The sequence below is a fragment of the Hypanus sabinus genome, unplaced genomic scaffold, assembly GCF_030144855.1.
Source record: "Hypanus sabinus isolate sHypSab1 unplaced genomic scaffold, sHypSab1.hap1 scaffold_932, whole genome shotgun sequence".
In the NCBI taxonomy this organism is placed as follows: domain Eukaryota; kingdom Metazoa; phylum Chordata; class Chondrichthyes; order Myliobatiformes; family Dasyatidae; genus Hypanus; species Hypanus sabinus.
The window spans coordinates 27,142-166,249 of NW_026781786.1; the positions used below are offsets into that span (position 1 = coordinate 27,142).

The 139,108-nt window shown below is 57.7% G+C and overlaps 1 protein-coding gene across 1 annotated transcript; it reads right to left on the reverse strand.

Moving 5' to 3' along the window:
• Positions 1–32,671: 32,671 nt before the first annotated feature.
• LOC132390509 (gastrula zinc finger protein XlCGF49.1-like) lies at positions 32,672–88,971 on the reverse strand. The gene is made up of 2 exons (XM_059963119.1): positions 88,942–88,971; positions 32,672–33,354 (listed from the first exon to the last, which is right to left on the reverse strand). Exon 2 carries the CDS (start codon positions 33,346–33,348, stop codon positions 32,692–32,694), a length of 657 nt encoding a protein of 218 aa, XP_059819102.1. The 5' UTR covers positions 33,349–33,354; positions 88,942–88,971; the 3' UTR covers positions 32,672–32,691.
• Positions 88,972–139,108: the final 50,137 nt, after the last annotated feature.

A 139,108-nucleotide genomic window follows, 5' to 3' on the forward strand; every position in this document is an offset into this window, starting at 1 on the left:
CTCTCCCTGGGTATCGGGGGCTCTCGCTCTTTCTATCTCTCTTGGTATCAGGGTCTTTTCTCTCTCCCTCTGGGTGTTGGGGTCTCTCTCACTCTCTGGGTATCGGGGTCTCAATCTCTCTCTCTGGGTATCGGGGTCACTCTCTCTACGGGTATCGGTGTCTCTCTCTCTCCCTGTGTATTGGGGTCTCTCTCTCTCACTGGGTATCGGTGTCTCTCTCTCTGGGTATCGGTGTCTCTCTCTCTGGGTATCAGGGTGTCTCTCTCTCTCTCTCTGGCTTTCGGGGTCTCCCTCTCTGGGTATCGGGGTCTCTCTCTCTGTGGGCATTGGGTTCTCTCTCTCTCTGGGTATCGGGGTCTTTCTCTCTCTCTCAGGTTTTTGGTGTCTCTCTCTCTCTCTGTATCGGGGTCTCTCTCTCTCTGGGTATCGGGGTATCTCTCCCTCTCTGGGTATCAGGGTCTTTCTCTCTCTCTCTGGGTATCGGGGTCTCTCTCCCACTGGGTATCAGGGTCTTTTCTCTCTCTCTCTGGGTGTTGGGGTCTCTCTCACTCTCTGGGTATCGGGGCCTCTCTCTCTCTCTGGGTATCGGTGTCTCTCTCTCTCTCTCTGGGTATCGGGGTCTCCCTCTCTGGGTATCGGGGTCTCTCTCTCTGTGGGCATTGGGTTCTCTCTCTCTCTGGGTATCGGGGTCTTTCTCTCTCTCTCAGGTTTTTGGTGTCTCTCTCTCTCTCTGTATCGGGGTCTCTCTCTCTCTGGGTATCGGGGTCTCTCTCCCTCTGGGTATCAGGGTCTTTTCTCTCTCTCTCTGGGTGTTGGGGTCTCTCTCACTCTGGGTATCGGGGCCTCTCTCTCTCACTGGGTAACGGGGCCTCTCTCTCTCTGGGTATCGGGGTCTCTCTCCCACTGGGTATCAGAGTCTTTTCTCTCTCTCTCTGGGTGTTGGGGTCTCTCTCACTCTCTGGGTATCGGGGCCTCTCTCTCTCTCTGGGTATCGGTGTCTCTCTCTCTCTCTCTGGGTATCGGGGTCTCTCTCTCTCACTCTCCGGGTATCGGGGTCTCTCTCTCTCACTCTCCGGGTATCGGGGTCTCTCTCACTCTATGGGTATCGGGGTCACTCTGGGTATCGGGGTCTCTCTCTTTCTATCTCTCTGGGTATCGGGGTCTATCTCTCTCTGGGTATCAGGGTCTTTCTCTCTCTGGGTATCGGTGTCTCTCTCTCTGCCTGTGTATTGGGGTCTCTCTCTCTCTGGGTATCGGGGTCTCTCTCGCTCCCTCTCTGTGTATCGGGGTCTCTCTCCCTCTGGGTATCGGGGTCTCTCTCTCTCTCTGGGTATCGGGGTCTCTCTCCCTCTGGGTATCGGGGTCTCTCTCCCTCTCTGTGTATCGGGGTCTCTCTCCCACTGGGTATCGGGGTCTCTCTCTCTCTCTGGGTATCGGGGTCGGTCTGGGTATCGGGGTCTCTATCTCTCTCTGGGTATCAGGGTCTTTCTCTCTCTCCCTGGGTATCGGGGGCTCTCGCTCTTTCTATCTCTCTTGGTATCAGGGTCTTTTCTCTCTCCCTCTGGGTGTTGGGGTCTCTCTCACTCTCTGGGTATCGGGGTCTCAATCTCTCTCTCTGGGTATCGGGGTTACTCTCTCTACGGGTATCGGTGTCTCTCTCTCTCCCTGTGTATTGGGGTCTCTCTCTCTCACTGGGTATCGGTGTCTCTCTCTCTGGGTATCAGGGTGTCTCTCTCTCTCTCTCTGGCTTTCGGGGTCTCCCTCTCTGGGTATCGGGGTCTCTCTCTCTGTGGGCATTGGGTTCTCTCTCTCTCTGGGTATCGGGGTCTTTCTCTCTCTCTCAGGTTTTTGGTGTCTCTCTCTCTCTCTGTATCGGGGTCTCTCTCTCTCTGGGTATCGGGGTCTCTCTCCCTCTCTGGGTATCAGGGTCTTTCTCTCTCTCTCTGGGTATCGGGGTCTCTCTCCCACTGGGTATCAGGGTCTTTTCTCTCTCTCTCTGGGTGTTGGGGTCTCTCTCACTCTCTGGGTATCGGGGCCTCTCTCTCTCTCTGGGTATCGGTGTCTCTCTCTCTCTCTCTGGGTATCGGGGTCTCTCTCTCTCTCTCTCTGGGTATCGGGGTCTCTCTCTCTCTGGGCATTGGGTTCTCTCTCTCTCTGGGTATCGTGGTCTCTCTCTCTCAGGGTTTCGGTGTCTCTCTCTCTCTCTCTCTCTCTGTATCAGGGTCTCTCTCCCTCTGGGTATCGGGGTCTCTCTCTCTCTCTGGGTATCGGGGTCTCTCTCTCTCTCTCTCTCTCTCTGGGTATCGTGGTCTCTCTCTCACAGGGTTTCGGTGTCTCTCTCTCTCTCTGTATCGGGGTCTCTCTCCCTCTGGGTATCGGGGTCTCTCTCCCTCTCTGGGTATCGGGGTCTCTCTCCCTCTGGGTATCAGGGTCTTTCTCTCTCTCCCTGGGTATCGGGGGCTCTCGCTCTTTCTATCTCTCTTGGTATCAGGGTCTTTTCTCTCTCCCTCTGGGTGTTGGGGTCTCTCTCACTCTGGGTATCGGGGTCTCTCTCTCTCTCTCTGGGTATCGGGGTCACTCTCTCTACGGGTATCGGTGTCTCTCTCTCTCTCCCTGTGTATTGGGGTCTCTCTCTCTCACTGGGTATCGGTGTCTCTCTCTCTCTCTGGGTATCAGGGTCACTCTCCCTCTCTGGGTATCGGGGTCTCTCTCCCTCTCCGGGTATCAGAGTCTTTCTCTCTCTCTCTGGGTATCGGGGTCTCTCTCTCTCTCTGGGTATCGGGGTCTCTCTCCCTCTGGGTATCGGGGTCTCTCTCCCTCTCTGTGTATCGGGGTCTCTCTCCCACTGGGTATCGGGGTCTCTCTCTCTCTCTGGGTATCGGGGTCGGTCTGGGTATCGGGGTCTCTATCTCTCTCTGGGTATCAGGGTCTTTCTCTCTCTCCCTGGGTATCGGGGGCTCTCGCTCTTTCTATCTCTCTTGGTATCAGGGTCTTTTCTCTCTCCCTCTGGGTGTTGGGGTCTCTCTCACTCTCTGGGTATCGGGGTCTCAATCTCTCTCTCTGGGTATCGGGGTTACTCTCTCTACGGGTATCGGTGTCTCTCTCTCTCCCTGTGTATTGGGGTCTCTCTCTCTCACTGGGTATCGGTGTCTCTCTCTCTGGGTATCAGGGTGTCTCTCTCTCTCTCTCTGGCTTTCGGGGTCTCCCTCTCTGGGTATCGGGGTCTCTCTCTCTGTGGGCATTGGGTTCTCTCTCTCTCTGGGTATCGGGGTCTTTCTCTCTCTCTCAGGTTTTTGGTGTCTCTCTCTCTCTCTGTATCGGGGTCTCTCTCTCTCTGGGTATCGGGGTCTCTCTCCCTCTCTGGGTATCAGGGTCTTTCTCTCTCTCTCTGGGTATCGGGGTCTCTCTCCCACTGGGTATCAGGGTCTTTTCTCTCTCTCTCTGGGTGTTGGGGTCTCTCTCACTCTCTGGGTATCGGGGCCTCTCTCTCTCTCTGGGTATCGGTGTCTCTCTCTCTCTCTCTGGGTATCGGGGTCTCTCTCTCTCTCTCTCTGGGTATCGGGGTCTCTCTCTCTCTGGGCATTGGGTTCTCTCTCTCTCTGGGTATCGTGGTCTCTCTCTCTCAGGGTTTCGGTGTCTCTCTCTCTCTCTCTCTCTCTGTATCAGGGTCTCTCTCCCTCTGGGTATCGGGGTCTCTCTCTCTCTCTGGGTATCGGGGTCTCTCTCTCTCTCTCTCTCTCTCTGGGTATCGTGGTCTCTCTCTCACAGGGTTTCGGTGTCTCTCTCTCTCTCTGTATCGGGGTCTCTCTCCCTCTGGGTATCGGGGTCTCTCTCCCTCTCTGGGTATCGGGGTCTCTCTCCCTCTGGGTATCAGGGTCTTTCTCTCTCTCCCTGGGTATCGGGGGCTCTCGCTCTTTCTATCTCTCTTGGTATCAGGGTCTTTTCTCTCTCCCTCTGGGTGTTGGGGTCTCTCTCACTCTGGGTATCGGGGTCTCTCTCTCTCTCTCTGGGTATCGGGGTCACTCTCTCTACGGGTATCGGTGTCTCTCTCTCTCTCCCTGTGTATTGGGGTCTCTCTCTCTCACTGGGTATCGGTGTCTCTCTCTCTCTCTGGGTATCAGGGTCACTCTCCCTCTCTGGGTATCGGGGTCTCTCTCCCTCTCCGGGTATCAGAGTCTTTCTCTCTCTCTCTGGGTATCGGGGTCTCTCTCGCTCCCTCTCTGTGTATCGGGGTCTCTCTCCCACTGGGTATCAGGGTCTTTTCTCTCTCTCTCTGGGTGTTGGGGTCTCTCTCACTCTGGGTATCGGGGCCTCTCTCTCTCACTGGGTAACGGGGCCTCTCTCTCTCTGGGTATCGGGGTCTCTCTCCCACTGGGTATCAGAGTCTTTTCTCTCTCTCTCTGGGTGTTGGGGTCTCTCTCACTCTCTGGGTATCGGGGCCTCTCTCTCTCTCTGGGTATCGGTGTCTCTCTCTCTCTCTCTGGGTATCGGGGTGTCTCTCTCTCACTCTCCGGGTATCGGGGTCTCTCTCTCTCACTCTCCGGGTATCGGGGTCTCTCTCTCTCACTCTCCGGGTATCGGGGTCTCTCTCACTCTATGGGTATCGGGGTCACTCTGGGTATCGGGGTCTCTCTCTTTCTATCTCTCTGGGTATCGGGGTCTATCTCTCTCTGGGTATCAGGGTCTTTCTCTCTCTGGGTATCGGTGTCTCTCTCTCTGCCTGTGTATTGGGGTCTCTCTCTCTCTGGGTATCGGGGTCTCTCTCGCTTCCTCTCTGTGTATCGGGGTCTCTCTCCCTCTGGGTATCGGGGTCTCTCTCTCTCTCTGGGTATCGGGGTCTCTCTCCCTCTGGGTATCGGGGTCTCTCTCCCTCTCTGTGTATCGGGGTCTCTCTCCCACTGGGTATCGGGGTCTCTCTCTCTCTCTGGGTATCGGGGTCGGTCTGGGTATCGGGGTCTCTATCTCTCTCTGGGTATCAGGGTCTTTCTCTCTCTCCCTGGGTATCGGGGGCTCTCGCTCTTTCTATCTCTCTTGGTATCAGGGTCTTTTCTCTCTCCCTCTGGGTGTTGGGGTCTCTCTCACTCTCTGGGTATCGGGGTCTCAATCTCTCTCTCTGGGTATCGGGGTCACTCTCTCTACGGGTATCGGTGTCTCTCTCTCTCCCTGTGTATTGGGGTCTCTCTCTCTCACTGGGTATCGGTGTCTCTCTCTCTGGGTATCGGTGTCTCTCTCTCTGGGTATCAGGGTGTCTCTCTCTCTCTCTCTGGCTTTCGGGGTCTCCCTCTCTGGGTATCGGGGTCTCTCTCTCTGTGGGCATTGGGTTCTCTCTCTCTCTGGGTATCGGGGTCTTTCTCTCTCTCTCAGGTTTTTGGTGTCTCTCTCTCTCTCTGTATCGGGGTCTCTCTCTCTCTGGGTATCGGGGTCTCTCTCCCTCTCTGGGTATCAGGGTCTTTCTCTCTCTCTCTGGGTATCGGGGTCTCTCTCCCACTGGGTATCAGGGTCTTTTCTCTCTCTCTCTGGGTGTTGGGGTCTCTCTCACTCTCTGGGTATCGGGGCCTCTCTCTCTCTCTGGGTATCGGTGTCTCTCTCTCTCTCTCTGGGTATCGGGGTCTCCCTCTCTGGGTATCGGGGTCTCTCTCTCTGTGGGCATTGGGTTCTCTCTCTCTCTGGGTATCGGGGTCTTTCTCTCTCTCTCAGGTTTTTGGTGTCTCTCTCTCTCTCTGTATCGGGGTCTCTCTCTCTCTGGGTATCGGGGTCTCTCTCCCTCTGGGTATCAGGGTCTTTCTCTCTCTCTCACTCTCTCTGGGTATCGGGGTATCTCTCTCTCTCTGGGTATCGGGGTCTCTCTCTCTCTGGGTATCGGGGTCTCTCTCCCACTGGGTATCAGGGTCTTTTCTCTCTCTCTCTGGGTGTTGGGGTCTCTCTCACTCTCTGGGTATCGGGGCCTCTCTCTCTCTCTGGGTATCGGTGTCTCTCTCTCTCTCTCTGGGTATCGGGGTCTCTCTCTCTCTCTCTCTCTGGGTATCGGGGTCTCTCTCTCTGTGGGCATTGGGTTCTCTCTCTCTCTGGGTATCGTGGTCTCTCTCTCTCAGGGTTTCGGTGTCTCTCTCTCTCTCTCTCTCTCTCTGTATCGGGGTCTCTCTCCCTCTGGGTATCGGGGTCTCTCTCTCTCTCTGGGTATCGGGGTCTCTCTCTCTCTCTCTCTCTCTCTCTGGGTATCGTGGTCTCTCTCTCACTCAGGGTTTCGGTGTCTCTCTCTCTCTCTGTATCGGGGTCTCTCTCCCTCTGGGTATCGGGGTCTCTCTCCCTCTCTGGGTATCGGGGTCTCTCTCCCTCTGGGTATCAGGGTCTTTCTCTCTCTCCCTGGGTATCGGGGGCTCTCGCTCTTTTTATCTCTCTTGGTATCAGGGTCTTTTCTCTCTCCCTCTGGGTGTTGGGGTCTCTCTCACTCTGGGTATCGGGGTCTCTCTCTCTCTCTCTGGGTATCGGGGTCACTCTCTCTGCGGGTATCGGTCTCTCTCTCTCTCTCCCTGTGTATTGGGGTCTCTCTCTCACTGGGTATCGGGGTCTCTCTGGGTATCAAACTCACTCTCTCTGGGTATCGGGGTCTCTCTCTGGGTATCGGTGCCTCTCTCTGGGTATCGGTGCCTCTCTCTGGGTATCGGGGTATCTCTCTCTCTCTGGGTATCGGGGTCTCTCTCTCTCTCTCTCTCTCTGGGTATCGGGATCTCTCTCTCTGGGTATCGAGGTCCCTCTGGGTATCGGGGTCTCTCTGGGTATCAAAGTCTCTCTCTGGGTATCAGGGTCACTCTCTCTCTGGGTATCGGGGTCTGTCTCTCTCTCTCTCTCTCTCCCCCCATCTGGGTATCAAAGTCTCTTTCTCTCTGGGTATCAGGGTATCTCTCTCTGGGTATCGGGGTCTCTCTCTCTCTGGGTATCGGAGGCTCTCTCTCTCTCCGGGTATCGGGGTCTCTCTCACTCTATGGGTATCGGGGTCACTCTGGGTATCGGGGTCTCTCTCTTTCTATCTCTCTGGGTATCGGGGTCTATCTCTCTCTGGGTATCAGGGTCTTTCTCTCTCTGGGTATCGGTGTCTCTCTCTCTGCCTGTGTATTGGGGTCTCTCTCTCTCTGGGTATCGGGGTCTCTCTCGCTCCCTCTCTGTGTATCGGGGTCTCTCTCCCTCTGGGTATCGGGGTCTCTCTCTCTCTCTGGGTATCGGGGTCTCTCTCCCTCTGGGTATCGGGGTCTCTCTCCCTCTCTGTGTATCGGGGTCTCTCTCCCACTGGGTATCGGGGTCTCTCTCTCTCTCTGGGTATCGGGGTCGGTCTGGGTATCGGGGTCTCTATCTCTCTCTGGGTATCAGGGTCTTTCTCTCTCTCCCTGGGTATCGGGGGCTCTCGCTCTTTCTATCTCTCTTGGTATCAGGGTCTTTTCTCTCTCCCTCTGGGTGTTGGGGTCTCTCTCACTCTCTGGGTATCGGGGTCTCAATCTCTCTCTCTGGGTATCGGGGTCACTCTCTCTACGGGTATCGGTGTCTCTCTCTCTCCCTGTGTATTGGGGTCTCTCTCTCTCACTGGGTATCGGTGTCTCTCTCTCTGGGTATCGGTGTCTCTCTCTCTGGGTATCAGGGTGTCTCTCTCTCTCTCTCTGGCTTTCGGGGTCTCCCTCTCTGGGTATCGGGGTCTCTCTCTCTGTGGGCATTGGGTTCTCTCTCTCTCTGGGTATCGGGGTCTTTCTCTCTCTCTCAGGTTTTTGGTGTCTCTCTCTCTCTCTGTATCGGGGTCTCTCTCTCTCTGGGTATCGGGGTCTCTCTCCCTCTCTGGGTATCAGGGTCTTTCTCTCTCTCTCTGGGTATCGGGGTCTCTCTCCCACTGGGTATCAGGGTCTTTTCTCTCTCTCTCTGGGTGTTGGGGTCTCTCTCACTCTCTGGGTATCGGGGCCTCTCTCTCTCTCTGGGTATCGGTGTCTCTCTCTCTCTCTCTGGGTATCGGGGTCTCCCTCTCTGGGTATCGGGGTCTCTCTCTCTGTGGGCATTGGGTTCTCTCTCTCTCTGGGTATCGGGGTCTTTCTCTCTCTCTCAGGTTTTTGGTGTCTCTCTCTCTCTCTGTATCGGGGTCTCTCTCTCTCTGGGTATCGGGGTCTCTCTCCCTCTGGGTATCAGGGTCTTTCTCTCTCTCTCACTCTCTCTGGGTATCGGTTCCTCTCTCTGGGTATCGGGGTATCTCTCTCTCTCTGGGTATCGGGGTCTCTCTCTCTCTCTGGGTATCGGGGTCTCTCTCCCACTGGGTATCAGGGTCTTTTCTCTCTCTCTCTGGGTGTTGGGGTCTCTCTCACTCTCTGGGTATCGGGGCCTCTCTCTCTCTCTGGGTATCGGTGTCTCTCTCTCTCTCTCTGGGTATCGGGGTCTCTCTCTCTCTCTCTCTCTGGGTATCGGGGTCTCTCTCTCTGTGGGCATTGGGTTCTCTCTCTCTCTGGGTATCGTGGTCTCTCTCTCTCAGGGTTTCGGTGTCTCTCTCTCTCTCTCTCTCTCTGTATCGGGGTCTCTCTCCCTCTGGGTATCGGGGTCTCTCTCTCTCTCTGGGTATCGGGGTCTCTCTCTCTCTCTCTCTCTCTCTGGGTATCGTGGTCTCTCTCTCACTCAGGGTTTCGGTGTCTCTCTCTCTCTCTGTATCGGGGTCTCTCTCCCTCTGGGTATCGGGGTCTCTCTCCCTCTGGGTATCGGGGTCTCTCTCCCTCTGGGTATCAGGGTCTTTCTCTCTCTCCCTGGGTATCGGGGGCTCTCGCTCTTTCTATCTCTCTTGGTATCAGGGTCTTTTCTCTCTCCCTCTGGGTGTTGGGGTCTCTCTCACTCTGGGTATCGGGGTCTCTCTCTCTCTGGGTATCGGGGTCACTCTCTCTACGGGTATCGGTCTCTCTCTCTCTCTCCCTGTGTATTGGGGTCTCTCTCTCACTGGGTATCGGGGTCTCTCTGGGTATCAAACTCACTCTCTCTGGGTATCGGGGTCTCTCTCTGGGTATCGGTGCCTCTCTCTGGGTATCGGTGCCTCTCTCTGGGTATCGGGGTATCTCTCTCTCTCTGGGTATCGGGGTCTCTCTCTCTCTCTCTGGGTATCGGGATCTCTCTCTCTGGGTATCGAGGTCCCTCTGGGTATCGGGGTCTCTCTGGGTATCAAAGTCTCTCTCTGGGTATCAGGGTCACTCTCTCTCTGGGTATCGGGGTCTGTCTCTCTCTCTCTCTCTCTCCCCCCATCTGGGTATCAAAGTCTCTTTCTCTCTGGGTATCAGGGTATCTCTCTCTGGGTATCGGGGTCTCTCTCTCTCTGGGTATCGGAGGCTCTCTCTCTCTCTGGGTATCGGGGTATCTCTCTCTGGTTATCTGGCTCTCTCTCTCTCTGGGTATTGGAGTCTCTCTCTCTGGGTATCGTGGTCTCTCTCGCTCTGGGTATTGGTCTCTCTCTCTCTGGGTATTGGGGTCTCTCTCTCTCTGGGTATCGGGGTGTCTCTCTCTCCCTGTGTATTGGGGTCTCTCTCTCTCACTGGGTATCGGTGTCTCTCTCTCTGGGTATCAGGGTGTCTCTCTCTCTCTCTCTGGCTTTCGAGGTCTCCCTCTCTGGGTATCGGGGACTCTCTCTCTCTATCTCTGGGTATCGGGGCCCACTGTCTCTGGGTATCGGGGTTCTCTCTCTGTGGGCATTGGGTTCTCTCTCTCTCTGGGTATCGGGGTCTCTCTCTCTCTCTCTCTCTCTCTCTCTCAGGGTTTCGGTGTCTCTCTCTCTCTCTCTCTCTGGTAATCGGGGTCTCTCTCTCCCTCTGGGTATCGGGGTCTCTCTCCCTCTCTGGGTATCGGGGTCTCTCTCCCTCTCCGGGTATCAGAGTCTTTCTCTCTCTCTCTGGGTATCGGGGTCTCTCTCGCTCCCTCTCTGTGTATCGGGGTCTCTCTCCCACTGGGTATCAGGGTCTTTTCTCTCTCTCTCTGGGTGTTGGGGTCTCTCTCACTCTGGGTATCGGGGCCTCTCTCTCTCACTGGGTAACGGGGCCTCTCTCTCTCTGGGTATCGGGGTCTCTCTCCCACTGGGTATCAGGGTCTTTTCTCTCTCTCTCTGGGTGTTGGGGTCTCTCTCACTCTCTGGGTATCGGGGCCTCTCTCTCTCTCTGGGTATCGGTGTCTCTCTCTCTCTCTCTGGGTATCGGGGTCTCTCTCTCTCACTCTCCGGGTATCGGGGTCTCTCTCTCTCACTCTCCGGGTATCGGGGTCTCTCTCACTCTATGGGTATCGGGGTCTCTCTCTTTCTATCTCTCTGGGTATCGGGGTCTTTCTCTCTCTGGGTATCGGTGTCTCTCTCTCTGCCTGTGTATTGGGGTCTCTCTCTCTCTGGGTATCGGGGTCACTCTCTCTCTGGGTATCGGGGTCTCTCTCGCTCCCTCTCTGTGTATCGGGGTCTCTCTCCCTCTGGGTATCGGGGTCTCTCTCTCTCTCTGGGTATCGGGGTCTCTCTCCCTCTGGGTATCGGGGTCTCTCTCCCTCTCTGTGTATCGGGGTCTCTCTCCCACTGGGTATCGGGGTCTCTCTCTCTCTCTGGGTATCGGGGTCTATCTCTCTCTGGGTATCAGGGTCTTTCTCTCTCTGGGTATCGGTGTCTCTCTCTCTGCCTGTGTATTGGGGTCTCTCTCTCTCTGGGTATCGGGGTCTCTCTCGCTCCCTCTCTGGGTATCGGGGTCTCTCTCTCTCTCTCTCTGGGTATCAGGGTATCTCTGCCTCTGGGTATCGGGGTCACTCTCTGGGTATCGGGGTCTCTCTCTCTGGGTATCGGGGTCTCTCTCTGGGTATCGGTGCCTCTCTCTGGGTATCGGTGCCTCTCTCTGGGTATCGGTGCCTCTCTCTCTCTCTGGGTATCGGGGTCTCTCTCTCTCTCTCTGGGTATCGGGATCTCTCTCTCTGGGTATCGAGGTCCCTCTGGGTATCGGGGTCTCTCTGGGTATCAAAGTCTCTCTCTGGGTATCAGGGTCACTCTCTCTCTGGGTATCGGGGTCTCTCTCTCTCTGGGTATCGGAGGCTCTCTCTCTCTCTGGGTATCGGGGTATCTCTCTCTGGTTATCTGGCTCTCTCTCTCTCTGGGTATTGGAGTCTCTCTCTCTGGGTATCGTGGTCTCTCTCGCTCTGGGTATCGGTCTCTCTCTCTCTCTCTGGGTATTGGGGTCTCTCTCTCTCTGGGTATCGGGGTCTGTCTCTCTCTCTCTCTCCCCCCATCTGGGTATCAAAGTCTCTCTCTCTCTGGGTATCAGGGTATCTCTCTCTGGGTATCGGGGTCTCTCTCTCTCTGGGTATCGGAGTCTCTCTCTCTCTCTCTGGGTATCGCGGTATCTCTCTCTGGTTATCTGGCTCTCTCTCTCTCTGGGTATCGGGGTCTCTCTCTCTCTCTCTCTGGGTATCGGGGTCTCTCTCTCTCTCTGGGTATCGGTCTCTCTCTCTCTGGGTATCGGGGTGTCTCTCTCTCTGGGTATTGGGGTCTTTCTCTCTCTCTGGGTATCGGTGTCTCTCTCTCTCCCTGTGTATTGGGGTCTCTCTCTCACTGGGTATCGGTGTCTCTCTCTCTGGGTATCGGTGTCTCTCTCTCTCTCTCTGGGTATCGGGGCCCACTCTCTCTCTCTCTCTCTGGGTATCGGGGTCTCTCTCTCTGTGGGCATTGGGTTTTCTCTCTCTCTCTGGGTATCGTGGTCTCTCTCTCTCAGGGTTTCGGTGTCTCTCTCTCTGTATCGGGGTCTCTCTCCCTCTGGGTATCGGGGTCTCTCTCCCTCTCTGGGTATCGGGGTCTCTCTCCCTCTGGGTATCGGGGTCTCTCTCTCTGTGGGCATTGGGTTCTCTCTCTCTCTGGGTATCGGGGTCTCACTCTCTCTCTCTCTCTCTCTCTCTCTCTCTGGGTATCGGGGTCTCTCTCTCTCTCTCTGGGTATCGGGGTGTCTCTCTCTCTCTCCATCTCTGGCTTTCGGGGTCTTTCTCCCTCTCTGGGTATCGGGGTCTCTCTCTCTCTCTTTGGGTATCGGAGTCTCTGGGTATCGGGGTCTCTCTCTGGGTATCGGGGTCTCTCTCTCTCTGGGTATCGGGGTCTCTGTCTCTCTGGGTATCGAGGTCTCTCTCTCTCTGGGTATCGGGGTCTCTCTCTCTCTGGGTATCGGGGTCTCTCTCTCTCTGGGTATCGAGGTCTCTCTCTCTGGGTATCGGGGTCTCTCTCTCTGGGTATCGGGGTCTCTCTCTCTCTGGGTATCGGGGTCTCTCTCTCTCTCTCTCTCTCTCTCTCTCTCGGGTATCGGGGTGCCTCTCTCTGGGTATCGGGGTCTCTCTCTCTCTCTCTGGGTATCGGTGTCTCTCTCTGGGTATCGGGGTCTTTCTCTCTCTCTGGGTATTGGTGACTCTCTCTCTGCCTGTGTATTGTGGTCTCTTTCTCTCTCCCTCTCCGGGTATCAGAGTCTTTCACTCTCTCTCTGGGTATCGGGGTCTCTCTCTCTCTCTGGGTATCGGGGTCTCTCTCGCTCCCTCTCTGGGTATCGGGGTCACTCTCTCTCTCTCTGGGTATCGGGGTATCTCTGCCTCTGGGTATCGGGGTCTCTCTCTCTGGGTATCGGGGTCTCTCTCTCTGGGTATCGGGGTCTCTTTCTGGGTATCGGTGCCTCTCTCTGGGTATCAAAGTCTCTCTCTGGGTATCGGGGTCTCTCTGGGTATCAAAGTCTCTCTCTGGGTATCGGGGTCTCACTCTCTGGGTATCGGTGCCTCTCTCTGGGTATCGGTGCCTCTCTCTGGGTATCGGTGCCTCTCTCTGGGTATCGGTGCCTCTCTCTGGGTATCGGTGCCTCTCTCTGGGTATCGGGGTATCTCTCTCTCTCTGGGTATCGGGGTCTCTCTCTCTCTCTCTGGGTATCAAGGTCCCTCTCTCTGGGTATCGGGGTCTCTCTGGGTATCGAGGTCTTTCTCTCTCTCTGGGTATTGGTGACTCTCTCTCTGCCTGTGTATTGTGGTCTCTTTCTCTCTCCCTCTCCGGGTATCAGAGTCTTTCTCTCCCTCTCTGGGTATCGGGGTCTCTCTCTCTCTCTCTGGGTATCGGGGTATCTCTGCCTCTGGGTATCGGGGTCACTCTCTGGGTATCGGGGTCTCTCTCTCTGGGTATCGGGGTCTCTCTCTCTGTGGGCATTGGGTTCTCTCTCTCTCTGGGTATCGTGGTCTCTCTCTCTGGGTATCGGTGTCTCTCTCTCTCTCTCTGGGTATCGGGGTCTCTCTCTCTCTCTCTCTGGGTATCGGGGTCTCTCTCTCTGTGGGCATTGGGTTCTCTCTCTCTCTGGGTATCGTGGTCTCTCTCTCTCAGGGTTTCGGTGTCTCTCTCTCTCTCTCTCTCTCTCTGTATCGGGGTCTCTCTCCCTCTGGGTATCGGGGTCTCTCTCTCTCTCTGGGTATCGGGGTGTCTCTCTCTCTCTCTCTCTCTCTCTGGGTATCGTGGTCTCTCTCTCACTCAGGGTTTCGGTGTCTCTCTCTCTCTCTGTATCGGGGTCTCTCTCCCTCTGGGTATCGGGGTCTCTCTCCCTCTCTGGGTATCGGGGTCTCTCTCCCTCTGGGTATCAGGGTCTTTCTCTCTCTCCCTGGGTATCGGGGGCTCTCGCTCTTTCTATCTCTCTTGGTATCAGGGTCTTTTCTCTCTCCCTCTGGGTGTTGGGGTCTCTCTCACTCTGGGTATCGGGGTCTCTCTCTCTCTCTCTGGGTATCGGGGTCACTCTCTCTACGGGTATCGGTCTCTCTCTCTCTCTCCCTGTGTATTGGGGTCTCTCTCTCACTGGGTATCGGGGTCTCTCTGGGTATCAAACTCACTCTCTCTGGGTATCGGGGTCTCTCTCTGGGTATCGGTGCCTCTCTCTGGGTATCGGTGCCTCTCTCTGGGTATCGGGGTATCTCTCTCTCTCTGGGTATCGGGGTCTCTCTCTCTCTCTCTGGGTATCGGGATCTCTCTCTCTGGGTATCGAGGTCCCTCTGGGTATCGGGGTCTCTCTGGGTATCAAAGTCTCTCTCTGGGTATCAGGGTCACTCTCTCTCTGGGTATCGGGGTCTGTCTCTCTCTCTCTCTCTCCCCCCATCTGGGTATCAAAGTCTCTTTCTCTCTGGGTATCAGGGTATCTCTCTCTGGGTATCGGGGTCTCTCTCTCTCTGGGTATCAGGGTATCTCTCTGGGTATCGGGGTCTCTCTCACTCTATGGGTATCGGGGTCACTCTGGGTATCGGGGTCTCTCTCTTTCTATCTCTCTGGGTATCGGGGTCTATCTCTCTCTGGGTATCAGGGTCTTTCTCTCTCTGGGTATCGGTGTCTCTCTCTCTGCCTGTGTATTGGGGTCTCTCTCTCTCTGGGTATCGGGGTCTCTCTCGCTCCCTCTCTGTGTATCGGGGTCTCTCTCCCTCTGGGTATCGGGGTCTCTCTCTCTCTCTGGGTATCGGGGTCTCTCTCCCTCTGGGTATCGGGGTCTCTCTCCCTCTCTGTGTATCGGGGTCTCTCTCCCACTGGGTATCGGGGTCTCTCTCTCTCTCTGGGTATCGGGGTCGGTCTGGGTATCGGGGTCTCTATCTCTCTCTGGGTATCAGGGTCTTTCTCTCTCTCCCTGGGTATCGGGGGCTCTCGCTCTTTCTATCTCTCTTGGTATCAGGGTCTTTTCTCTCTCCCTCTGGGTGTTGGGGTCTCTCTCTCTCTCTGGGTATCGGGGTCTCTCTCCCTCTGGGTATCGGGGTCTCTCTCCCTCTCTGTGTATCGGGGTCTCTCTCCCACTGGGTATCGGGGTCTCTCTCTCTCTCTGGGTATCGGGGTCGGTCTGGGTATCGGGGTCTCTATCTCTCTCTGGGTATCAGGGTCTTTCTCTCTCTCCCTGGGTATCGGGGGCTCTCGCTCTTTCTATCTCTCTTGGTATCAGGGTCTTTTCTCTCTCCCTCTGGGTGTTGGGGTCTCTCTCACTCTCTGGGTATCGGGGTCTCAATCTCTCTCTCTGGGTATCGGGGTCACTCTCTCTACGGGTATCGGTGTCTCTCTCTCTCCCTGTGTATTGGGGTCTCTCTCTCTCACTGGGTATCGGTGTCTCTCTCTCTGGGTATCGGTGTCTCTCTCTCTGGGTATCAGGGTGTCTCTCTCTCTCTCTCTGGCTTTCGGGGTCTCCCTCTCTGGGTATCGGGGTCTCTCTCTCTGTGGGCATTGGGTTCTCTCTCTCTCTGGGTATCGGGGTCTTTCTCTCTCTCTCAGGTTTTTGGTGTCTCTCTCTCTCTCTGTATCGGGGTCTCTCTCTCTCTGGGTATCGGGGTCTCTCTCCCTCTCTGGGTATCAGGGTCTTTCTCTCTCTCTCTGGGTATCGGGGTCTCTCTCCCACTGGGTATCAGGGTCTTTTCTCTCTCTCTCTGGGTGTTGGGGTCTCTCTCACTCTCTGGGTATCGGGGCCTCTCTCTCTCTCTGGGTATCGGTGTCTCTCTCTCTCTCTCTGGGTATCGGGGTCTCCCTCTCTGGGTATCGGGGTCTCTCTCTCTGTGGGCATTGGGTTCTCTCTCTCTCTGGGTATCGGGGTCTTTCTCTCTCTCTCAGGTTTTTGGTGTCTCTCTCTCTCTCTGTATCGGGGTCTCTCTCTCTCTGGGTATCGGGGTCTCTCTCCCTCTGGGTATCAGGGTCTTTCTCTCTCTCTCACTCTCTCTGGGTATCGGTTCCTCTCTCTGGGTATCGGGGTATCTCTCTCTCTCTGGGTATCGGGGTCTCTCTCTCTCTGGGTATCGGGGTCTCTCTCCCACTGGGTATCAGGGTCTTTTCTCTCTCTCTCTGGGTGTTGGGGTCTCTCTCACTCTCTGGGTATCGGGGCCTCTCTCTCTCTCTGGGTATCGGTGTCTCTCTCTCTCTCTCTGGGTATCGGGGTCTCTCTCTCTCTCTCTCTCTGGGTATCGGGGTCTCTCTCTCTGTGGGCATTGGGTTCTCTCTCTCTCTGGGTATCGTGGTCTCTCTCTCTCAGGGTTTCGGTGTCTCTCTCTCTCTCTCTCTCTCTGTATCGGGGTCTCTCTCCCTCTGGGTATCGGGGTCTCTCTCTCTCTCTGGGTATCGGGGTCTCTCTCTCTCTCTCTCTCTCTCTGGGTATCGTGGTCTCTCTCTCACTCAGGGTTTCGGTGTCTCTCTCTCTCTCTGTATCGGGGTCTCTCTCCCTCTGGGTATCGGGGTCTCTCTCCCTCTCTGGGTATCGGGGTCTCTCTCCCTCTGGGTATCAGGGTCTTTCTCTCTCTCCCTGGGTATCAGGGGCTCTCGCTCTTTCTATCTCTCTTGGTATCAGGGTCTTTTCTCTCTCCCTCTGGGTGTTGGGGTCTCTCTCACTCTGGGTATCGGGGTCTCTCTCTCTCTCTCTGGGTATCGGGGTCACTCTCTCTACGGGTATCGGTCTCTCTCTCTCTCTCCCTGTGTATTGGGGTCTCTCTCTCACTGGGTATCGGGGTCTCTCTGGGTATCAAACTCACTCTCTCTGGGTATCGGGGTCTCTCTCTGGGTATCGGTGCCTCTCTCTGGGTATCGGTGCCTCTCTCTGGGTATCGGGGTCTCTCTCTCTCTCTCTGGGTATCGAGGTCCCTCTGGGTATCGGGGTCTCTCTGGGTATCAAAGTCTCTCTCTGGGTATCAGGGTCACTCTCTCTCTGGGTATCGGGGTCTGTCTCTCTCTCTCTCTCTCTCCCCCCATCTGGGTATCAAAGTCTCTTTCTCTCTGGGTATCAGGGTATCTCTCTCTGGGTATCGGGGTCTCTCTCTCTCTGGGTATCGGGGTCTCTCTCCCTCTCTGGGTATCAGGGTCTTTCTCTCTCTCTCTGGGTATCGGGGTCTCTCTCCCACTGGGTATCAGGGTCTTTTCTCTCTCTCTCTGGGTGTTGGGGTCTCTCTCACTCTCTGGGTATCGGGGCCTCTCTCTCTCTCTGGGTATCGGTGTCTCTCTCTCTCTCTCTGGGTATCGGGGTCTCCCTCTCTGGGTATCGGGGTCTCTCTCTCTGTGGGCATTGGGTTCTCTCTCTCTCTGGGTATCGGGGTCTTTCTCTCTCTCTCAGGTTTTTGGTGTCTCTCTCTCTCTCTGTATCGGGGTCTCTCTCTCTCTGGGTATCGGGGTCTCTCTCCCTCTGGGTATCAGGGTCTTTCTCTCTCTCTCACTCTCTCTGGGTATCGGTTCCTCTCTCTGGGTATCGGGGTATCTCTCTCTCTCTGGGTATCGGGGTCTCTCTCTCTCTGGGTATCGGGGTCTCTCTCCCACTGGGTATCAGGGTCTTTTCTCTCTCTCTCTGGGTGTTGGGGTCTCTCTCACTCTCTGGGTATCGGGGCCTCACTCTCTCTCTGGGTATCGGTGTCTCTCTCTCTCTCTCTGGGTATCGGGGTCTCTCTCTCTCTCTCTCTCTGGGTATCGGGGTCTCTCTCTCTGTGGGCATTGGGTTCTCTCTCTCTCTGGGTATCGTGGTCTCTCTCTCTCAGGGTTTCGGTGTCTCTCTCTCTCTCTCTCTCTCTGTATCGGGGTCTCTCTCCCTCTGGGTATCGGGGTCTCTCTCTCTCTCTGGGTATCGGGGTCTCTCTCTCTCTCTCTCTCTCTCTCTGGGTATCGTGGTCTCTCTCTCACTCAGGGTTTCGGTGTCTCTCTCTCTCTCTGTATCGGGGTCTCTCTCCCTCTGGGTATCGGGGTCTCTCTCCTCTCTGGGTATCGGGGTCTCTCTCCCTCTGGGTATCAGGGTCTTTCTCTCTCTCCCTGGGTATCAGGGGCTCTCGCTCTTTCTATCTCTCTTGGTATCAGGGTCTTTTCTCTCTCCCTCTGGGTGTTGGGGTCTCTCTCACTCTGGGTATCGGGGTCTCTCTCTCTCTCTCTGGGTATCGGGGTCACTCTCTCTACGGGTATCGGTCTCTCTCTCTCTCTCCCTGTGTATTGGGGTCTCTCTCTCACTGGGTATCGGGGTCTCTCTGGGTATCAAACTCACTCTCTCTGGGTATCGGGGTCTCTCTCTGGGTATCGGTGCCTCTCTCTGGGTATCGGTGCCTCTCTCTGGGTATCGGGGTATCTCTCTCTCTCTGGGTATCGGGGTCTCTCTCTCTCTCTCTGGGTATCGAGGTCCCTCTGGGTATCGGGGTCTCTCTGGGTATCAAAGTCTCTCTCTGGGTATCAGGGTCACTCTCTCTCTGGGTATCGGGGTCTGTCTCTCTCTCTCTCTCTCTCCCCCCATCTGGGTATCAAAGTCTCTTTCTCTCTGGGTATCAGGGTATCTCTCTCTGGGTATCGGGGTCTCTCTCTCTCTGGGTATCGGAGGCTCTCTCTCTCTCTGGGTATCGGGGTATCTCTCTCTGGTTATCTGGCTCTCTCTCTCTCTGGGTATTGGAGTCTCTCTCTCTGGGTATCGTGGTCTCTCTCGCTCTGGGTATTGGTCTCTCTCTCTCTGGGTATTGGGGTCTCTCTCTCTCTGGGTATCGGGGTGTCTCTCTCTCCCTGTGTATTGGGGTCTCTCTCTCTCACTGGGTATCGGTGTCTCTCTCTCTGGGTATCAGGGTGTCTCTCTCTCTCTCTCTGGCTTTCGAGGTCTCCCTCTCTGGGTATCGGGGACTCTCTCTCTCTATCTCTGGGTATCGGGGCCCACTGTCTCTGGGTATCGGGGTTCTCTCTCTGTGGGCATTGGGTTCTCTCTCTCTCTGGGTATCGGGGTCTCTCTCTCTCTCTCTCTCTCTCTCTCTCTCTCAGGGTTTCGGTGTCTCTCTCTCTCTCTCTCTCTCTGGTAATCGGGGTCTCTCTCTCCCTCTGGGTATCGGGGTCTCTCTCCCTCTCTGGGTATCGGGGTCTCTCTCCCTCTCCGGGTATCAGAGTCTTTCTCTCTCTCTCTGGGTATCGGGGTCTCTCTCGCTCCCTCTCTGTGTATCGGGGTCTCTCTCCCACTGGGTATCAGGGTCTTTTCTCTCTCTCTCTGGGTGTTGGGGTCTCTCTCACTCTGGGTATCGGGGCCTCTCTCTCTCACTGGGTAACGGGGCCTCTCTCTCTCTGGGTATCGGGGTCTCTCTCCCACTGGGTATCAGGGTCTTTTCTCTCTCTCTCTGGGTGTTGGGGTCTCTCTCACTCTCTGGGTATCGGGGCCTCTCTCTCTCTCTGGGTATCGGTGTCTCTCTCTCTCTCTCTGGGTATCGGGGTCTCTCTCTCTCACTCTCCGGGTATCGGGGTCTCTCTCTCTCACTCTCCGGGTATCGGGGTCTCTCTCACTCTATGGGTATCGGGGTCACTCTGGGTATCGGGGTCTCTCTCTTTCTATCTCTCTGGGTATCGGGGTCTTTCTCTCTCTGGGTATCGGTGTCTCTCTCTCTGCCTGTGTATTGGGGTCTCTCTCTCTCTGGGTATCGGGGTCACTCTCTCTCTGGGTATCGGGGTCTCTCTCGCTCCCTCTCTGTGTATCGGGGTCTCTCTCCCTCTGGGTATCGGGGTCTCTCTCTCTCTCTGGGTATCGGGGTCTCTCTCCCTCTGGGTATCGGGGTCTCTCTCCCTCTCTGTGTATCGGGGTCTCTCTCCCACTGGGTATCGGGGTCTCTCTCCCTCTCCGGGTATCAGAGTCTTTCTCTCTCTCTCTGGGTATCGGGGTCTCTCTCGCTCCCTCTCTGTGTATCGGGGTCTCTCTCCCACTGGGTATCAGGGTCTTTTCTCTCTCTCTCTGGGTGTTGGGGTCTCTCTCACTCTGGGTATCGGGGCCTCTCTCTCTCACTGGGTAACGGGGCCTCTCTCTCTCTGGGTATCGGGGTCTCTCTCCCACTGGGTATCAGGGTCTTTTCTCTCTCTCTCTGGGTGTTGGGGTCTCTCTCACTCTCTGGGTATCGGGGCCTCTCTCTCTCTCTGGGTATCGGTGTCTCTCTCTCTCTCTCTGGGTATCGGGGTCTCTCTCTCTCACTCTCCGGGTATCGGGGTCTCTCTCTCTCACTCTCCGGGTATCGGGGTCTCTCTCACTCTATGGGTATCGGGGTCACTCTGGGTATCGGGGTCTCTCTCTTTCTATCTCTCTGGGTATCGGGGTCTTTCTCTCTCTGGGTATCGGTGTCTCTCTCTCTGCCTGTGTATTGGGGTCTCTCTCTCTCTGGGTATCGGGGTCTCTCTCGCTCCCTCTCTGTGTATCGGGGTCTCTCTCCCTCTGGGTATCGGGGTCTCTCTCTCTCTCTGGGTATCGGGGTCTCTCTCCCTCTGGGTATCGGGGTCTCTCTCCCTCTGGGTATCGGGGTCTCTCTCCCTCTCTGTGTATCGGGGTCTCTCTCCCACTGGGTATCGGGGTCTCTCTCTCTCTCTGGGTATCGGGGTCTATCTCTCTCTGGGTATCAGGGTCTTTCTCTCTCTGGGTATCGGTGTCTCTCTCTCTGCCTGTGTATTGGGGTCTCTCTCTCTCTGGGTATCGGGGTCTCTCTCGCTCCCTCTCTGGGTATCGGGGTCTCTCTCTCTCTCTCTCTGGGTATCAGGGTATCTCTGCCTCTGGGTATCGGGGTCACTCTCTGGGTATCGGGGTCTCTCTCTCTGGGTATCGAGGTCTCTCTGGGTATCGGGGTCTCTCTGGGTATCAAACTCACTCTCTCTGGGTATCGGGGTCTCTCTCTGGGTATCGGTGCCTCTCTCTGGGTATCGGTGCCTCTCTCTGGGTATCGGGGTATCTCTCTCTCTCTGGGTATCGGGGTCTCTCTCTCTCTCTCTGGGTATCGGGATCTCTCTCTCTGGGTATCGAGGTCCCTCTGGGTATCGGGGTCTCTCTGGGTATCAAAGTCTCTCTCTGGGTATCAGGGTCACTCTCTCTCTGGGTATCGGGGTCTCTCTCTCTCTGGGTATCGGAGGCTCTCTCTCTCTCTGGGTATCGGGGTATCTCTCTCTGGTTATCTGGCTCTCTCTCTCTCTGGGTATTGGAGTCTCTCTCTCTGGGTATCGTGGTCTCTCTCGCTCTGGGTATCGGTCTCTCTCTCTCTCTCTGGGTATTGGGGTCTCTCTCTCTCTGGGTATCGGGGTCTGTCTCTCTCTCTCTCTCCCCCCATCTGGGTATCAAAGTCTCTCTCTCTCTGGGTATCAGGGTATCTCTCTCTGGGTATCGGGGTCTCTCTCTCTCTGGGTATCGGAGTCTCTCTCTCTCTCTCTGGGTATCGCGGTATCTCTCTCTGGTTATCTGGCTCTCTCTCTCTCTGGGTATCGGGGTCTCTCTCTCTCTCTCTCTGGGTATCGGGGTCTCTCTCTCTCTCTGGGTATCGGTCTCTCTCTCTCTGGGTATCGGGGTGTCTCTCTCTCTGGGTATTGGGGTCTTTCTCTCTCTCTGGGTATCGGTGTCTCTCTCTCTCCCTGTGTATTGGGGTCTCTCTCTCACTGGGTATCGGTGTCTCTATCTCTGGGTATCGGGGCCCACTCTCTCTCTCTCTCTCTGGGTATCGGGGTCTCTCTCTCTGTGGGCATTGGGTTTTCTCTCTCTCTCTGGGTATCGTGGTCTCTCTCTCTCAGGGTTTCGGTGTCTCTCTCTCTGTATCGGGGTCTCTCTCCCTCTGGGTATCGGGGTCTCTCTCCCTCTCTGGGTATCGGGGTCTCTCTCCCTCTGGGTATCGGGGTCTCTCTCTCTGTGGGCATTGGGTTCTCTCTCTCTCTGGGTATCGGGGTCTCACTCTCTCTCTCTCTCTCTCTCTCTCTGGGTATCGGGGTCTCTCTCTCTCTCTCTGGGTATCGGGGTGTCTCTCTCTCTCTCCATCTCTGGCTTTCGGGGTCTTTCTCCCTCTCTGGGTATCGGGGTCTCTCTCTCTCTCTTTGGGTATCGGAGTCTCTGGGTATCGGGGTCTCTCTCTGGGTATCGGGGTCTCTCTCTCTCTGGGTATCGGGGTCTCTGTCTCTCTGGGTATCGAGGTCTCTCTCTCTCTGGGTATCGGGGTCTCTCTCTCTCTGGGTATCGGGGTCTCTCTCTCTCTGGGTATCGAGGTCTCTCTCTCTGGGTATCGGGGTCTCTCTCTCTGGGTATCGGGGTCTCTCTCTCTCTGGGTATCGGGGTCTCTCTCTCTCTCTCTCTCTCTCTCTCTCTCTGGGTATCGGGGTGCCTCTCTCTGGGTATCGGGGTCTCTCTCTCTCTCTCTGGGTATCGGTGTCTCTCTCTGGGTATCGGGGTCTTTCTCTCTCTCTGGGTATTGGTGACTCTCTCTCTGCCTGTGTATTGTGGTCTCTTTCTCTCTCCCTCTCCGGGTATCAGAGTCTTTCACTCTCTCTCTGGGTATCGGGGTCTCTCTCTCTCTCTGGGTATCGGGGTCTCTCTCGCTCCCTCTCTGGGTATCGGGGTCACTCTCTCTCTGGGTATCGGGGTCTCTCTCTCTCTCTCTGGGTATCGGTGTATCTCTGCCTCTGGGTATCGGGGTCTCTCTCTCTGGGTATCGGGGTCTCTCTCTCTGGGTATCGGGGTCTCTTTCTGGGTATCGGTGCCTCTCTCTGGGTATCAAAGTCTCTCTCTGGGTATCGGGGTCTCTCTGGGTATCAAAGTCTCTCTCTGGGTATCGGGGTCTCACTCTCTGGGTATCAGTGCCTCTCTCTGGGTATCGGTGCCTCTCTCTGGGTATCGGTGCCTCTCTGGGTATCGAGGTCTTTCTCTCTCTCTGGGTATTGGTGACTCTCTCTCTGCCTGTGTATTGTGGTCTCTTTCTCTCTCCCTCTCCGGGTATCAGAGTCTTTCTCTCCCTCTCTGGGTATCGGGGTCTCTCTCTCTCTCTCTGGGTATCGGGGTATCTCTGCCTCTGGGTATCGGGGTCACTCTCTGGGTATCGGGGTCTCTCTCTCTGGGTATCGAGGTCTCTCTGGGTCTCGGGGTCTCTCTCTCTGGGTATCGGGGTCTCTCTGGGTATCAAACTCACTCTCTCTGGGTATCGGTTCCTCTCTCTGGGTATCGGGGTATCTCTCTCTCTGGGTATCAGGGTCTCTCTCTCTCTGGGTATCGGGGTCTCTCTCTCTCTCTCTGGGTATCGAGGTCCCTCTCTCTGGGTATCGGGGTCTCTCTGGGTATCAAACTCACTCTCTCTGGGTATCGGTTCCTCTCTCTGGGTATCGGGGTATCTCTCTCTCTCTGGGTATCGGGGTCTCTCTCTCTCTGGGTATCGGGGTCTCTCTCTCTCTCTCTGGGTATCGAGGTCCCTCTCTCTGGGTATCGGGGTCTCACTCTCTGGGTATCGGGGTCTCTCTCTCTGGGTATCGGTGCCTCTGGGTATCGGTGCCTCTCTCTGGGTATCGGGGTATCTCTCTCTCTCTGGGTATCGGGGTCTCTCTCTCTCTCTCTGGGTATCGGGGTCTCTCTCTCTCTCTCTGGGTATCGGGGTCTCTCTCTCTCTCTCTGGGTATCGGGGTCTCTCTCTCTCTCTCTGGGTATCGGGGTCTCTCTGGGTATCGGGGTCTCTCTGGGTATCGGGGTCTCTCTCTCTGGGTATCGGTGCCTCTCTCTCTGGGTATCGGTGCCTCTCTCTGGGTATCGGTGCCTCTCTCTGGGTATCGGTGCCTCTCTCTGGGTATTGGTGCCTCTCTCTGGGTATCGGGGTATCTCTCTCTCTCTGGGTATCGAGGTCCCTCTCTCTGGGTATCGGGGTCTCTCTGGGTATCGGGGTCTTTCTCTCTCTCTGGGTATTGTTGACTCTCTCTCTGCCTGTGTATTGTGGTCTCTTTCTCTCTCCCTCTCCGGGTATCAGAGTCTTTCTCTCTCTCTCTGGGTATCGGGGTCTCTCTCTCTCTGGGTATCGGGGTCTCTCTCGCTCCCTCTCTGGGTATCGGGGTCTCTCTCTCTCTCTGGGTATCGGGGTATCTCTGCCTCTGGGTATCGGGGTCACTCTCTGGGTATCGGGGTCTCTCTCTCTGGGTATCGAGGTCTCTCTGGGTCTCGGGGTCTCTCTCTCTGGGTATCGGGGTCTCTCTGGGTATCAAACTCACTCTCTCTGGGTATCGGTTCCTCTCTCTGGGTATCGGGGTATCTCTCTCTCTCTGGGTATCGGGGTCTCTCTCTCTCTGGGTATCGGGGTCTCTCTCTCTCTCTGTGGGTATCGAGGTCCCTCTCTCTGGGTATCGAGGTCCCTCTCTCTGGGTATCGAGGTCCCTCTCTCTGGGTATCGGGGTCTCCCTGGGTATCAAAGTCTCTCTCTGGGTATCGGGGTCTCACTCTCTGGGTATCGGGGTCTCTCTCTCTGGGTATCGGTGCCTCTGGGTATCGGTGCCTCTCTCTGGGTATCGGGGTATCTCTCTCTCTCTGGGTATCGGGGTCTCTCTCTCTCTCTCTGGGTATCGGGGTCTCTCTCTCTCTCTCTCTGGGTATCGGGATCTCTCTCTCTGGGTATCGAGGTCCCTCTCTCTGGGTATCGGGGTCTCTCTGGGTATCAAAGTCTCTCTCTGGGTATCGGGGTCTCTCTGGGTATCAAAGTCTCTCTCTGGGTATCGGGGTCTCACTCTCTGGGTATCAGTGCCTCTCTCTGGGTATCGGTGCCTCTCTCTGGGTATCGGTGCCTCTCTCTGGGTATCGGTGCCTCTCTGGGTATCGGGGTCTCTCTCTCTCTCTCTGGGTATCGAGGTCCCTCTCTCTGGGTATCGAGGTCTTTCTCTCTCTCTGGGTATTGGTGACTCTCTCTCTGCCTGTGTATTGTGGTCTCTTTCTCTCTCCCTCTCCGGGTATCAGAGTCTTTCTCTCTCTCTCTGGGTATCGGGGTCTCTCTCTCTCTGGGTATCGGAGTCTCTCTCTCTCTGGGTGTCGGAGTCTCTCTCTCTCTCTGGGTATCGGAGTCTCTCTCTCTCTGGGTATCGGAGTCTCTCTCTCTCTGGGTATCGGAGTCTCTCTCTCTCTCTGGGTATCGGAGTCTCTCTCTCTCTGGGTATCGGAGTCTCTCTCTCTCTGGGTGTCGGAGTCTCTCTCTCTCTGGGTATCGGAGTCTCTCTCGCTCCCTCTCTGGGTATCGGGGTCTCTCTCTCTCTCTGGGTATCGGGGTCTCTCTCTCTCTGGGTATCGGAGTCTCTCTCTCTCTCTGGGTATCGGAGTCTCTCTCTCTGGGTATCGGGGTCTCTCTGGGTATCGGGGTCTCTCTCTCTGGGTATCGGTGCCTCTCTCTGGGTATCGGGGTATCTCTCTCTCTCTGGGTATCGAGGTCCCTCTCTCTGGGTATCGGGGTCTCTCTGGGTATCGGGGTCTTTCTCTCTCTCTGGGTATTGGTGACTCTCTCTCTGCCTGTGTATTGTGGTCTCTTTCTCTCTCCCTCTCCGGGTATCAGAGTCTTTCTCTCTCTCTCTGGGTATCGGGGTCTCTCTCTCTCTGGGTATCGGGGTCTCTCTCGCTCCCTCTCTGGGTATCGGGGTATCTCTCTCTGGGTATCGAGGTCTCTCTGGGTCTCGGGGTCTCTCTCTCTGGGTATCGGGGTCTCCTGGGTATCAAACTCACTCTCTCTGGGTATCGGTGCCTCTCTCTGGGTATCGGGGTATCTCTCTCTCTCAGGGTATCGGGGTCTCTCTCTCTCTCTCTGGGTATCGAGGTCCCTCTCTCTGGGTATCGAGGTCCCTCTCTCTGGGTATCGGGGTCTCCCTGGGTATCAAAGTCTCTCTCTGGGTATCGGGGTCTCACTCTCTGGGCATCGGGGTCTCTCTCTCTGGGTATCGGTGCCTCTGGGTATCGGTGCCTCTCTCTGGGTATCGGGGTATCTCTCTCTCTCTGGGTATCGGGGTCTCTCTCTCTCTCTCTCTGGGTATCGGGGTCTCTCTCTCTCTGGGTATCAGGGTCACTCTCTCTCTGGGTATCGGGGTCTGTCTCTCTCTCTCTCTCCCCCCATCTGGGTATCAAAGTCTCTCTCTCTCTGGGTATCAGGGTATCTCTCTCTGGGTATCGGGGTCTCTCTCTCTCTGGGTATCGGAGTCTCTCTCTCTCTCTCTGGGTATCGCGGTATCTCTCTCTGGTTATCTGGCTCTCTCTCTCTCTGGGTATCGGGGTCTCTCTCTCTCTCTCTCTGGGTATCGGGGTCTCTCTCTCTCTCTGGGTATCGGTCTCTCTCTCTCTGGGTATCGGGGTGTCTCTCTCTCTGGGTATTGGGGTCTTTCTCTCTCTGGGTATCGGTGTCTCTCTCTCTCCCTGTGTATTGGGGTCTCTCTCTCACTGGGTATCGGTGTCTCTCTCTCTGGGTATCAGGGTGTCTCTCTCTCTCTCTCTCTGGCTTTCGGGGTCTCCCTCTCTGGGTATCGGGGTCTCTCTCTCTCTATCTCTGGGTATCGGGGCCCACTCTCTCTCTCTCTCTGGGTATCGGGGTCTCTCTCTCTGTGGGCATTGGGTTCTCTCTCTCTCTGGGTATCGTGGTCTCTCTCTCTCTCAGGGTTTCGGTGTCTCTCTCTCTGTATCGGGGTCTCTCTCCCTCTGGGTATCGGGGTCTCTCTCCCTCTCTGGGTATCGGTGTCTCTCTCTCTGTGGGCATTGGGTTCTCTCTCTCTCTGGGTATCGGGGTCTCTCTCTCTCTCTCTCTCTCTCTGGGTATCGTGGTCTCTCTCTCACTCAGGGTTTCGGTGTCTCTCTCTCTCTCTCTCTGTATCGGGGTCTCTCTCCCTCTCTGGGTATCGGGGTCTCTCTCCCTCTCTGGGTATCGGGGTCTCTCACCCTCTGGGTATCAGGGTCTTTCTCTCTCTCTCTGCCTGTGTATTGGGGTCTTCGCTCTCTCTGGGTATCGAGGTCTCTCTCTTTGGGTATTGGTGTCTCTCTCTCTGGGTATCGGGGTTTCTCTCTCTCTGGGTATCGGGGTGTCTCTCTCTCTCTCCATCTCTGGCTTTCGGGGTCTTTCTCCCTCTCTGGGTATCGGGGTCTCTCTCTCTCTCTCTCTCTCTCTCACTCTCTCTCTGGGTTTCGGGGTCTCTCTCTCTCTCTTTGGGTATCGGAGTCTCTGGGTATCGGGGTCTCTCTCTCTGGGTATCGGGGTCTCTCTCTCTCTGGGTATCGGGGTCTCTCTCTCTCTCTCTCTCTCTCTCTGGGTATCGGGGTGTCTCTCTCTGGGTATCGGGGTCTTTCTCTCTCTCTCTGGGTATTGGTGACTCTCTCTCTGCCTGTGTATTGTGGTCTCTTTCTCTCTCCCTCTCCGGGTATCAGAGTCTTTCACTCTCTCTCTGGGTATCGGGGTCTCTCTCTCTCTCTGGGTATCGGGGTCTCTCTCGCTCCCTCTCTGGGTATCGGGGTCACTCTCTCTCTCTCTGGGTATCGGGGTCTCTCTCTCTCTCTCTGGGTATCGGTTTATCTCTCTCTGGGTATCGAGGTCTCTCTCTCTGGGTATCGGGGTCTCTCTCTCTGGGTATCGGGGTCTCTCTCTCTGGGTATCGGGGTCTCTCTCTCTGGGTATCGGGGTCTCTCTCTCTGGGTATCGGGGTCTCTCTCTCTGGGTATCGGGGTCTCTTTCTGGGTATCGGTGCCTCTCTGGGTATCGGTGCCTCTCTCTGGGTATCGGGGTATCTCTCTCTCTCTGGGTATCGAGGTCCCTCTCTCTGGGTATCGGGGTCTCTCTGGGTATCAAAGTCTCTCTCTGGGTATCGGGGTCTCTCTGGGTATCAAAGTCTCTCTCTGGGTATCGGGGTCTCACTCTCTGGGTATCAGTGCCTCTCTCTGGGTATCGGTGCCTCTCTCTGGGTATCGGGGTATCTCTCTCTCTCTGGGTATCGGGGTCTCTCTCTCTCTCTGGGTATCGAGGTCCCTCTCTCTGGGTATCAGGGTCTCTCTGGGTATCGAGGTCTTTCTCTCTCTCTGGGTATTGGTGACTCTCTCTCTGCCTGTGTATTGTGGTCTCTTTCTCTCTCCCTCTCCGGGTATCAGAGTCTTTCTCTCTCTCTCTGGGTATCGGGGTCTCTCTCTCTCTGGGTATCGGAGTCTCTCTCTCTCTCTGGGTATCGGAGTCTCTCTCTCTCTCTGGGTATCGGAGTCTCTCTCTCTCTCTGGGTATCGGGGTCTCTCTGGGTATCAAAGTCTCTCTCTGGGTATCTGGGTCTCACTCTCTGGGTATCGGGGTCTCTCTGGGTATCGGGGTCTCTCTCTCTGGGTATCGGTGCCTCTCTCTGGGTATCGGTGCCTCTCTCTGGGTATCGGGGTATCTCTCTCTCTCTGGGTATCGAGGTCTCTCTCTCTCAGGGTTTCGGTGTCTCTCTCTCTGTATCGGGGTCTCTCTCCCTCTCTGGGTATCGGGGTCTCTCTCTCTGTGGGCATTGGGTTCTCTCTCTCTCTGGGTATCGGGGTCTCTCTCTCTGGGTATCGGGGTCTCTCTCTCTGTGGGCATTGGGTTCTCTCTCTCTCTGGGTATCGGGGTCTCTCTCTCTCTCTCTCTCTCTCCCTCTGGGTATCGTGGTCTCTCTCTCTCAGGGTTTCGGTGTCTCTCTCTCTGTATCGGGGTCTCTCTCCCTCTCTGGGTATCGGGGTCTCTCTCTCTGTGGGCATTGGGTTCTCTCTCTCTCTGGGTATCGGGGTCTCTCTCTCTGGGTATCGGGGTCTCTCTCTCTGTGGGCATTGGGTTCTCTCTCTCTCTCTGGGTATCGGGGTCTCTCTCTCTGGGTATCGAGGTCTCTCTGGGTCTCGGGGTCTCTCTCTCTGGGTATCGGGGTCTCTCTGGGTATCAAACTCACTCTCTCTGGGTATCGGGGTCTCTCTCTGGGTATCGGTGCCTCTCTCTGGGTATCGGGGTATCTCTCTCTCTCTCTGGGTATCGGGGTATCTCTCTCTCTCTCTGGGTATCGGGGTCTCTCTCTCTCTCTCTGGGTATCGAGGTCCCTCTCTCTGGGTATCGAGGTCCCTCTCTCTGGGTATCGAGGTCCCTCTCTCTGGGTATCGGGGTCTCCCTGGGTATCAAAGTCTCTCTCTGCGTATCGGGGTCTCACTCTCTGGGTATCGGGGTCTCTCTCTCTGGGTATCGGTGCCTTTGGGTATCGGTGCCTCTCTCTGGGTATCGGGGTATCTCTCTCTCTCTGGGTATCGGGGTCTCTCTCTCTCTCTCTGGGTATCGGGGTCTCTCTCTCTCTGGGTATCGGGGTCTGTCTCTCTCTCTCCCCCCATCTGGGTATCAAAGTCTCTCTCTCTGGGTATCAGGGTATCTCTCTCTGGGTATCGGAGTCTCTCTCTCTCTGGGTATCGGAGTCTCTCTCTCTCTCTCTGGGTATCGCGGTATCTCTCTCTGGTTATCTGGCTCTCTCTCTCTCTGGGTATCGGGGTCTCTCTCTCTCTCTCTCTGGGTATCGCGGTATCTCTCTCTGGTTATCTGGCTCTCTCTCTCTCTGGGTATCGGGGTCTCTCTCTCTCTCTCTCTGGGTATCGGGGTCTCTCTCTCTCTCTGGGTATCGGTCTCTCTCTCTCTGGGTATCGGTCTCTCTCTCTGGGTATCGGGGTGTCTCTCTCTCTGGGTATTGGGGTCTTTCTCTCTCTCTGGGTATCGGTGTCTCTCTCTCTCCCTGTGTATTGGGGTCTCTCTCTCACTGGGTATCGGTGTCTCTCTCTCTGGGTATCAGGGTGTCTCTCTCTCTCTCTCTCTGGCTTTCGGGGTCTCCCTCTCTGGGTATCGGGGTCTCTCTCTCTCTATCTCTGGGTATCGGGGCCCACTCTCTCTGGGTATCGGGGTTCTCTCTCTCTGTGGGCATTGGGTTCTCTCTCTCTCAGGGTTTCGGTGTCTCTCTCTCTCTCTGTATCGGGGTCTCTCTCCCTCTCTGGGTATCGGGGTCTCTCTCCCTCTCTGGGTATCGGGGTCTCTCTCCCTCTGGGTATCAGGGTCTTTTCTCTCTCTCTCTGGGTGTTGGGGTCTCTCTCACTCTGGGTATCGGGGCCTCTCTCTCTCTGGGTATCGGGGTCTCTCTCTCTCACTCTCCGGGTATCGGGGTCTCTCTCACTCTATGGGTATCGGGGTCGCGCTGGGTATCGGGGTCTCTCTCTTTCTATCTCTCTGGGTATCGGGGTCTATCTCTCTCTGGGTATCGGTGTCTCTCTCTCTGCCTGTGTATTGGGGTCCTCGCTCTCTCTCTCTCTCTGGGTATCGAGGTCTCTCTCTTTGGGTATCGGTGTCTCTCTCTGGGTATCGGGGTCTCTCTCTCCCTCTGGGTATCGGGGTCTCTCTCGCTCTCTGGGTATCGTAGTCTCTCTGGGTATCGAGGTCTCTCTGGGTATCGGGGTCTCTCTCTGGGTATCGGGGTCTCTCTCTGGGTATCGGGGTCTCTCTGGGTATCAAACTCACTCTCTCTGGGTATCGGGGTCTCTCTCTGGGTATCGGTGCCTCTCTCTGGGTATCGGGGTATCTCTTTCTCTCTGGGTATCGGGGTCTCTCTCTCTCTCTCTCTGGGTATCGGGATCTCTCTCTCTGGGTATCGAGGTCCCTCTCTCTGGGTATCAAAGTCTCTCTCTGGGTATCGGGGTTTCACTCTCTGGGTATCGGGGTCTTTCTCTCTCTATGGGTATTGGAGACTCTCTCTCTGCCTGTGTATTGGGGTCCCTCTCTGGGTATCGGGGTCTCTCTCTTTGGGTATCGGTGTCTCTCTCTCTGGGTATCGGGGTGTCTCTCTCTGGGTATCGGGGTCTTTCTCTCTCTCTGGGTATTGGTGACTCTCTCTCTGCCTGTGTATTGGGGTCTCTTTCTCTCTCCCTCTCCGGGTATCAGAGTCTTTCACTCTCTCTCTGGGTATCGGGGTCTCTCTCGCTCCCTCTCTAGGTATCGGGGTTTCTCTCTCTCTGGGTATCAGGGTCACTCTCTCTCTGGGTATCGGGGTCTGTCTCTCTCTCTCTCTCTCCCCCCATCTGGGTATCAAAGTCTCTCTCTCTCTGGGTATCAGGGTATCTCTCTCTGGGTATCGGGGTCTCTCTCTCTCTGGGTATCGGAGTCTCTCTCTCTCTCTGGGTATCGGGGTATCTCTCTCTCTCTCTGGGTATCGGGGTCTCTCTCTCTCTCTCTGGGTATCGGGGTCTCTCTCTCTCTCTGGGTATCGGGGTCTCTCTCCCTCTGGGCATCGGGGTCTCTCTCCCTCTCTGTGTATCGGGGTCTCTCTCTCTCTGGGTATCGGGGTCACTCTCTCTCCCTCTCTGTGTATCGGGGTCTCTCTCCCTCTGGGTATCGGGGTCTCTCTCCCTCTCTGTGTATCGGGGTCTCTCTCCCTCTGGGTATCGGGGTCTCTCTCCCTCTCTGTGTATCGGGGTCTCTCTCCCTCCGGGTATCGGGGTCTCTCTCACTCTATGGGTATCGGGGTCTCTCTCTTTCTATCTCTCTGGGTATCGGGGTCTATCTCTCTCTGGGTATCAGGGTCTTTCTCTCTCTCTCTGGGTATCGGTCTCTCTCTCTCTGCCTGTGTATTGGGGTCTTCGCTCTCTCTGGGTATCGAGGTCTCTCTCTTTGGGTATCGGTGCCTCTCTCTGGGTATCGGGGTATCTCTCTCTCTGGGTATCAGGGTCTTTCTCTCTCTCTCTGCCTGTGTATTGGGGTCTTCGCTCTCTCTGGGTATCGAGGTCTCTCTCTTTGGGTATTGGTGTCTCTCTCTCTGGGTATCGGGGTTTCTCTCTCTCTGGGTATCGGGGTGTCTCTCTCTCTCTCCATCTCTGGCTTTCGGGGTATTTCTCCCTCTCTGGGTATCGGGGTCTCTCTCTCTCTCTCTCTCTCTCTCTCTCACTCTCTCTCTGGGTTTCGGGGTCTCTCTCTCTCTCTTTGGGTATCGGAGTCTCTCTGGGTATCGGGGTCTCTCTCTCTGGGTATCGGGGTCTCTCTCTCTCTGGGTATCGGGGTCTCTCTCTCTCTCTCTCTCTGGGTATCGGGGTCTCTCTCTCTGGGTATCGGGATCTCTCTCTCTGGGTATCGAGGTCCCTCTGGGTATCGGGGTCTCTCTGGGTATCAAAGTCTCTCTCTGGGTATCAGGGTCACTCTCTCTCTGGGTATCGGGGTCTGTCTCTCTCTCTCTCTCTCCCCCCATCTGGGTATCAAAGTCTCTCTCTCTGGGTATCGGGGTCTCTCTCTCTGGGTATCGGAGTTTCTCTCTCTCTCTCTGGGTATCGGGGTATCTCTCTCTGGTTATCTGGCTCTCTCTCTCTCTGGGTATCGGGGTCTCTCTCTCTGGGTATCGGTGTCTCTCTCTCTCCCTGTGTATTGGGGTCTCTCTCTCACTGGGTATCGGTGTCTCTCTCTCTGGGTATCAGGGTGTCTCTCTCTCTCTCTCTCTGGCTTTCGGGGTCTCCCTCTCTGGGTATCGGGGTCTCTCTCTCTGTGGGCATTGGGTTCTCTCTCTCTCTGGGTATCGTGGTCTCTCTCTCTCAGGGTTTCGGTGTCTCTCTCTCTGTATCGGGGTCTCTCTCCCTCTGGGTATCGGTCTCTCTCTCTCTCTGGGTATTGGGGTCTCTCTCTCTCTGGGTATCGGGGTGTCTCTGTCTCCCTGTGTATTGGGGTCTCTCTCTCTCACTGGGTATCGTGGTCTCTCTCTCGCTCTGGGTATCGGTCTCTCTCTCTCTCTGGGTATCGGTGTCTCTCTCTCTCTGGGTATCGGGGTCTCTCTCTCCCTCTCTGGGTATCGGGCTCTCTCTCTCTCTGGGTATTGGAGATTGTTTGTCTGTGTCAATCGGGGTCTGTCCCCTTAAGTGTTTCTAACTGCCTCTCTGTTACCGGGTTTGTGTTTATCTGCTCTCTCTACCTCTCCCTGTTCTAACCATGCTCTCTGCTGCATCATCAGCCCCTCTCTGCTTACCTGTCACCCTCAGACGCTCTGAGTGTTACTGCCCCGCGTCCTGCCCGGCCCCCTGCATAGAGTGGGCAGTGGAAGGGCTTGTCGCGGGTGTGGATACGCTGGTGCCGCCGCAGGATGGAGGACTGGCTGAAATCCTTGGCGCAGACAGGGCAGCGGAAGGGCCGCTCTCCAGTGTGGGTGCGCTGGTGGGTGGCCAGGTTGGACAGCCTGCTGAAGGCCCGCCCGCAGGTCTGGCAGCCGAAGGGCTTCTCTCCGGTGTGGGTCAGCTGGTGTTTGACCAGGTTGGAGGGCTGGCTGAACTCCTTGCCGCATGTCTGGCAGCGGAAGGGCCGCTCGCCGGTGTGAGTACGCTCGTGACGCACCAGGTTTGACTTGTGGTTGAAGTCTTTCTCACAGGTGGGGCACTTGAAGGGCCGCTCGCCCGTGTGCACCCGTAGGTGACGCTCAAAATGGCAGGAGTGTTCAAAGGTCTTCCCGCAGTCAGAGCAGATGAAACCACGCTGGTCGGGCCGGCAGCGTCTCCGGGGTCCACTCCGCCCCCCTCCTCCTCCCTCCTCCCCTCTTCCCGAATGGACGCCTCCCGCTCCCTTCGGCGCGGACTGACGGATCTGCGGACCGGGCTCTGGGCGCTCCTGCGCCTGCTCGCCGTCCATCGGCCTCTGCGGGGTGAGGAGGAACGGTCAGCAAGCACATCTTCTCCCTTTCAGTCTCGCTCACCCTCCTGCCCTGCTCTGCTCGTGGGCTCTGCACTCCACCTTCGATCACCTGGGCAGTAGTAATACCTGCATCTGGCCACTGCTCAGCATTCAATACAATCATATCCTCAGTTCTCAGCAACAACCTCCCAAAGCTGGGCCTCTGTACCTCCCTCTGCAGCTGCATCTCGACGTCCTCACAGTCAGTTACAGATTGGAGGGTCTGAACCTCACTGAGCAGCAACATGTGCTCCGCCCACTGCTCTACACTCACAACTGCGTGGCTGGACACAGCTCAAATGCCATCGACATCTCCGCCAATGCCACAATCTCAGATGCTGACGAGGAGGTGCACAGGCATGAGAAAGGTCAGCTGGTGCAGGGGAGGGTTCTCGCATCGACAACCTTGGTCTCAAAGTCAGTAAGACCAAGGAATCGATTGTGGATTTCAGGAAGGGAAGTCGAGGGACCACACACCAGTCCATATCAATGGAGAGGGTGATTCCTCAGTGGCAACATCTCTGAAGATCCATCCGTCTGGACCCAACACATCCATGCTGAGGAGCGGTCCCTGGCAAATTTCCGGACTGGTACCATGGAGAGCAGTCTGTCACTGACCCCTTCACTCCGGACCAGCCCTCCTCTCATCACTCTGCAGGGACAGCTCCTACCCCTTCACTCCGGACCAGCCCTCCTCTCACCACTCTGCAGCGACAGCTCCTACCCCTTCACTCCGGACCAGCCCTCCTCTCATCACTCTGCAGGGACAGCTCCTACCCCTTCACTCCGGACCAGCTCTCCTCTCATCACTCTGCAGGGACAGCTCCTACCCCTTCACTCCGGACCAGCCCTCCTCTCCCCACTCTGCAGGGACAGCTCCTACTCCTTCACTCCGGACCAGCCCTCCTCTCACCACTCTGCAGGGACAGCTCCTACCCCTTCACTCCGAACCAGCCCTCCTCCCATCACTCTGCAGGGACAGCTCCTAACCCTTCACTCCGGACCAGCCCTCCTCTCCCCACTCTGCAGGGACAGCTCCTACCCCTTCACTCCGGACCAGCCCTCCTCCCATCACTCTGCAGGGACAGCTCCTACCCCTACACTCCGGACCAGCCCTCCTCTCATCACTCTGCAGGGACAGCTCCTACCCCTTCACTCCGGACCAGCCCTCCTCTCATCACTCTGCAGGGATAGCTCCTACCCCTTCACTCCGGACCAGCCCTCCTCCCATCACTCTGCAGGGACAGCTCCTACCCCTTCACTCCGGACCAGCCCTCCTCTCACCACTCTGCAGGGACAGCTCCTACCCCTTCACTCCGGACCAGCCCTCCTCTCATCAGTCTGCAGGGACAGCTCCTACCCCTTCACTCCGGACCAGCCCTCCTCTCATCACTCTGCAGGGACAGCTCCTACCCCTTCACTCCGGACCAGCCCTCCTCTCATCACCCTGCAGGGACAGCTCCTACCCCTTCACTCCGGACCAGCCCTCCTCTCATCACTCTGCAGGGACAGCTCCTACCCCTTCACTCCGGACCAGCCCTCCTCTCATCACTCTGCAGGGACAGCTCCTACCCCTTCACTCCAGACCAGCCCTCCTCTCATCACCCTGCAGGGACAGCTCCTACCCCTTCACTCCGGACCAGCTCTCCTCTCATCACTCTGCAGGGACAGCGCCTACCCCTTCACTCCGGACCAGCCCTCCTCTCATCACTCTGCAGGGACAGCTCATACCCGTTCACTCCGGACCAGCCCTCCTCTCATCACTCTGCAGGGACAGCTCCTACCCCTTCACTCCGGACCAGCCCTCCTCTCATCACTCTGGAGGGACAGCTCCTACCCCTTCACTCCGGACCAGCCCTCCTCTCATCACTCTGCAGGGACAGCTCCTACCCCTTCACTCCGGACCAGCCCTCCTCTCATCACTCTGAAGGGACAGCTCCTAACCATTCACTCCGGACCAGCCCTCCTCTCATCACTCTGCAGGGACAGCTCCTAACCCTTCACTCCGGACCAGCCCTCCTCTCATCACTCTGCAGGGACAGCTCCTACCCCTTCACTCCGGACCAGCCCTCCTCTCACCACTCTGCAGGGACAGCTCCTACCCGTTCACTCCGGACCAGCCCTCCTCTCACCACTCTGCAGGGACAGCTCCTACCCCTTCGCTCCGGACCAGCCCTCTTCTCACCACTCTGCAGGGACAGCTCCTACCCCTTCAATCCGGACCAGCCCTCCTCTCATCACTCTGCAGGGACAGCTCCTACCCCTTCACTCCGGACCAGCCCTCATCTCATCACTCTGCAGGGACAGCTCCTACCCCTTCACTCCGGACCAGCCCTCCTCTCATCACTCTGCAGGGACAGCTCCTACACCTTCACTCCGGACCATCCCTCCTCTCACCACTCTGCAGGGACAGCTCCCACCTCTTCACTCCGGACCAGCCCTCCTCTCATCACTCTGCAGGGACAGCTCCTACCCCTTCACTCCGGACCAGCTCTCCTCCCATCACTCTGGAGGGACAGCTCCTACTCCTTCACTCCGGACCAGCCCTCCTCTCATCACTCTGCAGGGACAGCTCCTACTCCTTCACTCCGGACCAGCCCTCCTCTCATCACTCTGCAGGGACAGCTCCTACCCCTTCACTCCGGACCAGCCCTCCTCTCATCACTCTGCAGGGACAGCTCCTACCCCTTCACTCCGGACCAGCCCTCCTCTCATCACTCTGCAGGGACAGCTCCTACCCCTTCACTCCGGACCAGCCCTCCTCTCATCACTCTGCAGGGACAGCTCCTACCCCTTCACTCCGGACCAGCCCTCCTCTCATCACTCTGCAGGGACAGCTCCTACCCCTTCACTCCGGACCAGCCCTCCTCTCATCACTCTGCAGGGACAGCTCCTACCCCTTCACTCCGGACCAGCCCTCCTCTCATCAGTCTGCAGGGACAGCTCCTACCCCTTCACTCCGGACCAGCCCTCCTCTCATCACTCTGCAGGGACAGCTCCTACCCCTTCACTCCGGACCAGCCCTCCTCTCAACACTCTGCAGCGATAGCTCCTACCCCTTCACTCCGGACCAGCCCTCCTCTCATCACTCTGCAGGGACAGCTCCTACCCCTTCACTCCGGACCAGCTCTCCTCTCATCACTCTGCAGGGACAGCTCCTACCCCTTCACTCCGGACCAGCCCTCCTCTCCCCACTCTGCAGGGACAGCTCCTACTCCTTCACTCCGGACCAGCCCTCCTCTCACCACTCTGCAGGGACAGCTCCTACCCCTTCACTCCGAACCAGCCCTCCTCCCATCACTCTGCAGGGACAGCTCCTAACCCTTCACTCCGGACCAGCCCTCCTCTCCCCACTCTGCAGGGACAGCTCCTACCCCTTCACTCCGGACCAGCCCTCCTCCCATCACTCTGCAGGGACAGCTCCTACCCCTACACTCCGGACCAGCCCTCCTCTCATCACTCTGCAGGGACAGCTCATACCCGTTCACTCCGGACCAGCCCTCCTCTCATCACTCTGCAGGGACAGCTCCTACCCCTTCACTCCGGACCAGCCCTCCTCTCATCACTCTGGAGGGACAGCTCCTACCCCTTCACTCCGGACCAGCCCTCCTCTCATCACTCTGCAGGGACAGCTCCTACCCCTTCACTCCGGACCAGCCCTCCTCTCATCACTCTGAAGGGACAGCTCCTAACCATTCACTCCGGACCAGCCCTCCTCTCATCACTCTGCAGGGACAGCTCCTAACCCTTCACTCCGGACCAGCCCTCCTCTCATCACTCTGCAGGGACAGCTCCTACCCCTTCACTCCGGACCAGCCCTCCTCTCACCACTCTGCAGGGACAGCTCCTACCCCTTCACTCCGGACCAGCCCTCCTCTCACCACTCTGCAGGGACAGCTCCTACCCCTTCACTCCGGACCAGCCCTCTTCTCACCACTCTGCAGGGACAGCTCCTACCCCTTCAATCCGGACCAGCCCTCCTCTCATCACTCTGCAGGGACAGCTCCTACCCCTTCAGTCCGGACCAGCCCTCATCTCATCACTCTGCAGGGACAGCTCCTACCCCTTCACTCCGGACCAGCCCTCCTCTCATCACTCTGCAGGGACAGCTCCTACCCCTTCACTCCGGACCATCCCTCCTCTCACCACTCTGCAGGGACAGCTCCCACCCCTTCACTCCGGACCAGCCCTCCTCTCATCACTCTGGAGGGACAGCTCCTACCCCTTCACTCCGGACCAGCTCTCCTCCCATCACTCTGGAGGGACAGCTCCTACTCCTTCACTCCGGACCAGCCCTCCTCTCATCACTCTGCAGGGACAGCTCCTACCCCTTCACTCCGGACCAGCCCTCCTCTCATCACTCTGCAGGGACAGCTCCTACCCCTTCACTCCGGACCAGCCCTCCTCTCACCACTCTGCAGGGACAGCTCCTACTCCTTCACTCCGGACCAGCCCTCCTCTCATCACTCTGCAGGGACAGCTCCTACCCCTTCACTCCGGACCAGCCCTCCTCTCATCACTCTGCAGGGACAGCTCCTACCCCTTCACTCCGGACCAGCCCTCCTCTCATCACTCTGCAGGGACAGCTCCTACCCCTTCACTCCGGACCAGCCCTCCTCTCATCACTCTGCAGGGACAGCTCCTACCCCTTCACTCCGGACCAGCCCTCCTCTCATCACTCTGCAGGGACAGCTCCTACCCGTTCACTCCGGACCAGCCCTCCTCTCATCACTCTGCAGGGACAGCTCCTACCCCTTCACTCCGGACCAGCCCTCCTCTCATCACTCTGCAGGGACAGCTCCTACCCGTTCACTCCGGACCAGCCCTCCTCTCACCACTCTGCAGGGACAGCTCCTACCCCTTCACTCCGGACCAGCCCTCTTCTCACCACTCTGCAGGGACAGCTCCTACCCCTTCACTCCGGACCAGCCCTCCTCTCATCACTCTGCAGGGACAGCTCCTACCCCTTCACTCCGGACCAGCCCTCCGCTCACCAGTCTGCAGAGACAGCTCCTACCCCTTCACTACGGACCAGCCCTCCTCTCATCACTCTGCAGGGACAGCTCCTACCCCTTCACTCCGGACCAGCCCTCCTCTCATCACTCTGCAGGGACAGCTCCTACCCCTTCACTCCGGACCAGCCCTCTTCTCACCACTCTGCAGGGACAGCTCTAACCACTTCACTCCGGACCAGCCCTCCTCTCATCACTCTGCAGGGACAGCTCCTACCCCTTCACTCCGGACCAGCTCTCCTCCCATCACTCTGGAGGGACAGCTCCTACTCCTTCACTCCGGACCAGCCCTCCTCTCACCACTCTGCAGGGACAGCTCCCACCCCTTCACTCCGGACCAGCCCTCCTCTCATCACTCTGCAGGGACAGCTCCTACCCCTTCACTCCGGACCAGCTCTCCTCCCATCACTCTGGAGGGACAGCTCCTACTCCTTCACTCCGGACCAGCCCTCCTCTCATCACTCTGCAGGGACAGCTCCTACTCCTTCACTCCGGACCAGCCCTCCTCTCATCACTCTGCAGGGACAGCTCCTACCCCTTCACTCCGGACCAGCCCTCCTCTCATCACTCTGCAGGGACAGCTCCTACCCATTCACTCCGGACCAGCCCTCCTCTCATCACTCTGCAGGGACAGCTCCTACCCCTTCACTCCGGACCAGCCCTCCTCTCATCACTCTGCAGGGACAGCTCCTACCCCTTCACTCCGGACCAGCCCTCCTCTCATCACTCTGCAGGGACAGCTCCTACCCGTTCACTCCGGACCAGCCCTCCTCTCATCACTCTGCAGGGACAGCTCCTACCCCTTCACTCCGGACCAGCCCTCCTCTCATCACTCTGCAGGGACAGCTCCTACCCGTTCACTCCGGACCAGCCCTCCTCTCACCACTCTGCAGGGACAGCTCCTACCCCTTCACTCCGGACCAGCCCTCTTCTCACCACTCTGCAGGGACAGCTCCTACCCCTTCACTCCGGACCAGCCCTCCTCTCACCACTCTGCAGGGACAGCTCCTAACCCTTCACTCCGGACCAGCCCTCCTCTCATCACTCTGCAGGGACAGCTCCTACCCCTTCACTCCAGACCAGCCCTCCTCCCATCACTCTGGAGGGACAGCTCCTACCCCTTCACTCCGGACCAGCCCTCCTCTCATCACTCTGCAGGGACAGCTCCTACCCCTTCACTCCGGACCAGCCCTCCTCTCATCACTCTGCAGGGACAGCTCCTACCCCTTCACTCCGGACCAGCCCTCCTCTCATCACTCTGCAGGGACAGCTCCTACCCCTTCACTCCGGAACAGCCCTCCGCTCACCAGTCTGCAGAGACAGCTCCTACCCCTTCACTACGGACCAGCCCTCCTCTCATCACTCTGCAGGGACAGCTCCTACCCCTTCACTCCGGACCAGCCCTCCTCTCATCACTCTGCAGGGACAGCTCCTACCCCTTCACTCCGGACCAGCCCTCTTCTCACCACTCTGCAGGGACAGCTCTAACCACTTCACTCCGGACCAGCCCTCCTCTCATCACTCTGCAGGGACAGCTCCTACCCCTTCACTCCGGACCAGCTCTCCTCCCATCACTCTGGAGGGACAGCTCCTACTCCTTCACTCCGGACCAGCCCTCCTCTCATCAATCTGCAGGGACAGCTCCTACCCCTTCACTCCGGACCAGCCCTCCTCTCATCACTCTGCAGGGACAGCTCCTACCCCTTCACTCCGGACCAGCCCTCCTCTCATCACTCTGCATGGACAGCTCCTACCCGTTCACTCCGGACCAGCCCTCCTCTCACCACTCTGCAGGGACAGCTCCTACCCGTTCACTCCGGACCAGCCCTCCTCTCATCACTCTGCAGGGACAGCTCCTACTCCTTCACTCCGGACCAGCCCTCCTCTCATAACTCTGCAGGGACAGCTCCTACCCGTTCACTCCGGACCAGCCCTCCTCTCACCACTCTGCAGGGACAGCTCCTACCCCTTCACTCCGGACCAGCTCTCCTCCCATCACTCTGGAGGGACAGCTCCTACTCCTTCACTCCGGACCAGCCCTCCTCTCATCACTCTGCAGGGACAGCTCCTACTCCTTCACTCCGGACCAGCCCTCCTCTCATCACTCTGCAGGGACAGCTCCTACCCCTTCACTCCGGACCAGCCCTCCTCTCATCACTCTGCTGGGACAGCTCCTACCCCTTCACTCCGGACCAGCCCTCCTCTCATCACTCTGCAGGGACAGCTCCTACCCGTTCACTCCGGACCAGCCCTCCTCTCATCACTCTGCAGGGACAGCTCCCACCCCTTCACTCTGGACCAGCCCTCCTCTCATCACTCTGCAGGGACAGCTCCTACCCCTTCACTCCGGACCAGCCCTCCTCTCATCAGTCTGCAGGGACAGCTCCTACCCCTTCACTCCGGACCAGCCCTCCTCTCATCACTCTGCAGGGACAGCTCCCACCCCTTCACTCCGGACCAGCCCTCCTCCCATCACTCTGGAGGGACAGCTCCTACCCCTTCACTCCGGACCAGCCCTCCTCTCATCACTCTGCAGGGACAGCTCCTACCCCTTCACTCCGGACCAGCTCTCCTCTCATCACTCTGCAGGGACAGCTCCTACCCCTTCACTCCGGACCAGCCCTCCTCTCATCACTCTGCAGGAACAGCTCCTACCCCTTCACTCCGGACCAGCCCTCCTCTCATCACTCTGCAGGGACAGCTCCTACCCCTTCACTCCGGACCAGCTCTCCTCCCACCACTCTGCAGGGACAGCTCCCACCCCTTCACTCCGGACCAGTCCTCCTCTCATCACTCTGCAGGGACAGCTCCTACCCCTTCACTCCGGACCAGCCCTCCTCTCATCACTCTGCAGGGACAGCTCCTACCCCTTCACTCCGGACCAGCCCTCCTCTCATCACTCTGCAGGGACAGCTCCTACCCCTTCACTCCGGACCAGCCCTCCTCTCACCACTCTGCAGGGACAGCTCCTACCCCTTCACTCCGGACCAGCCCTCCTCTCATCACTCTGCAGGGTCAGCTCCTACCCCTTCACTCCGGACCAGCCCTCCTCTCATCACTCTGCAGGGACAGCTCCTACCCGTTCACTCCGGACCAGCCCTCCTCTCATCACTCTGCAGGGACAGCTCCTACCCCTTCACTCCGGACCAGCCCTCCTCTCACCACTCTGCAGGGACAGCTCCCACCCCTTCACTCAGGACCAGCTCTCCTCCCATCACTCTGGAGGGACAGCTCCTACTCCTTCACTCCGGACCAGCCCTCCTCTCATCACTCTGCAGGGACAGCTCCCAGCCCTTCACTCCGGACCAGCCCTCCTCTCATTACTCTGCAGGGACAGCTCCTACCCCTTCACTCCGGACCAGCTCTCCTCTCATCACTCTGCAGGGACAGCTCCTACCCCTTCACTCCGGACCAGCCCTCTTCTCACCACTCTGCAGGGACAGCTCCCACCCCTTCACTCCGGACCAGCTCTCCTCCCATCACTCTGCAGGGACAGCTCCTACCCCTTCACCCCGGACCAGCCCTCCTCTCATCACTCTGCAGGGACAGCTCCCACCCCTTCACTCCGGACCAGCCCTCCTCTCATCACTCTGCAGGGACAGCTCCTACCCCTTCACTCCGGACCAGCCCTCCTCTCATCCCTCTGGAGGGACAGCTCCTACCCCTTCACTCCGGACCAGCCCTCCTCTCATCACTCTGCAGGGACACCTCCTACCCCTTCACTCCGGACCAGCCCTCTTCTCACCACTCTGCAGGGACAGCTCCCACCCCTTCACTCCGGACCAGCCCTCCTCTCATCACTCTGCAGGGACAGCTCCTACCCCTTCACTCCGGACCAGCCCTCCTCTCATCACTCTGCAGGGACAGCTCCTACCCCATCACTCCGGACCAGCTCTCCTCCCATCACTCTGCAGGGACAGCTCCTACCCCTTCACTCCGGACCAGCCCTCCTCTCATCACTCTGCAGGGACAGCTCCCACCCCTTCACTCCGGACAAGCCGTCCTCTCCCCACTCTGCAGAGACAGCTCCTACCCCTTCACTACGGACCAGCCCTCCTCTCATCACTCTGCAGGGACAGCTCCTACCCCTTCACTCCGGACAAGCCCTCCTCTCATCACTCTGCAGGGACAGCTCATACCCCTTCACTCCGGACCAGCCCTCCTCCCATCAATCTGGAGGGACAGCTAAAACCCCTTCACTCCGGACCAGCCCTCCTCTCATCACTCTACAGGGACAGCTCCTACCCCTTCACTCCGGACCAGCCCTCCTCTCACCACTCTGCAGCGAGAGCTCCTACCCCTTCACTCCGGACCAGCCCTCCTCTCATCACTCTGCAGGGACAGCTCCTACCCGTTCACTCCGGACCAGCCCTCCTCTCATCACTCTGCAGGGACAGCTCCTACCCCTTCACTCCGGACCAGCCCTCCTCTCATCACTCTGCAGGGACAGCTCCTACCCCTTCACTCCGGACCAGCCCTCCTCTCATTACTCTGGAGGGACAGCTCCTACCCCTTCACTCCGGACCAGCCCTCTTCTCACCACTCTGCAGGGACAGCTCCCACCACTTCACTCCGGACCAGCCCTCCTCTCATCACTCTGCAGGGACAGCTCCTACCCCTTCACTCCGGACCAGCTCTCCTCCCATCACTCTGGAGGGACAGCTCCTACTCCTTCACTCCGGACCAGCCCTCCTCTCATCACTCTGCAGGGATAGCTCCTACTCCTTCACTCCGGACCAGCCCTCCTCTCCCCACTCTGCAGGGTCAGCTCCTACCCCTTCACTCCGGACCAGCCCTCCTCTCATCACTCTGCAGGGACAGCTCCTACCCCTTCACTCCGGACCAGCCCTCCTCTCATCACTCTGCAGGGACAGCTCCTACCCCTTCACTCCGGACCAGCCCTCCTCTCATCACTCTGCAGGGACAGCTCCTACCCGTTCACTCCGGACCAGCCCTCCTCTCACCACTCTGCAGGGACAGCTCCTACCCGTTCACTCCGGACCAGCCCTCCTCTCATCACTCTGCAGGGACAGCTCCTACTCCTTCACTCCGGACCAGCCCTCCTCTCACCACTCTGCAGGGACAGCTCCTACCCCTTCACTCCGGACCAGCCCTCCTCTCATAACTCTGCAGGGACAGCTCCTACCCGTTCTCTCTGGACCAGCCCTCCTCTCACCACTCTGCAGGGACAGCTCCTACCACTTCACTCCGGACCAGCCCTCCTCTCATTACTCTGCAGGGACAGCTCCTACCCCTTCACTCCGGACCAGCTCTCCTCCCATCACTCTGGAGGGACAGCTCCTACTCCTTCACTCCGGACCAGCCCTCCTCTCATCACTCTGCAGGGACAGCTCCTACTCCTTCACTCCGGACCAGCCCTCCTCTCATCACTCTGCAGGGACAGCTCCTACCCCTTCACTCCGGACCAGCCCTCCTCTCATCACTCTGCTGGGACAGCTCCTACCCCTTCACTCCGGACCAGCCCTCCTCTCATCACTCTGCAGGGACAGCTCCTACCCGTTCACTCCGGACCAGCCCTCCTCTCATCACACTGCAGGGACAGCTCCCACCCCTTCACTCCGGACCAGCCCTCCTCTCATCACTCTGCAGGGACAGCTCCTACCCCTTCACTCCGGACCAGCCCTCCTCTCATCAGTCTGCAGGGACAGCTCCTACCCCTTCACTCCGGACCAGCCCTCCTCTCATCACTCTGCAGGGACAGCTCCCACCCCTTCACTCTGGACCAGCCCTCCTCCCATCACTCTGGAGGGACAGCTCCTACCACTTCACTCCGGACCAGCCCTCCTCTCATCACTCTGCAGGGACAGCTCCTACCCCTTCACTCCGGACCAGCCCTCCTCTCATCACTCTGCAGGGACAGCTCCTACCCCTTCACTCCGGACCAGCCCTCCTCTCATCACTCTGCAGGAACAGCTCCTACCCCTTCACTCCGGACCAGCCCTCCTCTCATCACTCTGCAGGGACAGCTCCTACCCCTTCACTCCGGACCAGCCCTCCTCTCACCACTCTGCAGGGACAGCTCCTACCCCTTCACTCCGGACCAGCTCTCCTCACACCACTCTGCAGGGACAGCTCCCACCCCTTCACTCCGGACCAGCCCTCCTCTCATCACTCTGCAGGGACAGCTCCTACCCCTTCACTCCGGACCAGCCCTCCTCTCATCACTCTGCAGGGACAGCTCCTACCCCTTCACTCCGGACCAGCCCTCCTCTCACCACTCTGCAGGGACAGCTCCTACCCCTTCACTCCGGACCAGCCCTCCTCTCATCACTCTGCAGGGTCAGCTCCTACCCCTTCACTCCGGACCAGCCCTCCTCTCATCACTCTGCAGGGACAGCTCCTACCCGTTCACTCCGGACCAGCCCTCCTCTCATCACTCTGCAGGGACAGCTCCTACCCCTTCACTCCGGACCAGCCCTCCTCTCACCACTCTGCAGGGACAGCTCCCACCCCTTCACTCAGGACCAGCTCTCCTCCCATCACTCTGGAGGGACAGCTCCTACTCCTTCACTCCGGACCAGCCCTCCTCTCATCACTCTGCAGGGACAGCTCCCAGCCCTTCACTCCGGACCAGCCCTCCTCTCATTACTCTGCAGGGACAGCTCCTACCCCTTCACTCCGGACCAGCTCTCCTCTCATCACTCTGCAGGGACAGCTCCTACCCCTTCACTCCGGACCAGCCCTCTTCTCATCACTCTGCAGGGACAGCTCCCACCCCTTCACTCCGGACCAGCTCTCCTCCCATCACTCTGCAGGGACAGCTCCTACCCCTTCACTCCGGACCAGCCCTCCTCTCATCACTCTGCAGGGACAGCTCCCACCCCTTCACTCCGGACCAGCCCTCCTCTCATCACTCTGCAGGGACAGCTCCTACCCCTTCACTCCGGACCAGCCCTCCTCTCATCCCTCTGGAGGGACAGCTCCTACCCCTTCACTCCGGACCAGCCCTCCTCTCATCACTCTGCAGGGACAGCTCCTACCCCTTCACTCCGGACCAGCTCTCCTCCCATCACTCTGCAGGGACAGCTCCTACCCCTTCACTCCGGACCAGCCCTCCTCTCATCACTCTGCAGGGACAGCTCCCACCCCTTCACTCCGGACAAGCCGTCCTCTCCCCACTCTGCAGAGACAGCTCCTACCCCTTCACTACGGACCAGCCCTCCTCTCATCACTCTGCAGGGACAGCTCCTACCCCTTCACTCCGGACCAGCCCTCCTCTCATCACTCTGCAGGGACAGCTCCCACCCCTTCACTCCGGACCAGCCCTCCTCTCATCACTCTGCAGGGACAGCTCCTACCCCTTCACTCCGGACCAGCCCTCCTCTCATCCCTCTGGAGGGACAGCTCCTACCCCTTCACTCCGGACCAGCCCTCCTCTCATCACTCTGCAGGGACAGCTCCTACCCCTTCACTCCGGACCAGCCCTCCTCTCATCCCTCTGGAGGGACAGCTCCTACCCCTTCACTCCGGACCAGCCCTCCTCTCATCACTCTGCAGGGACACCTCCTACCCCTTCACTCCGGACCAGCCCTCCTCTCATCACTCTGCAGGGACAGCTCCTACCCCTTCACTCCGGACCAGCTCTCCTCCCATCACTCTGCAGGGACAGCTCCTACCCCTTCACTCCGGACCAGCCCTCCTCTCATCACTCTGCAGGGACAGCTCCCACCCCTTCACTCCGGACAAGCCGTCCTCTCCCCACTCTGCAGAGACAGCTCCTACCCCTTCACTACGGACCAGCCCTCCTCTCATCACTCTGCAGGGACAGCTCCTACCCCTTCACTCCAGACCAGCCCTCCTCTCATCACTCTGCAGGGACAGCTCATACCCCTTCACTCCGGTCCAGCCCTCCTCCCATCAATCTGGAGGGACAGCTAAAACCCCTTCACTCCGGACCAGCCCTCCTCTCATCACTCTACAGGGACAGCTCCTACCCCTTCACTCCGGACCAGCCCTCCTCTCACCACTCTGCAGCGAGAGCTCCTACCCCTTCACTCCGGACCAGCCCTCCTCTCATCCCTCTGGAGGGACAGCTCCTACCCCTTCACTCCGGACCAGCCCTCCTCTCATCACTCTGCAGGGACAGCTCCTACCCCTTCACTCCGGACCAGCCCTCCTCTCATTACTCTGGAGGGACAGCTCCTACCCCTTCACTCCGGACCAGCCCTCCTCTCATCACTCTGCAGGGACAGCTCCTACCCCTTCACTCCGGACCAGCCCTCCTCTCATCACTCTGCAGGGACAGCTCCCACCCCTTCACTCTGGACCAGCCCTCCTCCCATCACTCTGGAGGGACAGCTCCTACCACTTCACTCCGGACCAGCCCTCCTCTCATCACTCTGCAGGGACAGCTCCTACCCCTTCACTCCGGACCAGCCCTCCTCTCATCACTCTGCAGGGACAGCTCCTACCCCTTCACTCCGGACCAGCCCTCCTCTCATCACTCTGCAGGAACAGCTCCTACCCCTTCACTCCGGACCAGCCCTCCTCTCATCACTCTGCAGGGACAGCTCCTACCCCTTCACTCCGGACCAGCCCTCCTCTCACCACTCTGCAGGGACAGCTCCTACCCCTTCACTCCGGACCAGCTCTCCTCCCACCACTCTGCAGGGACAGCTCCCACCCCTTCACTCCGGACCAGCCCTCCTCTCATCACTCTGCAGGGACAGCTCCTACCCCTTCACTCCGGACCAGCCCTCCTCTCATCACTCTGCAGGGACAGCTCCTACCCCTTCACTCCGGACCAGCCCTCCTCTCACCACTCTGCAGGGACAGCTCCTACCCCTTCACTCCGGACCAGCCCTCCTCTCATCACTCTGCAGGGTCAGCTCCTACCCCTTCACTCCGGACCAGCCCTCCTCTCATCACTCTGCAGGGACAGCTCCTACCCGTTCACTCCGGACCAGCCCTCCTCTCATCACTCTGCAGGGACAGCTCCTACCCCTTCACTCCGGACCAGCCCTCCTCTCACCACTCTGCAGGGACAGCTCCCACCCCTTCACTCAGGACCAGCTCTCCTCCCATCACTCTGGAGGGACAGCTCCTACTCCTTCACTCCGGACCAGCCCTCCTCTCATCACTCTGCAGGGACAGCTCCCAGCCCTTCACTCCGGACCAGCCCTCCTCTCATTACTCTGCAGGGACAGCTCCTACCCCTTCACTCCGGACCAGCTCTCCTCTCATCACTCTGCAGGGACAGCTCCTACCCCTTCACTCCGGACCAGCCCTCTTCTCATCACTCTGCAGGGACAGCTCCCACCCCTTCACTCCGGACCAGCTCTCCTCCCATCACTCTGCAGGGACAGCTCCTACCCCTTCACTCCGGACCAGCCCTCCTCTCATCACTCTGCAGGGACAGCTCCCACCCCTTCACTCCGGACCAGCCCTCCTCTCATCACTCTGCAGGGACAGCTCCTACCCCTTCACTCCGGACCAGCCCTCCTCTCATCCCTCTGGAGGGACAGCTCCTACCCCTTCACTCCGGACCAGCCCTCCTCTCATCACTCTGCAGGGACAGCTCCTACCCCTTCACTCCGGACCAGCTCTCCTCCCATCACTCTGCAGGGACAGCTCCTACCCCTTCACTCCGGACCAGCCCTCCTCTCATCACTCTGCAGGGACAGCTCCCACCCCTTCACTCCGGACAAGCCGTCCTCTCCCCACTCTGCAGAGACAGCTCCTACCCCTTCACTACGGACCAGCCCTCCTCTCATCACTCTGCAGGGACAGCTCCTACCCCTTCACTCCGGACCAGCCCTCCTCTCATCACTCTGCAGGGACAGCTCCCACCCCTTCACTCCGGACCAGCCCTCCTCTCATCACTCTGCAGGGACAGCTCCTACCCCTTCACTCCGGACCAGCCCTCCTCTCATCCCTCTGGAGGGACAGCTCCTACCCCTTCACTCCGGACCAGCCCTCCTCTCATCACTCTGCAGGGACAGCTCCTACCCCTTCACTCCGGACCAGCCCTCCTCTCATCCCTCTGGAGGGACAGCTCCTACCCCTTCACTCCGGACCAGCCCTCCTCTCATCACTCTGCAGGGACACCTCCTACCCCTTCACTCCGGACCAGCCCTCCTCTCATCACTCTGCAGGGACAGCTCCTACCCCTTCACTCCGGACCAGCTCTCCTCCCATCACTCTGCAGGGACAGCTCCTACCCCTTCACTCCGGACCAGCCCTCCTCTCATCACTCTGCAGGGACAGCTCCCACCCCTTCACTCCGGACAAGCCGTCCTCTCCCCACTCTGCAGAGACAGCTCCTACCCCTTCACTACGGACCAGCCCTCCTCTCATCACTCTGCAGGGACAGCTCCTACCCCTTCACTCCAGACCAGCCCTCCTCTCATCACTCTGCAGGGACAGCTCATACCCCTTCACTCCGGTCCAGCCCTCCTCCCATCAATCTGGAGGGACAGCTAAAACCCCTTCACTCCGGACCAGCCCTCCTCTCATCACTCTACAGGGACAGCTCCTACCCCTTCACTCCGGACCAGCCCTCCTCTCACCACTCTGCAGCGAGAGCTCCTACCCCTTCACTCCGGACCAGCCCTCCTCTCATCCCTCTGGAGGGACAGCTCCTACCCCTTCACTCCGGACCAGCCCTCCTCTCATCACTCTGCAGGGACAGCTCCTACCCCTTCACTCCGGACCAGCCCTCCTCTCATTACTCTGGAGGGACAGCTCCTACCCGTTCACTCCGGACCAGCCCTCCTCTCATCACTCTGCAGGGACAGCTCCTACCCCTTCACTCCGGACCAGCCCTCCTCTCATTACTCTGGAGGGACAGCTCCTACCCCTTCACTCCGGACCAGCCCTCCTCTCATCACTCTGCAGGGACAGCTCCTACCCCTTCACTCCGGACCAGCCCTCCTCTCATCACTCTGCAGGGACAGCTCCTACCCCTTCACTCCGGACCAGCTCTCCTCCCATCACTCTGGAGGGACAGCTCCTACTCCTTCACTCCGGACCAGCCCTCCTCTCATCACTCTGCAGGGACAGCTCCTACTCCTTCACTCCGGACCAGCCCTCCTCTCCCCACTCTGCAGGGTCAGCTCCTACCCCTTCACTCCGGACCAGCCCTCCTCTCATCACTCTGCAGGGACAGCTCCTACCCCTTCACTCCGGACCAGCCCTCCTCTCATCACTCTGCAGGGACAGCTCCTACCCCTTCACTCCGGACCAGCCCTCCTCTCATCACTCTGCAGGGACAGCTCCTACCCGTTCACTCCGGAGCAGCCCTCCTCTCACCACTCTGCAGGGACAGCTCCTACCCATTCACTCCGGACCAGCCCTCCTCTCATCACTCTGCAGGGACAGCTCCTACTCCTTCACTCCGGACCAGCCCTCCTCTCACCACTCTGCAGGGACAGCTCCTACCCCTTCACTCCGGACCAGCCCTCCTCTCATCACTCTGCAGGGACAGCTCCTAACCATTCACTCCGGACCAGCCCTCCTCTCATCACTCTGCAGGGACAGCTCCTACCCCTTCACTCCGGACCAGCCCTCCTCTCATCACTCTGCAGGGACAGCTCCTACCCGTTCACTCCGGACCAGCCCTCCTCTCACCACTCTGCAGGGACAGCTCCTACCCCTTCACTCCGGACCAGCCCTCTTCTCACCACTCTGCAGGGACAGCTCCTACCCCTTCAATCCGGACCAGCCCTCCTCTCATCACTCTGCAGGGACAGCTCCTACCCCTTCACTCCGGACCAGCCCTCATCTCATCACTCTGCAGGGACAGCTCCTACCCCTTCACTCCGGACCAGCCCTCCTCTCATCACTCTGCAGGGACAGCTCCTACCCCTTCACTCCGGACCATCCCTCCTCTCACCACTCTGCAGGGACAGCTCCCACCCCTTCACTCCGGACCAGCCCTCCTCTCATCACTCTGCAGGGACAGCTCCTACCCCTTCACTCCGGACCAGCTCTCCTCCCATCACTCTGGAGGGACAGCTCCTACTCCTTCACTCCGGACCAGCCCTCCTCTCATCACTCTGCAGGGACAGCTCCTACTCCTTCACTCCGGACCAGCCCTCCTCTCATCACTCTGCAGGGACAGCTCCTACCCCTTCACTCCGGACCAGCCCTCCTCTCATCACTCTGCAGGGACAGCTCCTACCCCTTCACTCCGGACCAGCCCTCCTCTCATCACTCTGCAGGGACAGCTCCTACCCCTTCACTCCGGACCAGCCCTCCTCTCATCACTCTGCAGGGACAGCTCCTACCCCTTCACTCCGGACCAGCCCTCCTCTCATCACTCTGCAGGGACAGCTCCTACCCCTTCACTCCGGACCAGCCCTCCTCTCATCACTCTGCAGGGACAGCTCCTACCCCTTCACTCCGGACCAGCCCTCCTCTCATCACTCTGCAGGGACAGCTCCTACCCGTTCACTCCGGACCAGCCCTCCTCTCACCACTCTGCAGGGACAGCTCCTACCCCTTCACTCCGGACCAGCCCTCTTCTCACCACTCTGCAGGGACAGCTCCTACCCCTTCACTCCGGACCAGCCCACCTCTCACCACTCTGCAGGGACAGCTCCTACCCCTTCACTCCGGACCAGCCCTCCTCTCATCACTCTGCAGGGACAGCTCCTACCCCTTCACTCCAGACCAGCCCTCCTCCCATCACTCCAGAGGGACAGCTCCTACCCCTTCACTCCGGACCAGCCCTCCTCTCATCACTCTGGAGGGACAGCTCCTACCCCTTCACTCCGGACCAGCCCTCCTCTCATCACTCCGGAGGGACAGCTCCTACCCCTTCACTCCGGACCAGCCCTCCTCTCAACACTCTGCAGGGACAGCTCCTACCCCTTCACTCCGGACCAGCCCTCCTCTCACCAGTCTGCAGGGACAGCTCCTACCCCTTCACTCCGGACCAGCCCTCCTCTCATCACACCGCAGGGACAGCTCCTACTCCTTCACTCCGGACCAGCCCTCCTCTCATCACTGTGCAGGGACAGCTCCAACCCCTTCACTCCGGACCAGCCCTCCTCTCATCACTCTGCAGGGACAGCTCCTACCCCTTCAATCCAGACCAGCCCTCCTCTCATCACTCTGCAGGGACAGCTCCTACCCCTTCACTCCGGACCAGCCCTCCTCTCATCACTCTGCAGGGACAGCTCCTACCCCTTCACTCCGGACCAGCCCTCCGCTCATCACTCTGCAGGGACAGCTCCTACCCCTTCATTCCGGACCAGCCCTCCTCTCATCACTCTGCAGGGACAGCTCCTACCCCTTCACTCCGGACCAGCCCTCCTCTCATCACTCTGCAGGGACAGCTCCTACCCCTTCACTCCGGACCAGCCCTCCTCCCATCACTCTGCAGGGACAGCTCCTACCCCTTCACTCCGGACCAGCCCTCCTCTCACCACTCTGCAGCGAGAGCTCCTACCCCTTCACTCCGGACCAGCCCTCCTCTCATCACTCTGCAGGGACAGCTCCTACCCCTTCACTCCGGACCATCCCTCCTCTCATCACTCTGCAGGGACAGCTCCTACCCCTTCACTCCGGACCAGCCCTCCTCTCATCACTCTGCAGGGACAGCTCCTACCCCTTCACTCCGGACCAGCCCTCCTCTCACCACTCTGCAGGGACAGCTCCTACCCCTTCACTCCGGACCAGTCCTCCTCTCACCACTCTGCAGCGACAGCTCCTACCCCTTCACTCCGGACCAGCCCTCCTCTCACCACTCTGCAGGGACAGCTCCTACCCCTTCACTCCGGACCAGCCCTCCTCTCACCACTCTGCAGCGAGAGCTCCTACCCCTTCACTCCGGACCAGCCCTCCTCTCATCACTCTGCAGGGACAGCTCCTACCCCTTCACTCCGGACCATCCCTCCTCTCATCACTCTGCAGGGACAGCTCCTACCCCTTCACTCCGGACCAGCCCTCCTCTCATCACTCTGCAGGGACAGCTCCTACCCCTTCACTCCGGACCAGCCCTCCTCTCATCACCCAGCAGGGACAGCTCCTACCCCTTCACTCCGGACCAGCCCTCCTCTCACCACTCTGCAGGGACAGCTCCTGCCCCTTCACTCCGGACCAGCCCTCCTCTCATCACTCTGCAGGGACAGCTCCTACCCCTTCACTCCGGACCAGCCCTCCTCTCACACCTCTGCAGGGACAGCTCCTACCCCTTCACTCCGGACCAGCCCTCCTCTCATCAGTCTGCAGGGACAGCCCCTACCCCTTCACTCCGGACCAGCCCTCCTCTTATCACTCTGCAGGGACAGCTCCTACCCCTTCACTCCGGTCCAGCCCTCCTCTCATCACTCTGCAGGGACAGCTCCTACCCCTTCACTCCGGACCAGCCCTCCTCTCACACCTCTGCAGGGACAGCTCCTACCCCTTCACTGCGGACCAGCCCTCCTCTCATCAGTCTGCAGGGACAGCTCCTACCCCTTCACTCCGGACAAGCCCTCCTCTCATCACTCTGCAGGGACAGCTCCTACCCCTTCACTCCGGACCAGCCCTCCTCCCATCACTCTGCAGGGACAGCTCCTACCCCTTCACTCCGGACCAGCCCTCCTCTCACCACTCTGCAGCGAGAGCTCCTACCCCTTCACTCCGGACCAGCCCTCCTCTCATCACTCTGCAGGGACAGCTCCTACCCCTTCACTCCGGACCATCACTCCTCTCATCACTCTGCAGGGACAGCTCCTACCCCTTCACTCCGGACCAGCCCTCCTCTCATCACTCTGCAGGGACAGCTCCAACCCCTTCACTCCGGACCAGCCCTCCTCTCATCACTCTGCAGGGACAGCTCCTACCCCTTCACTCCGGACCAGCCCTCCTCTCACCACTCTGCAGGGACAGCTCCTGCCCCTTCACTCCGGACCAGCCCACCTCTCATCACTCTGCAGGGACAGCTCCTACCCCTTCACTCCGGACCAGCCCTCCTCCCATCAATCTGCAGCGAGAGCTCCTACCCCTTCACTCCGGACCAGCCCTCCTCTCACTGCAGGGACAGCTCCTACCCCATCACTCTGGACCAGCCCTCCTCTCATCAGTCTGCAGGGACAGCTCCTACCCCTTCACTCCGGACCAGCCCTCCTCTCATCACTCTGGAGGGACAGCTCCTACCCCTTCACTCCGGACCAGCCCTCCTCTCATCACTCTGCAGGGACAGCTCCTACCCCTTCACTCCGGACCAGCCCTCCTCTCATCACTCTGCAGGGACAGCTCCTACCCCTTCACTCCGGACCAGCCCTCCTCTCACCAGTCTGCAGGGACAGCTCCTATCCCTTCACTCCGGACCAGCCCTCCTCTCATCACTCTGCAGGGACAGCTCCTACCCCTTCACTCCGGACCAGCCCTCCTCTCATCACTCTGCAGGGACAGCTCCTACCCCTTCACTCCGGACCAGCCCTCCTGTCATCACTCTGCAGGGACAGCTCCTACCCCTTCACTCCGGACCAGCCCTCCTCTCATCACTCTGCAGGGACAGCTCCTACCCCTTCACTCCGGACCAGGCCTCCTCTCATCACTCTGCAGGGACAGCTCCTACCCCTTCACTCCGGACCAGCCCTCCTCTCACCACTCTGCAGCGAGAGCTCCTACCCCTTCACTCCGGACCAGCCCTCCTCTCATTACTCTGCAGGGACACTTCCTACCCCTTCACTCCGGACCAGCCATCCTCTCATCACTCTGCAGGGACAGCTCCTACCCCTTCACTCCGGACCAGCCCTCCTCTCACCAGTCTGCAGGGACAGCTCCTACCCCTTCACTCCGGACCAGCCCTCCTCCCATCACTCTGCAGGGACAGCTCCTACCCCTTCACTCCGGACCAGCCCTCCTCTCATCACTCTGCAGGGACAGCTCCTACCCCTTCACTCCGGACCAGCCCTCCTCTCACCACTCTGCAGGGACAGCTCCTACCCCTTCACTCCGGACCAGCCCTCCTCTCATCAGTCTGGAGGGACAGCTCCTACCCCTTCACTCCGGACCAGCCCTCCTCTCACCACTCTGCAGGGACAGCTCCTACCGCTTCACTCCGGACCAGCCCTCCGCTCATCACTCTGCAGGGACAGCTCCTACCCCTTCACTCCGGACCAGCCCTCCTCTCATCACTCTGCAGGGACAGCTCCTACCCCTTCACTCCGGACCAGCCCTCCTCTCATCACTCTGCAGGGACAGCTCCTACCCCTTCACTCCTGACCAGCCCTCCGCTCATCACTCTGCAGGGACAGCTCCTACCCCTTCACTCCGGACCAGCCCTCCTCTCACCACTCTGCAGGGACAGCTCCTACCCCTTCACTCCGGACCAGCCCTCCTCTCACCACTCTGCAGCGACAGCTCCTACCCCTTCACTCCGGACCAGCCCTCCTCCCATCAATCTGCAGCGAGAGCTCCTACCCCTTCACTCCGGACCAGCCCTCCTCTCACCACTCTGCAGGGACAGCTCCTACCCCTTCACTCCGGACCAGCCCTCCTCCCACCACTCTGCAGGGACAGCTCCTACCCCTTCACTCCGGACCAGCCCTCCTCTCATCACTCTGCAGGGACAGCTCCTACCCCTTCACTCAGGACCAGCCCTCCTCTCATCACTCTGCAGGGACAGCACCTACCCCTTCACTCCGGACCAGCCCTCCTCTCACCACTCTGCAGGGACAGCTCCTACCCCTTCACTCCTGACCAGCCCTCCGCTCATCACTCTGCAGGGACAGCTCCTACCCCTTCACTCCGGACCAGCCCTCCTCTCACCACTCTGCAGGGACAGCTCCTACCCCTTCACTCCGGACCAGTCCTCCTCTCACCACTCTGCAGCGACAGCTCCTACCCCTTCACTCCGGACCAGCCCTCCTCCCATCAATCTGCAGCGAGAGCTCCTACCCCTTCACTCCGGACCAGCCCTCCTCTCACCACTCTGCAGCGACAGCTCCTACCCCTTCACTCCGGACCAGCCCTCCTCCTCCCACTCTGCAGGGACAGCTCCTACCCCTTCACTCCGGACCAGCCCTCCTCTCATCACTCTGCAGGGACAGCTCCTACCCCTTCACTCCGGACCAGCCCTCCTCTCATCACTCTGCAGGGACAGCACCTACCCCTTCACTCCGGACCAGCCCTCCTCCCACCACTCTGGAGGGACAGCTCCTACCCCTTCACTCCGGACCAGCCCTCCTACCACCACTCTGCAGGGACAGCTCCTACCCCTTCACTCCGGACCAGCCCTCCTCTCATCACTCTGCAGGGACAGCTCCTACCCCTTCACTCCGGACCAGCCCTCCTCTCATCACTCTACAGGGACAGCTCCTACCCCTTCACTCCGGACCAGCCCTCCTCCCATCACTCTGGAGGGACAGCTCCTACCCCTTCACTCCGGACCAGCCCTCCTCTCATCACTCCGGAGGGACAGCTCCTACCCCTTCACTCCGGACCAGCCCTCCTCTCATCACTCTGCCGGGACAGCTCCTACCCCTTCACTCCGGACCAGCCCTCCTCCCATCACTCTGCAGGGACAGCTCCTACCCCTTCACTCCGGACCAGCCCTCTTCTCATCCCTCTGGAGGGACAGCTCCTACCCCTTCACTCCGGACCAGCCCTCCTCTCATCACTCTGCAGGGACAGCTCCTACCCCTTCACTCCGGACCAGCCCTCCTCTCATCACTCCGGAGGGACAGCTCCTACCCCTTCACTCCGGACCAGCCCTCCTCTCATCACTCTGGAGGGACAGCTCCTACCCCTTCACTCCGGACCAGCCCTCCTCTCATCACTCCGGAGGGACAGCTCCTACCCCTTCACTCCGGACCAGCCCTCCTCTCACCACTCTGCAGGGACAGCTCCTACCACTTCACTCCGGACCAGCCCTCCTCTCACCAGTCTGCAGGGACAGCTCCTACCCCTTCACTCCGGACCAGCCCTCCTCTCATCACACCGCAGGGACAGCTCCTACTCCTTCACTCCGGACCAGCCCTCCTCTCATCACTGTGCAGGGACAGCTCCAACCCCTTCACTCCGGACCAGCCCTCCTCTCATCACTCTGCAGGGACAGCTCCTACCCCTTCAATCCGGACCAGCCCTCCTCTCATCACTCTGCCGGGACAGCTCCTACCCCTTCACTCCGGACCAGCCATCCTCTCATCACTCTGCAGGGACAGCTCCTACCCCTTCACTCCGGACCAGCCCTCCTCTCATCACTCTGCAGGGACAGCTCCTACCCCTTCACTCCGGACCAGCCCTCCGCTCATCACTCTGCAGGGACAGCTCCTACCCCTTCACTCCGGACCAGCCCTCCTCTCATCACTCTGCAGGGACAGCTCCTACCCCTTCACTCCGGACCAGCCCTCCTCTCATCACTCTGCAGGGACAGCTCCTACCCCTTCACTCCGGACCAGCCCTCCTCCCATCACTCTGCAGGGACAGCTCCTACCCCTTCACTCCGGACCAGCCCTCCTCTCACCACTCTGCAGCGAGAGCTCCTACCCCTTCACTCCGGACCAGCCCTCCTCTCATCACTCTGCAGGGACAGCTCCTACCCCTTCACTCCGGACCATCCCTCCTCTCATCACTCTGCAGGGACAGCTCCTACCCCTTCACTCCGGACCAGCCCTCCTCTCATCACTCTGCGGGGACAGCTCCTACCCCTTCACTCCGGACCAGCCCTCCTCTCATCACTCTGCAGGGACAGCTCCTACCCCTTCACTCCGGACCAGCCCTCCTCTCACCACTCTGCAGGGACAGCTCCTGCCCCTTCACTCCGGACCAGCCCTCCTCTCATCACTCTGCAGGGACAGCTCCTACCCCTTCACTCCGGACCAGCCCTCCTCTCACACCTCTGCAGGGACAGCTCCTACCCCTTCACTCCGGACCAGCCCTCCTCTCATCAGTCTGCAGGGACAGCTCCTACCCCTTCACTCCGGACCAGCCCTCCTCTCATCACTCTGCAGGGACAGCTCCTACCCCTTCACTCCGGACCAGCCCTCCTCTCATCACTCTGCAGGGACAGCTCCTACCCCTTCACTCCGGACCAGCCCTCCTCTCACACCTCTGCAGGGACAGCTCCTACCCCTTCACTGCGGACCAGCCCTCCTCTCATCAGTCTGCAGGGACAGCTCCTACCCCTTCACTCCGGACCAGCCCTCCTCTCATCACTCTGCAGGGTCAGCTCCTACCCCTTCACTCCGGACCAGCCCTCCTCTCATCAGTCTGCAGAGACAGCTCCTACCCCTTCACTACGGACCAGCCCTCCTCTCATCACTCTGCAGGGACAGCTCCTACCCCTTCACTCCGGACCAGCCCTCCTCTCATCACTCTGCAGGGACAGCTCATACCCCTTCACTCCGGACCAGCCATCCTCCCATCAATCTGGAGGGACAGCTAAAACCCCTTCACTCCGGACCAGCCCTCCTCTCACACCTCTGCAGGGACAGCTCCTACCCCTTCACTGCGGACCAGCCCTCCTCTCATCAGTCTGCAGGGACAGCTCCTACCCCTTCACTCCGGACAAGCCCTCCTCTCCCCACTCTGCAGAGACAGCTCCTACCCCTTCACTACGGACCAGCCCTCCTCTCATCACTCTGCAGGGACAGCTCCTACCCCTTCACTCCGGACCAGCCCTCCTCTCATCACTCTGCAGGGACAGCTCATACCCCTTCACTCCGGACCAGCCCTCCTCCCATCAATCTGGAGGGACAGCTAAAACCCCTTCACTCCGGACCAGCCCTCCTCTCATCACTCTACAGGGACAGCTCCTACCCCTTCACTCCGGACCAGCCCTCCTCCCATCACTCCGGAGGGACAGCTCCTACCCCTTCACTCCGGACCAGCCCTCATCTCATCACTCTGCAGGGACAGCTCCTACCCCTTCACTCCGGACCAGCCCTCCTCTCATCACTCCGGAGGGACAACTCCTACCCCATCACTCCGGACCAGCCCTCCTCTCATCACTCTGCAGGGACAGCTCCTACCCCTTCACTCCGGACAAGCCCTCCTCTCTTCACTCTGCAGGGACAGCTCCTACCCCTTCACTCCGGACCAGCCCTCCTCTCATCAGTCTGCAGGGACAGCTCCTACCCCTTCACTCCGGACCAGCCCTCCTCTCATCACTCTGCAGGGACAGCTCCTACCCCTTCACTCCGGACCAGCCCTCCTCTCATCAATCTGCAGGGACAGCTCCTAACCATTCACTCCGGACCAGCCCTCCTCTCATCACTCTGCAGGGACAGCTCCTACCCCTTCACTCCGGACCAGCCCTCCTCTCACCACTCTGCAGGGACAGCTCCTACCCCTTCACTATGGACCAGCCCTCCTCTCACCACTCTGCAGGGACAGCTCCTACCCCTTCACTCCGGACCAGCCCTCCACTCATCACTCCGCAGGGACAGCTCCTACCCCTTCACTCCGGACCAGCCCTCCTCTCACCACTCTGCAGGGACAACTCCTACCCCTTCACTCCGGACCAGCCCTCCTCTCATCACTCTGCAGGGACAGCTCCTACCACTTCACTCCGGACCAGCCCTCCTCTCACCAGTCTGCAGGGACAGCTCCTACCCCTTCACTCCGGACCAGCCCTCCTCTCATCACTCCGCAGGGACAGCTCCTACCCCTTCACTCCGGACCAGCCCTCCTCTCACCACTATGCAGGGACAGCTCCTACCCCTTCACTCCGGACCAGCCCTCCTCTCACCACTATGCAGGGACAGCTCCTACCCCTTCACTCCGGACCAGCCCTCCTCTCATCACTCTGCAGGGACAGCTCCTACCCCTTCACTCCGGACCAGCCCTCCTCTCACCACAATGCAGGGACAGCTCCTACCCCTTTACTCCGGACCAGCCCTCCTCTCACCACTCTGCAGGGACAGCTCCTACCCCTTCACTCCGGACCAGCCCTCCTCTCACCAGTCTGCAGGGACAGCTCCTACCCCTTCACTACGGACCAGCCCTCCTCTCACCACTCTGCAGGGACAGCTCCTACCCCTTCACTCCGGACCAGCCCTCCTCCCATCACTCTGCAGGGACAGCTCCTACCCCTTCACTCCGGACCAGCCCTCCTCTCATCACTCTGCAGGGACAGCTCCCACCCCTTCACTCCGGACCAGCCCTCCTCTCATCACTCTGCAGGGACAGCACCTACCACTTCACTCCGGACCAGCCCTCCTCTCATCACTCTGCAGGGACAGCTCCTGCCCCTTCACTCCGGACCAGCCCTCCTCTCATCACTCTGCAGGGACAGCTCCTACCCCTTTGCTCCGGACCAGCCCTCCTCTCATCACTCTGCAGGGACAGCTCCTACCCCTTCACTCCGGACCAGCCCTCCTCTCACCACTCTGCAGGGACAGCTCCAACCCCTTCACTCCGGACCAGCCCTCCTCTCATCACTGCAGGGACAGCTCCTACCCCTTCACTCCGGACCAGCCCTCCTCTCATCACTCTGCAGGGACAGCTCCTACCCCTTCACTCTGGACCAGCCCTCCTCTCATCATTCTGCAGGGACAGCTCCTACCCCTTCACTCCGGACCAGCCCTCCTCTCACCACTCTGCAGGGACAGCTCCTACCCCTTCACTCCGGACCAGCCCTCCTCTCACCACTCTGCAGGGACAGCTCCTACCCCTTCACTCCGGACCAGCCCTCCTCTCACCACTCTACAGCGAGAGCTCCTACCCCTTCACTCCGGACCAGCCCTCCTCTCACCACTCTGCAGGGACAGCTCCTACCGCTTCACTCCGGACCAGCCCTCCTCTCATCACTCTGCAGGGACAGCTCCTACCCCTTCACTCCGGACCAGCCCTCCTCTCACCACTCTGCAGGGACAGCTGCTACCCCTTCACTCCGGACCAGCCCTCCTCTCATCACTGCAGGGACAGCTCCTACCCCTTCACTCCGGACCAGCCCTCCTCTCATCACTCTGCAGGGACAGCTCCTACCCCTTCACTCCGGACCAGCCCTCCTCTCACCACTCTGCAGGGACAGCTCCTACCCCTTCACTCCGGACCAGCCCTCCTCTCACCACTCTGCAGGGACAGCTCCTACCCCTTCACTCCGGACCAGCCCTCCTCTCATCACTCTGCAGGGACAGCTCCTACCCCTTCACTCCGGACCAGCCCTCCTCTCACCACTCTGCAGCGAGAGCTCCTACCCCTTCACTCCGGACCAGCCCTCCTCTCATTACTCTGCAGGGACACCTCCTACCCCTTCAATCCGGACCAGCCATCCTCTCATCACTCTGCAGGGACAGCTCCTACCCCTTCACTCCGGACCAGCCCTCCTCCCATCACTCTGGAGGGACAGCTCCTACCCCTTCACTCCGGACCAGCCCTCCTCTCATCACTCTGCAGTGACAGCTCCTACCCCTTCACTCCGGACCATCCCTCTTCAGGGACAGCTCCTACCCCTTCACTCCGGACCAGCCCTCCTCTCATCACTCTGCAGGGACTGCTCCTACCCCTTCACTCCGGACCAGCCCTCCTCTCATCACTCTGCAGGGACAGCTCCTGCCCCTTCACTCCGGACCAGCCCTCCTCTCATCACTCTGCAGGGACAGCTCCTACCCCTTCACTCCGGACCAGCCCTCCGCTCATCACTCTGCAGGGACTGCTCCTACCCCTTCACTCCGGACCAGCCCTCCTCTCATCACTCTGCAGGGACAGCTCCTACCCCATCACTCCGGACCAGCCCTCCTCTCATCACTCTGCAGGGACAGCTCCTACCCCTTCACTCCGGACCATCACTCCTCTCACCACTATGCAGGGACAGCTCCTACCCCTTCACTCCGGACCAGCCCTCCTCTCATCACTCTGCAGGGACAGCTCCTACCCCTTCACTCCGGACCAGCCCTCCTCTCATCACTCTGCAGGGACAGCTCCTACCCCTTAACTCCGGACCAGCCCTTCTCTCATCACTCTGCAGGGACAGCTCCTATCCCTTCACTCCGGACCAGCCCTCCTCTCATCACCCTGCAGGGACAGCTCCTACCCCTTCACTCCGGACCAGCCCTCCTCTCATCACTCTGCAGGGACAGCTCCCACCCCTTCACTCCGGACCGGCCCTCCTCTCATCAGTCTGCAGGGACAGCTCCTACCCCTTCACTCCGGACCAGCCCTCCTCTCATCACTCTGCAGGGACAGCTCCTACCCCTTCACTCTGGACCAGCCCACCTCTCATTACTCTGCAGGGACAGCTCCTACCCCTTCACTCCGGACCAGCCCTCCTCCCATCACTCTGCAGGGACAGCTCCTACCCCTTCACTCCGGACCATCCCTCCTCCCATCACTCTGCAGGGACAGCTCCTACCCCTTCACTATGGACCAGCCCTCCTCTCATCACTCTGCAGGGACAGCTCCTACCCCTTCACTCCGGACCAGCCCTCCTCTCATCACTCTGCAGGGACAGCTCCTACCCCTTCACTCCGGACCAGCCTTCCTCTCACCAGTCTGCAGGGACAGCTCCTACCCCTTCACTCCGGACCAGCCCTCCTCTCATCACTCTGCAGGGACAGCTCCTACCGCTTCACTCCGGACCAGCCCTCCTGTCACCACTCTGCAGGGACAGCTCCCACCCCTTCAGTCCGGACCAGCCTTCCTCTCATCACCCTGCAGGGACAGCTCCTACCCCTTCACTCCGGACCAGCCCTCCTCTCATCACTCTGCAGGGACAGCTCCTACCCCTTCACTCCGAACCAGCCCTCCTGTCACCACTCTGCAGGGACAGCTCCTACCCCTTCACTCCGGACCAGCCCTCCTCTCACCACTCTGCAGGGACAGCTCCTACCCCTTCACTCCGGACCAGCCCTCCTCTCATCACTCTGCAGGGACAGCTCCTACCCCTTCACTCCGGACCAGCCCTCCTCTCATCACTCTGCAGGGACAGCTCCTACCCCTTCACTCAGGACCAGCCCTCCTCTCACCACTCTGCAGCGAGAGCTCCTACCCCTTCACTCCGGACCAGCCCTCCTCCAACCACTCTGCAGGGACAGCTCCTACCCCTTCACTCTGGACCAGCCCTCCTCTCATCAGTCTGCAGGGACAGCTCCTACCCCTTCACTCCGGATCAGCCCTCCTCTCATCACACTGCAGGGACAGCTCCCACACCTTCACTCCGGACCAGCCCTCCTCTCATCACTCTGCAGGGACAGCTCCTACCCCTTCACTGCGGACCAGCCCTCCTCTCACCACTCTGCAGGGACAGCTCCTACCCCTTCACTCCGGACCAGCCCTCCTCTCACCACTCTGCAGGGACAGCTCCTACCCCTTCACTCCGGACCAGCCCTCCTCTCATCACTCTGCAGGGACAGCTCCTACCCCTTCACTCCGGACCAGCCCTCCTCTCACCACTCTGCAGGGACAGCTCCTACCCCTTCACTCCGGACCAGCCCTCCTCTCACCACTCTGCAGGAACAGCTCCTACCCCTTCACTCCGGACCAGCTCTCCTCTCATTACTCTGCAGGGACACCTCCTACCCCTTCACTCCGGACCAGCCATCCTCTCATCACTCTGCAGGGACAGCTCCTACCCCTTCACTCCGGACCAGCCCTCCTCTCATCACTCTGCAGGGACAGCTCCTACCCCTTCACTCCGGACCAGCCCTCCTCTCACCACCCTGCAGGGACAGCTCCTACCCCTTCACTCCGGACCAGCCCTCCTCTCATCACTCTGCAGGGACAGCTCCTGCAACTTCACTCCGGACCAGCCCTCCTCCCATCACTCTGCAGGGACAGCTCCTACCCCTTCACTCCGGACCAGCCCTCCTCTCATCACTCTGCAGGGACAGCTCCTACCCCTTCACTCCTGACCAGCCCTCCTCTCACCACTCTGCAGGGACAGCTCCTACCCCTTCACTCCGGACCATCCCTCTTCAGGGACAGCTCCTACCCCTTCACTCCGGACCAGCCCTCCTCTCATCACTCTGCAGGGACAGCTCCTACCCCTTCACTCCGGACCAGCCCTCCTCTCACCACTCTGCAGGGACAGCTCCTACCCCTTCACTCCGGACCAGCCCTCCTCTCATCACTCTGCAGGGTCAGCTCCTACCCCTTCACTCCGGACCATCCCTCTTCAGGGACAGCTCCTACCCCTTCACTCCGGACCAACCCTCCTCTCTTCACTCTGCAGGGACAGCACCTACCCCTTCACTCCGGACCAGCCCTCCTCTCATCACTCTGCAGGGACAGCTCCTACCCCTTCACTCCGGACCAGCCCTCCTCTCATCACTCTGCAGGGACAGCTCCTACCCCTTCACTCCGGACCAGCCCTCCTCTCATCACTCTGCAGGGACAGCTCCTACCCCTTCACTCCGGACCAGCCCTCCTCTCACCACTCTGCAGGGACAGCTCCTACCCCTTCACTCCGGACCAGCCCTCCTCTCACCACTATGCAGGGACAGCTCCTACCCCTTCACTCCGGACCAGCCCTCCTCTCATCACTATGCAGGGACAGCTCCTGCCCCTTCACTCCGGACCAGCCCTCCGCTCATCACTCTGCAGGGACAGCTCCTACCCCTTCACTCCGGACCAGCCCTCCTCTCATCACTCTGCAGGGACAGCTCCCACCCCTTCACTCCGGACCAGCCCTCCTCTCATCACTCTGCAGGGACAGCTCCTACCCCTTCACTCTGGACCAGCCCACCTCTCATCACTCTGCAGGGACAGCTCCTACCCCTTCACTCCGAACCAGCCCTCCTCCCATCACTCTGCAGGGACAGCTCCTACCCCTTCACTCCGGACCATCCCCCCTCCCATCACTCTGCAGGGACAGCTCCTACCCCTTCACTATGGACCAGCCCTCCTCTCATCACTCTGCAGGGACAGCTCCTACCCCTTCACTCCGGACCAGCCCTCCTCTCATCACTCTGCAGGGACAGCTCCTACCCCTTCACTCCGGACCAGCATTCCTCTCACCAGTCTGCAGGGACAGCTCCTACCCCTTCACTCCGGACCAGCCCTCCTCTCATCACTCTGCAGGGACAGCTCCTACCCCTTCACTCCGGACCAGCCCTCCTGTCACCACTCTGCAGGGACAGCTCCTACCCCTTCAGTCCGGACCAGCCTTCCTCTCATCACCCTGCAGGGACAGCTCCTACCCCTTCACTCCGGACCAGCCCTCCTCTCATCACTCTGCAGGGACAGCTCCTACCCCTTCACTCCGGACCAGCCCTCCTGTCACCACTCTGCAGGGACAGCTCCTACCCCTTCACTCCGGACCAGCCCTCCTCTCACCACTCTGCAGGGACAGCTCCTACCCCTTCACTCCGGACCAGCCCTCCTCTCATCACTCTGCAGGGACAGCTCCTACCCCTTCACCCAGGACCAGCCCTCCTCTCACCACTCTGCAGCGAGAGCTCCTACCCCTTCACTCCGGACCAGCCCTCCTCCAACCACTCTGCAGGGACAGCTCCTACCCCTTCACTCTGGACCAGCCCTCCTCTCATCAGTCTGCAGGGACAGCTCCTACCCCTTCACTCCGGATCAGCCCTCCTCTCATCACTCTGCAGGGACAGCTCCCACCCCTTCACTCCGGACCAGCCCTCCTCTCATCACTCTGCAGGGACAGCTCCTACCCCTTCACTCCGGACCAGCCCTCCTCTCACCACTCTGCAGGGACAGCTCCTACCCCTTCACTCCGGACCAGCCCTCCTCTCATCACTCTGCAGGGACAGCTCCTACCCCTTCACTCCGGACCAGCCCTCCTCTCATCACTCTGCAGGGACAGCTCCTACCCCTTCACTCCGGACCAGCCCTCCTCTCACCACTCTGCAGGGACAGCTCCTACCCCTTCACTCCGGACCAGCCCTCCTCTCACCACTCTGCAGGAACAGCTCCTACCCCTTCACTCCGGACCAGCCCTCCTCTCATTACTCTGCAGGGACACCTCCTACCCCTTCACTCCGGACCAGCCATCCTCTCATCACTCTGCAGGGACAGCTCCTACCCCTTCACTCCGGACCAGCCCTCCTCCCATCACTCTGCAGCGACAGCTCCTACACCTTCACTCCGGACCAGCCCTCCTCTCACCACCCTGCAGGGACAGCTCCTACCCCTTCACTCCGGACCAGCCCTCCTCTCATCACTCTGCAGGGACAGCTCCTGCAACTTCACTCCGGACCAGCCCTCCTCCCATCACTCTGCAGGGACAGCTCCTACCCCTTCACTCCGGACCAGCCCTCATCTCATCACTCTGCAGGGACAGCTCCTACCCCTTCACTCCTGACCAGCCCTCCTCTCACCACTCTGCAGGGACAGCTCCTACCCCTTCACTCCGGACCATCCCTCTTCAGGGACAGCTCCTACCCCTTCACTCCGGACCAGCCCTCCTCTCATCACTCTGCAGGGACAGCACCTACCCCTTTACTCCGGACCAGCCCTCCTCTCATCACTCTGCAGGGACAGCTCCTACCCCTTCACTCCGGACCAGCCCTCCTCTCATCACTCTGCAGGGACAGCTCCTACCCCATCACTCCGGACCAGACCTCCTCTCATCACTCTGCAGGGACAGCTCCTACTCCTTCACTCCGGACCAGCCCTCCTCTTACCACTATGCAGGGACAGCTCCTGCCCCTTCACTCCGGACCAGCCCTCCTCTCATCACTCTGCAGGGACAGCTCCTACCCCTTCACTCCGGACCAGCCCTCCGCTCATCACTCTGCAGGGACAGCTCCTACCCCTTCACTCCGGACCAGCCCTCCGCTCATCACTCTGCAGGGACAGCTCCTACCCCTTCACTCCGGACCAGCCCTCCTCTCATCACTCTGCAGGGACAGCTCCTACCTCTTCACTCCGGACCAGCCCTCCTCTCACCAGTCTGCAGGGACAGCTCCTACCCCTTCACTCCGGACCAGCCCTCCTCCCATCACTCTGCAGGGACAGCTCCTACCGTTTCACTCCGGACCAGCCCTCCTCCCATCACTCTGCAGGGACAGCTCCTACCACTTCACTCCGGACCAGCCCTCCTCTCACCACTCTGCAGGGACAGCTCCTACAACTTCACTCCGGACCAGCCCTCCTCCCATCACTCTGGAGGGACAGCTCCCACCCCTTCACTCCGGACCAGCCCTCCTCTCATCACTCTGCAGGGACAGCTCCTACACCTTCACTCCGGACCATCCCTCTTCAGGGACAGCTCCTACCCCTTCACTCCGGACCAGCCCTCCTCTCATCACTCTGCAGGGACAGCTCCTACCCCATCACTCCGGGCCAGCCCTCCTCTCATCACTCTGCAGGGACAGCTCCTACCCCTTCACTCCGGACCAGCCCTCCTCTTACCACTATGCAGGGACAGCTCCTGCCCCTTCACTCCGGACCAGCCCTCCTCTCATCACTCTGCAGGGACAGCTCCTACCCCTTCACTCCGGACAAGCCCTCCGCTCATCACTCTGCAGGGACAGCTCCTACCCCTTCACTCCGGACCAGCCCTCCTCTCATCACTCTGCAGGGACAGCTCCTACCCCTTCACTCCGGACCAGCCCTCCTCTCATCACTCTGCAAGGTCAGCTCCTACCCCTTCACTCCGGACCATCCCTCTTCAGGGACAGCTCCTACCCGTTCACTCCGGACCAACCCTCCTCTCTTCACTCTGCAGGGACAGCACCTACCCCTTCACTCCGGACCAGCCCTCCGCTCATCACTCTGCAGGGACAGCTCCTACCCCTTCACTCCGGACCAGCCCTCCTCTCATCACTCTGCAAGGTCAGCTCCTACCCCTTCACTCCGGACCATCCCTCTTCAGGGACAGCTCCTGCCCCTTCACTCCGGACCAGCCCTCCTCTCACCACTCTGCAGGGACAGCTCCTACCCCTTCACTCCGGACCAGCCCTCCTCTCATCACTCTGCAGGGACAGCTCCTACCCCTTCACTCCGGACCAGCCCTCCTCTCATCACTCTGCAGGAACAGCTCCTACCCCTTCACTCCGAACCAGCCCTCCTCTCACCACTCTGCAGGGACAGCTCCTACCCCTTCACTCCGGACCAGCCCTCCTCTCATCACTCTGCAGGGACAGCTCCTACCCCTTCACTCCAGACCAACCCTCCTCTCATCCCTCTTCAGGGACAGCTCCTACCCCTTCACTCCGGACCAGCCCTCCGCTCATCACTCTGCAGGGACAGCTCCTACCCCTTCACTCTGGACCAGCCCTCCTCTCATCAGTCTGCAGGGACAGCTCCTACCCCTTCACTCCGGACCAGCCCTCCTCTCACCACTCTGCAGGGACAGCTCCTACAACTTCACTCCGGACCAGCCCTCCTCTCATCAGTCTGCAGGGACAGCTCCTATCCCTTCACTCCGGACCAGCCCTCCTATCACCACTCTGCAGGGACAGCTCCCACCCCTTCACTCCGGACCAGCCCTCTTCTCATCACTCTGCAGGGACAGCTCCTACCCCTTCACTCCGGACCAGCCCTCCTCTCATCACAAGGCAGGGACAGCTCCTGCCCCTTCACTCTGGACCAGCCCTCCTCTCACCACTCTGCAGGGACAGCTCCTACCCCTTCACTCCGGACCAGCCCTCTTCCCACCACTCTGCAGGGACAGCTCCTACCCCTTCACTCCGGACCAGCCCTCCTCTCACCACTCTGCAGGGACAGCAACTACCCCTTCACTCCGGACCAGCCCTCCTCTCCCCACTCTGCAGGGACAGCTCCTACCCCTTCACTCCTGACCAGCCCACCTCTCACCACTCTGCAGGGACAGCTCCTACCCCTTCCCTCCGGACCAGCCCTCCTCTCACCACTCTGCAGGGACAGCTCCTACCCCTTCACTCCGGACCAGCCCTCCTCTCATCACTCTGCAGGGACAGCTCCTACCCCTTCACTCCGGACCAGCCCTCCTCTCCCCACTCTGCAGGGACAGCGCCTACCCCTTCACTCCGGACCAGCCCTCCTCTCATCACTCTGCAGGGACAGCTCCTACCCCTTCACTCCGGACCAGCCCTCCTCTCATCACTCCGCAGGGACAGCTCCTACCCCTTCACTCCGGACCAGCCCTCCTCTCATCACTGTGCAGGGACAGCTCCTACCCCTTCACTCCGGACCAGCCCTCCTCTCATCACTCTGCAGGGACAGCTCCTACCCCTTCACTCCGGACCAGCCCTCCTCTCATCACTCTGCAGGGACAGCTCCTGCCCCTTCACTCCGGACCAGCCCTCCTCTCATCACTCTGCAGGGACAGCTCCTACCCCTTCACTCCGGACCAGCCCTCCTCTCATCACTCTGCAGGGACAGCTCCTACCCCTTCACTCCGGACCAGCCCTCCTATCACCACTCTGCAGGGACAGCTCCTACCCCTTCACTCCGGACCAGCCCTCCTCTCATCACTCTGCAGGGACAGCTCCTACCCCTTCACTCCGGACCAGCCCTCCTCTCATCACTCTGCAGGGACAGCTCCCACCCCTTCACTCCGGACCAGCCCTCCTCTCAGCACTCTGCAGGGACAGCTCCTACCCCTTCACTCCGGACCAGCCCTCCTCTCATCAGTCTGCAGGGACAGCTCCTATCCCTTCACTCCGGACCAGCCCTCCTCTCATCACTCTGCAGGGACAGCTCCTACCCCTTCACTCCGGACCAGCCCTCCTCTCATCACTCTGCAGGGACAGCTCCTAACACTTCACTCCGGACCAGCCCTCCTCTCATCACTCTGCAGGGACAGCTCCTACCCATTCACTCCGGACCAGCCCTCCTCCCATCACTCTGCAGGGAGAGCTCCTACCACTTCACTCCGGACGAGCCCTCCTCTCATCACTCCGGAGGGACAGCTCCTACCCCTTCACTCCGGACCAGCCCTCCTCTCATCACTCCGGAGGGACAGCTCCTACCCCTTCACTCCGGACCAGCCCTCCGCTCATCACCCTGCAGGGACAGCTCCTACCCCTTCACTCCGGACCAGCCCTCCGCTCATCACTCTGCAGGGACAGCTCCTACCCCTTCACTCCGGACAAGTCCTCCTCTCATCACTCCGGAGGGACAGCTCCTACCCCTTCACTCCGGACCAGCCCTCCGCTCATCACCCTGCAGGGACAGCTCCTACCCCTTCACTCCGGACCAGCCCTCCTCTCATCACTCTGCAGGGACAGCTCCTACCCCTTCACTCCGGACCAGCCCTCCTCTCATCACTCTGCAGGGACAGCTCCCACCCCTTCACTCCGGACCAGCCCTCCTCTCATCACTCTGCAGGGACAGCTCCTACCCCTTCACTCCGGACCAGCCCTCCTCTCATCAGTCTGCAGGGACAGCTCCTATCCCTTCACTCCGGACCAGCCCTCCTCTCATCACTCTGCAGGGACAGCTCCTACCCCTTCACTCCGGACCAGCCCTCCTCTCATCACTCTGCAGGGACAGCTCCTAACACTTCACTCCGGACCAGCCCTCCTCTCATCACTCTGCAGGGACAGCTCCTACCCATTCACTCCGGACCAGCCCTCCTCCCATCACTCTGCAGGGAGAGCTCCTACCACTTCACTCCGGACGAGCCCTCCTCTCATCACTCCGGAGGGACAGCTCCTACCCCTTCACTCCGGACCAGCCCTCCTCTCATCACTCCGGAGGGACAGCTCCTACCCCTTCACTCCGGACCAGCCCTCCGCTCATCACCCTGCAGGGACAGCTCCTACCCCTTCACTCCGGACCAGCCCTCCGCTCATCACTCTGCAGGGACAGCTCCTACCCCTTCACTCCGGACAAGTCCTCCTCTCATCACTCTGCAGGGACAGCTCCTACCCCTTCACTCCGGACCAGGCCTCTGCTCATCACTCTGCAGGGACAGCTCCTACCCCTTCACTCCGGACCAGCCCTTCTCTCATCACTCTGCAGGAACAGCTCCTACCCCTTCACTCCTGACCAGCCCTCCTCTCATCACTCTGCAGGGACAGCTCCTACCCCTTCACTCTGGACCAACCCTCCTCTCAGCACTCTGCAGGGACAGCTCCTATCCCTTCACTCCGGACCAGCCCTCCTCTCATCACTGTGCAGGGACAGCTCCCACCCCTTCACTCCGGACCAGCCCTCCTCTCACCACTCTGCAGCGAGAGCTCCTACCCCTTCACTCCGGACCAGCCCTCCTCTCACCACTCTGCAGGGACAGCTCCTACCCCTTCACTCTGGACCAGCCCTCCTCTCATCAGTCTGCAGGGACAGCTCCTACCCCTTCACTCCGGACCAGCCCTCCTCTCATCCCTCTGCAGTGACAGCTCCTACCCCTTCACTCCGGACCAGTCCTCCTCTCACCACTCTGCAGGGACAGCTCCTACCCCTTCACTCCGGACCAGCTCTCCTCTCATCACTCTGCAGGGACAGCTCCTACCCCTTCTCTCCGGACCAGCCCTCCTCTCCCCACTCTGCAGGGACAGCTCCTACCCCTTCACTCCGGACCAGCTCTCCTCTCATCACTCTGCAGGGACAGCTCCTACCCCTTCACTCTGGACCAGCCCTCCTCTCCACTCTGCAGGGACAGCTCCTACCCCTTCACTCCGGACCAGCCCTCCTCTCACCACTCTGCAGGGACAGCTCCTACCCCTTCACTCCGGACCAGCCCTCCTCTCACCACTCTGCAGGGACAGCTCCTAACCCTTCACTCCGGACCAGCCCTCCTCTCATCACTCTGCAGGGACAGCTCCTGCCCCTTCACTCCGGACCAGCCCTCCTCTCACCACTCTGCAGGGACAGCTCCTACCCCTTCACTCCGCACCAGCCCTCCTCTCATCACTCTGCAGGGACAACACCTACCCCTTCACTATGGACCAGCCCTCCTCTCATCACCCTGCAGGGACAGCTCCTTCCCCTTCACTCCGGACCAGCCCTCCTCTCATCACTCTGCAGGGACAGCTCCTACCCCTTCACTCCGGACCAGCCCTCCTCTCATCACTCTGCAGGGACAGCTCCTACCCCTTCACTCCGGACCAGCCCTCCTCTCACCACTCTGCAGGGACAGCTCCTACCCCTTCACTCCGGACCAGCCCTCTTCCCATCACTCTGGAGGGACAGCTCCTACCCCTTCACTCCGGACCAGCCCTCCTCTCACCACTCTGCAGGGACAGCTCCTACCCCTTCACTCTGGACCAGCCCTCCTCTCACCACTCTGCAGCGAGAGCTCCTACCCCTTCACTCCGGACCAGCCCTCCTCTCATTACTCTGCAGGGACACCTCCTACCCCTTCACTCCGGACCAGCCATCCTCTCATCACTCTGCAGGGACAGCTCCTACCCCTTCACTCCGGACCAGCCCTCATCTCATCACTCTGCAGCGAGAGCTCCTACCCCTTCACTCCGGACCAGCCCTCCTCTCATTACTCTGCAGGGACACCTCCTACCCCTTCACTCCGGACCAGCCATCCTCTCATCACTCTGCAGGGACAGCTCCTACCCCTTCACTCCGGACCAGCCCTCCTCCCATCACTCTGCAGTGACAGCTCCTACCCCTTCACTCCAGACCAGCCCTCCTCTCCCCACTCTGCAGGGACAGCTCCTACCCCTTCACTCCGGACCAGCCCTCCTCTCATCACTCTGCAGGGACAGCTCCTACCCCTTCACTCCGGACCAGCCCTCCTCTCATCACTCTGCAGGGACAGCTCCTACCCCTTCACTCCGGACCAGCCCTCCTCTCACCACTCTGCAGGGACAGCTCCTACCCCTTCACTCCGGACCAGCCCTCCTCTCACCACTCTGCAGGGACAGCTCCTACCCCTTCACTCCGGACCAGCCCTCCTCTCACCACTCTGCAGCGAGAGCTCCTACCCCTTCACTCCGGACCAGCCCTCCTCTCATCACTCTGCAGGGACAGCTCCTACCCCTTCACTCCGGACCAGCCCTCCGCTCATCACTCTGCAGGGACAGCTCCTACCCCTTCACTCCGGACCAGCCCTCCTCTCACCACTCTGCAGGGACAGCTCCTACCCCTTCACTCCGGACCAGCCCTCCTGTCACCACTCTGCAGGGACAGCTCCTACCCCTTCACTCCGGACCAGCCCTTCTCTCATCACTCTGCAGGGAAAGCTCCTACCCCTTCACTCCGGACCAGCCCTCCTATCACCACTCTGCAGGGACAGCTCCTACCCCTTCACTCCGGACCAGCCCTCCTCTCATCACTCTGCAGGGACAGCTCCTACCCCTTCACTCCGGACCAGCCCTCCTCTCATCACTCTGCAGGGACAGCTCCCACCCCTTCACTCCGGACCAGCCCTCCTCTCATCACTCTGCAGGGACAGCTCCTACCCCTTCACTCCGGACCAGCCCTCCTCTCATCACTCTGCAGGGACAGCTCCTACCCCTTCACTCCGGACCAGCCCTCCTCTCATCACTCTGCAGGGACAGCTCCTACCCCTTCACTCCGGACCAGCCCTCCTCTCATCACTCCGGAGGGACAGCTCCTACCCCTTCACTCCGGACCAGCCCTCCTCTCATCACTCCGGAGGGACAGCTCCTACCCCTTCACTCCGGACCAGCCCTCCGCTCATCACCCTGCAGGGACAGCTCCTACCCCTTCACTCCGGACCAGGCCTCTGCTCATCACTCTGCAGGGACAGCTCCTACCCCTTCACTCCGGACCAGCCCTTCTCTCATCACTCTGCAGGAACAGCTCCTACCCCTTCACTCCTGACCAGCCCTCCTCTCATCACTGTGCAGGGACAGCTCCCACCCCTTCACTCCGGACCAGCCCTCCTCTCACCACTCTGCAGCGAGAGCTCCTACCCCTTCACTCCGGACCAGCCCTCCTCTCACCACTCTGCAGGGACAGCTCCTACCCCTTCACTCTGGACCAGCCCTCCTCTCATCAGTCTGCAGGGACAGCTCCTACCCCTTCACTCCGGACCAGCCCTCCTCTCATCCCTCTGCAGTGACAGCTCCTACCCCTTCACTCCGGACCAGTCCTCCTCTCACCACTCTGCAGGGACAGCTCCTACCCCTTCACTCCGGACCAGCTCTCCTCTCATCACTCTGCAGGGACAGCTCCGACCCCTTCTCTCCGGACCAGCCCTCCTCTCCCCACTCTGCAGGGACAGCTCCTACCCCTTCACTCCGGACCAGCTCTCCTCTCATCACTCTGCAGGGACAGCTCCTACCCCTTCACTCTGGACCAGCCCTCCTCTCCACTCTGCAGGGACAGCTCCTACCCCTTCACTCCGGACCAGCCCTCCTCTCACCACTCTGCAGGGACAGCTCCTACCCCTTCACTCCGGACCAGCCCTCCTCTCACCACTCTGCAGGGACAGCTCCTACCCCTTCACTCCGGACCAGCCCTCCTCTCATCACTCTGCAGGGACAGCTCCTACCCCTTCACTCCGGACCAGCCCTCCTCTCATCACTAGGCAGGGACAGCTCCTGCCCCTTCACTCCGGACCAGCCCTCCTCTCACCACTCTGCAGGGACAGCTCCTACCCCTTCACTCCGCACCAGCCCTCCTCTCATCACTCTGCAGGGACAACTCCTACCCCTTCACTATGGACCAGCCCTCCTCTCATCACCCTGCAGGGACAGCTCCTTCCCCTTCACTCCGGACCAGCCCTCCTCTCACCACTATGCAGGGACAGCTCCTACCCCTTCACTCCGGACCAGCCCTCCTCTCATCACTCTGCAGGGACAGCTCCTACCCCTTCACTCCGGACCAGCCCTCCTCTCACCACTCTGCAGGGACAGCTCCTACCCCTTCACTCCGGACCAGCCCTCTTCCCATCACTCTGGAGGGACAGCTCCTACCCCTTCACTCCGGACCAGCTCTCCTCTCACCACTCTACAGGGACAGCTCCTACCCCTTCACTCCGGACCAGCCCTCCTCTCACCACTCTGCAGGGACAGCTCCTACCCCTTCACTCCGGACCAGCCCTCCTCTCACCACTCTGCAGGGACAGCTCCTACCCCTTCACTCCGGACCAGGCCTCTGCTCATCACTCTGCAGGGACAGCTCCTACCCCTTCACTCCGGACCAGCCCTTCTCTCATCACTCTGCAGGAACAGCTCCTACCCCTTCACTCCTGACCAGCCCTCCTCTCATCACTCTGCAGGGACAGCTCCTACCCCTTCACTCTGGACCAACCCTCCTCTCAGCACTCTGCAGGGACAGCTCCTACCCCTTCACTCCGGACCAGCCCTCCTCTCATCACTGTGCAGGGACAGCTCCCACCCCTTCACTCCGGACCAGCCCTCCTCTCACCACTCTGCAGCGAGAGCTCCTACCCCTTCACTCCGGACCAGCCCTCCTCTCACCACTCTGCAGGGACAGCTCCTACCCCTTCACTCTGGACCAGCCCTCCTCTCATCACTCTGCAGGGACAGCTCCCACCCCTTCACTCCGGACCAGCCCTCCTCTCATCACTCTGCAGGGACAGCTCCTACCCCTTCACTCCGGACCAGCCCTCCTCTCATCCCTCTGCAGTGACAGCTCCTACCCCTTCACTCCGGACCAGTCCTCCTCTCACCACTCTGCAGGGACAGCTCCCACCCCTTCACTCCGGACCAGCCCTCCTCTCACCACTCTGCAGTGACAGCTCCTACCCCTTCACTCCGGACCAGTCCTCCTCTCACCACTCTGCAGGGACAGCTCCTACCCCTTCACTCCGGACCAGCTCTCCTCTCATCACTCTGCAGGGACAGCTCCTACCCCTTCTCTCCGGACCAGCCCTCCTCTCCCCACTCTGCAGGGACAGCTCCTACCCCTTCACTCCGGACCAGCTCTCCTCTCATCACTCTGCAGGGACAGCTCCTACCCCTTCACTCTGGACCAGCCCTCCTCTCCACTCTGCAGGGACAGCTCCTACCCCTTCACTCCGGACCAGCCCTCCTCTCACCACTCTGCAGGGACAGCTCCTACCCCTTCACTCCGGACCAGCCCTCCTCTCACCACTCTGCAGGGACAGCTCCTACCCCTTCACTCCGGACCAGCCCTCCTCTCATCACTCTGCAGGGACAGCTCCTGCCCCTTCACTCCGGACCAGCCCTCCTCTCACCACTCTGCAGGGACAGCTCCTACCCCTTCACTCCGCACCAGCCCTCCTCTCATCACTCTGCAGGGACAACACCTACCCCTTCACTATGGACCAGCCCTCCTCTCATCACCCTGCAGGGACAGCTCCTTCCCCTTCACTCCGGACCAGCCCTCCTCTCACCACTATGCAGGGACAGCTCCTACCCCTTCACTCCGGACCAGCCCTCCTCTCATCACTCTGCAGGGACAGCTCCTACCCCTTCACTCCGGACCAGCCCTCCTCTCACCACTCTGCAGGGACAGCTCCTACCCCTTCACTCCGGACCAGCCCTCTTCCCATCACTCTGGAGGGACAGCTCCTACCCCTTCACTCCGGACCAGCCCTCCTCTCACCACTCTGCAGGGACAGCTCCTACCCCTTCACTCTGGACCAGCCCTCCTCTCACCACTCTGCAGCGAGAGCTCCTACCCCTTCACTCCGGACCAGCCCTCCTCTCATTACTCTGCAGGGACACCTCCTACCCCTTCACTCCGGACCAGCCATCCTCTCATCACTCTGCAGGGACAGCTCCTACCCCTTCACTCCGGACCAGCCCTCATCTCATCACTCTGCAGCGAGAGCTCCTACCCCTTCACTCCGGACCAGCCCTCCTCTCATTACTCTGCAGGGACACCTCCTACCCCTTCACTCCGGACCAGCCATCCTCTCATCACTCTGCAGGGACAGCTCCTACCCCTTCACTCCGGACCAGCCCTCCTCCCATCACTCTGCAGTGACAGCTCCTACCCCTTCACTCCAGACCAGCCCTCCTCTCCCCACTCTGCAGGGACAGCTCCTACCCCTTCACTCCGGACCAGCCCTCCTCTCATCACTCTGCAGGGACAGCTCCTACCCCTTCACTCCGGACCAGCCCTCCTCTCACCACTCTGCAGGGACAGCTCCTACCCCTTCACTCCGGACCAGCCCTCCTCTCACCACTCTGCAGGGACAGCTCCTACCCCTTCACTCCGGACCAGCCCTCCTCTCACCACTCTGCAGCGAGAGCTCCTACCCCTTCACTCCGGACCAGCCCTCCTCTCATCACTCTGCAGGGACAGCTCCTACCCCTTCACTCCGGACCAGCCCTCCGCTCATCACTCTGCAGGGACAGCTCCTACCCCTTCACTCCGGACCAGCCCTCCTCTCACCACTCTGCAGGGACAGCTCCTACCCCTTCACTCCGGACCAGCCCTCCTGTCATAACTCTGCAGGGACAGCTCCTACCCCTTCACTCCGGACCAGCCCTTCTCTCATCACTCTGCAGGGAAAGCTCCTACCCCTTCACTCCGGACCAGCCCTCCTATCACCACTCTGCAGGGACAGCTCCTACCCCTTCACTCCGGACCAGCCCTCCTCTCATCACTCTGCAGGGACAGCTCCTACCCCTTCACTCCGGACCAGCCCTCCTCTCATCACTCTGCAGGGACAGCTCCCACCCCTTCACTCCGGACCAGCCCTCCTCTCATCACTCTGCAGGGACAGCTCCTACCCCTTCACTCCGGACCAGCCCTCCTCTCATCAGTCTGCAGGGAGAGCTACTACCCCTTCACTCCGGACCAGCCCTCCTCTCATCACTCCGGAGGGACAGCTCCTACCCCTTCACTCCGGACCAGCCCTCCTCTCATCACTCCGGAGGGACAGCTCCTACCCCTTCACTCCGGACCAGCCCTCCGCTCATCACCCTGCAGGGACAGCTCCTACCCCTTCACTCCGGACCAGGCCTCTGCTCATCACTCTGCAGGGACAGCTCCTACCCCTTCACTCCGGACCAGCCCTTCTCTCATCACTCTGCAGGAACAGCTCCTACCCCTTCACTCCTGACCAGCCCTCCTCTCATCACTGTGCAGGGACAGCTCCCACCCCTTCACTCCGGACCAGCCCTCCTCTCACCACTCTGCAGCGAGAGCTCCTACCCCTTCACTCCGGACCAGCCCTCCTCTCACCACTCTGCAGGGACAGCTCCTACCCCTTCACTCCGGACCAGCTCTCCTCTCATCACTCTGCAGGAACAGCTCCGACCCCTTCTCTCCGGACCAGCCCTCCTCTCCCCACTATGCAGGGACAGCTCCTACCCCTTCACTCCGGACCAGCTCTCCTCTCATCACTCTGCAGGGACAGCTCCTACCCCTTCACTCTGGACCAGCCCTCCTCTCCACTCTGCAGGGACAGCTCCTACCCCTTCACTCCGGACCAGCCCTCCTCTCACCACTCTGCAGGGACAGCTCCTACCCCTTCACTCCGGACCAGCCCTCCTCTCACCACTCTGCAGGGACAGCTCCTACCCCTTCACTCCGGACCAGCCCTCCTCTCATCACTCTGCAGGGACAGCTCCTACCCCTTCACTCCGGACCAGCCCTCCTCTCATCACTAGGCAGGGACAGCTCCTGCCCCTTCACTCCGGACCAGCCCTCCTCTCATCACCCTGCAGGGACAGCTCCTTCCCCTTCACTCCGGACCAGCCCTCCTCTCACCACTATGCAGGGACAGCTCCTACCCCTTCACTCCGGACCAGCCCTCCTCTCATCACTCTGCAGGGACAGCTCCTACCCCTTCACTCCGGACCAGCCCTCCTCTCACCACTCTGCAGGGACAGCTCCTACCCCTTCACTCCGGACCAGCCCTCTTCCCATCACTCTGGAGGGACAGCTCCTACCCCTTCACTCCGGACCAGCTCTCCTCTCACCACTCTACAGGGACAGCTCCTACCCCTTCACTCCGGACCAGCCCTCCTCTCACCACTCTGCAGGGACAGCTCCTACCCCTTCACTCCGGACCAGCCCTCCTCTCACCACTCTGCAGGGACAGCTCCTACCCCTTCACTCCGGACCAGCCCTCATCTCATCACTCTGCAGCGAGAGCTCCTACCCCTTCACTCCGGACCAGCCCTCCTCTCATTACTCTGCAGGGACACCTCCTACCCCTTCACTCCGGACCAGCCATCCTCTCATCACTCTGCAGGAACAGCACCTACCCCTTCACTCCGGACCAGCCCTCCTCCCATCACTCTGCAGTGACAGCTCCTACCCCTTCACTCCGGACCAGCCCTCCTCTCACCACTCTGCAGGGACAGCTCCTACCCCTTCACTCCGGACCAGCCCTCCTCTCATCACTCTGCAGGGACAGCTCCTACCCCTTCACTCCGGACCAGCCCTCCTCTCACCACTCTGCAGGGACAGCTCCTACCCCTTCACTCCGGACCAGCCCTCCTCTCACCACTCTGCAGGGACAGCTCCTACCCCTTCACTCCGGACCAGCCCTCCTCTCACCACTCTGCAGCGAGAGCTCCTACCCCTTCACTCCGGACCAGCCCTCCGCTCATCACTCTGCAGGGACAGCTCCTACCCCTTCACTCCGGACCAGCCCTCCGCTCATCACTCTGCAGGGACAGCTCCTACCCCTTCACTCCGGACCAGCCCTCCTCTCATCACTCTGCAGGGACAGCTCCTAACCATTCACTCCGGACCAGCCCTCCTCTCATCACTCTGCAGGGACAGCTCCTACCCCTTCACTCCGGACCAGCCCTCCTCTCACCACTCTGCAGGGACAGCTCCTACCCCTTCACTCCGGACCAGCCCTCCTGTCATCACTCTGCAGGGACAGCTCCTACCCCTTCACTCCGGACCAGCCCTTCTCTCATCACTCTGCAGGGACAGCTCCTACCCCTTCACTCCTGACCAGCCCTCCTCTCCCCACTCTGCAGGGACAGCTCCCACCCCTTCACTCCGGACCAGCCCTCCTGTCACCACTCTGCAGGGACAGCTCCTACCCCTTCACTCCGGACCAGCCCTCCTCTCACCACTCTGCAGGGACAGCTCCTACCCCTTCACTCCGGACCAGCCCTCCTCTCACCACTCTGCAGGGACAGCTCCTACCCCTTCAATCCGGACCAGCCCTCCTCTCATCACTCTGCAGGGACAGCTCCTACCCCTTCAGTCCGGACCAGCCCTCATCTCATCACTCTGCAGGGACAGCTCCTACCCCTTCACTCCGGACCAGCCCTCCTCTCATCACTCTGCAGGGACAGCTCCTACCCCTTCACTCCGGACCATCCCTCCTCTCACCACTCTGCAGGGACAGCTCCCACCCCTTCACTCCGGACCAGCCCTCCTCTCATCACTCTGGAGGGACAGCTCCTACCCCTTCACTCCGGACCAGCTCTCCTCCCATCACTCTGGAGGGACAGCTCCTACTCCTTCACTCCGGACCAGCCCTCCTCTCATCACTCTGCAGGGACAGCTCCTACTCCTTCACTCCGGACCAGCCCTCCTCTCATCACTCTGCAGGGACAGCTCCTACCCCTTCACTCCGGACCAGCCCTCCTCCCACCACTCTGCAGGGACAGCTCCTACTCCTTCACTCCGGACCAGCCCTCCTCTCATCACTCTGCAGGGACAGCTCCCACCCCTTCACTCCGGACCAGCCCTCCTGTCACCACTCTGCAGGGACAGCTCCCACCCCTTCACTCCGGACCAGCCCTCCTGTCACCACTCTGCAGGGACAGCTCCTACCCCTTCACTCCGGACCAGCCCTCCTCCCACCACTCTGCAGGGACAGCTCCTACTCCTTCACTCCGGACCAGCCCTCCTCTCATCACTCTGCAGGGACAGCTCCCACCCCTTCACTCCGGACCAGCCCTCCTGTCACCACTCTGCAGGGACAGCTCCTACCCCTTCACTCCGGACCAGCCCTCCTCTCACCACTCTGCAGGGACAGCTCCTACCCCTTCACTCCGGACCAGCCCTCCTCTCACCACTCTGCAGGGACAGCTCCTACCCCTTCACTCCGGACCAGCCCTCCTCTCACCACTCTGCAGGGACAGCTCCTACCCCTTCACTCCGGACCAGCCCTCCTCTCACCACTCTGCAGGGACAGCTCCTACCCCTTCACTCCGGACCAGCCCTCCTCTCATCACTCTGCAGGGACACCTCCTACCCCTTCACTTCGGACCAGCCCTCCTCTCATCACTCTGCAGGGACAGCTCCTACCCCTTCACTCCTGACCAGCCCTCCTCTCACCACTCTGCAGGGACAGCTCCTACCCCTTCACTCCGGACCAGCCCTCCTCTCATCACTCTGCAGGGACAGCTCCTACCCCTTCACTCCGGACCATCCCTCTTCAGGGACAGCTCCTACCCCTTCACTCCGGACCAACCCTCCTCTCTTCACTCTGCAGGGACAGCACCTACCCCTTCACTCCGGACCAGCCCTCCTCTCATCCCTCTGCAGTGACAGCTCCTACCCCTTCACTTCGGACCAGCCCTCCTCTCATCACTCTGCAGGGACAGCACCTACCCCTTCACTCCGGACCAGCCCTCCTCTCATCACTCTGCAGGGACAGCTCCTACCCCTTCACTCCGGACCAGCCCTCCTCTCATCACTCTGCAGGGACAGCTCCTACCCCTTCACTCCGGACCAGCCCTCCTCAGGGACAGCTCCTACCCCTTCACTCCTGACCAGCCCTCCTCTCACCACTCTGCAGGGACAGCTCCTACCCCTTCACTCCTGACCAGCCCTCCTCTCACCACTCTGCAGGGACAGCTCCTACCCCTTCACTCCGGACCAGCCCTCCTCAGGGACAGCTCCCACCCCTTCACTCCGGACCAGCCCTCCTGTCACCACTCTGCAGGGACAGCTCCTACCCCTTCACTCCGGACCAGCCCTCCTCTCATCACTCTGCAGGGACAGCACCTACCCCTTCACTCTGGACCAGCCCTCCTCTCCCCACTCTGCAGGGACAGCTCCTACCCCTTCACTCCGGACCAGCCCTCCTCCCATCACTCTGCAGGGACAGCTCCTACCCCTTCACTCCGGACCAGCCCTCCTCTCATCACTCTGCAGGGACAGCTCCTACCCCTTCACTCCGGACCAGCCCTCCTCTCATCACTCTGCAGGGACAGCTCGTACCCCTTCACTCCGGACCAGCCCTCCTCTCATCACTCTGCAGGGACAGCTCCTACCCCTTCACTCCGGACCAGCCCTCCTCTCACCACTCTGCAGGGACAGCTCCTACCCCTTCACTCCGGACCAGCCCTCCTCTCATCACTCTGCAGGGACAGCTCCTACCCCTTCACTCCGGACCAGCCCTCCTCTCACCACTCTGCAGGGACAGCTCCTACCCCTTCACTCCGGACCAGCCTTCCTCTCACCACTATGCAGGGACAGCTCCTACCCCTTCACTCCGGACCAGCCCTCCTCTCATCACTCTGCAGGGACAGCTCCTACCCCTTCACTCCGGACCAGCCCTCCTCTCACCACTCTGAAGCGAGAGCTCCTACCCCTTCACTCCGGACCAGCCCTCCTCTCATCACTCTGCAGGGACAGCTCCCACCCCTTCACTCCGGACCAGCCCTCCTCTCACCACTCTGAAGCGAGAGCTCCTACCCCTTCACTCCGGACCAGCCCTCCTCTCATCACTCTGCAGGGACAGCTCCCACGCCTTCACTCCGGACCAGCCCTCCTCTCATCACTCTGCAGCGAGAGCTCCTACCCCTTCACTCCGGACCAGCCCTCCTCTCATCACTCTGCAGGGACAGCTCCCACCCCTTCACTCCGGACCAGCCCTCCTCTCACCACTCTGCAGGGACAGCTCCTACCCCTTCACTCCGGACCAGCCCTCCTCTCACCACTCTGCAGGGACAGCTCCTACCCCTTCACTCCGGACCAGCCCTCCTCTCACCACTCTGCAGGGACAGCTCCTACCCCTTCACTCTGGACCAGCCCTCCTCTCCACTCTGCAGGGACAGCTCCTACCCCTTCACTCCGGACCAGCCCTCCTCTCACCACTCTGCAGGGACAGCTCCTACCCCTTCACTCCGGACCAGCCCTCCTCTCACCACTCTGCAGGGACAGCTCCTACCCCTTCACTCCGGACCAGCCCTTCTCTCATCACTCTGCAGGAACAGCTCCTACCCCTTCACTCCTGACCAGCCCTCCTCTCATCACTGTGCAGGGACAGCTCCCACCCCTTCACTCCGGACCAGCCCTCCTCTCACCACTCTGCAGCGAGAGCTCCTACCCCTTCACTCCGGACCAGCCCTCCTCTCACCACTCTGCAGGGACAGCTCCTACCCCTTCACTCTGGACCAGCCCTCCTCTCATCAGTCTGCAGGGACAGCTCCTACCCCTTCACTCCGGACCAGCCCTCCTCTCATCCCTCTGCAGTGACAGCTCCTACCCCTTCACTCCGGACCAGTCCTCCTCTCACCACTCTGCAGGGACAGCTCCTACCCCTTCACTCCGGACCAGCTCTCCTCTCATCACTCTGAAGGAACAGCTCCGACCCCTTCTCTCCGGACCAGCCCTCCTCTCCCCACTATGCAGGGACAGCTCCTACCCCTTCACTCCGGACCAGCTCTCCTCTCATCACTCTGCAGGGACAGCTCCTACCCCTTCACTCTGGACCAGCCCTCCTCTCCACTCTGCAGGGACAGCTCCTACCCCTTCACTCCGGACCAGCCCTCCTCTCACCACTCTGCAGGGACAGCTCCTACCCCTTCACTCCGGACCAGCCCTCCTCTCACCACTCTGCAGGGACAGCTCCTACCCCTTCACTCCGGACCAGCCCTCCTCTCATCACTCTGCAGGGACAGCTCCTACCCCTTCACTCCGGACCAGCCCTCCTCTCATCACTAGGCAGGGACAGCTCCTGCCCCTTCACTCCGGACCAGCCCTCCTCTCACCACTCTGCAGGGACAGCTCCTACCCCTTCACTCCGCACCAGCCCTCCTCTCATCACTCTGCAGGGACAACTCCTACCCCTTCACTATGGACCAGCCCTCCTCTCATCACCCTGCAGGGACAGCTCCTTCCCCTTCACTCCGGACCAGCCCTCCTCTCACCACTATGCAGGGACAGCTCCTACCCCTTCACTCCGGACCAGCCCTCCTCTCATCACTCTGCAGGGACAGCTCCTACCCCTTCACTCCGGACCAGCCCTCCTCTCACCACTCTGCAGGGACAGCTCCTACCCCTTCACTCCGGACCAGCCCTCTTCCCATCACTCTGGAGGGACAGCTCCTACCCCTTCACTCCGGACCAGCTCTCCTCTCACCACTCTACAGGGACAGCTCCTACCCCTTCACTCCGGACCAGCCCTCCTCTCACCACTCTGCAGGGACAGCTCCTACCCCTTCACTCCGGACCAGCCCTCCTCTCACCACTCTGCAGGGACAGCTCCTACCCCTTCACTCCGGACCAGCCCTCATCTCATCACTCTGCAGCGAGAGCTCCTACCCCTTCACTCCGGACCAGCCCTCCTCTCATTACTCTGCAGGGACACCTCCTACCCCTTCACTCCGGACCAGCCATCCTCTCATCACTCTGCAGGAACAGCACCTACCCCTTCACTCCGGACCAGCCCTCCTCCCATCACTCTGCAGTGACAGCTCCTACCCCTTCACTCCGGACCAGCCCTCCTCTCACCACTCTGCAGGGACAGCTCCTACCCCTTCACTCCGGACCAGCCCTCCTCTCATCACTCTGCAGGGACAGCTCCTACCCCTTCACTCCGGACCAGCCCTCCTCTCACCACTCTGCAGGGACAGCTCCTACCCCTTCACTCCGGACCAGCCCTCCTCTCACCACTCTGCAGGGACAGCTCCTACCCCTTCACTCCGGACCAGCCCTCCTCTCACCACTCTACAGCGAGAGCTCCTACCCCTTCACTCCGGACCAGCCCTCCGCTCATCACTCTGCAGGGACAGCTCCTACCCCTTCACTCCGGACCAGCCCTCCGCTCATCACTCTGCAGGGACAGCTCCTACCCCTTCACTCCGGACCAGCCCTCCTCTCATCACTCTGCAGGGACAGCTCCTAACCATTCACTCCGGACCAGCCCTCCTCTCATCACTCTGCAGGGACAGCTCCTACCCCTTCACTCCGGACCAGCCCTCCTCTCACCACTCTGCAGGGACAGCTCCTACCCCTTCACTCCGGACCAGCCCTCCTGTCATCACTCTGCAGGGACAGCTCCTACCCCTTCACTCCGGACCAGCCCTTCTCTCATCACTCTGCAGGGACAGCTCCTACCCCTTCACTCCTGACCAGCCCTCCTCTCCCCACTCTGCAGGGACAGCTCCCACCCCTTCACTCCGGACCAGCCCTCCTGTCACCACTCTGCAGGGACAGCTCCTACCCCTTCACTCCGGACCAGCCCTCCTCTCACCACTCTGCAGGGACAGCTCCTACCCCTTCACTCCGGACCAGCCCTCCTCTCACCACTCTGCAGGGACAGCTCCTACCCCTTCACTCCGGACCAGCCCTCCTCTCACCACTCTGCAGGGACAGCTCCTACCCCTTCACTCCGGACCAGCCCTCCTCTCACCACTCTGCAGGGACAGCTCCTACCCCTTCACTTCGGACCAGCCCTCCTCTCATCACTCTGCAGGGACAGCTCCTACCCCTTCACTCCGGACCAGCCCTCCTCTCACCACTATGCAGGGACAGCTCCTACCCCTTCACTCCGGACCAGCCCTCCTCTCACCACTATGCAGGGACAGCTCCTACCCCTTCACTTCGGACCAGCCCTCCTCTCATCACTCTGCAGGGACAGCTCCTACCCCTTCACTCCTGACCAGCCCTCCTCTCACCACTCTGCAGGGACAGCTCCTACCCCTTCACTTCGGACCAGCCCTCCTCTCATCACTCTGCAGGGACAGCTCCTACCCCTTCACTCCGGACCAGCCCTCCTCTCATCACTCTGCAGGGACAGCTCCTACCCCTTCACTCCGGACCAGCCCTCCTCAGGGACAGCTCCTACCCCTTCACTCCTGACCAGCCCTCCTCTCACCACTCTGCAGGGACAGCTCCTACCCCTTCACTCCTGACCAGCCCTCCTCTCACCACTCTGCAGGGACAGCTCCTACCCCTTCACTCCGGACCAGCCCTCCTCAGGGACAGCTCCCACCCCTTCACTCCGGACCAGCCCTCCTGTCACCACTCTGCAGGGACAGCTCCTACCCCTTCACTCCGGACCAGCCCTCCTCTCATCACTCTGCAGGGACAGCACCTACCCCTTCACTCTGGACCAGCCCTCCTCTCCCCACTCTGCAGGGACAGCTCCTACCCCTTCACTCCGGACCAGCCCTCCTCCCATCACTCTGCAGGGACAGCTCCTACCCCTTCACTCCGGACCAGCCCTCCTCTCATCACTCTGCAGGGACAGCTCCTACCCCTTCACTCCGGACCAGCCCTCCTCTCATCACTCTGCAGGGACAGCTCGTACCCCTTCACTCCGGACCAGCCCTCCTCTCATCACTCTGCAGGGACAGCTCCTACCCCTTCACTCCGGACCAGCCCTCCTCTCACCACTCTGCAGGGTCAGCTCCTACCCCTTCACTCCGGACCAGCCCTCCTCTCACCACTCTGCAGGGACAGCTCCTACCCCTTCACTCCGGACCAGCCTTCCTCTCACCACTATGCAGGGACAGCTCCTACCCCTTCACTCCGGACCAGCCCTCCTCTCATCACTCTGCAGGGACAGCTCCTACCCCTTCACTCCGGACCAGCCCTCCTCTCACCACTCTGAAGCGAGAGCTCCTACCCCTTCACTCCGGACCAGCCCTCCTCTCATCACTCTGCAGGGACAGCTCCCACCCCTTCACTCCGGACCAGCCCTCCTCTCACCACTCTGAAGCGAGAGCTCCTACCCCTTCACTCCGGACCAGCCCTCCTCTCATCACTCTGCAGGGACAGCTCCCACCCCTTCACTCCGGACCAGCCCTCCTCTCATCACTCTGCAGCGAGAGCTCCTACCCCTTCACTCCGGACCAGCCCTCCTCTCATCACTCTGCAGGGACAGCTCCCACCCCTTCACTCCGGACCAGCCCTCCTCTCACCACTCTGCAGGGACAGCTCCTACCCCTTCACTCCGGACCAGCCCTCCTCTCACCACTCTGCAGGGACAGCTCCTACCCCTTCACTCCGGACCAGCCCTCCTCTCACCACTCTGCAGCGAGAGCTCCTACCCCTTCACTCCGGACCAGCCCTCCTCTCATCACTCTGCAGGGACAGCTCCTGCCCCTTCACTCCGGACCAGCCCTCCTCTCATCACTCTGCAGGGACAGCTCCTACCCCTTCACTCCGGACCAGCCCTCCGCTCATCACTCTGCAGGGACAGCTCCTACCCCTTCACTCCGGACCAGCCTTCCTCTCACCACTCTGCAGGGACAGCTCCTGCCCCTTCACTCCGGACCAGCCCTCCTCTCATCACTCTGCAGGGACAGCACCTACCCCTTCACTCCGGACCAGCCCTCCTCTCACCAGTCTGCAGGGACAGCTCCTACCCCTTCACTCCGGACCAGCCCTCCTCTCATCCCTCTGGAGGGACAGCTCCTACCCCTTCACTCCGGACCAGCCCTCCTCTCATCCCTCTGCAGGGACAGCTCCTACCCCTTCACTCCGGACCAGCCCTCCTCTCATCACTCTGCAGGGACAGCTCCTACCCCTTCACTCCGGACCAGCCCTCCTCTCATCACTCTGCAGGGACAGCTCCTACTCCTTCACTCCGGACCAGCCCTCCTCTCATCACTCTGCAGGGACAGCTCCTACCCCTTCACTCCGGACCAGCCCTCCTCTCATCACTCTGCAGGGACAGCTCCTACCCCTTCACTCCGGACCAGCCCTCCTCTCATCCCTCTGGAGGGACAGCTCCTACCCCTTCACTCCGGACCAGCCCTCCTCTCATCCCTCTGGAGGGACAGCTCCTATCCCTTCACTCCGGACCAGCCCTCCTCTCATCCCTCTGGAGGGACAGCTCCTATCCCTTCACTCCGGACCAGCCCTCCTCTCATCACTCTGCAGGGACAGCTCCTACCCCTTCACTCCGGACCAGCCCTCCTCTCACCACTCTGCAGCGACAGCTCCTACCCCTTCACTCCGGACCAGCCCTCCTCTCATCACTCTGCAGGGACAGCTCCTACCCCTTCACTCCGGACCAGCCCTCCTCTCATCACTCTGCAGGGACAGCTCCTACCCCTTCACTCCGGACCAGCCCTCCTCTCATCACTCTGCAGGGACAGCTCCTGCCCCTTCACTCCGGACCAGCCCTCCTCTCATCACTCTACAGGGACAGCTCCTACCCCTTCACTCCGGACCTGCCCTCCTCTCATCACTCTGCAGGGACAGCTCCTACCCCTTCACTCCGGACCAGCCCTCCTCTCACCACTCTGCAGCGACAGCTCCTACCCCTTCACTCCGGACCAGCCCTCCTCTCATCACTCTGCAGGGACAGCTCCTACCCCTTCACTCCGGACCAGCCCTCCTCTCATCACTCTGCAGGGACAGCTCCTACCCCTTCACTCCGGACCAGCCCTCCTCTCACCACTCTGCAGGGACAGCTCCTACCCCTTCACTCCGGACCAGCCCTCCTCTCATCCCTCTGGAGGGACAGCTCCTACCCCTTCACTCCGGACCATCCCTCCTCTCATCACTCTGCAGGGACAGCTCCTACCCCTTCACTCCGGACCAGCCCTCCTCTCATCACTCTGCAGGGACAGCTCCTACCCCTTCACTCCGGACCAGCCCTCCTCTCATCACTCCGGAGGGACAGCTCCTACCCCTTCACTCCGGACCAGCCCTCATCCCATCACTCTGCAGGGACAGCTCCTACCCCTTCACTCCGGACCAGCCCTCCTCTCATCACTCTGCAGGGACAGCTCCTACCCCTTCACTCCGGACCAGCCCTCCTCTCACCACTCTGCAGGGACAGCTCCTACCCCTTCACTCCGGACCAGCCCTCCTCTCATCACTCTGCAGGGACAGCTCCTACCCCTTCACTCCGGACCAGCCCTCCTCTCATCACTCTGCAGGGACAGCTCCTACCCCTTCACTCCGGACCGGCCCTCCTCTCATCACTCCGGAGGGACAGCTCCTACCCCTACACTCCGGACCAGCCCTCCTCTCATCAGTCTGCAGGGACAGCTCCTACCCCTTCACTCCGGACCAGCCCTCCTCTCATCACTCTGGAGGGACAGCTCCTACCCCTTCACTCCGGACCAGCCCTCCTCTCATCACTCTGCAGGGACAGCTCCTACCCCTTCACTCCGGACCAGCCCTCCTCTCATCACTCTGCAGGGACAGCTCCTACCCCTTCACTCCGGACCAGCCCTCCTCTCATCACTCTGCAGGGACAGCTCCTACCCCTTCACTCAGGACCAGCCCTCCTCTCATCACTCTGCAGGGACAGCTCCTACCCCTTCACTCCGGACCAGACCTCCTCTCAACACTCTGCAGGGACAGCTCCTACTCCTTCACTCCTGACCAGCCCTCCTCTCATCACTCTGCAGGGACAGCTCCTACCCCTTCACTCCGGACCAGCCCTCCTCTCATCAATCCGCAGGGACAGCTCCTACCCCTTCACTCCGGACCAGCCCTCCTATCACCACTCTGCAGGGACAGCTCCTACCCCTTCACTACGGACCAGCCCTCCTCTCATCACTCTGCAGGGACAGCTCCTACCCCTTCACTCCAGACCAGCCCTCCTCTCATCCCTCTGGAGGGACAGGTCCTTCCCTCCTGCACACTGAAGTGCTGCCACCAAACAGCTTGTTTAATGAAACGTCAGTGTTGTTGGACCCAGTCCTCCTCCTCCTCCTCCCTCCTCCTCCCTCTCCCTCCTCCTCCTCCTCCTCCCTCTCCCTCCACTCACCGACTCTCTGGAGCCGCCGCCTCTGTCACAGGCCGCAGACCGCTGAGCATGCGCGTTCGGCCCTGTGCGGACGGACCGGACCGCTTTCCTTCGCGCTGTGCATGCTGGTCCGGATCGCCCGCCATTCGGAGGAGCAGCGAGATCTGACCGGCGATGGGAGCGCGGACTGGGCAGCGCACAGGTTATGTCCTGTCGCTCCTCCACCTTTTTCTTCTGGTGTCTTTCCCTCCTTTTCAGTCCTGAAGAAGTGTCGCGGCCCGAAACGTCCACTATTTCCACTGATATTTTGTGTCTGTTGCATCTGTAGACTTTTTGATCTTTATGATTTTCTGCGCCTCATCAGGTAACAGTAACAGAAGACATCTTTAGTAAATTAGCAGCACCCCACGGGAACTGACAAATGTCCCCACTAACTGAAGAATTGAACAACTCTTGTTCAAAGTTCAATCTAAATTTATTTTCAAAGGGTGTTACCATATACCGTAAAACTAGATGATACAGCCAGCCATGAATTCAACAGATTCATGAGAGTCTGGCTAAAGAAATTCCTGCTTGTCTCTGTTCTAAACAGACACCCCTCTTTTCTGATGCCGTGCCCTCTGGTATTAGAATCACCCTCTAAAAAAACCTTTCCACATTCACTCCATCTTGGCCTTTCAAAGCCTGAGATACATTTTCTTGCAGGCATTTACAGGAAAAGAATACAGGAGAATTTTTGAAAAACTTTAAAGACTGATAAACAACTAATATGCAAAATGAGACAAATGGCGCTAATAGAAATTACACTGAAAGGTGAGTTGTAAAGAGCCCTTTAAAGTGAGTATGTACAACATGGAACCATTCCTAACACAGCAGTCGGCATGAGTTTGGACCAATTCCATCGTCCTCTGTCAGGCGTCCCTGCCGAATGCTTGAGTGAATTCCAGGTGCTCTGGTTTCCTTCCACAGTTCAAAGCCGTCCGGGTACGTTAATTAGTCATTGTAATTTGTCCCGTGATGAGATTGGAGTTAATTGCGTTTGTGGGATGGGGGCGGGGAGTGCTGGGACCACGTGGCGCGGGAGTTTACACTGTTCTAAATCACCGAATAAATTAATAATCCGCTTTGCATTGAGGTGAGTGAAGTTATCCATGCTGGTTCAGGATCCTGATGGTTGAACTATTTCTGAACCTGTCAGTGTGCAACCTAATTGATGCACCATCAATAACTCTAAGAGACTGGAAATGGACGATAGGCTTTTATTAACAGCAAAAAGGGAGCACGGCATGTGGGAGACTGAGGGAGGAGCAGTGCCCCCGATCACCTTTATACAGGGGTCTGTAGGAGGAGCCACAGCAGCAGTCAGCAGAGGGAGGGGGGCATGTCTAGACAGGTTTACATGGTCTTGTCCATCTGGGTGACTGAGGGAGTTCAGGGTCTATAGGAGGAGCCACAGGAGCAGTCAGCGGGGGGGGGGGGGGGCATGTCTAGACAGGTTTACATGGTCTTGTCCATCTGGGAGACTGAGGGAGTTCAGGGTCTGTAGGAGGAGCCACAGGAGCAGTCAGCAGAGGGAGGGGGGCATGTCTAGACAGGTTTACATGGTCTTGTCCATCTGGGAGACTGAGGGAGTTCAGGGTCTGTAGGAGGAGCCACAGGAGCAGTCAGCAGAGGGAGGGGGGCATGTCTAGACAGGTTTACATGGTCTTGTCCATCTGGGAGACTGAGGGAGTTCAGGGTCTGTAGGAGGAGCCACAGGAGCAGTCAGCAGAGGGGGGGGGGGGGGGCATGTCTAGACAGGTTTACATGGTCCTGTCCATCTCGGAGACTGAGGGAGTTCAGGGTCTGTAGGAGGAGCCACAGGAGCCGTCAGCAGAGGGGGGGGGCATGTCTAGACAGGTTTACATGGTCCTGTCCATCTCGGAGACTGAGGGAGTTCAGGGTCTGTAGGAGGAGCCACAGGAGCAGTCAGCAGAGGGAGGGGGGCATGTCTAGACAGGTTTACATGGTCCTGTCCATCTGGGAGACTGAGGGAGTTCAGGGTCTGTGGGAGGAGCCAGAGGAGCAGTCAACAGAGGGGGGGGGGCATGTCTAGACAGGTTTACATGGTTTACCACACTAACACTTTCGTGCCTCCTACCCAACAGTAGTAGTGAAAGAGTGCCTGGATGCTGGAGGGATGCAGAACAGAGGTATAATTCAGGGTACATGAACATTGTAGAGTCACAGCTTTGAAGAAGGCATTTGTCACACTGCCCTTCATCAGCCAGGGCACCGAGTGCAGGGGTTGGGACGTTACGTTGCCGTTGGTTGTACAAGAGGTTGGTGTTCGGTTCTGGTTCTGTTAGGATTGGAGAGGACGTTATCAGGACTCAGAGAGACTGGATAAGCTTGTACTTTTTCCCTGGAGAGGAGGAGGCTGAGAATTGAGCTCCACATAATCCCTGCCCCACCATTATTTACAGCTTAATGTTGTGTATTATTGGTTTGTGGTGTTATTATCTGTGTTGTGCGTGTGAGTTACAGATACTGGTACATATCGGTGTCGAGGACATGGGTAGGGTTAGGGTGAGGAGAAACGGGAGCTCCTGGACTGCCACGTGCCAGTGAGGGTCAGGATCTAAATGTTTGGCAGGTGAAGAGCTGGTGCAAGGGGAAGGGTTCTGATTCCTTCTGGGAAATGTATGCTCCGTACTAAAGGAACGGGTTACACCTGAACCCAGGTGGGACCAATATCCTTGTCCTTCTGGAGAGGGTTTAAGCTGATTTGGCAGGAGGGTGGCAATCATAGTGAGAGGGCTGAGGGTGGGACAGTTGGTTTACAAACAGACCTGGTGTGTAGTATGACTACAAGCAAGGACAGGCTGATGATTGGGCAACGTAGCAGTCAACGGGATGAGTTGCAGTGCAATATAGGGGTGATGCACCATCAATAACTCACTCTGAGACGTAAGGCGAGATATCGGCTTTTATTGACTGGAAGAAGGAACAAGCAGTGAGTGACCACCATACTACATCCTGGAGACTGAGAGGCCGGGCTCAGGCCTCGATCACCTTTATACAGGGGTCTGTGGGACGAGCCACAGGAGCAGACAGCAGGGGGCGTGTCCAGACAGGCACATAGTTCACCACAAGGGGCAAAATTGAAAAGGGTGATGCATACAGAAGGTGTTATATTTGAATGCATGCAGCGTATGGGATAAGGGAGATGAACCTGTAGCACAGTTACAGATTGGCAGGTATAACGTTGCGAACATCACCGAGTTGTAGCTGAAAGATTTTAGTTGGGAGTTTAACATCCAAAGATAGACAGTGTATCAAAGGGACAAGTGGGCAGGGTCAGGGTCACACTAATGCGAGGGGGTGGCATGGCTCTGTTGGTTAAAAAAAAATGAAATCGAATCCTTAGAAAGAGATCATATAGTATTGGAAGATGCAGAATCCTTTTGGGTAGAGGTGAGAAATTCCAAGAGTAATAAGACCCCTATGGGAATTATATACTAGCTTCCAGGCAGTATCCAGGATGTGGGCTACAAATTTAAAGGGAAAAAGCATATCAAAAGGGCAATGTTATGATGGTGATGGGGGGTTTCAATGTACAGGCAGATTGGGAAAATCATGTCGGTGCAGGATCCCAAGAAGGGGAATTTGTTGATGCCTACGAGACAGCTGGTGCTTGAGCCCACTCGGGGAGAGCGTAAGGTAAAGGCACCCTAAGGGGACCAGTGATGATGGAATTCCCCCTGCAATTCGAGGAGAAGCAGCTAAAATCAGACGTATCAATATTACTGTGGAATTATGGAGGCATGACAAAGTAGCTGGCTAAAGAGGGCGTAAGTGGGGGTGGCAGAGCAGTAGTGGCTATTTCTGGGGTGGGGGGAGCAGTTCGGATGCAGGATAGATACAACTCAAAGAAGTATTCTAAAGGCAGGATGACACAACTGTGGCTGACAAGGTAAGTCAAAGTCAACATGAAAGCCAGAGAGAGGGCATGTAATAGGGCAAAAGTTAGTGGGCAGTTAGAGGATTAAAAAAAACAAAGAAAACATAGAATATGCAGGTAAGCTCACAATAATATTAGAGGATAACAAAAGTTTTTTCAGATATATAAAAAGTGTAAGTGTATATATGAGCATCTCTGAGAGAGAGAGAGAGAGAGAGAGAGAGAGAGAGAGAGAGAGAGAGAGAGATAAATATATATATAAGTGGATATTGGACCACTGGGAATTGATGCTGGAGAGATAGCAAACAGGGACAATGAAATAGTGGATGAACTACTGTACGTAAGTATTTTGCATCAATCTTCCCTGTGGAAGACTCTAGCAGAATGCCAGATGTTCATGTCTGAAGGGGCAGAAGTGAGTAAAGTTGTCATTCAAGGGAGAAGCTGCCTGGGGAACTGAACCAGACGGTTCTGGTTCTGAAAGAGGCTGAAAGGGTTCTGGTTCTGAAAGAGGCTGAAAGGGTTCTGGTTCTGAAAGAGGCTGAAAGGGTTCCGGTTCTGAAAGAGGTGGCTGAAAGGGTTCTGGTTCTGAAAGAGGCTGAAAGGGTTCTGTTTCTGAAAGAGGCTGAAAGGGTTCCGGTTCTGAAAGAGGTGGCTGAAAGGGTTCTGGTTCTGAAAGAGGCTGAAAGGGTTCTGGTTCTGAAAGAGGCTGAAAGGGTTCTGGTTCTGAAAGAGGCTGAAAGGGTTCTGGGTCTGAAAGAGGCTGAAAGGGTTCTGGTTCTGAAAGAGGCTGAAAGGGTTCTGGTTCTGAAAGAGGCTGAAAGGGTTCTGGGTCTGAAAGAGGCTGAAAGGGTTCTGGTTCTGAAAGAGGCTGAAAGGGTTCTGGTTCTGAAAGAGGTGGCTGAAAGGGTTCTGGTTCTGAAAGAGGCTGAAAGGGTTCTGGTTCTGAAAGAGGCTGAAAGGGTTCTGGTTCTGAAAGAGGCTGAAAGGGTTCTGGTTCTGAAAGAGGCTGAAAGGGTTCTGGTTCTGAAAGAGGCTGAAAGGGTTCTGGTTCTGAAAGAGGCTGAAAGGGTTCTGGTTCTGAAAGAGGCTGAAAGGGTTCTGGTTCTGAAAGAGTCTGAAAGGGTTCTGGTTCTGAAAGAGGCTGAAAGGGTTCTGGTTCTGAAAGAGGCTGAAAGGGTTCTGGTTCTGAAAGAGGCTGAAAGGGTTCTGGTTCTGAAAGAGGTGGCTGAAAGGGTTCTGGTTCTGAAAGAGGCTGAAAGGGTTCTGGTTCTGAAAGAGGCTGAAAGGGTTCCGGTTCTGAAAGAGGCTGAAAGGGTTCTGGTTCTGAAAGAGGCTGAAAGGGTTCTGGGTCTGAAAGAGGCTGAAAGGGTTCTGGTTCTGAAAGAGGTGGCTGAAAGGGTTCTGGTTCTGAAAGAGGCTGAAAGGGTTCTGGTTCTGAAAGAGGCTGAAAGGGTTCCGGTTCTGAAAGAGGTGGCTGAAAGGGTTCTGGTTCTGAAAGAGGCTGAAAGGGTTCCGGTTCTGAAAGAGGCTGAAAGGGTTCTGGGTCTGAAAGAGGCTGAAAGGGTTCTGGGTCTGAAAGAGGCTGAAAGGGTTTTGGGTCTGAAAGAGGCTGAAAGGGTTCTGGTTCTGAAAGAGGCTGAAAGGGTTCTGGGTCTGAAAGAGGCTGAAAGGGTTCTGGTTCTGAAAGAGGCTGAAAGGGTTCTGGTTCTGAAAGAGGTGGCTGAAAGGGTTCTGGTTCTGAAAGAGGTGGCTGAAAGGGTTCCGGTTCTGAAAGAGGCTGAAAGGGTTCTGGTTCTGAAAGAGGCTGAAAGGGTTCTGGTTCTGAAAGAGGCTGAAAGGGTTCTGGGTCTGAAAGAGGCTGAAAGGGTTCTGGTTCTGAAAGAGGCTGAAAGGGTTCTGGGTCTGAAAGAGGCTGAAAGGGTTCTGGGTCTGAAAGAGGTGGCTGAAAGGGTTCTGGTTCTGAAAGAGGCTGAAAGGGTTCCGGTTCTGAAAGAGGCTGAAAGGGTTCTGGTTCTGAAAGAGGTGGCTGAAAGGGTTCTGGTTCTGAAAGAGGCTGAAAGGGTTCTGGTTCTGAAAGAGGCTGAAAGGGTTCCGGTTCTGAAAGAGGCTGAAAGGGTTCCGGTTCTGAAAGAGGCTGAAAGGGTTCTGGGTCTGAAAGAGGCTGAAAGGGTTCTGGGTCTGAAAGAGGCTGAAAGGGTTCTGGTTCTGAAAGAGGCTGAAAGGGTTCTGGTTCTGAAAGAGGCTGAAAGGGTTCTGGGTCTGAAAGAGGCTGAAAGGGTTCTGGTTCTGAAAGAGGCTGAAAGGGTTCTGGTTCTGAAAGAGGCTGAAAGGGTTCTGGTTCTGAAAGAGGCTGAAAGGGTTCTGGTTCTGAAAGAGGCTGAAAGGGTTCTGGGTCTGAAAGAGGCTGAAAGGGTTCTGGTTCTGAAAGAGGCTGAAAGGGTTCTGGTTCTGAAAGAGGCTGAAAGGGTTCTGGTTCTGAAAGAGGCTGAAAGGGTTCCGGTTCTGAAAGAGGCTGAAAGTGTTCCGGTTCTGAAAGAGGCTGAAAGGGTTCTGGTTCTGAAAGAGGCTGAAAGGGTTCTGGTTCTGAAAGAGGCTGAAAGGGTTCTGGTTCTGAAAGAGGCTGAAAGGGTTCTGGTTCTGAAAGAGGCTGAAAGGGTTCTGGTTCTGAAAGAGGCGGCTGAAAGGGTTCTGGTTCTGAAAGAGGCTGAAAGGGTTCTGGTTCTGAAAGAGGCTGAAAGGGTTCTGGTTCTGAAAGAGGCTGAAAGGGTTCTGGTTCTGAAAGAGGCTGAAAGGGTTCTGGTTCTGAAAGAGGTGGCTGAAAGGGTTCTGGTTCTGAAAGAGGCTGAAAGGGTTCTGGTTCTGAAAGAGGCTGAAAGGGTTCCGGTTCTGAAAGAGGCTGAAAGGGTTCTGGTTCTGAAAGAGGCTGAAAGGGTTCTGGGTCTGAAAGAGGCTGAAAGGGTTCTGGTTCTGAAAGAGGTGGCTGAAAGGGTTCTGGTTCTGAAAGAGGCTGAAAGGGTTCTGGTTCTGAAAGAGGCTGAAAGGGTTCCGGTTCTGAAAGAGGTGGCTGAAAGGGTTCTGGTTCTGAAAGAGGCTGAAAGGGTTCCGGTTCTGAAAGAGGCTGAAAGGGTTCTGGGTCTGAAAGAGGCTGAAAGGGTTCTGGGTCTGAAAGAGGCTGAAAGGGTTCTGGGTCTGAAAGAGGCTGAAAGGGTTCTGGTTCTGAAAGAGGCTGAAAGGGTTCTGGGTCTGAAAGAGGCTGAAAGGGTTCTGGGTCTGAAAGAGGTGGCTGAAAGGGTTCTGGTTCTGAAAGAGGCTGAAAGGGTTCCGGTTCTGAAAGAGGCTGAAAGGGTTCTGGTTCTGAAAGAGGTGGCTGAAAGGGTTCTGGTTCTGAAAGAGGCTGAAAGGGTTCCGGTTCTGAAAGAGGCTGAAAGGGTTCCGGTTCTGAAAGAGGCTGAAAGGGTTCCGGTTCTGAAAGAGGCTGAAAGGGTTCTGGGTCTGAAAGAGGCTGAAAGGGTTCTGGGTCTGAAAGAGGCTGAAAGGGTTCTGGTTCTGAAAGAGGCTGAAAGGGTTCTGGTTCTGAAAGAGGCTGAAAGGGTTCTGGTTCTGAAAGAGGCTGAAAGGGTTCTGGTTCTGAAAGAGGCTGAAAGGGTTCTGGTTCTGAAAGAGGCTGAAAGGGTTCTGGTTCTGAAAGAGGCTGAAAGGGTTCTGGTTCTGAAAGAGGCTGAAAGGGTTCTGGTTCTGAAAGAGGCTGAAAGGGTTCTGGTTCTGAAAGAGGCTGAAAGGGTTCTGGTTCTGAAAGAGGCTGAAAGGGTTCTGGTTCTGAAAGAGGTGGCTGAAAGGGTTCTGGTTCTGAAAGAGGCTGAAAGGGTTCTGGTTCTGAAAGAGGCTGAAAGGGTTCTGGGTCTGAAAGAGGCTGAAAGGGTTCTGGTTCTGAAAGAGGCTGAAAGGGTTCTGGTTCTGAAAGAGGCTGAAAGGGTTCTGGTTCTGAAAGAGGCTGAAAGGGTTCTGGTTCTGAAAGAGGCTGAAAGGGTTCTGGTTCTGAAAGAGGCTGAAAGGGTTCCGGTTCTGAAAGAGGCTAAAAGGGTTCCGGTTCTGAAAGAGGCTGAAAGGGTTCTGGTTCTGAAAGAGGCTGAAAGGGTTCCGGTTCTGAAAGAGGCTGAAAGGGTTCCGGTTCTGAAAGAGGCTGAAAGGGTTCTGGTTCTGAAAGAGGCTGAAAGGGTTCTGGTTCTGAAAGAGGCTGAAAGGGTTCTGGTTCTGAAAGAGGCTGAAAGTGTTCTGGTTCTGAAAGAGGCTGAAAGTGTTCTGGTTCTGAAAGAGGCTGAAAGGGTTCTGGTTCTGAAAGAGGCTGAAAGGGTTCTGGTTCTGAAAGAGGCTGAAAGGGTTCCGGTTCTGAAAGAGGCTGAAAGGGTTCCGGTTCTGAAAGAGGCTGAAAGGGTTCCGGTTCTGAAAGAGGCTGAAAGGGTTCTGGGTCTGAAAGAGGCTGAAAGGGTTCTGGGTCTGAAAGAGGCTGAAAGGGTTCTGGGTCTGAAAGAGGCTGAAAGGGTTCTGGGTCTGAAAGAGGCTGAAAGGGTTCTGGTTCTGAAAGAGGTGGCTGAAAGGGTTCCGGTTCTGAAAGAGGCTGAAAGGGTTCTGGTTCTGAAAGAGGTGGCTGAAAGGGTTCTGGTTCTGAAAGAGGCTGAAAGGGTTCCGGTTCTGAAAGAGGCTGAAAGGGTTCTGGTTCTGAAAGAGGCTGAAAGGGTTCTGGGTCTGAAAGAGGCTGAAAGGGTTCTGGTTCTGAAAGAGGTGGCTGAAAGGGTTCTGGTTCTGAAAGAGGCTGAAAGGGTTCCGGTTCTGAAAGAGGCTGAAAGGGTTCTGGGTCTGAAAGAGGGTGAAAGGGTTCTGGTTCTGAAAGAGGCTGAAAGGGTTCTGGTTCTGAAAGAGGCTGAAAGGGTTCCGGTTCTGAAAGAGGCTGAAAGGGTTCTGGGTCTGAAAGAGGCTGAAAGGGTTCTGGGTCTGAAAGAGGCTGAAAGGGTTCTGGTTCTGAAAGAGGCTGAAAGGGTTCTGGTTCTGAAAGAGGTGGCTGAAAGGGTTCTGGGTCTGAAAGAGGCTGAAAGGGTTCTGGGTCTGAAAGAGGCTGAAAGGGTTCTGGTTCTGAAAGAGGCTGAAAGGGTTCTGGTTCTGAAAGAGGCTGAAAGGGTTCTGGGTCTGAAAGAGGTGGCTGAAAGGCTTCCGGTTCTGAAAGAGGTGGCTGAAAGGGTTCTGGTTCTGAAAGAGGTGGCTGAAAGGGTTCCGGTTCTGAAAGAGGCTGAAAGGGTTCTGGTTCTGAAAGAGGTGGCTGAAAGGGTTCTGGTTCTGAAAGAGGCTGAAAGGGTTCTGGTTCTGAAAAAGGCTGAAAGGGTTCTGGTTCTGAAAGAGGCTGAAAGGGTTCTGGTTCTGAAAGAGGCTGAAAGGGTTCCGGTTCTGAAAGAGGCTGAAAGGGTTCCGGTTCTGAAAGAGGCTGAAAGGGTTCCGGTTCTGAAAGAGGCTGAAAGGGTTCCGGTTCTGAAAGAGGCTGAAAGGGTTCTGGTTCTGAAAGAGGCTGAAAGGGTTCCGGTTCTGAAAGAGGCTGAAAGGGTTCCGGTTCTGAAAGAGGTGGCTGAAAGGGTTCTGGTTCTGAAAGAGGCTGAAAGGGTTCTGGTTCTGAAAGAGGCTGAAAGGGTTCCGGTTCTGAAAGAGGTGGCTGAAAGGGTTCTGGTTCTGAAAGAGGCTGAAAGGGTTCTGGTTCTGAAAGAGGCTGAAAGGGTTCTGGTTCTGAAAGAGGCTGAAAGGGTTCTGGGTCTGAAAGAGGCTGAAAGGGTTCTGGTTCTGAAAGAGGCTGAAAGGGTTCTGGTTCTGAAAGAGGCTGAAAGGGTTCTGGGTCTGAAAGAGGCTGAAAGGGTTCTGGTTCTGAAAGAGGCTGAAAGGGTTCTGGTTCTGAAAGAGGCGGCTGAAAGGGTTCTGGTTCTGAAAGAGGCTGAAAGGGTTCTGGTTCTGAAAGAGGCTGAAAGGGTTCTGGTTCTGAAAGAGGCTGAAAGGGTTTTGGTTCTGAAAGAGGCTGAAAGGGTTCTGGTTCTGAAAGAGGCTGAAAGGGTTCTGGTTCTGAAAGAGGCTGAAAGGGTTCTGGTTCTGAAAGAGGCTGAAAGGGTTCTGGTTCTGAAAGAGGCTGAAAGGGTTCTGGTTCTGAAAGAGGCTGAAAGGGTTCTGGTTCTGAAAGAGGCTGAAAGGGTTCTGGTTCTGAAAGAGGTGGCTGAAAGGGTTCTGGTTCTGAAAGAGGCTGAAAGGGTTCTGGTTCTGAAAGAGGCTGAAAGGGTTCCGGTTCTGAAAGAGGCTGAAAGGGTTCTGGTTCTGAAAGAGGCTGAAAGGGTTCTGGGTCTGAAAGAGGCTGAAAGGGTTCTGGTTCTGAAAGAGGTGGCTGAAAGGGTTCTGGTTCTGAAAGAGGCTGAAAGGGTTCTGGTTCTGAAAGAGGCTGAAAGGGTTCCGGTTCTGAAAGAGGTGGCTGAAAGGGTTCTGGTTCTGAAAGAGGTGGCTGAAAGGGTTCCGGTTCTGAAAGAGGCTGAAAGGGTTCCGGTTCTGAAAGAGGCTGAAAGGGTTCTGGGTCTGAAAGAGGCTGAAAGGGTTCTGGGTCTGAAAGAGGCTGAAAGGGTTCTGGGTCTGAAAGAGGCTGAAAGGGTTCTGGTTCTGAAAGAGGCTGAAAGGGTTCTGGGTCTGAAAGAGGCTGAAAGGGTTCTGGTTCTGAAAGAGGTGGCTGAAAGGGTTCTGGTTCTGAAAGAGGTGGCTGAAAGGGTTCTGGTTCTGAAAGAGGTGGCTGAAAGGGTTCCGGTTCTGAAAGAGGCTGAAAGGGTTCTGGTTCTGAAAGAGGCTGAAAGGGTTCTGGTTCTGAAAGAGGCTGAAAGGGTTCTGGTTCTGAAAGAGGCTGAAAGGGTTCTGGGTCTGAAAGAGGCTGAAAGGGTTCTGGTTCTGAAAGAGGCTGAAAGGGTTCTGGGTCTGAAAGAGGCTGAAAGGGTTCTGGTTCTGAAAGAGGTGGCTGAAAGGGTTCTGGTTCTGAAAGAGGCTGAAAGGGTTCTGGTTCTGAAAGAGGCTGAAAGGGTTCCGGTTCTGAAAGAGGTGGCTGAAAGGGTTCTGGTTCTGAAAGAGGCTGAAAGGGTTCCGGTTCTGAAAGAGGCTGAAAGGGTTCTGGGTCTGAAAGAGGCTGAAAGGGTTCTGGGTCTGAAAGAGGCTGAAAGGGTTCTGGTTCTGAAAGAGGCTGAAAGGGTTCTGGTTCTGAAAGAGGCTGAAAGGGTTCTGGTTCTGAAAGAGGCTGAAAGGGTTCTGGTTCTGAAAGAGGCTGAAAGGGTTCTGGTTCTGAAAGAGGCTGAAAGGGTTCTGGTTCTGAAAGAGGCTGAAAGGGTTCTGGTTCTGAAAGAGGCTGAAAGGGTTCTGGTTCTGAAAGAGGCTGAAAGGGTTCTGGTTCTGAAAGAGGCTGAAAGGGTTCTGGTTCTGAAAGAGGCTGAAAGGGTTCTGGGTCTGAAAGAGGCTGAAAGGGTTCTGGGTCTGAAAGAGGCTGAAAGGGTTCTGGTTCTGAAAGAGGCTGAAAGGGTTCTGGTTCTGAAAGAGGCTGAAAGGGTTCTGGTTCTGAAAGAGGCTGAAAGGGTTCTGGTTCTGAAAGAGGTGGCTGAAAGGGTTCTGGTTCTGAAAGAGGCTGAAAGGGTTCTGGTTCTGAAAGAGGCTGAAAGGGTTCCGGTTCTGAAAGAGGTGGCTGAAAGGGTTCCGGTTCTGAAAGAGGCTGAAAGGGTTCCGGTTCTGAAAGAGGCTGAAAGGGTTCTGGGTCTGAAAGAGGCTGAAAGGGTTCTGGTTCTGAAAGAGGCTGAAAGGGTTCTGGGTCTGAAAGAGGTGGCTGAAAGGGTTCTGGTTCTGAAAGAGGCTGAAAGGGTTCTGGTTCTGAAAGAGGCTGAAAGGGTTCTGGGTCTGAAAGAGGCTGAAAGGGTTCCGGTTCTGAAAGAGGCTGAAAGGGTTCTGGTTCTGAAAGAGTCTGAAAGGGTTCTGGTTCTGAAAGAGGCTGAAAGGGTTCTGGTTCTGAAAGAGGCTGAAAGGGTTCCGGTTCTGAAAGAGGCTGAAAGGGTTCTGGTTCTGAAAGAGGCTGAAAGGGTTCTGGTTCTGAAAGAGGCTGAAAGGGTTCTGGTTCTGAAAGAGGCTGAAAGGGTTCTGGTTCTGAAAGAGGCTGAAAGGGTTCCGGTTCTGAAAGAGGCTGAAAGGGTTCTGGGTCTGAAAGAGGTGGCTGAAAGGGTTCTGGTTCTGAAAGAGGCTGAAAGGGTTCTGGTTCTGAAAGAGGCTGAAAGGGTTCGGGTTCTGAAAGAGGCTGAAAGGGTTCTGGTTCTGAAAGAGGCTGAAAGGGTTCTGGTTCTGAAAGAGGCTGAAAGGGTTCTGGTTCTGAAAGAGGCTGAAAGGGTTCTGGTTCTGAAAGAGGCTGAAAGGGTTCCGGTTCTGAAAGAGGCTGAAAGGGTTCTGGGTCTGAAAGAGGTGGCTGAAAGGGTTCTGGTTCTGAAGGAGGCTGAAAGGGTTCTGGTTCTGAAAGAGGCTGAAAGGGTTCTGGTTCTGAAAGAGGCTGAAAGGGTTCTGGTTCTGAAAGAGGCTGAAAGGGTTCTGGGTCTGAAGGAGGCTGAAAGGGTTCCGGTTCTGAAAGAGGCTGAAAGGGTTCCGGTTCTGAAAGAGGCTGAAAGGGTTCTGGTTCTGAAAGAGGCTGAAAGGGTTCTGGGTCTGAAGGAGGCTGAAAGGGTTCTGGTTCTGAAAGAGGCTGAAAGGGTTCTGGTTCTGAAAGAGGCTGAAAGGGTTCTGGTTCTGAAAGAGGCTGAAAGGGTTCCGGTTCTGAAAGAGGCTGAAAGGGTTCTGGGTCTGAAAGAGGTGGCTGAAAGGGTTCTGGTTCTGAAAGAGGCTGAAAGGGTTCTGGTTCTGAAAGAGGCTGAAAGGGTTCTGGTTCTGAAAGAGGCTGAAAGGGTTCCGGTTCTGAAAGAGGCTGAAAGGGTTCTGGTTCTGAAAGAGGCTGAAAGGGTTCTGGTTCTGAAAGAGGCTGAAAGGGTTCTGGATCTGAAAGAGGCTGAAAGGGTTCTGGTTCTGAAAGAGGCTGAAAGGGTTCTGGTTCTGAAAGAGGCTGAAAGGGTTCTGGGTCTGAAAGAGGTGGCTGAAAGGGTTCTGGTTTTGAAAGAGGCTGAAAGGGTTCTGGTTCTGAAAGAGGTGGCTGAAAGGGTTCCGGTTCTGAAAGAGGCTGAAAGGGTTCCGGTTCTGAAAGAGGCTGAAAGGGTTCTGGTTCTGAAAGAGGTGGCTGAAAGGGTTCTGGTTCTGAAAGAGGCTGAAAGGGTTCTGGTTCTGAAAGAGGCTGAAAGGGTTCTGGTTCTGAAAGAGGCTGAAAGGGTTCTGGTTCTGAAAGAGGCTGAAAGGGTTCTGGTTCTGAAAGAGGCTGAAAGGGTTCTGGTTCTGAAAGAGGCTGAAAGGGTTCTGGTTCTGAAAGAGGCTGAAAGGGTTCTGGTTCTGAAAGAGGCTGAAAGGGTTCTGGGTCTGAAAGAGGTGGCTGAAAAGGTTCTGGTTCTGAAAGAGGCTGAAAGGGTTCTGGTTCTGAAAGAGGCTGAAAGGGTTCTGGGTCTGAAAGAGGCTGAAAGGGTTCCGGTTCTGAAAGAGGCTGAAAGGGTTCTGGTTCTGAAAGAGTCTGAAAGGGTTCTGGTTCTGAAAGAGGCTGAAAGGGTTCTGGTTCTGAAAGAGGCTGAAAGGGTTCCGGTTCTGAAAGAGGCTGAAAGGGTTCTGGTTCTGAAAGAGGCTGAAAGGGTTCTGGTTCTGAAAGAGGCTGAAAGGGTTCTGGGTCTGAAGGAGGCTGAAAGGGTTCCGGTTCTGAAAGAGGCTGAAAGGGTTCCGGTTCTGAAAGAGGCTGAAAGGGTTCTGGTTCTGAAAGAGGCTGAAAGGGTTCTGGGTCTGAAGGAGGCTGAAAGGGTTCTGGTTCTGAAAGAGGCTGAAAGGGTTCTGGTTCTGAAAGAGGCTGAAAGGGTTCTGGTTCTGAAAGAGGCTGAAAGGGTTCCGGTTCTGAAAGAGGCTGAAAGGGTTCTGGGTCTGAAAGAGGCTGAAAGGGTTCTGGGTCTGAAAGAGGCTGAAAGGGTTCTGGTTCTGAAAGAGGCTGAAAGGGTTCTGGTTCTGAAAGAGGCTGAAAGGGTTCTGGTTCTGAAAGAGGCTGAAAGGGTTCTGGTTCTGAAAGAGGCTGAAAGGGTTCTGGTTCTGAAAGAGGCTGAAAGGGTTCTGGGTCTGAAAGAGGTGGCTGAAAAGGTTCTGGTTCTGAAAGAGGCTGAAAGGGTTCTGGTTCTGAAAGAGGCTGAAAGGGTTCTGGGTCTGAAAGAGGCTGAAAGGGTTCCGGTTCTGAAAGAGGCTGAAAGGGTTCTGGTTCTGAAAGAGTCTGAAAGGGTTCTGGTTCTGAAAGAGGCTGAAAGGGTTCTGGTTCTGAAAGAGGCTGAAAGGGTTCCGGTTCTGAAAGAGGCTGAAAGGGTTCTGGTTCTGAAAGAGGCTGAAAGGGTTCTGGTTCTGAAAGAGGCTGAAAGGGTTCTGGTTCTGAAAGAGGCTGAAAGGGTTCCGGTTCTGAAAGAGGCTGAAAGGGTTCTGGGTCTGAAAGAGGTGGCTGAAAGGGTTCTGGTTCTGAAAGAGGCTGAAAGGGTTCTGGTTCTGAAAGAGGCTGAAAGGGTTCTGGTTCTGAAAGAGGCTGAAAGGGTTCCGGTTCTGAAAGAGGCTGAAAGGGTTCTGGTTCTGAAAGAGGCTGAAAGGGTTCTGGTTCTGAAAGAGGCTGAAAGGGTTCTGGTTCTGAAAGAGGCTGAAAGGGTTCTGGTTCTGAAAGAGGCTGAAAGGGTTCTGGTTCTGAAAGAGGCTGAAAGGGTTCTGGTTCTGAAAGAGGCTGAAAGGGTTCTGGGTCTGAAAGAGGTGGCTGAAAGGGTTCTGGTTCTGAAAGAGGCTGAAAGGGTTCTGGTTCTGAAAGAGGCTGAAAGGTTTCTGGGTCTGAAAGAGGCTGAAAGGGTTCTGGTTCTGAAAGAGGCTGAAAGGGTTCTGGTTCTGAAAGAGGCTGAAAGGGTTCCGGTTCTGAAAGAGGCTGAAAGGGTTCTGGGTCTGAAAGAGGCTGAAAGGGTTCTGGTTCTGAAAGAGGCTGAAAGGGTTCTGGTTCTGAAAGAGGCTGAAAGGGTTCCGGTTCTGAAAGAGGCTGAAAGGGTTCTGGGTCTGAAAGAGGCTGAAAGGGTTCTGGGTCTGAAAGAGGCTGAAAGGGTTCTGGGTCTGAAAGAGGCTGAAAGGGTTCTGGTTCTGAAAGAGGCTGAAAGGGTTCTGGGTCTGAAAGAGGCTGAAAGGGTTCTGGTTCTGAAAGAGGCTGAAAGGGTTCTGGTTCTGAAAGAGGCTGAAAGGGTTCTGGTTCTGAAAGAGGCTGAAAGGGTTCTGGTTCTGAAAGAGGCTGAAAGGGTTCTGGTTCTGAAAGAGGCTGAAAGGGTTCCGGTTCTGAAAGAGGCTGAAAAGGTTCTGGGTCTGAAAGAGGCTGAAAGGGTTCCGGTTCTGAAAGAGGCTGAAAGGGTTCTGGTTCTGAAAGAGGCTGAAAGGGTTCCGGTTCTGAAAGAGGCTGAAAGGGTTCTGGTTCTGAAAGAGGCTGAAAGGGTTCTGGTTCTGAAAGAGGCTGAAAGGGTTCTGGTTCTGAAAGAGGCTGAAAGGGTTCTGGTTCTGAAAGAGGCTGAAAGGGTTCCGGTTCTGAAAGAGGCTGAAAAGGTTCTGGGTCTGAAAGAGGCTGAAAGGGTTCCGGTTCTGAAAGAGGCTGAAAGGGTTCCGGTTCTGAAAGAGGCTGAAAGGGTTCTGGTTCTGAAAGAGGCTGAAAGGGTTCTGGTTCTGAAAGAGGCTGAAAGGGTTCTGGTTCTGAAAGAGGCTGAAAGGGTTCTGGTTCTGAAAGAGGCTGAAAGGGTTCTGGTTCTGAAAGAGGCTGAAAGGGTTCCGGTTCTGAAAGAGGCTGAAAGGGTTCTGGTTCTGAAAGAGGCTGAAAGGGTTCTGGTTCTGAAAGAGGCTGAAAGGGTTCTGGTTCTGAAAGAGGCTGAAAGGGTTCTGGTTCTGAAAGAGGCTGAAAGGGTTCTGGTTCTGAAAGAGGCTGAAAGGGTTCCGGTTCTGAAAGAGGCTGAAAGGGTTCTGGGTCTGAAAGAGGTGGCTGAAAGGGTTCTGGTTCTGAAAGAGGCTGAAAGGGTTCTGGTTCTGAAAGAGGCTGAAAGGGTTCTGGTTCTGAAAGAGGCTGAAAGGGTTCCGGTTCTGAAAGAGGCTGAAAGGGTTCTGGTTCTGAAAGAGGCTGAAAGGGTTCTGGTTCTGAAAGAGGCTGAAAGGGTTCTGGATCTGAAAGAGGCTGAAAGGGTTCTGGATCTGAAAGAGGCTGAAAGGGTTCTGGTTCTGAAAGAGGCTGAAAGGGTTCTGGTTCTGAAAGAGGCTGAAAGGGTTCTGGGTCTGAAAGAGGTGGCTGAAAGGGTTCTGGTTCTGAAAGAGGCTGAAAGGGTTCTGGTTCTGAAAGAGGTGGCTGAAAGGGTTCCGGTTCTGAAAGAGGCTGAAAGGGTTCCGGTTCTGAAAGAGGCTGAAAGGGTTCTGGTTCTGAAAGAGGTGGCTGAAAGGGTTCTGGTTCTGAAAGAGGCTGAAAGGGTTCTGGTTCTGAAAGAGGCTGAAAGGTTTCTGGGTCTGAAAGAGGCTGAAAGGGTTCTGGTTCTGAAAGAGGCTGAAAGGGTTCTGGTTCTGAAAGAGGCTGAAAGGGTTCCGGTTCTGAAAGAGGCTGAAAGGGTTCTGGTTCTGAAAGAGGCTGAAAGGGTTCTGGTTCTGAAAGAGGCTGAAAGGGTTCTGGTTCTGAAAGCGGCTGAAAGGGTTCTGGTTCTGAAAGAGGCTGAAAGGGTTCTGGGTGTGAAAGAGGCTGAAAGGGTTCTGGTTCTGAAAGAGGCTGAAAGGGTTCTGGTTCTGAAAGAGGCTGAAAGGGTTCTGGGTCTGAAAGAGGCTGAAAGGGTTCTGGGTCTGAAAGAGGCTGAAAGGGTTCTGGGTCTGAAAGAGGCTGAAAGGGTTCTGGGTCTGAAAGAGGCTGAAAGGGTTCCGGTTCTGAAAGAGGCTGAAAGGGTTCTGGTTCTGAAAGAGGCTGAAAGGGTTCTGGTTCTGAAAGAGGTGGCTGAAAGGGTTCTGGGTCTGAAAGAGGCTGAAAGGGTTCTGGTTCTGAAAGAGGCTGAAAGGGTTCTGGTTCTGAAAGAGGCTGAAAGGGTTCCGGTTCTGAAAGAGGCTGAAAGGTTCCGGTTCTGAAAGAGGCTGAAAGGGTTCTGGGTCTGAAAGAGGTGGCTGAAAGGGTTCTGGTTCTGAAAGAGGCTGAAAGGGTTCAGGTTCTGAAAGAGGCTGAAAGGGTTCTGGTTCTGAAAGAGGCTGAAAGGGTTCTGGTTCTGAAAGAGGCTGAAAGGGTTCTGGTTCTAAAAGAGGCTGAAAGGGTTCTGGTTCTGAAAGAGGCTGAAAGGGTTCTGGTTCTGAAAGCGGCTGAAAGGGTTCTGGTTCTGAAAGAGGCTGAAAGGGTTCTGGGTGTGAAAGAGGCTGAAAGGGTTCTGGTTCTGAAAGAGGCTGAAAGGGTTCTGGGTCTGAAAGAGGCTGAAAGGGTTCTGGGTCTGAAAGAGGCTGAAAGGGTTCTGGGTCTGAAAGAGGCTGAAAGGGTTCCGGTTCTGAAAGAGGCTGAAAGGGTTCTGGTTCTGAAAGAGGCTGAAAGGGTTCTGGTTCTGAAAGAGGTGGCTGAAAGGGTTCTGGGTCTGAAAGAGGCTGAAAGGGTTCTGGTTCTGAAAGAGGCTGAAAGGGTTCTGGTTCTGAAAGAGGCTGAAAGGGTTCCGGTTCTGAAAGAGGCTGAAAGGTTCTGGTTCTGAAAGAGGCTGAAAGGGTTCTGGGTCTGAAAGAGGTGGCTGAAAGGGTTCTGGTTCTGAAAGAGGCTGAAAGGGTTCAGGTTCTGAAAGAGGCTGAAAGGGTTCTGGTTCTGAAAGAGGCTGAAAGGGTTCTGGTTTTGAAAGAGGTGGCTGAAAGGGTTCTGGTTCTGAAAGAGGCTGAAAGGGTTCTGGGTCTGAAAGAGGCTGAAAGGGTTCTGGTTCTGAAAGAGGCTGAAAGGGTTCTGGTTCTGAAAGAGGCTGAAAGGGTTCTGGTTCTGAAAGAGGTGGCTGAAAGGGTTCCGGTTCTGAAAGAGGCTGAAAGGGTTCTGGTTCTGAAAGAGGCTGAAAGGGTTCTGGTTCTGAAAGAGGTGGCTGAAAGGGTTCTGGTTCTGAAAGAGGCTGAAAGGGTTCTGGTTCTGAAAGAGGCTGAAAGGGTTCTGGGTCTGAAAGAGGCTGAAAGGGTTCTGGTTCTGAAAGAGGCTGAAAGGGTTCTGGTTCTGAAAGAGGCTGAAAGGGTTCTGGTTCTGAAAGAGGCTGAAAGGGCTCTGGTTCTGAAAGAGGCTGAAAGGGTTCCGGTTCTGAAAGAGGCTGAAAGGGTTCTGGGTCTGAAAGAGGCTGAAAGGGTTCTGGGTCTGAAAGAGGCTGAAAGGGTTCTGGTTCTGAAAGAGGCTGAAAGGGTTCTGGTTCTGAAAGAGGCTGAAAGGGTTCTGGTTCTGAAAGAGGCTGAAAGGGTTCTGGTTCTGAAAGAGGTGGCTGAAAGGGTTCGGGTTCTGAAAGAGGCTGAAAGGGTTCGGGTTCTGAAAGAGGCTGAAAGGGTTCTGGTTCTGAAAGAGGCTGAAAGGGTTCTGGTTCTGAAAGAGGCTGAAAGGGTTCTGGTTCTGAAAGAGGCTGAAAGGGTTCTGGTTCTGAAAGAGGCTGAAAGGGTTCTGGTTCTGAAAGAGGTGGCTGAAAGGGTTCTGGTTCTGAAAGAGGCTGAAAGGGTTCTGGTTTTGAAAGAGGTGGCTGAAAGGGTTCTGGTTCTGAAAGAGGCTGAAAGGGTTCTGGTTCTGAAAGAGGCTAAAAGGGTTCTGGTTCTGAAAGAGGCTGAAAGGGTTCTGGTTCTGAAAGAGGCTGAAAGGGTTCTGGTTCTGAAAGAGGCTGAAAGGGTTCTGGTTCTGAAAGAGGCTGAAAGGGGTCAGGTTCTGAAAGAGGTGGCTGAAAGGGTTCCGGTTCTGAAAGAGGCTGAAAGGGTTCTGGTTCTGAAAGAGGCTGAAAGGGTTCTGGTTCTGAAAGAGGCTGAAAGGGTTCTGGTTCTGAAAGAGGCTGAAAGGGTTCTGGTTCTGAAAGAGCTGGCTGAAAGGGTTCTGGTTCTGAAAGAGTCTGAAAGGGTTCTGGTTCTGAAAGAGGCTGAAAGGGTTCTGGGTCTGAAAGAGGCTGAAAGGGTTCTGGGTCTGAAAGAGGCTGAAAGGGTTCTGGTTCTGAAAGAGGCTGAAAGGGTTCTGGTTCTGAAAGAGGCTGAAAGGGTTCTGGTTCTGAAAGAGGCTGAAAGGGTTCTGGTTCTGAAAGAGGCTGAAAGGGTTCTGGTTCTGAAAGAGGCTGAAAGGGTTCTGGTTCTGAAAGAGGCTGAAAGGGTTCTGGTTCTGAAAGAGGCTGAAAGGGTTCTGGTTCTGAAAGAGGCTGAAAGGGTTCTGGTTCTGAAAGAGGTGACTGAAAGGGTTCTGGGTCTGAAAGAGGCTGAAAGGGTTCTGGGTCTGAAAGAGGCTGAAAGGGTTCTGGTTCTGAAAGAGGCTGAAAGGGTTCTGGTTCTGAAAGAGGCTGAAAGGGTTCTGGGTCTGAAAGAGGTGGCTGAAAGGGTTCCGGTTCTGAAAGAGGTGGCTGAAAGGGTTCTGGTTCTGAAAGAGGCTGAAAGGGTTCTGGTTCTGAAAGAGGCTGAAAGGGTTCTGGTTCTGAAAGAGGTGACTGAAAGGGTTCTGGGTCTGAAAGAGGCTGAAAGGGTTCTGGGTCTGAAAGAGGCTGAAAGGGTTCTGGTTCTGAAAGAGGCTGAAAGGGTTCTGGTTCTGAAAGAGGCTGAAAGGGTTCTGGGTCTGAAAGAGGTGGCTGAAAGGGTTCCGGTTCTGAAAAAGGTGGCTGAAAGGGTTCTGGTTCTGAAAGAGGCTGAAAGGGTTCTGGTTCTGAAAGAGGCTGAAAGGGTTCCGGTTCTGAAAGAGGCTGAAAGGGTTCCGGTTCTGAAAGAGGCTGAAAGGGTTCTGGTTCTGAAAGAGGCTGAAAGGGTTCTGGTTCTGAAAGAGGCTGAAAGGGTTCTGGTTCTGAAAGAGGCTGAAAGGGTTCTGGTTCTGAAAGAGGCTGAAAGGGTTCTGGTTCTGAAAGAGGCTGAAAGGGTTCTGGTTCTGAAAGAGGCTGAAAGGGTTCTGGTTCTGAAAGAGGCTGAAAGGGTTCTGGTTCTGAAAGAGGCTGAAAGGGTTCTGGTTCTGAAAGAGGCTGAAAGGGTTCAGGTTCTGAAAGAGGCTGAAAGGGTTCTGGGTCTGAAAGAGGTGGCTGAAAGGGTTCTAGTTCTGAAAGAGTCTGAAAGGGTTCTGGTTCTGAAAGAGGCTGAAAGGGTTCTGGTTCTGAAATAGGCTGAAAGGGTTCTGGGTCTGAAAGAGGCTGAAAGGGTTCCGGTTCTGAAAGAGGCTGAAAGGGTTCTGGTTCTGAAAGAGGCTGAAAGGGTTCTGGTTCTGAAAGAGGCTGAAAGAGTTCTGGTTCTGAAAGAGGCTGAAAGGGTTCTGGTTCTGAAAGAGGCTGAAAGGGTTCTGGTTCTGAAAGAGGCTGAAAGGGTTCTGGTTCTGAAAGAGGCTGAAAGGGTTCCGGTTCTGAAAGAGGCTGAAAGGGTTCTGGGTCTGAAAGAGGTGGCTGAAAGGGTTCTGGTTCTGAAAGAGCCTGAAAGGGTTCTGGTTCTGAAAGAGGCTGAAAGGGTTCCGGTTCTGAAAGAGGCTGAAACGGTTCTGGTTCTGAAAGAGGTGGCTGAAAGGGTTCTGGTTCTGAAAGAGGCTGAAAGGGTTCTGGTTCTGAAAGAGGCTGAAAGGGTTCCGGTTCTGAAAGAGGCTGAAAGGGTTCTGGTTCTGAAAGAGGCTGAAAGGGTTCTGGGTCTGAAAGAGGCTGAAAGGGTTCCGGTTCTGAAAGAGGCTGAAAGGGTTCTGGTTCTGAAAGAGGCTGAAAGGGTTCTGGTTCTGAAAGAGGCTGAAAGGGTTCTGGTTCTGAAAGAGGCTGAAAGGGTTCCGGTTCTGAAAGAGGCTGAAAGGGTTCTGGTTCTGAAAGAGGCTGAAAGGGTTCTGGTTCTGAAAGAGGCTGAAAGGGTTCAGGTTCTGAAAGAGGCTGAAAGGGTTCCGGTTCTGAAAGAGGCTGAAAGGGTTCCGGTTCTGAAAGAGGCTGAAAGGGTTCTGGGTCTGAAAGAGGTGGCTGAAAGATTCTGGTTCTGAAAGAGGCTGAAAGGGTTCCGGTTCTGAAAGAGGCTGAAAGGGTTATGGTTCTGAAAGAGGTGGCTGAAAGGGTTCTGGTTCTGAAAGAGGCTGAAAGGGTTCTGGTTCTGAAAGAGGCTGAAAGGGTTCCGGTTCTGAAAGAGGCTGAAAGGGTTCTGGTTCTGAAAGAGGCTGAAAGGGTTCTGGTTCTGAAAGAGGCTGAAAGGGTTCCGGTTCTGAAAGAGGCTGAAAGGGTTCCGGTTCTGAAAGAGGCTGAAAGGGTTCCGGTTCTGAAAGAGGCTGAAAGGGTTCCGGTTCTGAAAGAGGCTGAAAGGGTTCCGGTTCTGAAAGAGGCTGAAAGGGTTCCGGTTCTGAAAGAGGCTGAAAGGGTTCTGGTTCTGAAAGAGGCTGAAAGGGTTCTGGTTCTGAAAGAGGCTGAAAGGGTTCTGGGTCTGAAAGAGGCTGAAAGGGTTCTGGGTCTGAAAGAGGCTGAAAGGGTTCCGGTTCTGAAAGAGGCTGAAAGGGTTCCGGTTCTGAAAGAGGCTGAAAGGGTTCCGGTTCTGAAAGAGGCTGAAAGGGTTCCGGTTCTGAAAGAGGCTGAAAGGGTTCTGGTTCTGAAAGAGGCTGAAAGGGTTCTGGTTCTGAAAGAGGCTGAAAGGGTTCTGGGTCTGAAAGAGGTGGCTGAAAGGGTTCTGGTTCTGAAAGAGGCTGAAAGGGTTCTGGGTCTGAAAGAGGTGGCTGAAAGGGTTCTGGTTCTGAAAGAGGCTGAAAGGGTTCCGGTTCTGAAAGAGGCTGAAAGGGTTCTGGTTCTGAAAGAGGCTGAAAGGGTTCTGGTTCTGAAAGAGGCTGAAAGGGTTCTGGGTCTGAAAGAGGCTGAAAGGGTTCTGGTTCTGAAAGAGGCTGAAAGGGTTCTGGTTCTGAAAGAGGCTGAAAGGGTTCTGGTTCTGAAAGAGGCTGAAAGGGTTCCGGTTCTGACAGAGGTGGCTGAAAGGGGTCTGGGTCTGAAAGAGGCTGAAAGGGTTCCGTTTCTGAAAGAGGCTGAAAGGGTTCTGGTTCTGAAAGAGGCTGAAAGGGTTCTGGTTCTGAAAGAGGCTGAAAGGGTTCTGGTTCTGAAAGAGGCTGAAAGGGTTCTGGTTCTGAAAGAGGCTGAAAGGGTTCTGGGTCTGAAAGAGGCTGAAAGGGTTCCGGTTCTGAAAGAGGCTGAAAGGGTTCCGGTTCTGAAAGAGGCTGAAAGGGTTCTGGTTCTGAAAGAGGCTGAAAGGGTTCTGGTTCTGAAAGAGGCTGAAAGGGTTCCGGTTCTGAAAGAGGCTGAAAGGGTTCCGGTTCTGAAAGAGGCTGAAAGTGTTCCGGTTCTGAAAGAGGCTGAAAGGGTTCCGGTTCTGAAAGAGGCTGAAAGGGTTCCGGTTCTGAAAGAGGCTGAAAGGGTTCTGGTTCTGAAAGAGGGTGAAAGGGTTCTGGTTCTGAAAGAGGCTGAAAGGGTTCTGGTTCTGAAAGAGGCTGAAAGGGTTCTGGTTCTGAAAGAGGCTGAAAGGGTTCTGGTTCTGAAGGAGGTGGCTGAAAGGGTTCTGGGTCTGAAAGAGGCTGAAAGGGTTCTGGTTCTGAAAGAGTCTGAAAGGGTTCTGGTTCTGAAAGAGGCTGAAAGGGTTCTGGGTCTGAAAGAGGCTGAAAGGGTTCTGGTTCTGAAAGAGGCTGAAAGGGTTCTGGGTCTGAAAGAGGCTGAAAGGGTTCTGGTTCTGAAAGAGGCTGAAAGGGTTCTGGTTCTGAAAGAGGCTGAAAGGGTTCTGGTTCTGAAAGAGGCTGAAAGGGTTCCGGTTCTGAAAGAGGCTGAAAGGGTTCTGGGTCTGAAAGAGGCTGAAAGGGTTCTGGTTCTGAAAGAGGCTGAAAGGGTTCTGGTTCTGAAAGAGGTGGCTGAAAGGGTTCTGGTTCTGAAAGAGGCTGAAAGGGTTCTGGGTCTGAAAGAGGCTGAAAGGGTTCTGGTTCTGAAAGAGGCTGAAAGGGTTCTGGTTCTGAAAGAGGTGGCTGAAAGGGTTCTGGTTCTGAAAGAGGCTGAAAGGGTTCTGGGTCTGAAAGAGGCTGAAAGGGTTCTGGTTCTGAAAGAGGCTGAAAGGGTTCTGGTTCTGAAAGAGGCTGAAAGGGTTCTGGTTCTGAAAGAGGCTGAAAGGGTTCTGGTTCTGAAAGAGGCAGAAAGGGTTCTGGTTCTGAAAGAGGCTGAAAGGGTTCTGGTTCTGAAAGAGGTGGCTGAAAGGGTTCTGGTTCTGAAAGAGGCGGCTGAAAGGGTTCTGGTTCTGAAAGAGGTGGCTGAAAGGGATCTGGGTCTGAAAGAGGTGGCTGAAAGGGTTCTGGTTCTGAAAGCGGCTGAAAGGGTTCTGGTTCTGAAAGAGGCTGAAAGGGTTCTGGGTCTGAAAGAGGCTGAAAGGGTTCTGGTTCTGAATGAGGCTGAAAGGGTTCTGGTTCTGAAAGAGGCTGAAAGGGTTCCGGTTCTGAAAGAGGCTGAAAGTGTTCTGGTTCTGAAAGAGGCTGAAAGGGTTCTGGGTCTGAAAGAGGTGGCTGAAAGGGTTCCGGTTCTGAAAGAGGCTGAAAGGGTTCCGGTTCTGAAAGAGGCTGAAAGGGTTCTGGTTCTGAAAGAGGCTGAAAGGGTTCTGGGTCTGAAAGAGGCTGAAAGGGTTCTGGGTCTGAAAGAGGTGGCTGAAAGGGTTCTGGGTCTGAAAGAGGCTGAAAGGGTTCTGGGTCTGAAAGAGGCTGAAAGGGTTCTGGTTCTGAAAGAGGCTGAAAGGGTTCTGGTTCTGAAAGAGGCTGAAAGGGTTCTGGTTCTGAAAGAGGCTGAAAGGGTTCTGGTTCTGAAAGAGGCTGAAAGGGTTCTGGTTCTGAAAGAGGGTGAAAGGGTTCTGGTTCTGAAAGAGGCTGAAAGGGTTCTGGGTCTGAAAGAGGTGGCTGAAAGGGTTCTGGTTCTGAAAGAGGCTGAAAGGGTTCTGGTTCTGAAAGAGGCTGAAAGGGTTCTGGTTCTGAAAGAGGCTGAAAGGGTTCTGGTTCTGAAAGAGGCTGAAAGGGTTCCGGTTCCTAAAGAGGCTGAAAGGGTTCTGGTTCTGAAAGAGGCTGAAAGAGTTCTGGTTCTGAAAGAGGCTGAAAGGGTTCTGGTTCTGAAAGAGGCTGAAAGGGTTCCGGTTCTGAAAGAGGCTGAAAGGGTTCTGGTTCTGAAAGAGGCTGAAAGGGTTCTGGTTCTGAAAGAGGCTGAAAGGGTTCTGGTTCTGAAAGAGGCTGAAAGGGTTCTGGTTCTGAAAGAGGCTGAAAGGGTTCTGGGTCTGAAAGAGGTGGCTGAAAGGGTTCTGGTTCTGAAAGAGGCTGAAAGGGTTCTGGTTCTGAAAGAGGCTGAAAGGTTTCTGGGTCTGAAAGAGGCTGAAAGGGTTCTGGTTCTGAAAGAGGCTGAAAGGGTTCCGGTTCTGAAAGAGGCTGAAAGGGTTCCGGTTCTGAAAGAGGCTGAAAGGGTTCTGGGTCTGAAAGAGGCTGAAAGGGTTCTGGTTCTGAAAGAGGCTGAAAGGGTTCCGGTTCTGAAAGAGGCTGAAAGGGTTCCGGTTCAGAAAGAGGCTGAAAGGGTTCTGGGTCTGAAAGAGGCTGAAAGGGTTCTGGGTCTGAAAGAGGCTGAAAGGGTTCTGGGTCTGAAAGAGGCTGAAAGGGTTCTGGTTCTGAAAGAGGCTGAAAGGGTTCTGGGTCTGAAAGAGGCTGAAAGGGTTCTGGTTCTGAAAGAGGCTGAAAGGGTTCTGGTTCTGAAAGAGGCTGAAAGGGTTCTGGTTCTGAAAGAGGCTGAAAGGGTTCTGGTTCTGAAAGAGGCTGAAAGGGTTCTGGTTCTGAAAGAGGCTGAAAGGGTTCTGGTTCTGAATGAGGCTGAAAGGGTTCTGGTTCTGAAAGAGGCTGAAAGGGTTCCGGTTCTGAAAGAGGCTGAAAGGTTTCCGGTTCTGAAAGAGGCTGAAAGGGTTCTGGGTCTGAAAGAGGCTGAAAGGGTTCTGGTTCTGAAAGAGGCTGAAAGGGTTCTGGGTCTGAAAGAGGCTGAAAGGGTTCTGGATCTGAAAGAGGCTGAAAGGGTTCTGGTTCTGAAAAAGGCTGAAAGGGTTCCGGTTCTGAAAGAGGTGGCTGAAAGGGTTCTGGGTCTGAAAGAGGCTGAAAGGGTTCCGGTTCTGAAAGAGGCTGAAAGGGTTCTGGTTCTGAAAGAGGCTGAAAGGGTTCTGGTTCTGAAAGAGGCTGAAAGGGTTCTGGTTCTGAAAGAGGCTGAAAGGGTTCTGGTTCTGAAAGAGGCTGAAAGGGTTCTGGTTCTGAAAGAGGCTGAAAGGATTCTGGGTCTGAAAGAGGCTGAAAGGGTTCTGGTTCTGAAAAAGGCTGAAAGGGTTCTGGGTCTGAAAGAGGCTGAAAGGGTTCCGGTTCTGAAAGAGGCTGAAAGGGTTCCGGTTCTGAAAGAGGCTGAAAGGGTTCTGGTTCTGAAAGAGGCTGAAAGGGTTCTGGTTCTGAAAGAGGTGGCTGAAAGTGTTCTGGTTCTGAAAGAGGTGGCTGAAAGGGTTCTGGTTCTGAAAGAGGCTGAAAGGGTTCTGGTTCTGAAAGAGGCTGAAAGGGTTCTGGTTCTGAAAGAGGTGGCTGAAAGTGTTCTGGTTCTGAAAGAGGTGGCTGAAAGGGTTCTGGTTCTGAAAGAGGCTGAAAGGGTTCTGGTTCTGAACGAGGCTGAAAGGGTTCTGGTTCTGAAAGAGGCTGAAAGGGTTCTGGGTCTGAAAGAGGCTGAAAGGGTTCTGGGTCTGAAAGAGGCTGAAATGGTTCTGGTTCTGAAAGAGGCTGAAAGGGTTCTGGTTCTGAAAGAGGTGGCTGAAAGGGTTCTGGTTCTGAAAGAGGCTGGAAGGGTTCTGGTTCTGAAAGAGGCTGGAAGGGTTCTGGTTCTGAAAGAGGCTGAAAGGGTTCTGGTTCTGAAAGAGGCTGAAAGGGTTCCGGTTCTGAAAGAGGCTGAAAGGGTTCTGTGTCTGAAAGAGGGTGAAAGGGTTCCGGTTCTGAAAGAGGCTGAAAGGGTTCCGGTTCTGAAAGAGGCTGAAAGGGTTCTGGTTCTGAAAGAGGTGGCTGAAAGGGTTCTGGGTCTGAAAGAGGTGGCTGAAAGGGTTCTGGTTCTGAAAGAGGCTGAAAGGGTTCTGGTTCTGAAAGAGGCTGAAAGGGTTCTGGTTCTGAAAGAGGCTGAAAGGGTTCTGGTTCTGAAAGAGGCTGAATGGGTTCTGGGTCTGAAAGAGGCTGAAAGGGTTCTGGTTCTGAAAGAGGCTGAAAGGGTTCTGGTTCTGAAAGAGGTGGCTGAAAGGGTTCTGGTTCTGAAAGAGGCTGAAGGGGTTCTGGGTCTGAAAGAGGCTGAAAGGGTTCTGGTTCTGAAAGAGGCTGAAAGGGTTCTGGTTCTGAAAGAGGCTGAAAGGGTTCTGGTTCTGAAAGAGGCTGAAAGGGTTCTGGTTCTGAAAGAGGCTGAAAGGGTTCTGGTTCTGAAAGAGGCTGAAAGGGTTCTGGTTCTGAAAGAGGTGGCTGAAAGGGTTCTGGTTCTGAAAGAGGCTGAAAGGGTTCTGGTTCTGAAAGAGGCTGAAAGGGTTCTGGTTCTGAAAGAGGCTGAAAGGGTTCTGGGTCTGAAAGAGGCTGAAAGGGTTCTGGTTCTGAAAGAGGCGGCTGAAAGGGTTCTGGTTCTGAAAGAGGTGGCTGAAAGGGTTCTGGGTCTGAAAGAGGTGGCTGAAAGGGTTCTGGTTCTGAAAGCGGCTGAAAGGGTTCTGGTTCTGAAAGAGGCTGAAAGGGTTCTGGGTCTGAAAGAGGCTGAAAGGGTTCTGGTTCTGAAAGAGGCTGAAAGGGTTCTGGTTCTGAAAGAGGCTGAAAGGGTTCCGGTTCTGAAAGAGGCTGAAAGAGTTCTGGTTCTGAAAGAGGCTGAAAGGGTTCTGGGTCTGAAAGAGGTGGCTGAAAGGGTTCTGGTTCTGAAAGAGGCTGAAAGGGTTTCGGTTCTGAAAGAGGCTGAAAGGGTTCTGGGTCTGAAAGAGGCTGAAAGGGTTCTGGGTCTGAAAGAGGTGGCTGAAAGGGTTCTGGGTCTGAAAGAGGCTGAAAGGGTTCTGGGTCTGAAAGAGGCTGAAAGGGTTCTGGTTCTGAAAGAGGCTGAAAGGGTTCTGGTTCTGAAAGAGGCTGAAAGGGTTCTGGTTCTGAAAGAGGGTGAAAGGGTTCTGGTTCTGAAAGAGGCTGAAAGGGTTCTGGGTCTGAAAGACGCTGAAAGGGTTCTGGTTCTGAAAGAGGCTGAAAGGGTTCTGGTTCTGAAAGAGGGTGAAAGGGTTCTGGTTCTGAAAGAGGCTGAAAGGGTTCTGGGTCTGAAAGAGGTGGCTGAAAGGGTTCTGGTTCTGAAAGAGGCTGAAAGGGTTCTGGTTCTGAAAGAGGCTGAAAGGGTTCTGGTTCTGAAAGAGGCTGAAAGGGTTCTGGTTCTGAAAGAGGCTGAAAGGGTTCTGGGTCTGAAAGAGGCTGAAAGGGTTCTGGTTCTGAAAGAGGCTGAAAGGGTTCTGGGTCTGAAAGAGGCTGAAAGGGTTTTGGTTCTGAAAGAGGCTGAAAGGGTTCTGGTTCTGAAAGAGGCTGAAAGGGTTCCGGTTATGAAAGAGGCTGAAAGGGTTCCGGTTCTGAAAGAGGCTGAAAGGGTTCTGGTTCTGAAAGAGGCTGAAAGGGTTCTGGTTCTGAAAGAGGCTGAAAGGGTTCTGGTTCTGAAAGAGGCTGAAAGGGTTCTGGTTCTGAAAGAGGCTGAAAGGGTTCTGGTTCTGAAAGAGGCTGAAAGGGTTCTGGTTCTGAAAGAGGCTGAAAGGGTTCTGGTTCTGAAAGAGGCTGAAAGGGTTCTGGTTCTGAAAGAGGTGGCTGAAAGGGTTCTGGTTCTGAAAGAGGTGGCTGAAAGGGTTCTGGTTCTGAAAGAGGCTGAAAGGGTTCTGGTTCTGAAATAGGCTGAAAGGGTTCTGGTTCTGAAAGAGGCTGAAAGGGTTCTGGTTCTGAAAGAGGCTGAAAGGGTTCTGGGTCTGAAAGAGGTGGCTGAAAGGGTTCTGGTTCTGAAAGAGGCTGAAAGGGTTCTGGTTCTGAAAGAGGCTGAAAGGGTTCTGGGTCTGAAAGAGGCTGAAAGGGTTCTGGTTCTGAAAGAGGCTGAAAGGGTTCTGGTTCTGAAAGAGGCTGAAAGGGTTCTGGGTCTGAAAGAGGTGGCTGAAAGGGTTCTGGTTCTGAAAGAGGCTGAAAGGGTTCTGGTTCTGAAAGAGTCTGAAAGGGTTCTGGGTCTGAAAGAGGTGGCTGAAAGGGTTCTGGTTCTGAAAGAGGCTGAAAGGGTTCCGGTTCTGAAAGAGGTGGCTGAAAGGGTTCCGGTTCTGAAAGAGGCTGAAAGGGTTCCGGTTCTGAAAGAGGCTGAAAGGGTTCTGGTTCTGAAAGAGGCTGAAAGGGTTCTGGTTCTGAAAGAGGCGGAAAGGGTTCTGGTTCTGAAAGACGCTGAAAGGGTTCTGGTTCTGAAAGAGGCTGAAAGGGTTCTGGTTCTGAAAGAGGGTGAAAGGGTTCTGGTTCTGAAAGAGGCTGAAAGGGTTCTGGGTCTGAAAGAGGTGGCTGAAAGGGTTCTGGTTCTGAAAGAGGCTGAAAGGGTTCTGGTTCTGAAAGAGGCTGAAAGGGTTCTGGTTCTGAAAGAGGCTGAAAGGGTTCTGGTTCTGAAAGAGGTGGCTGAAAGGGTTCTGGGTCTGAAAGAGGCTGAAAGGGTTCTGGTTCTGAAAGAGTCTGAAAGGGTTCTGGTTCTGAAAGAGGCTGAAAGGGTTCTGGTTCTGAAAGAGGCTGAAAGGGTTCTGGTTCTGAAAGAGGTGGCTGAAAGGGTTCTGGTTCTGAAAGAGGCTGGAAGGGTTCTGGTTCTGAAAGAGGCTGGAAGGGTTCTGGTTCTGAAAGAGGCTGAAAGGGTTCTGGTTCTGAAAGAGGCTGAAAGGGTTCCGGTTCTGAAAGAGGCTGAAAGGGTTCTGTGTCTGAAAGAGGGTGAAAGGGTTCCGGTTCTGAAAGAGGCTGAAAGGGTTCCGGTTCTGAAAGAGGCTGAAAGGGTTCTGGTTCTGAAAGAGGTGACTGAAAGGGTTCTGGGTCTGAAAGAGGTGGCTGAAAGGGTTCTGGTTCTGAAAGAGGCTGAAAGGGTTCTGGTTCTGAAAGAGGCTGAAAGGGTTCTGGTTCTGAAAGAGGCTGAAAGGGTTCTGGTTCTGAAAGAGGCTGAAAGGGTTCTGGGTCTGAAAGAGGCTGAAAGGGTTCTGGTTCTGAAAGAGGCTGAAAGGGTTCTGGTTCTGAAAGAGGTGGCTGAAAGGGTTCTGGTTCTGAAAGAGGCTGAAAGGGTTCTGGGTCTGAAAGAGGCTGAAAGGGTTCTGGTTCTGAAAGAGGCTGAAAGGGTTCTGGTTCTGAAAGAGGCTGAAAGGGTTCTGGTTCTGAAAGAGGCTGAAAGGGTTCTGGTTCTGAAAGAGGCTGAAAGGGTTCTGGTTCTCAAAGAGGCTGAAAGGGTTCTGGTTCTGAAAGAGGTGGCTGAAAGGGTTCTGGTTCTGAAAGAGGCTGAAAGGGTTCTGGTTCTGAAAGAGGCTGAAAGGGTTCTGGTTCTGAAAGAGGCTGAAAGGGTTCTGGGTCTGAAAGAGGCTGAAAGGGTTCTGGTTCTGAAAGAGGCGGCTGAAAGGGTTCTGGTTCTGAAAGAGGTGGCTGAAAGGGTTCTGGGTCTGAAAGAGGTGGCTGAAAGGGTTCTGGTTCTGAAAGCGGCTGAAAGGGTTCTGGTTCTGAAAGAGGCTGAAAGGGTTCTGGGTCTGAAAGAGGCTGAAAGGGTTCCGGTTCTGAAAGAGGCTGAAAGTGTTCTGGTTCTGAAAGAGGCTGAAAGGGTTCTGGGTCTGAAACAGGTGGCTGAAAGGGTTCCGGTTCTGAAAGAGGCTGAAAGGGTTCCGGTTCTGAAAGAGGCTGAAAGGGTTCTGGTTCTGAAAGAGGCTGAAAGGGTTCTGGGTCTGAAAGAGGCTGAAAGGGTTCTGGGTCTGAAAGAGGTGGCTGAAACGGTTCTGGGTCTGAAAGAGGCTGAAAGGGTTCTGGGTCTGAAAGAGGCTGAAAGGGTTCTGGTTCTGAAAGAGGCTGAAAGGGTTCTGGTTCTGAAAGAGGCTGAAAGGGTTCTGGTTCTGAAAGAGGGTGAAAGGGTTCTGGTTCTGAAAGAGGCTGAAAGGGTTCTGGGTCTGAAAGACGCTGAAAGGGTTCTGGTTCTGAAAGAGGCTGAAAGGGTTCTGGTTCTGAAAGAGGGTGAAAGGGTTCTGGTTCTGAAAGAGGCTGAAAGGGTTCTGGGTCTGAAAGAGGTGGCTGAAAGGGTTCTGGTTCTGAAAGAGGCTGAAAGGGTTCTGGTTCTGAAAGAGGCTGAAAGGGTTCTGGTTCTGAAAGAGGCTGAAAGGGTTCTGGTTCTGAAAGAGGTGGCTGAAAGGGTTCTGGGTCTGAAAGAGGCTGAAAGGGTTCTGGTTCTGAAAGAGGCTGAAAGGGTTCTGGTTCTGAAAGAGTTGAAAATTTGGAGCCCTTATTTACAAAAGATAGGATTAAATATATAGATGCTTTTAAGATGAAACAATTGGTTATTAGGGGAAAGAACTAAATATACATATTAAAATTATTACGAACTCCATGGAGCATGTGGAGATCTTCCAACCACCAGGCATTCTTTCTTTCTTTCTTTCTTTCTTTTTTTTCTAAGGGGCAGTTAGGGGGGAGGGGTTAAGGGGAGGGGGTATGGGTTATATACATTGTTTTTTTCATACTTTGTAATCATTTAAAAATGCAATAAAAAATTATTTAAAAAAAAAAAAAAAAAAGAGTCTGAAAGGGTTCTGGGTCTGAAAGAGGTGGCTGAAAGGGTTCTGGTTCTGAAAGCGGCTGAAAGGGTTCTGGTTCTGAAAGAGGCTGAAAGGGTTCTGGGTCTGAAAGAGGCTGAAAGGGTTCCGGTTCTGAAAGAGGCTGAAAGTGTTCTGGTTCTGAAAGAGGCTGAAAGGGTTCTGGGTCTGAAACAGGTGGCTGAAAGGGTTCCGGTTCTGAAAGAGGCTGAAAGGGTTCCGGTTCTGAAAGAGGCTGAAAGGGTTCTGGTTCTGAAAGAGGCTGAAAGGGTTCTGGGTCTGAAAGAGGCTGAAAGGGTTCTGGGTCTGAAAGAGGTGGCTGAAACGGTTCTGGGTCTGAAAGAGGCTGAAAGGGTTCTGGGTCTGAAAGAGGCTGAAAGGGTTCTGGTTCTGAAAGAGGCTGAAAGGGTTCTGGTTCTGAAAGAGGCTGAAAGGGTTCTGGTTCTGAAAGAGGGTGAAAGGGTTCTGGTTCTGAAAGAGGCTGAAAGGGTTCTGGGTCTGAAAGACGCTGAAAGGGTTCTGGTTCTGAAAGAGGCTGAAAGGGTTCTGGTTCTGAAAGAGGGTGAAAGGGTTCTGGTTCTGAAAGAGGCTGAAAGGGTTCTGGGTCTGAAAGAGGTGGCTGAAAGGGTTCTGGTTCTGAAAGAGGCTGAAAGGGTTCTGGTTCTGAAAGAGGCTGAAAGGGTTCTGGTTCTGAAAGAGGCTGAAAGGGTTCTGGTTCTGAAAGAGGTGGCTGAAAGGGTTCTGGGTCTGAAAGAGGCTGAAAGGGTTCTGGTTCTGAAAGAGGCTGAAAGGGTTCTGGTTCTGAAAGAGTTGAAAATTTGGAGCCCTTATTTACAAAAGATAGGATTAAATATATAGATGCTTTTAAGATGAAACAATTGGTTATTAGGGGAAAGAAATAAATATACATATTAAAATTATTACGAACTCCATGGAGCATGTGGAGATCTTCCAACCACCAGGCATTCTTTCTTTCTTTCTTTCTTTCTTTTTTTTCTAAGGGGCAGTTAGGGGGGAGGGGTTAAGGGGAGGGGGTATGGGTTATATACATTGTTTTTTTCATACTTTGTAATCATTTAAAAATGCAATAAAAAATTATTTAAAAAAAAAAAAAAAAAAGAGTCTGAAAGGGTTCTGGTTCTGAAAGAGGCTGAAAGGGTTCTGGGTCTGAAAGAGGCTGAAAGGGTTCTGGTTCTGAAAGAGGCTGAAAGGGTTCTGGGTCTGAAAGAGGCTGAAAGGGTTCTGGTTCTGAAAGAGGCTGAAAGGGTTCTGGTTCTGAAAGAGGCTGAAAGGGTTCTGGTTCTGAAAGAGGCTGAAAGGGTTCCGGTTCTGAAAGAGGCTGAAAGGGTTCTGGGTCTGAAAGAGGCTGAAAGGGTTCTGGTTCTGAAAGAGGCTGAAAGGGTTCTGGTTCTGAAAGAGGTGGCTGAAAGGGTTCTGGTTCTGAAAGAGGCTGAAAGGGTTCTGGGTCTGAAAGAGGCTGAAAGGGTTCTGGTTCTGAAAGAGGCTGAAAGGGTTCTGGTTCTGAAAGAGGTGGCTGAAAGGGTTCTGGTTCTGAAAGAGGCTGAAAGGGTTCTGGGTCTGAAAGAGGCTGAAAGGGTTCTGGTTCTGAAAGAGGCTGAAAGGGTTCTGGTTCTGAAAGAGGCTGAAAGGGTTCTGGTTCTGAAAGAGGCTGAAAGGGTTCTGGTTCTGAAAGAGGCTGAAAGGGTTCTGGTTCTGAAAGAGGCTGAAAGGGTTCTGGTTCTGAAAGAGGTGGCTGAAAGGGTTCTGTTTCTGAAAGAGGCTGAAAGGGTTCCGGTTCTGAAAGAGGCTGAAAGGGTTCTGGTTCTGAAAGAGGCTGAAAGGGTTCTGGGTCTGAAAGAGGCTGAAAGGGTTCTGGGTCTGAAAGAGGTGGCTGAAAGGGTTCTGGGTCTGAAAGAGGCTGAAAGGGTTCTGGGTCTGAAAGAGGCTGAAAGGGTTCTGGTTCTGAAAGAGGCTGAAAGGGTTCTGGTTCTGAAAGAGGCTGAAAGGGTTCTGGTTCTGAAAGAGGGTGAAAGGGTTCTGGTTCTGAAAGAGGCTGAAAGGGTTCTGGGTCTGAAAGACGCTGAAAGGGTTCTGGTTCTGAAAGAGGCTGAAAGGGTTCTGGTTCTGAAAGAGGGTGAAAGGGTTCTGGTTCTGAAAGAGGCTGAAAGGGTTCTGGGTCTGAAAGAGGTGGCTGAAAGGGTTCTGGTTCTGAAAGAGGCTGAAAGGGTTCTGGTTCTGAAAGAGGCTGAAAGGGTTCTGGTTCTGAAAGAGGCTGAAAGGGTTCTGGTTCTGAAAGAGGTGGCTGAAAGGGTTCTGGGTCTGAAAGAGGCTGAAAGGGTTCTGGTTCTGAAAGAGTCTGAAAGGGTTCTGGTTCTGAAAGAGGCTGAAAGGGTTCTGGGTCTGAAAGAGGCTGAAAGGGTTCTGGTTCTGAAAGAGGCTGAAAGGGTTCCGGTTATGAAAGAGGCTGAAAGGGTTCCGGTTATGAAAGAGGCTGAAAGGGTTCTGGTTCTGAAAGAGGCTGAAAGGGTTCTGGTTCTGAAAGAGGCTGAAAGGGTTCTGGTTCTGAAAGAGGCTGAAAGGGTTCTGGTTCTGAAAGAGGCTGAAAGGGTTCTGGTTCTGAAAGAGGCTGAAAGGGTTCTGGTTCTGAAAGAGGGTGAAAGGGTTCTGGTTCTGAAAGAGGCTGAAAGGGTTCTGGGTCTGAAAGACGCTGAAAGGGTTCTGGTTCTGAAAGAGGCTGAAAGGGTTCTGGTTCTGAAAGAGGGTGAAAGGGTTCTGGTTCTGAAAGAGGGTGAAAGGGTTCTGGGTCTGAAAGAGGTGGCTGAAAGGGTTCTGGTTCTGAAAGAGGCTGAAAGGGTTCTGGTTCTGAAAGAGGCTGAAAGGGTTCTGGTTCTGAAAGAGGCTGAAAGGGTTCTGGTTCTGAAAGAGGTGGCTGAAAGGGTTCTGGGTCTGAAAGAGGCTGAAAGGGTTCTGGTTCTGAAAGAGTCTGAAAGGGTTCTGGTTCTGAAAGAGGCTGAAAGGGTTCTGGTTCTGAAAGAGGCTGAAAGGGTTCTGGTTCTGACAGAGGCTGAAAGGGTTCTGGTTCTGAAAGAGGCTGAAAGGGTTCTGGTTCTGAAAGAGGTGGCTGAAAGGGTTCTGGTTCTGAAAGAGGTGGCTGAAAGGGTTCTGGTTCTGAAAGAGGCTGAAAGGGTTCTGGTTCTGAAATAGGCTGAAAGGGTTCTGGTTCTGAAAGAGGCTGAAAGGGTTCTGGTTCTGAAAGAGGCTGAAAGGGTTCTGGTTCTGAAAGTGGCTGAAAGGGTTCTGGGTCTGAAAGAGGTGGCTGAAAGGGTTCTGGTTCTGAAAGAGGCTGAAAGGGTTCTGGTTCTGAAAGAGGCTGAAAGGGTTCTGGTTCTGAAAGAGGCTGAAAGGGTTCTGGTTCTGAAAGAGGCTGAAAGGGTTCTGGTTCTGAAAGAGGTGGCTGAAAGGGTTCTGGTTCTGAAAGAGGCTGAAACGGTTCTGGTTCTGAAAGAGGCTGAAAGGGTTCTGGTTCTGAAAGAGGCTGAAAGGGTTCTGGTTCTGAAAGAGGCTGAAAGGGTTCTGGTTCTGAAAGAGGCTGAAAGGGTTCTGGTTCTGAAAGAGGTGGCTGAAAGGGTTCTGGTTCTGAAAGAGGCTGAAAGGGTTCTGGTTCTGAAAGAGGCTGAAAGGGTTCTGGTTCTGAAAGAGGCTGAAAGGGTTCCGGTTCTGAAAGAGGCTGAAAGGGTTCTGGTTCTGAAAGAGGCTGAAAGGTTTCTGGTTCTGAAAGAGGTGGCTGAAAGGGTTCTGGTTCTGAAAGAGGCTGAAAGGGTTCTGGTTCTGAAAGAGGCTGAAAGGGTTCTGGTTCTGAAAGAGGCTGAAAGGGTTCTGGTTCTGAAAGAGGCTGAAAGGGTTCTGGTTCTGAAAGAGGCTGAAAGGGTTCTGGTTCTGAAAGAGGTGGCTGAAAGGGTTCTGGTTCTGAAAGAGGTGGCTGAAAGGGTTCTGGTTCTGAAAGAGGCTGAAAGGGTTCTGGTTCTGAAAGAGGCTGAAAGGGTTCTGGTTCTGAAAGAGGTGGCTGAAAGGGTTCTGGTTCTGAAAGAGGTGGCTGAAAGGGTTCTGGTTCTGAAAGAGGCTGAAAGGGTTCTGGTTCTGAAAGAGGCTGAAAGGGTTCCGGTTCTGAAAGAGGCTGAAAGGGTTCTGGTTCTGAAAGAGGCTGAAAGGGTTCTGGTTCTGAAAGAGGCTGAAAGGGTTCTGGGTCTGAAAGAGGCTGAAAGGGTTCTGGTTCTGAAAGAGGCTGAAAGGGTTCTGGGTCTGAAAGAGGCTGAAAGGGTTCTGGTTCTGAAAGAGGCTGAAAGGGTTCTGGTTCTGAAAGAGGCTGAAAGGGTTCTGGTTCTGAAAGAGGCTGAAAGGGTTCTGGTTCTGAAAGAGGCTGAAAGGGTTCTGGTTCTGAAAGAGGCTGAAAGGGTTCTGGTTCTGAAAGAGGTGGCTGAAAGGGTTCCGGTTCTGAAAGAGGCTGAAAGGGTTCTGGGTCTGAAAGAGGCTGAAAGGGTTCTGGTTCTGAAAGAGGCTGAAAGGGTTCCGGTTCTGAAAGAGGCTGAAAGGGTTCTGGGTCTGAAAGAGGCTGAAAGGGTTCTGGTTCTGAAAGAGGTGGCTGAAAGGGTTCTGGTTCTGAAAGAGGCTGAAAGGGTTCTGGTTCTGAAAGAGGCTGAAAGGGTTCTGGGTCTGAAAGAGGCTGAAAGGGTTCTGGGTCTGAAAGAGGCTGAAAGGGTTGTGGTTCTGAAAGAGGCTGAAAGGGTTCTGGTTCTGAAAGAGGCTGAAAGGGTTCCGGTTCTGAAAGAGGCTGAAAGGGTTCTGGGTCTGAAAGAGGCTGAAAGGGTTCTGGTTCTGAAAGAGGCTGAAAGGGTTCTGGGTCTGAAAGAGGCTGAAAGGGTTCTGGTTCTGAAAGAGGCTGAAAGGGTTCTGGGTCTGAAAGAGGCTGAAAGGGTTCTGGGTCTGAAAGAGGCTGAAAGGGTTCTGGGTCTGAAAGAGGCTGAAAGGGTTCTGGTTCTGAAAGAGGCTGAAAGGGTTCTGGTTCTGAAAGAGGCTGAAAGGGTTCTGGGTCTGAAAGACGCTGAAAGGGTTCTGGTTCTGAAAGAGGCTGAAAGGGTTCTGGTTCTGAAAGAGGGTGAAAGGGTTCTGGTTCTGAAAGAGGCTGAAAGGGTTCTGGGTCTGAAAGAGGTGGCTGAAAGGGTTCTGGTTCTGAAAGAGGCTGAAAGGGTTCTGGTTCTGAAAGAGGCTGAAAGGGTTCTGGTTCTGAAAGAGGCTGAAAGGGTTCTGGTTCTGAAAGAGGTGGCTGAAAGGGTTCTGGGTCTGAAAGAGGCTGAAAGGGTTCTGGTTCTGAAAGAGGCTGAAAGGGTTCTGGTTCTGAAAGAGGTGGCTGAAAGGGTTCTGGTTCTGAAAGAGGTGGCTGAAAGAGGTGGTTCTGAAAGAGGTGGTTATGGTTAGGGTTCCGGAGGCATTAGTAATAATCTTTCAAGAACCACTAGACACTGCATGGTTCTGGAGGACTGGAAATTGCAAATGTCACAGAAGAAAGGAAACTATAGGCCTCAGTGGTTGGGAAGATGCTGGGGTCAATTGGAAGGATGTGGTTTTGTGGAACTTGGAGACACACGATTACAGTCAACATGGTTCTGTCAAAGAAAAACCTTGCCTGAGAAATCTGTTGGAATTCTTTGAAGAATTAACAAGCAGGATAGGCAAAGGAAAATTGGTGGATGTTGTGTACTTGGATTTTCAGAATGACACGGTGCCACACGTGAAGCTGCCTCCGAAGTTAAGATTAGCATGAATAGAGTATTGGCTGATTGGCAGGAAGCAAGCAGTGGGAATAAAGGGAGCCTTTTCTGGCTGGCTGCCGGTGACCAGTGGGGCCTGTGTTGGGACTGCTACTTTTTACATTATATGTCAATGATTTGGAATCAATGGCTTTGTGGCCGAGTTGCAGACGGTACAAAAATAGGCGGAGGGGCAGGGAGGCTGAGAAAGGACAAGACAGATTAGGGAAATGGGCAAAGAAGTAGCAGCTGGAATATGGTGTCAGGGAGTGTAGGGTCATGCACTTTCGTAAAAGAAATAAAAGCACAGACTATTTTCCAGATGGAGAGAAATCTGAAGATGACCAGAAGATCAGTTTGCAGGTTGAGTCGTTGGTGAGGGAGACGAACGCAGTGAAAGCGTTCACTTTGAGAGGGTGTCATGTTGAGGTCTCGCTCGGGAGTATCGTAAGCAGCTATTTAACAAAGGATGTGCTGACATGTTCAGACGAGGTTCACGAAAAGGTGGCACACCTCGATTGAGTGTGAATATGAGGACCCATTGATGGCTCTGGTCCTGCACTCACTGGGATTCAGAACAACAGCCGGGGGTGGGGGGGTGCTCTCATTGAAACCTCTCAAATGTTGTAATGCCTCAACTGAATGAAGGGGGGTATGTTCTGTGGTGGGGGAGACTAAGACCAGAGGACACAGCCTCAGAACAGAGGGATGTCCATTGAGATGGAGATGATGAGGAATTTCTTTTGTTGGATCTGGGAAATTCGTTGCCACTGGCGGCTGTGGATGACGTCTTTATGTATATTTAAAGCCGAGGTTGATAGATTCATTGCTCAGGGCACGAAGGGATACGAGGAGAAGACAGGAGACTGGGGCTGAGAGGGAAATGGATCAGCCATGATGAAAGAGCAGTGCAGATTTGATGGGCCAATTCTGCTCCTACATCTTATGTTCTTATGGTCCTGCACCTTGATCTCGAGGAACTTTGTTTTGTATGTGTATGGCTGATTGACAGTAAACTGAACTTGAATATTTATCAGGGTCAGGTTTAATGCGGCTGCCAATGGCATTGAATTTGTTAGTTTGAGACAGCAGAAATTTGCAATATGTAATCGACGTGGTTGGTAGATTGGATTCAGCTTGCAGGTCACTCCTTTTCCTTATTGCTGTTTTTGAGTGATTTGTGAATCCGGGAAGCCTGCCGCTAATGACATTGAGCTGAACTGGGATATGCCTTTCACTCAGAAGTTTTATACCCTGTGTTTTCCACTTGTTTTTCCTGTTGCTGTTCATGTGATTTTTTTTTCACGTATGGCTGGGGGGAGTGGGGGGGGGGGTTGATGTTGCTCTTTGAACGGTTTGCTTTCATGGTTTTCTTTGTTTTGTCAGTGAGGAAGAAGAATCTCAAGATTATTTATTCATACATACTTAGCTGATAAACTATACTTCGAATAATAAACTACAAATTGCAAAAATAAATAAATGTAGTGCCAAAAAAAAGCACATTAGTGTTCATGGGCTGATGAACCGTTGAGAAATCTGATGGCAGAGGGGAGGAAGCTTTTCCTGAATCGTTGAGTGTGTGTCTTCAGGTTCCTGCTAACAGTCAGACAAGGCATCACCTTTTGAAGATGTCCTTCGTGTATAACCACATAACAATTACAGCAGGGAAACAGGCCACTCGGCCCTTCTAGTCTGTGCCGAACGCTCACTCTCACCTAGTCCCACCGACCTGCACTCAGCCCACAACCCTCCATTCCTTTCCTGTCCCTATACCTGTCCAATTTTTAAAAAATGACAATATCAAACCTGCCTCTACCACTTCTACTGGAAGCTTGTTCCACACAGATACCACTCTCTGAGTAAAGAAGTTCCTCCTCGTATTACCCCTGAAATTTTGCCCCTTAACTCTCAACTCATGTCCTCTTGTTTGAATCTCCCCTACTCTCAGTGGAAAAAGCCTATCCACGTCAACTCTATCTATCCCCCTCATAATTTTAAATACCTCTATCAAGTCCCCCCTCAACCTTCTACGCTCCAAAGAATAAAGACCTAACTTGCCTAACCTTTCTCTGTAACTTAGGTGCTGAAACCCAGGTAACATTCCTGTAAATCTCCTCTGTACTCTCTGAGACACTTCATGCTGTGGAGGCGAGTGCGCACTGGCTGAGTTTACAACTGTACAGTGGCCTCAGAGACTTGTTGAGCCGCATCTGTTTTTTCTAGAATCATGCCCTCTCTTGTGGACCTGTACTCTTCCAGGTTGAAGAAGAGGGCGGGGAACATCATAAAGGACTCGTCCCATCCTGCGCACGGACTGTCTGAACTGCTTCCGTCTGGAAGGTGCTTCAGATCCCTCCAGACTAAGACTAATAGGCACTGGAGAAGTTTTTTCCCTACTGCGGTCACTTTGCTGAAGAGTTAACTGCCGGTTAACTGTCGGCAAACTATTACTTGGATTGCACTACCTGTATGTTTAATCTATATTTTCATTTATATTTATCATTATTATTGTTATGAGCAGAGAGACAACATCTGCCGGAAGTAAATTCCTTCTGTGCACAGATACTTGGCGATTAAAGTCTGATTCTGATGCAGGCGCGATGAGCCCGAAAATCGCCAGTGTTGGTCTTCCTTGTCACTATGCAGCAGTGGCCCAATATATTATAAACGTGAAAGGCAGACATTAGGTAGATTACAAAATGCAGACACCCCATTGCAACCTCAGTCCTGGCAGAGCCCTGTTGCAAATAGCCCGCCCCTTTAGGCGGGCGGCTGGTGCCCCATCAACTCAATCCCTGCACCGGACCTCCAGCACTGCCCACCGGACCTCCAGCACTCCCCACCGGACCTCCAGCACTGCCCACCGGACCTCCAGCACTGCCCACCGGACCTCCAGCACTCGCCACCGGACCTCCAGCACTGCCCACCGGACCTCCAGCACTCCCCACCGGACCTCCAGCACTCGCCACCGGACCTCCAGCACTCGCCACCGGACCACCAGCACTCCCCACCGGACCTCCAGCACTGCCCACCGGACCTCCAGCACTGCCCACCGGACGTCCAGCACTCCCCACCGGACCTCCAGCACTGCCCACCGGACCTCCAGCACTGCCCACCGGACCTCCAGCACTCCCCACCGGACCTCCAGCACTGCCCACCGGACCTCCATCACTGCCCACCGGACCTCCAGCACTCCCCACCGGACCTCCAGCACTGCCCACCGGACCTCCAGCACTGCCCACCGGACCTCCAGCACTGCCCACCGGACCTCCAGCACTCGCCACCGGACCTCCAGCACTGCCCACCGGACCTCCAGCACTGCCCACCGGACCTCCAGCACTGCCCACCGGACCTCCAGCACTGGCCACCGGACCTCCAGCACTGCCCACCGGACCTCCGACACTCCCCACCGGACCTCCAGCACTGCCCACCGGACCTCCAGCACTCCCCACCGGACCTCCAGCACTGCCCACCGGACCTCCGACACTCCCCACCGGAACTCCAGCACTGCCAACCGGACCTCCGGCACTGCCCACCGGACCTCCGACACTCCCCACCGGACCTCCAGCACTGCCCACCGGACCTCCAGCACTCCCCACCGGACCTCCAGCACTGCCCACCGGACCTCCGACACTCCCCACCGGACCTCCAGCACTGCCCACCGGACCTCCAGCACTGCCCACCGGACCTCCAGCACTGCCCACCGGACCTCCAGCACTCCCCACCGGACCTCCAGCACTGCCCACCGGACCTCCGACACTCCCCACCGGACCTCCGACACTCCCCACCGGACCTCCAGCACCGCCCACCGGACCTCCAGCACTGCCCACCGGACCTCCAGCACTCGCCACCGGACCACCAGCACTCCCCACCGGACCTCCAGCACCGCCCACCGGACCTCCAGCACCGCCCACCGGACCTCCAGCACTGCCCACCGGACCTCCAGCACTCCCCACCGGACCTCCAGCACTGCCCACCGGACCTCCAGCACTGCCCACCGGACCTCCAGCACTCCCCACCGGACCTCCAGCACTGCCCACCGGACCTCCAGCACTGCCCACCGGACCTCCAGCACTGCCCACCGGACCTCCAGCACTGCCCACCGGACCTCCAGCACTGCCCACCGGACCTCCAGCACTCCCCACCGGACCTCCAGCACTGCCCACCGGACCTCCAGCACTGCCCACCGGACCTCCAGCACTCGCCACCGGACCTCCAGCACTGCCCACCGGACCTCCAGCACTCCCCACCGGACCTCCAGCACTCCCCACCGGACCTCCAGCACTCCCCACCGGACCTCCAGCACTGCCCACCGGACCTCCAGCACTGCCCACCGGACCTCCAGCACTGCCCACCGGACCTCCAGCACTGCCCACCGGACCTCCAGCACTCGCCACCGGACCTCCAGCACTCGCCACCGGACCTCCAGCACTGCCCACCGGACCTCCAGCACTGCCCACCGGACCTCCAGCACTCCCCACCGGACCTCCAGCACTGCCCACCGGACCTCCAGCACTCCCCACCGGACCTCCAGCACTGCCCACCGGACCTCCGACACTCCCCACCGGACCTCCAGCACTGCCCACCGGACCTCCAGCACTGCCCACCGGACCTCCGACACTCCCCACCGGACCTCCAGCACTGCCCACCGGACCTCCAGCACTCCCCACCGGACCTCCGGCACTGCCCACCGGACCTCCGACACTCCCCACCGGACCTCCAGCACTGCCCACCGGACCTCCAGCACTGCCCACCGGACCTCCGACACTCCCCACCGGACCTCCAGCACTGCCCACCGGACCTCCAGCACTCCCCACCGGACCTCCAGCACTGCCCACCGGACCTCCAGCACTGCCCACCGGACCTCCAGCACTGCCCACCGGACCTCCAGCACTCCCCACCGGACCTCCAGCACTGCCCACCGGACCTCCGACACTCCCCACCGGACCTCCGACACTCCCCACCGGACCTCCAGCACTGCCCACCGGACCTCCAGCACTGCCCACCGGACCTCCATCACTGCCCACCGGACCTCCAGCACTCCCCACCGGACCTCCAGCACTGCCCACCGGACCTCCAGCACTGCCCACCGGACCTCCAGCACTGCCCACCGGACCTCCAGCACTCGCCACCGGACCTCCAGCACTGCCCACCGGACCTCCAGCACTGCCCACCGGACCTCCAGCACTGCCCACCGGACCTCCAGCACTGGCCACCGGACCTCCAGCACTGCCCACCGGACCTCCGACACTCCCCACCGGACCTCCAGCACTGCCCACCGGACCTCCAGCACTCCCCACCGGACCTCCAGCACTGCCCACCGGACCTCCGACACTCCCCACCGGAACTCCAGCACTGCCAACCGGACCTCCGGCACTGCCCACCGGACCTCCGACACTCCCCACCGGACCTCCAGCACTGCCCACCGGACCTCCAGCACTCCCCACCGGACCTCCAGCACTGCCCACCGGACCTCCGACACTCCCCACCGGACCTCCAGCACTGCCCACCGGACCTCCAGCACTGCCCACCGGACCTCCAGCACTGCCCACCGGACCTCCAGCACTCCCCACCGGACCTCCAGCACTGCCCACCGGACCTCCGACACTCCCCACCGGACCTCCGACACTCCCCACCGGACCTCCAGCACCGCCCACCGGACCTCCAGCACTGCCCACCGGACCTCCAGCACTCGCCACCGGACCACCAGCACTCCCCACCGGACCTCCAGCACCGCCCACCGGACCTCCAGCACCGCCCACCGGACCTCCAGCACTGCCCACCGGACCTCCAGCACTCCCCACCGGACCTCCAGCACTGCCCACCGGACCTCCAGCACTGCCCACCGGACCTCCAGCACTCCCCACCGGACCTCCAGCACTGCCCACCGGACCTCCAGCACTGCCCACCGGACCTCCAGCACTGCCCACCGGACCTCCAGCACTGCCCACCGGACCTCCAGCACTCCCCACCGGACCTCCAGCACTGCCCACCGGACCTCCAGCACTGCCCACCGGACCTCCAGCACTCGCCACCGGACCTCCAGCACTGCCCACCGGACCTCCAGCACTCCCCACCGGACCTCCAGCACTCCCCACCGGACCTCCAGCACTCCCCACCGGACCTCCAGCACTGCCCACCGGACCTCCAGCACTGCCCACCGGACCTCCAGCACTGCCCACCGGACCTCCAGCACTGCCCACCGGACCTCCAGCACTCGCCACCGGACCTCCAGCACTCGCCACCGGACCTCCAGCACTGCCCACCGGACCTCCAGCACTGCCCACCGGACCTCCAGCACTCCCCACCGGACCTCCAGCACTGCCCACCGGACCTCCAGCACTCCCCACCGGACCTCCAGCACTGCCCACCGGACCTCCGACACTCCCCACCGGACCTCCAGCACTGCCCACCGGACCTCCAGCACTGCCCACCGGACCTCCGACACTCCCCACCGGACCTCCAGCACTGCCCACCGGACCTCCAGCACTCCCCACCGGACCTCCGGCACTGCCCACCGGACCTCCGACACTCCCCACCGGACCTCCAGCACTGCCCACCGGACCTCCAGCACTGCCCACCGGACCTCCGACACTCCCCACCGGACCTCCAGCACTGCCCACCGGACCTCCAGCACTCCCCACCGGACCTCCAGCACTGCCCACCGGACCTCCAGCACTGCCCACCGGACCTCCAGCACTGCCCACCGGACCTCCAGCACTCCCCACCGGACCTCCAGCACTGCCCACCGGACCTCCGACACTCCCCACCGGACCTCCGACACTCCCCACCGGACCTCCAGCACCGCCCACCGGACCTCCAGCACTGCCCACCGGACCTCCAGCACTCGCCACCGGACCACCAGCACTCCCCACGGGACCTCCAGCACCGCCAACCGGACCTCCAGCACTGCCCACCGGACCTCCAGCACTGCCCACCGGACCTCCAGCACTGCCCACCGGACCTCCAGCACTCCCCACCGGACCTCCAGCACTGCCCACCGGACTTCCAGCACTCCCCACCGGACCTCCAGCACTGCCCACCGGACCTCCAGCACTGCCCACCGGACCTCCAGCACTCCCCACCGGACCTCCAGCACTGCCCACCGGACCTCCAGCACTGCCCACCGGACCTCCAGCACTCCCCACCGGACCTCCAGCACTGCCCACCGGACCTCCAGCACTGCCCACCGGACCTCCAGCACTCGCCACCGGACCTCCAGCACTCCCCACCGGACCTCCAGCACTGCCCACCGGACCTCCAGCACTCGCCACCGGACCTCCAGCACTCGCCACCGGACCTCCAGCACTGCCCACCGGACCTCCAGCACTGCCCACCGGACCTCCAGCACTGCCCACCGGACCTCCAGCACTGCCCACCGGACCTCCAGCACTCGCCACCGGACCTCCAGCACTCGCCACCGAACCTCCAGCACTGCCCACCGGACCTCCAGCACTGCCCACCGGACCTCCAGCACTCCCCACCGGACCTCCAGCACTCCCCACCGGACCTCCAGCACTGCCCACCGGACCTCCAGCACTGCCCACCGGACCTCCAGCACTGCCCACCGGACCTCCAGCACTCGCCACCGGACCTCCAGCACTGCCCACCGGACCTCCAGCACTGCCCACCGGACCTCCAGCACTGCCCACCGGACCTCCAGCACTCCCCACCGGACCTCCAGCACTGCCCACCGGACCTCCAGCACTCGCCACCGGACCTCCAGCACTCGCCACCGGACCTCCAGCACTGCCCACCGGACCTCCAGCACTGCCCACCGGACCTCCAGCACTCCCCACCGGACCTCCAGCACTCCCCACCGGACCTCCAGCACTCCCCACCGGACCTCCAGCACTGCCCACCGGACCTCCAGCACTGCCCACCGGACCTCCAGCACTCGCCACCGGACCTCCAGCACTGCCCACCGGACCTCCAGCACTGCCCACCGGACCTCCAGCACTCCCCACCGGACCTCCAGCACTGCCCACCGGACCTCCAGCACTGCCCACCGGACCTCCAGCACTGCCCACCGGACCGCCAGCACTGCCCACCGGACCTCCAGCACTCGCGACCGGACCTCCGGCACTCCCCACCGGACCTCCGGCACTCCCCACCGGACCTCCGGCACTGCCCACCGGACCTCCGGCACTCCCCACCGGACCTCCAGCACTGCCCACCGGACCTCCAGCACTCGCCACCGGACCTCCAGCACTCGCCACCGGACCTCCAGCACTCGCCACCGGACCTCCAGCACTCCCCACCGGACCTCCAGCACTGCCCACCGGACCTCCAGCACTGCCCACCGGACCTCCAGCACTGCCCACCGGACCTCCATCACTCGCCACCGGACCTCCAGCACTCGCCACCGGACCTCCAGCACTGCCCACCGGACCTCCAGCACTGCCCACCGGACCTCCAGCACTCGCGACCGGACCTCCAGCACTCGCGACCGGACCTCCAGCACTGCCCACCGGACCTCCAGCACTCCCCACCGGACCTCCAGCACTGCCCACCGGACCTCCAGCACTGCCCACCGGACCTCCAGCACTCGCCACCGGACCTCCAGCACTCGCCACCGGACCTCCAGTACTGCCCACCGGACCTCCAGCACTGCCCACCGGACCTCCAGCACAGCCCACCGGACCTCCAGCACTGCCCACCGGACCTCCAGCACTGCCCACCGGACCTCCAGCACTGCCCACCGGACCTCCAGCACTGCCCACCGGACCTCCAGCACTCGCCACCGGACCTCCAGCACTGCCCACCGGATCTCCAGCACTCGCCACCGGACCTCCAGCACTCGCCACCGGACCTCCAGCACTGCCCACCGGACCTCCAGCACTGGCCACCGGACCTCCAGCACTGCCCACCGGACCTCCAGCACTCGCCACCGGACCTCAAGCACTCGCCACCGGACCTCAAGCACTGCCCACCGGACCTCCAGCACTCGCCACCGGACCTCCAGCACCGGCCACCGGACCTCCAGCACCGGCCACCGGACCTCCAGCACCGCCCACCGGACCTCCAGCACCGCCCACCGGAACTCCAGCACCGCCCACCGGACCTCCAGCACCGCCCACCGGACCTCCAGCACTGGCCACCGGACCTCCAGCACTGGCCACCGGACCTCCAGCACTGGCCACCGGACCTCCAGCACTCCCCACCGGACCTCCGGCACTCCCCACCGGACCACCGGCACTGCCCACCGGACCTGCAGCACTCGCCACCGGACCTCCAGCACTCGCCACCGGACCTCCAGCACTCGGCACCGGACCTCCAGCACTCGCCACCGGACCTCCAGCACTGCCCACCGGACCTCCAGCACTGCCCACCGGACCTCCAGCACTGCCCACCGGACCTCCAGCACTCGCCACCGGACCTCCAGCACTGCCCACCGGACCTCCAGCACTGCCCACCGGACCTCCAGCACTCGCCACCGGACCTCCAGCACTCGCCACCGGACCTCCAGCACTGCCCACCGGACCTCCAGCACTCCCCACCGGACCTCCAGCACTGCCCACCGGACGTCCAGCACTGCCCACCGGACCTCCAGCACTGCCAACCGGACCTCCAGCACTGCCCACCGGACCTCCAGCACTCGCCACCGGACCTCCAGCACTGCCCACCGGACCTCCAGCACTGCCCACCGGACCTCAAGCACTGCCCACCGGACCTCAAGCACTGCCCACCGGACCTCAAGCACTGCCCACCGGACGTCCAGCACTGCCCACCGGACGTCCAGCCCTGCCCACCGGACCTCCAGCACTCCCCACCGGACCTCCAGCACTGCCCACCGGACCTCCAGCACTGCCCACCGGACCTCCAGCACTGCCCACCGGACCTCCAGCACTGCCACCGGACCTCCAGCACTCCCCACCGGACCTCCAGCACTGCCCACCGGACCTCCAGCACTGCCCACCGGACCTCCAGCACTCGCCACCGGACCTCCAGCACTGCCCACCGGACCTCCAGCACTGCCCCCGGACCTCCGGCACTGCCCACCGGACCTCCGGCACTCGCCACCGGACCTCCGGCACTCGCCACCGGACCTCCGGCACTCGCCACCGGACCTCCGGCACTCCCCACCGGACCTCCAGCACTCCCCACCGGACCTCCGGCACTGCCCAGCGGACCTCCGGCACTCCCCACCGGACCTCCGGCACTGCCCACCGGACCTCCGGCACTCCCGACCGGACCTCCGGCACTGCCCACCGGACCTGCGGCACTGCCCACCGGACCTCCGGCACTGCCCACCGGACCTCCGGCACTGCCCACCGGACCTCCGGCACTGCCACCGGACCTCCGGCACTGCCCACCGGACCTCCGGCACTGCCCACCGGACCTCCGGCACTCCCCACCGGACCTCCGGCACTGCCCACCGGACCTCCGGCACTGCCCACCGGACCTCCGGCACTGCCCACCGGACCGCCGGCACTCCCCACCGGACCTCCGGCACTGCCCACCGGACCTCCAGCACTCGCCACCGGAACTCCAGCACTGCCCACCGGACCTCCAGCACTGCCCACCGGACCTCCAGCACTGCCCACCGGACCTCCAGCACTCCCCACCGGACCTCCAGAACTGCCCACCGGACCTCCAGCACTGCCCACCGGACCTCCAGCACTCCCCACCGGACCTCCAGCACTCCCCACCGGACCTCCAGCACTCCCCACCGGACCTCCGGCACTGCCCACCGGACCTCCAGCACTCCCCACCGGACCTCCAGCACTGCCCACCGGACCTCCGGCACTGCCCACCGGACCTCCGGCACTGCCCACCGGACCTCCGGCACTGCCCACCGGACCTCCGGCACTTCCTACCGGACCTCCGGCACTGCCCACCGGACCGCCGGCACTCCCCACCGGACCTCCAGCACTGCCCACCGGACCTCCAGCACTGCCCACCGGACCTCCAGCACTCCCCACCGGACCTCCAGCACTCCCCACCGGACCTCCAGCACTCCCCACCGGACCTCCAGCACTGCCCACCGGACCTCCAGCACTGCCCACCGGACCTCCAGCACTCGCCACCGGACCTCCAGCACTGCCCACCGGACCTCCAGCACTGCCCACCGGACCTCCAGCACTGCCCACCGGACCTCAAGCACTGCCCACCGGACCTCCAGCACTGCCCACCGGACGTCCAGCACTGCCCACCGGACGTCCAGCCCTGCCCACCGGACGTCCAGCACTCCCCACCGGACCTCCAGCACTGCCCACCGGACCTCCAGCACTGCCCACCGGACCTCCAGCACTCCCCACCGGACCTCCAGCACTCCCCACCGGACCTCCAGCACTGCCCACCGGATCTCCAGCACTGCCACCGGACCTCCAGCACTCGCCACCGGACCTCCAGCACTGCCCACCGGACCTCCAGCACTCCCCACCGGACCTCCAGCACTGCCCACCGGACCTCCAGCACTCCCCACCGGACCTCCAGCACTGCCCACCGGACCTCCAGCACTCCCCACCGGACCTCCAGCACAGCCCACCGGACCTCCAGCACAGCCCACCGGACAGCCAGCACTGCCCACCGGACGTCCAGCACTGCCCACCGGACGTCCAGCACTGCCCACCGGACGTCCAGCACTGCCCACCGGACCTCCAGCACTGCCCACCGGACCTCCAGCACTCCCCACCGGACCTCCAGCACAGCCCACCGGACCTCCAGCACTGCCCACCGGACCTCCAGCACTCCCCACCGGACCTCCAGCACTGCCCACCGGACCTCCAGCACTGCCCACCGGACCTCCAGCACTCCCCACCGGACCTCCAGCACAGCCCACCGGACCTCCAGCACCCACCACCGGACCACCAGCACTCCCCACCGGACCTCCAGCACTGCCCACCGGACCTCCAGCACTGCCCACCGGACCTCCAGCACTCCCCACCGGACCTCCAGCACTGCCCACCGGACCTCCAGCACCCGCCACCGGACCTCCAGCACTGCCCACCGGACCTCCAGCACTGCCCACCGGACCTCCAGCACTGGCCACCGGACCTCCAGCACTGCCCACCGGACCTCCAGCACTGCCCACCGGACCTCCAGCACTGCCCACCGGACCTCCAGCACTGCCCACCGGACCTCCAGCACTCGCCACCGGACCTCCAGCACTCGCCACCGGACCTCCAGCACAGCCCACCGGACCTCCAGCACAGCCCACCGGACCTCCAGCACTGCCCACCTGACCTCCAGCACTGCCCACCGGACCTCCAGCACTGCCCACCGGACCTCCAGCACTGCCCACCGGACCTCCAGCACTGCCCACCGGACCTCCAGCACTGCCCACCGGACCTCCAGCACCCGCCACCGGACCTCCAGCACTCGCCACCGGACCTCCAGCACTGCCCACCGGACCTCCAGCACTGCCCACCGGACCTCCAGCACTGCCCACCTGACCTCCAGCACAGCCCACCGGACCTCCAGCACTGCCCACCTGACCTCCAGCACAGCCCACCGGACCTCCAGCACAGCCCACCGGACCTCCAGCACTGCCCAGCGGACCTCCGGCACTCCCCACCGGACCTCCGGCACTCCCCACCGGACCTCCAGCACTGCCCACCGGACCTCCAGCACTGCCCACCGGACATCCGGCACTGCCCACCGGACCTCCAGCACTGCCCACCGGACCTCCAGCACTCGCCACCGGACCTCCAGCACTGCCCACCGGACCTCCAGCACTGCCCACAGGACGTCCAGCACTGCCCACCGGACCTCCAGCACTGCCCACCGGACCTCCAGCACTCGCCACCGGACCTCCAGCACTGCCCACCGGACCTCCAGCACTCGCCACCGGACCTCCAGCACTGCCCACCGGACCTCCAGCACTGCCCACCGGACCTCCAGCACTCCGCACCGGACCTCCAGCACTCCGCACCGGACCTCCAGCACTCCGCACCGGACCTCCAGCACTGCCCACCGGACCTCCAGCACTGCCCACCGGACCTCCAGCACTCGCCACCGGACCACCAGCACTGCCCACCGGACCTCCAGCACTGCCCACCGGACCTCCAGCACTGCCCACCGGACCTCCAGCACTCCCCAACGGACCTCCAGCACTGCCCACCGGACCTCCAGCACTCCCCACCGGAGCTCCAGCACTGCCCACCGGACCTCCAGCACTCGCCACCGGACCTCCAGCACTGCGCACCGGACCTCCAGCACTCGCCACCGGACCTCCAGCACTGCCCACCGGACCTCCAGCACTCCCCACCGGACCTCTAGCACTGCCCACCGGACCTCCAGCACTCGCCACCGGACCTCCAGCACTGCCCACCGGACCTCCAGCACTGCCCACCGGACC

Excerpts from the sequence above, each read along its gene's own strand:
- LOC132390509 (XM_059963119.1), bottom strand. The coding sequence starts at position 33,348 with ATGGACGGCGAGCAGGCGCAGGAGCGCCCAGAGCCCGGTCCGCAGATC.